Source organism: Eublepharis macularius, chromosome 4, assembly GCF_028583425.1.
Source record: "Eublepharis macularius isolate TG4126 chromosome 4, MPM_Emac_v1.0, whole genome shotgun sequence".
Classification (NCBI taxonomy): domain Eukaryota; kingdom Metazoa; phylum Chordata; class Lepidosauria; order Squamata; family Eublepharidae; genus Eublepharis; species Eublepharis macularius.
In genome coordinates this window covers 69,889,203-70,033,381 of record NC_072793.1, presented here as the reverse complement: position 1 = coordinate 70,033,381, position 144,179 = coordinate 69,889,203, and the positions used below count along the sequence as shown (strand labels likewise).

At 42.1% G+C, this 144,179-nt stretch overlaps 1 protein-coding gene across 1 annotated transcript; it reads left to right on the top strand.

The window, feature by feature from the left end:
- Positions 1 to 41,197: 41,197 nt before the first annotated feature.
- On the top strand, positions 41,198 to 131,451 carry PDLIM4 (PDZ and LIM domain 4). The gene is made up of 7 exons (XM_054977250.1): positions 41,198 to 41,458; positions 61,253 to 61,404; positions 84,093 to 84,177; positions 120,593 to 120,771; positions 123,330 to 123,487; positions 129,634 to 129,754; positions 130,782 to 131,451. Exons 1-7 carry the CDS (start codon positions 41,366 to 41,368, stop codon positions 130,984 to 130,986), a joined length of 993 nt encoding a protein of 330 aa, XP_054833225.1. The 5' UTR covers positions 41,198 to 41,365; the 3' UTR covers positions 130,987 to 131,451.
- The last annotated feature ends 12,728 nt before the right edge of the window (positions 131,452 to 144,179 follow it).

Here is a 144,179-nt window from a genome sequence, read left to right as displayed (position 1 = left end):
CCCTCATCTATAACAGCCAGAATGTAATGCAATATCCATCTTGACATAAACTAATTCCATAAATGGAGATAGTTGCAGGTTCAGACCAAAATCAGATGTCTGGTTTTGCAGTCTTCAGTGCCTTGAAAGTCTCATACTGTGGCTGTAATTTAGTATTGAATGTTATTGCTCCTCCCCCACAAATCCAATCCTTTAGAATTGCTGAAAATATATCCTCTGTCTTCCATATACATTCATCGAAAATTATTAACAGAGCAACTGCATAATCCCAATGAAGAGGTCTATGCAGATAAATGAACGTGTTCATATAATATGCTTGAAAATTACATTTATCCTTTTTGCAATTTCTGTTTTCTATCAGTCAGCCTTCCCATATGCTCACACTGATGATTTGTTCACAATTTAAAACAAGATTTAAAAGGGTCCTGGTTCCCTACCCCACTAGCAAAGGCATTTTCCTCCACCAGAAGAAAGTGGAAGGAAAGTTTTTCCCTTTTTCTAGCAGAACAGATCCACAGAATAAAATTTTATGTGATTTGGTAACTGTGCAATTGGTAGCATTCAGTGTGGTAGATAGGTGGGTAACTGATGTTGGCACAGGCTCACAGTTTAATGATTACATAAACTCATCATGGAGAGATCATGTGAGATCAGCTACATTTTGAGTGCATGTGCTACTTTTGCTCCTGTGTGGTCACAGGAGCAATTCATAATTCATAATTTTGGCACCTCATCAGATATTGCTGAATTGAATGACAGTTCCCTTTTGGCAATGCAAGACCACTCGAAATATATGCAATCCAATTTCATCTCATTGAAAACACTTGGCTTTGGGCAAGGCTGGAATACTAGAGATACAAACTATGCTGATACCTCTGTACCCCATCAGAAATAAGATATTCCTCTGCATACTAATATTTTATTTGTTAAAAAAGTTGCTGTTTGAGTGTGCTGTCATAATTTGTTCAAATTATGATTCAGTCACAGGAATGATTACACAACACTAATGCAATGCAATGCAAAAAAAAATCACCGAACAATAGAACTATCTTCTTGGACCATCATGAGATATGCTTTTACCTTTACCATATATCTAATTCTGAATGTGGCCTCTCTCTCTCTCTCTCTCTCTCTCTCTCTCTCTCTCTCTCTCACACACACACACACACACACACACACACACACACACACACGGGGGAATGAAAAAAAAGCACAATGAATTCAAAGCAGCTAAGCGTCCTCTGCAGAGCCTGCAGGGCTGAAGGAGGAAGGAATCACGTGGGCAGATTCTAGAGCTTCTGGAACAGCGTTCCAGAGCATTCCCCCTTGAAAAAAGCCCTGGGTAAACATAAAGGTAAGTCCCCTGCGCAAGCACCGAGTCATTACTGACCCATGGGGGGATGTCGCATCACGACATTTTCTTGGCAGACTTTTTACGGGGTGGTTTGCCATTGCCTTCCCCAATCATCTACACTTTACCCCCAGGAACCTGAGTACTCATTTTACCAACCTTGGAAGGATGGAAGGCTGAGTCAACCTTGAGCTGGCTATCTGAACCCAGCTTCCACCAGGATCGAACTCAGGTCATGAGCAGAGTTTGGGCTGCAGTACTGCCGCTTACCACTCTGTGCCATGGGGCTCTATGTAGCTGTACAAACCACCATTTTATTCAAACTGATTTGTCCAAAACCAGTTGGTTGATTCTGCCTAACACAAATGTCTTAATAAAAGTTCCATTGGTGATAAGGAAAAAAATACAGCTATCATGAATCTTTCTTGATTATATTTGAATTTTACATATTATGACACACCCTCATTGATCATAACGTCTGTGCTTGCTTAGTTTTGTTTATTTATATCGTTTATAGTCTGCCTTTCTTTCTGAAACTTGAGGCAGATTACAGTCAACAGGATGGAATATCCAATAAACAGTGGGTTAGGGTTCGGATTGCAGAAATCTGAAACAAACCTGAAGCAAATAATAAGCATGTAAACATGGCACATTAAGTGAAATGGAAGTTACATAGTAGGAGCAGAGAATGTGCCTTTATGGGCAGTTATCTATTTTGTCCATTTGCAAGATGATATTATCATTATTATCACTATTATCATTATTATTAATGTTATTTATAGTCCACCTTCCTCACTGAGACTCAAGGCAGATTACACAGTTTGAGTCAGTACAGTCAATTTCAAAGACATTTTAATAAACAATGTAATAGGGTATATCAATGCAATTTGCAAAAGATTTAAACTAGCAAGAATTCAATAGAGAGTTGTAGAAATGCTGTGGTGTAATATAAGAAGAGAGGCAGTCCTGTAGATAAGATAGAACAAGTCCATAAAGATGTGATAGTCAATACCTTGAATTGAGACCTGTAGCTGATAGATAGCCAATGGAGTGACTGTAGAATGGGAGTGATGTTCATGCTCCTCCATAATAACCAAGCTGCAGAGTCTCCAAGTTAACTTAGAGGGGAGACCTATGTAGAGAGCATTACAGTAGTCAAGCCTCAACGTTGCCATCGCATGGATCCAGGTGGCCAGATTGCCCATGTCGAGGTAGGAGAGCTAGACTAAGTTTGTAGAAAGTGTTTTTTGCAGCTACCTTAATTTGCTTTTCTTCAGAAGGCCCTGCTCAGATGACTGAAGCTGTTGTGGTGGAGCATAAGGAGAGAGACAGTCCTGCAGATATTATGAACCAAGATCAAATATGAACAACTGTGATGGACCAAGTCCATGAAGGGTTTTGTCTGTGATAGGCAGTAACTTAAATTGAGCTGGACAGCCAAAGGAATGATTGTAAAATGTGAGTAATATGCATGTTCCCTAGCTCTCAATAATAGCCAAGCTGCAACATTCTATACCAATTGCAGTCTCTGAATTTACTTCAAGGGGAGACTATAGAGTGCATTACTGCAGGCAAGTCTTGATTTACCACAGAACGCATCCGGGTGACCAAATCAACCATGTCTTGCAAACTAGACCAAGTTGGAAGAAAGCATTTTTTGCTGCTGCATAATTTGTTTCTTTGACCGCAATGCTGGACCAAATATGAACTCTAGGCTCTTAAGTGAGTCAGCAAGAGTCAGCTAAACCCCATTGAAAGTGGAAAGCACAATGTCCTTCAAAATATTCCCTAACAGCATCATTTTCATCTTGTCTGAGTTCAGTTTTAATTTGTTCACTTTCAGCCTTTTGACCACAGCAGTCAAGGGAGGCTCAAGACCTCTACTGCATCACCAGGCAATTTGGATAGAGAGATATAGCACTGGATACCATCCACATATTGATATCCATGGCCTGGTCTATGTTCAGACAGAGGTTATTAACTAAAGCCACCAGAGCCTTCTCTGACCCATAACCTGGCCTAAAACTAGACTGATATGGGTCCAGAGCACATGAGTTATCCAGAAAAACCTGGAGTTGGTCTGCTATTGATTTCTCAGGGCCAAGCTACAAGTGACGAATGACACTTGAACGGCAAGTGGATTGAGTGGAGGGCAAGTGAACAGGGAGAAATACACTTGCTGTTCAAGTGTCATTCGTCACTTGTAGTTTGGCCCTCAGTTACTTTGCCTAGAAGGGACAGATTAGAGACAGGAAAATAACTGGCCATGTCATCTTTTGTATGGAAGGTTTTTAAAGTAGTGGATGGGTAACTGCCTCTCTGAGTGGGACCCATCACTTGTATCTGACGAGTCTGTGGAAGCTTATGTTAGAATTAAAACACGTTAGTCTAAGGTGAGACAAAATTCCCATTTACTAAGGAAACAAGAGAGAGGGGGTTAGTTGAGTGGTAAACAGTAAGGGAAGTGTTGCCGAGGGAAAAAGTCAGGGAGGAGTTTTGGAAGGAGTTTAGGGGAGGACATATTTTATGGATTTAGAGTCATCATGAGACTAGAGGAACAAATGGAATTGCATCACAAGGAAGAGTGGGCATAGTTGGATACTTTTGTAACTGTTTATACAGTATTCATTTCAGTGCAAAACTAAAGATTTTTTTCACATATGGCATTTAAAAAAAAGATGTGGTTATCTAACATTTGCATACAAATTTCAGTTATGTTCAATAAACATTTTTTTGATGCATAACATTTTACATTCAGGGTCTCCTTCCTTTGGAGTAATTGTTGTATATCTGAAAAGCGCTGGCTATTGTTTGGATTTTTTTTAATATAAGGAACTAAGAAAAAGTTTAAGTTTATTTTAAAAACTTACCAAAACAAACATCATTAAAAGAAAAAAAAATATCTGAGCCTTGGAGTACAGTCCAGTGAACTGGCAGGGAAAAAATGGCCAAGCATGCTATTGTGCCTTTGACAGCTATTTGTTATGGAGAATTCAGCAAGTAAAACTTTTCATATCTTGTGAAAAACTTAATCAACATTTCATTGCTGCAGATCAAAGTGCTATGAAAGGCATGGCAAAGGGACCAGTTCAAAAGTTGGCAACCGTACTGCAAGAGTATCATGCTGTATAACTGCTGCAGGTATAGACGATGCACCAATGGAAACTAGGCAAGGGAAAGACTGTTTGCTATTCCTTGCCAAATCGAGTTTTATATGATGAACAAAGCATTTAACTATTCAATTTTAAATTTACTTCCCTCAAACTACTATCATTATTTACTCTCTCTTCTTGTCTTTTTTGCAAGTCATCTCTTGCAAAAGGCAGGATTTGGCTGGCAAATGTATGAACACATTTTGCTAAACTTGTTTCTTACAGGGCTCTGCTCTTGTGTTTTCAGGCAAGCTTCTCCTAACATTTTGCTTTTATGGCAGGAACATTTTTCCTGCAAAATTTGTGTCCCGCTGTTGTTAAAGGAATAGTAGCAAGGTCAGCTGAAAAGTTCATAAAATATGAAGGGAATTGTTTCAAAATGAAATAATATGTGTTGGAAGTGAAGGAAATCAGGTACTGCAGATATTTACCAAAAATTCAATGGTAACCAAGTGAAAAAAATCATGAAAACTTTGTCATTGTAATCGTCTTGGCAACAACATTTTGACAGAGTTTATAATATTGTAACCCTCTTTGACACCTGCTGGGTAAAAGGGTGACACATTGCATAAATAAGTAAGAGAATGCTTAAGCTCCATACTAGATGACATCTGCTAAGGAATTGGAAAGAGATAGGCCTCTTTACTGATTAGACCATACCGTAAACATGAGCTGGGTTGAGGGAAACCCCAACCCAACTCCGGTCTAATTTAATGTGTGACCTGACACTCACCTTTAAAAAAGTGGGGGCAGACAAATTAGCTTTTGAGCATGGGTGGAGGCATGAGGAGCATCGTTATTTCTTCCCTTCCACTGTGCATGCTTTCACTAGCAGAAAACAGCTGTGGGAGGGAGGGCTATTTGTCTTACTGCCAATTCCATGTGTATCTTGGGCAGGCACATGTAACTTGCAAAAGACAAATAGCCCCTCCAAAGCATGTGGGGTGGAAAGGAGGAAACTATTATGCTCCTCTTGGCTCCACGCATGCTTTGGAGCTGATTAAAGGTGAGCATCAGGTTATATATTAAATGCTAATTGGGTTGGTGTTTCTGTCCCAACTTGCATTTATCTTATCATCTGATCAGACTCTTATTACTCCCACATGATTTTTCATTTCTTTTGCAAGCCCTCTCTGAAAAAAAGGAAATATAGACTAGTAGAATTTCAGACTATTAGGAGTAGCCTGTAAATTGTTTGCTTCATAGGACTGAAAGGGTTTTATAAACCTACCTGCCTGGGCCCACAATACCTTCATGAGCATCTTCTCCTGTATGACCTCTTGCTGATATCCACTAGTGAGGCTCTACTGTGAATTTCATCACATATGAATACAAGACTGGCATCTACTACGAGCCGGGCCTTTTCTGTAGTGTCCTGATCAATTCCCAGTGGAGGCTCAACTTGGCTCACTGCTCTGTTCCTTCAACAGGCAGGAAAAGATGCTTTGATTCTGTCAAGCTTTTGGGAGTAGTATCTACTTTGCTGAATTTGGGTTGGATCCAAGCCTTCTGCAAACCAAGCAAGTTCATGGAAGCAGTTTGTATTTCCTTCCCTTTTCTGCAGAGCCTCTTCTGCCTGTCAGTGACAAAATGGCTGCTGAAGATCAGGGCTGCCCTCCGGAACTCTATGGTTTGTGGCAGTGGGGGGGAAGTATGGTGCAAGAAAAGGGAATTGACCAGACTTGCTTTGCCCACTTGCATGAGTTTGGGAGAAATCAGAAAAATATATTGCCTCTAAATTCTTTAAGGTTTCGTATATCATATCTAGGAATTTGTACTGGCAGCCAAAGAAAGTGTTTTAAAACTGGTAAGCTAAAAGCCCTATAGCTTGCTTCTGGAAAAATCTTGCTGTCCTTGTTACCAACTGTTCCTTTTCAGATTGCTGTAAAATACAACTACTTTGTATAAGAAATGTTGTAAAAACAAGCCTTAATAAATTGTCTTTGGATAAATAATGAAGAATATCCTTCAAAGGCTTCAAATAGTCTTTTCTTGGGCTATTCTGAGCAGGCACAGCCTAATCAGGTAAACCCATGAGAGCAATTATCAGCCCATGAGAAATATTCGTATTCTCCCTCCTGCTCTCGATGTGTAGCAAAATTGATTATCATCAAAACAGTTGTGAATCTAAACATTGTTAAGAAATTCGGTGTGCATTTACTGCAATAATCTTTAAATATTCTGAGCTGAGTGCCAGGCCACTGGAAAAATGAAAAATTGCCAAGTTGTTTGATGTTACATCATTTGTATTGTAGCAATGATGGAATAGTTTATGGACACTTCATTCTACCAAGAAGAATGAAGGCTCATGATACATTGACATAAGCATTCCTGTAACAAAAACAGTAACATGATATTTAGAAGAACATTAAAGCCATGTTGAAACATTAATCTTCAAAGTCTCAAAGCTCATTTTAGCTTGCCATTTTATGAGACACAAAATTATTAGTACTTGCTTGATCTTTGTAATACCCCTCTTACCACTCTTAAACCTTCATAAAACACTTTATTCCTTAGCAACCATATGCAATGCTTCATATATTAATGATATAATACAATATTTATTTTGATGGATTGAGATCCCTTTAAGTACTGGAAATGAGCAGCTTTCAAAATAAATCAGGTCAGGAAAATTATTTGATATATTAACCTCAAAGTGCTGTAATGCTGTTCTGGTTGAAGATTAAGGCAAGCTGAGAGGTATTTTTTAAAAGTTAAAAAACCAGAACCTTTATTTGTTTAAGAATGGCATGGGGTAAATTTTCAGACATTAAAGAGGACTTCATTTTAATTTGTTTTGTCTTGCATGTTTGATGAATTTCCTGGTGGAATAAAATGTGGAGGTCAGCTACTAGAAACTGCTGGGTCAAATCTGACCCCCTCAGTCAAGCTGTCTGTTCCTCATACTTGCTAGGCTAAATACACAAGATGAAAAATGGAGTCTGCAGCAACAAAACATCCACTAAAAGAACATGGGTTGAGATGCTGGTTTTTTCAGTGGTCTTCTGTCTATACATTTTTAACTCACCCTCCTCCAAGGAGCTCAGAAGGGTGTCCACAGTTCTCCTCCATTTTCCCTCACAACTCTGTGAGATAGGTTAGGCTGGGAATGAGTGACTGGTTCAAGATTGCCCAGTGAACTTATAGGGAATCCTAAACAGAGTTACTCCAGTCTAAGCTCATTGAAGTAAATTTATTTATTTTATTTATTTATATTTCAATTTATAAACCTCCCATCTTCAGGGGCTCTGGGCAGTGAACAAGTTAAAATCAATAAAAACAAGAAAACAACAATTCTAAAATCAACATACAATAAACAATAATGAAATAAATTAACCAGGTGCAATAGTGGGGAGAACCCCCCACCCCAAAGGCAGGAAGCCGACATGGCATCGCCCCCTTCAACCACTGAACACCTGGCAGAACAGCTCTGTCTTACAGGCCCGGTGGAACAATAATATGTCCCACTGGGCCCAGGTCTCCATTGACAGAGCGTTCCACCAGGCTGGGGCCAGGACTGAAAAGGCGCTGGCCCTAGTTGAAGCAAGGCAGGCTTCCTTAGGGCTAGGGACCACCAGTAAACATTTATCCACTGATCAAAGTGGTCTCCGGGGAACATACAGGGAGAGGCGGTCCCGAAGATATGCTGGTCTCAACCCGCTCAGGGCTTTAAAGGTAAGAACCAATACCTTGAACCTGATTGAACCAGAAGCCAGTGCAGCTGGCGGAGGACAGGTGTGATATGTGACTGGTAGGATATACCAGTCAGGACCCGCGCCGCTGTATTCTGGACCAATTGTAGTTTCCGGATCAGGCCCAGGGGTACTCCAGCGTAGAGTGAGTTACAGTAATCTAGCCTGGAGGTGACTGTTGCATGGGTCACTGTAGCCAGGTCCTGGGGCGTCAGGTAGGGGGCAAGTTGCCTGATCTGATGAAGATGGAAAAATGCAGACTTGGCAACTGCCGTGACCTGGGCCTCCATCGACAGGGAGGCATCCAGGAGCACGCCCAGACTCTTCACCACTGGCAAAGTTGCCAGTGGTGTCCCATCCAGGGCAGGGAGCTGGATCCCAACATCTGGCAACCCCCATCCCAGCTGCAGGACCTCCGTCTTCACTGGGTTCAGTTTCAGCCTGCTCTGTTTCAACCATGCCGTCACGGCCTCCTTTAACGCTCCATGAAAAACCCCAGAGTTCAGGGAGATGTTAACAATGGCCTCCAAATGGTCCCGTAGCCCCTCTGAGATGGCCTTCACCAGCCAGGATGGGCAGGGGTCCAGAGGACAGGTGGTTGGCCTCATCCCCTGCAAGATCCTGTCAACTTCATCCTGGGAGAGCAGCCTGAAATAATCTAATACAGACCCAGAAGACAGCCAAGGGGTCTCCAGTTCCCTTACTGTATCAACAGTGGGCGGCAGGCCATGGCAAAGGGACAGAATTTTGCCCGTGAAATAGTTTGCAAAAGCCTCGCAGCCAATAGTTGAATTAAGAATTTGGTGGTCTCCCTGAGAGAGGGAGACCAAGGACTGAATTGTTCGAAATAATTGAGCCGGGCATGAGCTAGCGGACCCAATGGAAGCAGCAAAGAAATCCCTCTTTGCTGCTTTCACTGCCACTTAAATGGGTTTAGACTGGAGTAACTCTGTTAAGGATTGCACTATTAGTGACTGACCTAACTACACAATGAACAGTCCTCAGGCTGGATCCAGGTTCCCTAGGAAGGCCTTCGGTCAGATGAGTGCTTGCGAGTGCTTTACTGAGAAATCAGTTCCTTGTTATGCGAGACCTGGTTCAGATTGGAACCACAACATACAGAGAAATGGGTAAATGACCCTTATTTTCTTCATTGAGGAAACCTTTGTGTACTCTATTAGTATCTGTGGAACTTTCAATGGGTCAAATAGCAACCCACAGGGATATTTTGTTCAGGAAAATGGCACGGAAGGAAAGGCTGAAGCTCCACCCTTCTCCTGTGTGGCCTCCTTGTGAAGGTTTTATTGATTTTCATAGGGATAACTCATTCATTTATATATTCATAGATTCAAAATTCATATTCAGTTCATTTATTCTTTCATAGTATTTTTAGTTTTTAAAATTCACACTATTACATATATTCAGATTCTTTATTCTATTCCAAATTTGGTTTCTTTGTTTTCAATGGGAAACACATTTCTGGCTGTAAATCTTTTGTATTCCATCCAACTGAGATGAACCACTCAGAGACAGTACCCTTCAGTCATGGAATCCTGCTTGCCAAATTGTAGGCAGATAGAAGAGAGCATCTCCATTTTATAGATAATTAAAAACAGAACTGATTGCCAGCTTTAATTTTGATTTTGTAAGCTTGTGTCTAGTCTTGGCTAACTCAGACTGCATCTGACTCATTTCTCCTCCCTATGTTTATTCATTTTATATTTTAGCCTGCTTTTCTCCCTACCTCCTCCCCATCCCTCAAAAAACCCAGGGAAATAAACTCCCTGGACATGATGGGGGATGTTGTTCTAGCCTTGCTTTGTCCCTGACATTCTAATTTTCATGTGTATTATTATTATGAAGGAGTGTTGCTTCATGAAGGACTACCCACACCTGTAGTCTGAAATGGTACAACTGATTAGATGTTGGTTTGCCACTTCATCTAAAGTTTGTGAGATCTACGTCCCAGTCTATGCAATTTTGCATAGACTCTATAAAATACTGCTTATATTTTAAGGTCCCTAGATGTACACTGCAGTTTTAAAACATTTCATTTTAATAGTTTCATTTTAGAAACCCTATCTAAACAAAAGATAAATATAAATGTTTAAAATATTAAGACTTATATAGGACACTAGGGAGTGGAGTTACAGCTGGATAAACCACCGCTTTTCCTCTGTTGCCTCAAGTGAGAAATAATATAAACATTTAGACAATTCTCCAAAGCATAAGTTGCTAGTTTAATGATAGACAGAATTCTTTATGACCTAACATCTCTCCTAATTTATGAACAATTGTCACCTTTAATACATTAAACATACTGTCATTTTCAAAATCAGCCTTGTCTCAAGATCCATTAATCCAACTTTAAAACCTGAAAAAGAAAAAAACTGAAAGGGAACATAAACAAGAAAATTATGTTGTAAACCAGATTTGTTTGAATCTCTGCCAATGTGGAAAATAACACTTAATTTGACTTTCTAAAATCTTATTTCATGGCTTTGAAAGGTTGTTAGATTGAAAACTGGATGATAACTGTTCGGTTCCAAACAGTCAGGCTGCAGTTATACACAGTGTTGAATGCTTAAGCCATTGATTTTGTTTCTATAAAGTACAATTGTACACTAAATATATTTCACAACAACAAATAGAAGAAAATACAAAAACAGCACAAAAATGGCACTGTCAATGATTCCGAGCAGAGAAATAATTTACTTTCTGCAGAAAGTTGTGTCTTGGGTTTCCCTGCATGGAAGACTTCTTGCTGATTCCTTTGTCCCACTGCAAACCTTTGGCTTCCCTTTCATGCTGTTCCTGGTAGCATTCCTGTCTACCAAGAATGGCATTTTAGGGGGCATTTTGGGCTGCAGCAGTGGGGAGGAGGCAAGAAAGGTACCCTCTGGAGACAGAAATCCGATCCAAGCCAGTGCAGCTGGCTTATGAGCACTTACTTTGGAATACGGAGGTACAACTATGCCATTTGTCTTTCTTATATTTCTCACATATTTCAGGAACATTTTCATTCTGCTCATTTTAATTTTTTTTGCTAGTTTTACCATTTCTTTAGTTCATTTAAAAACATTTTATGCCACTTCTGTTCCATTTACTGTATCTGCTGAAATAGCAGGAAAAAGAAATAATAAAAGGAACTCAAACTATCATATTCAATCAAAGTAGTCATGAAATTTGTTGATATTCCTAATTGGGAACAAGCTCCATTGAATACAGGGTGACTTACTTCCAAGTAACATGCTTAGGGTTATGCTCGATCCATCTCTTCATATAGACTCATCTCTTATTTACACGTTCCAGTGCAATGTGGTACGGCTGACAGAAAATTAGACATGCTCTTGAAGAACTTCAGCACAATTCTCCATTTGCTGGCCACGAGGATTGCAAGGATCTTGACCCTGTCATAATCTCAGCCTAACTGGCTCACAGGGCTATGAAAAAAGGGGGAGAACCTATATATTTTCCAATTGAGGAAGGAAAGTGTATAAATAAATGTGAAGATTTTGAAACAGTGTCATGTATCTGACTGAAAGTGATGCAGAACTTACAGAAAGGCATGAGAATTAGATGGTAAGCTGTGATTTGAGCTGGGACAGTTATCTGGGAAATACATTTTTGAAAGAGAAAAACCACATTGGACCAACTATTTAGAGTAGGGAATAGCAGATTGAGAAGAGGTAAGAAAAGAACTCAAGCCTTGGTCAGCTCCTTCACGAACTGCTTTTTGCCCTTAAAAATGTTGATAAGGTTGCCAACATGCCTGGAGAAGTATGTCCTGTCCGTTTAATAGAAGCTAAATGAGATTTTATTTACCTGGTGATGTTATTGGTGATTACTTGTGATATAACTAATTTTATTATGTGTTTTATAATGTTCTGCTTTTAAATTTTAGGTGCCTTGGAGACTTAGTTCAGACTGAAAGTCAGGATACTCATTTTATACATTTTGTAAATAATAATATGTTACCTATATGCCATGAAAATCTTCAACTTCCTATTTCCACACATTAATCCTTTATTGAAGAAACAGGACATTTTTACTCCAGGCTAGCTGGCAACTCTAGCTATAATTAATTAAAAATTTCTGAAATTGGACATTATATATAATTTAAACACTGGACATTGCTATTAAAAATGACTTGCTTGCAAAATACAATAGAAATAACTTTCTGTTATATGCTTGTATGCAAAGGAAATAGCAAAAAGAAATAGTACCATTATTCGGTAAAGTACAATTCTGTGATTCATATTGTGCCTAGCGTTTTCCCTTTAGATACCCAACTCACTGCTCATAGGAAATGGATCAGTTAAATCCTATAATGAGAGTAATTAAGTTTACCAGAATACCTTGCTGCCTCTAGCATGATAACATTGCCAACTCTGAATATTGCAATAGAATTGTCTGGGGAGGGTTTTTGGGTTTTTTGTCAGCAGCACAATTATGCAAGCTGTGCTCTTATTTGTCCCAGGCTGATCTCACAATGGTAACCCATGCCCTTATGACCTCAAGACTCTGATTCTGTAATTGTCTCTTATATAGGCTGTCTTTTTACTTGTTCAGAATTTTATTTATTTATTTATTTATCATTTACCTTTCTCACTGAGTCTACTTTTACATCATTACTTACTGACACTCAACGCAGATTACATGGTATGAGTCAGTACAATCAATATCACAACATTTCAATATACACATTTCAAAAAGATTTAACAATGTTGAAACAGAGCATAGGCAAATTCCATGACATATTAAACAACACAAGAACTACCCAGTAAGAGCATACGTACAGCAATAGTAGCAATAGTAATGAATTTTATGGTAACAGTAGTGAAGTCTTTGGTCCCTCCTTATTCCTTTACTAGCAACAAAGCCTGTTGTCAGAAAAAATACAATGGGCTCTAGAAAGGGGAGGGTGGACAGGCAGGCATTTCCTTCTCCTCCATCACTGATCCCAGCCAGATGAAGGCAGGGGGGTGGGCATGGCCACTTCCTCTGCACCTGATCCTGGCCAGATGAAGGGGGGGTAGGCATTGCCACCTGCTCCGCTTCTGATCCCGGCTGAGTGGAGAGAGTGGGCATTTCCTCCTGTTCTGCAGCTGATCCCAGCCAGGTGAAGGGGGCAGGCATTGCCACCTGTTCTGCTCCTGATACCAGCTGTTTGAAGGCAGGGGGCAGGCACTGCCACCTGCTCCATGCCTGATCCCAGCTGGGTGAAGACAGTGGCGAGCATTGCCCCCTTCTCCACTCCTGATCCTAGCTGGGTGAAGGTGGGAAGCAGGCATTGCCACCTGCTCCACTCCTAATCCCAGCTGGGTGAAGGCAGGGGATGGGCATTGCTACCTGCTCCACTCCTGATCCCAGCTGGGTGAAAGTGGGGGTCAGGCATTGCCATCTGCTTTGCTCTTGATCCCAGCTGGGTGAAGGTGAAGGGTGGGCATTGCCACTTGCTCCACTCCTGATCCGAGGAGAGTGGGAGCATTCCTAACCTCCTCAGGGAGGCCATTCCATAAAGTGGGGGCCACCACGTAGAATGTCAGTGTACAGACAGCTGTTGATTTTGCCCATCTGAAGGGTAGTGCCTGCAGAAGATGCTGTTCAGATGAGCGAAGTTGCCATGGTGTAATATAGGGAGACAGGTGGTCCCATAGATATGATGGACCAAATCCATGAAGAGCTTTCTAGGTGACAGCCAATACCTTGACTTGGCTCGGTAACTGATAGGAAGCCAATGGAGTGACAGTAGAATGGAATTAATATTGATGGTTCTCCTAGTTCCAGATAATAGCCAAGCTGCAGTGTTCTGCACCAACTGGAGTCTTCAAGTTAGAGGACAGGCCAATGTACAGTGCATTTCAGTAGTCAAGTCTCAGTGTTATCAGGGCATGGATCCAAGTGGCCATATTGGCCATGTCAAAGTAGGGGGTTATCTTCCAGGCTAGGCTGAGTTTGTGGAAAGCATTTTTTGCAGCCGCCTTAATTAGCTTTTCTAGCAGTAGTGCTGGATCCAGTATAACCCCTAGGTTCTTGACTGAGAGCCGAACTAAATGGGATGAGTCACTCGAGTTCAACACGTGTCTGCTGTGTGATGGGACGTATAGGAAGTGTAGGCATTATTGCAGCTTTAAATTTAACATTTACAGAGTGGCAGGGAGGGGAGTGCAGGTGTCGGGCTCTTGCTGGGTGCCCCGTTCCCTTCTGCTGGGTGTGTGTGGAGGGGGGTTCAGGGCCCCTCTCCTGCCCCCCTTCCCCGCACAGCAGACAGGGCACCTGGCCTCTACCAGCTGCTAGTGCAGCTTTGGGCAGGGGCTGGATGAAGAGGTCAGCAGACAGGGCACTTGGAGTATCGCTGCATCTCCCCCTGTTACCAGAACTGCTCTTTATTATAATGGGGAATTAGCTATAGCAGTCTGTAACTTAAAATTAGCGCGGATCTTAACCTATGTTTACGGAGGTCCTGATTCCAGACACTCTAGTGAAAAAGAGGCAGACAACGAGTCAGGTCCAAACACGTGTATTAGGTGTGGCGTAAGCCTAGCTTGCACAATCATACAAGGAACATACAAGGTCTAAGAAATACAGAGTAGGAAATACAGAGACATTCGCATTAGCTGGTTCCCAACGATGATAGGGGAAATACTCACTTATCCTGGAGCGAAGCAGAGACACAGCAGCGAGGGTGGCCCAATGCCAGCACTGGGACCACAGACGGACAGCAAGGAAGTCTGGATAGGAATGGCCTAAGCACCGAGTGGTCTGAGAGACCAGCTTAAATACCCCAAAACGTACCCTGGGGCTGGTGCTGTACTTGGTGGTTCTCACAGATTAAAACAAAGGGTCTAATGGGCTACTGAATGGCTTGGATGGGCCACTTTGGTAATCAGATTGCGATAAGTGACACCTCAGGAAGAGGGGACAAAAGAGGGAGGGGGAAATCCAAGTGGGCTGAAAGGATGTTCCAGCGGACAGGGCTTGTCCTGATGTCATCAGCTTCTGGAATGCGGAGGTTTCTTTGAGATGCATTCTCTAAGTGCTTGGGATGGTCGGCACTTAGTTCCTTCTCCGGGGCGGCTCCTAAGATATGCAGAGCGGGGCGAGGGGCTCTCGCTGCGGACGTGGTGTGCCCGCTTCGCCGAAATGGCTTCTCAAAGCAGTCTTCTTCCCAGGGTCTTCTGTCTGCCTGAGAACATGGATGCCGGCTGGGCATAGCTGGGGCTGGATAGCAGGCTGCCCGGTAGCGAGGGCAAGCTCGGGGACCGGCCCGCGGGAGGCTCCAGGCGTGAACTGACCAGGGAGCGCCTAGCCAGGCTCGCTGGAGGTTTCCCCGGCAGGCGCCCGGCTGCTAGCAGCGGCTTGGGCCCATATGAGGCAGGCTTCCATGGAGGCAGGGGAGCAACACTTTAAAACACAGTCCAAAGCAGGGACCAGGCACGGTCCGTGGCAGATGGCAATGCAGGCACGGGGCACACTTGTAACAGAGTCCAAACGCACACAGGGAATTCCAGATATAGGTCAGGGCAGGGCTGCCCAGAAAGAGAGTCCTTTGTGCAGTTAACCAAACATGGAGTCAGTAAACTACACAGTCTATAGCAGAAGCAAGGTAATTGACACGCAGGCAGGAAACTGACACGTGTATCAGGACACACGCGTGCAAAGCAGTCTTTGGTGTAGCAGTAAGACAGTAATGCAGGAAACTTTAGCACAGTTCATAGCAGGCTTTAAAGCAGGGGAGGGGGCCTACTTGGCAACACCCCCCCCCCGCTCACCTGGCCTCCTCAGAGTGATGTGGCATGTGTGCCTGGGCCTTTCCCCCTGCTCAGTCGGCCCCCGCCCGAAGCCACACCACGTGGCCCGGAGTTGCATAGCCCAGCATCACTCCATGGGAGCCAGCCGAGCCAGGGGGGAGATGCAGCAATGCTCCAGGCGACCTGTCTGCTGACCTCTTCACCCAGCCCCCACCCAAAGCCATGCTAGCAGCTTATTTAACTTATATAAATATAATTAAAGATAACTATCAAAAAGTTGAGACAAGCATTACAGAAGATTGGTAAAGATGGGGAAAACTGAATATGTCATGGCTAGGAAGAATCTCTGCTGTTAAAATGAACATATTACCAAAATTGAACTTTCTATTCCAAATGTTGCCAAACCATATAGATGAGAAGATTTTTTTTAAAAATGGCAGAAAAGGATAAATGATTTTGTTTGGAATGGAAAAAAAAACAAGAATAAGATTTAAAATATTACTAAATGAAAAAAACTGAGATGGATTAACAGTATTAAATATTAAACTGTACTGTCAAGTAGAGGCACTAGCTTGGATACTGAAATTGATTATAAATCCAAACAGAAGAAATAAAAAACTGGAGATAATTGACACCAAAGAAGGAATTTATAATTATTTATGGATCAAGAAATCATTAAAAACATTCAAAGACTCAAATTTTGAGGGATGGATTATTAAGAATATAGTCTCAATGTATAAATAGATTAAGCCACCAACTTTGCCATTGACATCACCAATAGATGACTATTATGATACTATCACAAGAAATAGAACTGATTATGTAAATTATGGATATATGACGGATAAACAAGGAAAAATAAAAACATGGCAAGAAATTCAAGTTCAGAGAAGAAATATTTCATGGCTGTTGTATTATTAAATGGTTTCTAAACTCAAAGAACAACTATCCAAAGAATGTGGCCCAGTTAAGAAAGAAAACAGTGTTTGAACAACTAACCACACTTATCAGTAAAAGTGTATAAAATCTTATTGAAATATGCCACAGAATCAGAACAAGTAAAAATCTGTATAGTAAAATGGATACAGAATTTTGAGAAAATATGAGTCAGGGGGGAAACTTATGGATTAAAGAAAATAAATTTACATACTGTCGAATATTAAGGGAGAACTGATATAAAATATTCTTCTGATGGTATATTACTCATAAGGGCATAGCAAAATAAAAGGGATTACAGTAGAAAGTACTGGAAATGTCAATACAAGGATACAACATTCTATCACATGTGATGGACATGTAAGAAAGTGTGGAAATATTGGATAAAAATATATGAAGAGATGCAAAAAATATACCAAGTTTCAATTTGTGTTGAACTTTAAAAATGTGTTATTAAATATCTTACCAAGCAATATTGTAAAAATACATAGTGAACTATCTAAATATATGGTGATAGTGACAAGAGTAGTATATGCAACAAAATGGAAGGCAGAATCCTGTTCAAATTTGACAGAATGGATGAATGGACTATATGAATATACGTCAATGGCATAATGTATAAATAATAGGCCCATCCTAGAATTTCCTAGAACTGGAAAAGTTTTTATGTAGCTGAAATTTAAGAGAAATTAAGAACAATTATCAGTAAAATGGATTAGCTATCAAATCAATAATTTAAAGTGTTGAAAATAAAATGTTGAATATAATATATTTTAATATAAGTAAGTAAGGGAATGGAGGGGAGAAACACTCTGGAGCTTATATATTCTGTTATATATAGTTATTTATGGTCTATACAGTCATGTTATATAATTCTTTGTTTTTCTTTTGTATTGTTTCTTATTATTATTTTGTTTTTCAAAATTAAATATATTACATTGGTTAAAATAGAAAGGAAGCAGATAGGTTCAGGACGAGCAACAAAGATGCTTGCCTTTGTATATGTTCAGGCAGAGATCATCAACTAGTGCCACAAAAGAAGTATTTGTCCTATCATCCAGCCTGAATTCTGACTAAAATGGGTCCAAAGCACCAGATTTATCCAAAAAGACCTGAAATTGGTCTGCTACCACTCTCACAATCACTTTGCCCAGAAAGGGTAAATTGGAGAGGGGACAATAATTGAGCATTTAGTTTTTGTCTAGGGATCAGATGGTGTAATGTGTGCTTCTTCAACCTCACATATATTACAGCTGGTATCCAGATCTGAGTGCGTTAGTGCTATTTTCTCAGACAGCTAATGGTCTGTTCTTGAGGCTGTAGAGATTCAGATTTAGGCATTAGAAGATGACAAGATATGTTGAATGACTGGGATGGTCCTGCGCTGGCTGATGCAATGGTTGCAGAAAAATAGCTTTTCTTTGCACCCCTTACAGCCACTTCATAGGTCTTCTAATGGGCTCTATAGCATGCTCTATCAGTTTCAGCATGAGTTTTCTGCAAGCATCTTTCTAGCCATCTTTCAGCCTTCTTTACGTCACCCAGCTCCATGGTAAACCATGGGCAGGTTTCCATGACAAGGGAGGGAGATGTTGGCAAGGGGCAATGTTGTCAATAGTTTCAAGGAGCATCACATTCCATGTTCCTATGGCACCTTTGATAGAGCACGTGTTTGGAATCCTAAGATCCTCCAGGGTATTTTGGAATTTAGAAGGGTCCATTAGCTCTTGTGGGTGAATTAATTTAATGCCCCCCCCCCTGATTTGCATGGTTTCAAGGAAATCTTCACTGTTGCCTTCAGTAGATAATGGTCAGACCATGATTTAGGCTGTATCTCCAGCCCCTAAAACAAGGCTCTCCTTCAAAGCCTCAGTGCAAAATACCAAGGTGTGACCTTTTCATGTGTGGGGCCTGTCACTATTAGAGAGAGGCCCATGGTGCCAGGGAAGCAGAGAATTTTTAAGCCAGACCTGATGTAGAACATTCAGCATGGATGTTGAAGTCTCCCAGAACAATCAGTCTGTCTCTAACACTATATCTGAGATAATCTCTGTCAATTCAGAAAGGGTGCTTAGTGGGAAACTCGATGGACAGTAAATAAGGAGAACACCTAATGTATCTCTGGTTCCTAATGAACATACAATCAATGCCTGCTATAGGTTGCACTGGAAGTCTGCAAAAGTTAAAAGACTCATGGAGGATAATAGCAACCCCTCCTCCCTGGCTGTCAAGGTGTGGTTGGTGCAGGATCGCATAGCCAGGTGGAGTTAGTTGGGACAGACACACCACATCATTGTCCCCTAACCATGTCTCTGTTATGCAAGCTATATCAACATTCTCTTCCTGCGACGTCCCAGTAAGGCATGCAGTTTTGTTGCAAACAGATCTGGAATTCCATAGTATTAGGGTAGCAGTGGGAGAGGTAGTGGGCCTTGCGTTGTTGCTAGAGAGGTTAGATAAACAGTGAGCAGAGGCAGGGTGTCGCGCAATAATGGTGGATGCTTAAAATCAGAGCTCCAACCCCCTATTCCTTGCCACAGCTAAAATCAAGCAACCAGTGATGAGCCAGCTCAAAATAAAGATGGGAAATGTTGGTGGAAGTAAGGGCAAGCCCCCAACACACCTACCTCATTGCTGAAATCTTTTCTTGCACCAGTAGAAACCTCAAATAGCAAAGCTGCAGAGAAACCGATGCAAACCAAAATGGCCACCGCAAAAACTACAAACAACATAGAAGAACTGCAAGCTTTAGAAAATGAATTTCAAAGAAGCTTTAGAAAAAAGTAAAAGAAAAAAATAGTCTCCAGAATCGAGAACCTGCTTAAGGCAGTGACTGAGCAAAAAATAAAACACCGTGACTTACTTACTAGACAAATTCTTAAAGATACAGCAAAATAAAGTTAAGCCAAAATAAATTGTTCTTTATACTATGTAGTGAGAAAGGGAAAGCAAACAGGTCTATATCAGCCGGCAAAAACAGTAACACATTTCAACATGCATTCAAAGTGCAATAGTGCTTACAGACTTTTTCTTTCAAAGTGCATGTGCCAGCGTTAAAGTGACCATGCCTTCCTTATAAGTAGGTAAAGTTAGATAACATACAAATTGATACAATATATTGTACAATCCAGAATGGGAATCAATGAAACATTAAAGAGAGCGAATGGCCACTGTGCCTTGTGACTTCCTTGTGAATTGCATTTGATTTATCTATTTATATAACTGCTGTGAAGAAAGGTGACTGAAACGGGAGGACTACTCGCATGCAGACCCATTGTTGTTACTATGAATGTGGTTATTACATATGAATTTTGAATTATGAAGCTACAATAGATTCTTTAATGTTTCATTGATTCCCATTCTGGATTGAATGGTAAAACCTTACATCAAAGGACCAAGCATCACTGGAAAAAGGAAGCAGAATCCCTAGAAAAAAAGAAAAAGACTTCATCCGGATCCAAGAGAGTCTACATAATAATCAGGGTCTTTTTTTTTAGCTAGTTAATTATAAAATAATACATTGTAGTAATAATAATGTGTGTCAACCTGAATAAGCATATTAGCCGGGCCGGGGGGGGGGGGAGATGATCTTAAGGCCTCCTAATTTTTAAAGGATGCCAAGAAAAGGGGATTTTTTCCTGCCTTTTGTTACACAGTGTATTACTGATAACTCTAGTGGGTCCTTAATTGTTGCCCATGTCTCTGTTAGGTTTTGTATTTTTCTATATTTCACTCTTGCTCTTCTTTCCTATCCCTTTTTATCCTCTAGTAAGTCAACCCATAGAAACTAAAAGGAGACAGAAAGAACTAGAAAAGAGATAAATTACGGGAAATAATGATGATTGGAATTGTGTTGGTAAAAAAACCCAAAGTTTTTCTTTGAGAGTAGTCAACTTCACAAGCTAACAGTGAAATCCTAAGAAGAGTTAATCCAGTATAAGCCCATTGCAATCAATGGACTTAGACTGGAGTAATTCTGTTTAGGATTTAACTGTAAAAGTGTTAGCAGATAACACAGTGACAATAAGGAAAATTTCATGTATAGAAAAAAGTTTTTAATTACATACTGGGTTCAAGCTTCAAAGAAGCTTATTAATGTTATACTATTAATAATACTATGTTAAATAATACTAATACTATGTCATTTAAGATTTTATCTTTGAATTGCAGGGGCCTCAATAATAAAATCAAAAAGGATTACAGCAATGGTAAAACAATGCCCCAACGTATTAATCCTTCAAGAAACCCACCTATCAGCTTCTTCAAAGCAGGTATTTAACTCAAAATGGTAGGTGCACCAGTACCAGGCAAGTGGCTCATCAAAATCAAGAGGGGTGGCCATGTTAGTATCCAAAAATTTAAGATTTGAGTTCAGGGATATAGAAACAAACCCAAAAGGTAGATACATATTGCTTAAAAAGAATATTGAATCAACAAAGCTCACAATAGCCTCCTTATATGTTCCTAACAAAAAAATTTTAAAAAAAATTTATAGAAGAAACCCTAACCAAATTAAAGCTATTGGTGGAGATTCAAAATTAATCGTAAATCCAAACCTAGATCAAATAACTCACTCTAAAATAACCCATCAAGCCCCCCCCCCAATAAAACAAATAAACTTGGGGGAAATCTTTGAAGACCTTAACCTTGTGGATGTGTGGATTCATTACCACCTGGAAGAGAGAGACCACACATTTCTCTCCACAATCTATTAGAATAGACTACATTAGAATATTAGAATATTAGAATATTAGAATATTACTATATTAGAATAGACTACATATTGTCAACTAAAATTTTAATAAAACAAATTTCATCTTCAAAGATTGGGATAAAAATGTGGACTGATCACTTGTTGGAGTGCCAATTATATTTATTAGATCAAGAAAAGAGAAAACCAAATTGGACTTTAAATAAAACCTTTTTATTGGACAGTCTATCATATAAAGAAATTGGATTAGAAATCCAGAACTATCAAAATTGAATTGGAATTTTTGGGTCTAAAAAGAAATAGTATGGGATGCATTGAAGGCTGTTTTATGAGGAAAATATTTTTCTATTGCTGCAGCCTTAAAAAAAAGAAAAGAAAAATTTAGACTAGAATTATTAAGCAACATTTCTAACTTACAGCGCAATCCTAACCCCCAAGTGTCAGGGCTCGTGCATTGGCATAAATGGGCCACCACTACACGGCTCCCTATGGACTTTTGCAGGACAGTCTCACTGGTGCCAAAGCATGAGAAAGCTAGGTGTGGCCACTGCCAGGAGGGCCTGCCCGCCATTCCCCTGACAACCCTGCTCACACCAGCCAATGGCCACACCCCTCCCGACATCCAGGCGAGGAGCAAGCAACGGCGCAGCCAATGGGGAGGCTGCAATCCCTGCTGCCACCAATAGGCACCCCCCAACAGAGAGCAGGCATCCCTGCCAGGGAGGGGGGAAAAGGTGACAGTGAAGGTCCAGATCGAACACCCACCCTCTCGCCCATCCAGCCCCCATTTCCGATGAGGGCCAGGCTGGTGGCTGCAGCTTGGTGCATCTGCAAATACCCACCACCGCCACAATCAGCACAAGAAATAGGTTCCCCCTCTCTGAAAAGTAGGGTCAGATAGTAGGGAGCTGATCTCTGTTGCCTGGAGATCAGTGTAATTCTGGGAGATCTCCAGCTACCACCTGGAGACTGGCAACTCTAAGTAGTCACCAGGTTCCAAAGAAGCAGGTGGGGAGGAGGCGGGATCTTCAATGAGTGACAGGAATGCCCATTGGGAACCACGTGGGAGGCTGGGAGGCTGTTTGGAAGCGAGGGGAATGAAAAGCGCACACAAACTTGCTGCACCACCACTTGAACACATCACTGCATCTCTACAATGCAAGAACAAGGGCTGGACCTTGACAGCCATGTCCCAGTACTGGGGAGATGCCCCCCCCCAGTGTGGACTGACAGGCCCTCCCCACGCCAGATTGGCCAAATCCATCCCTGTTTCTGCAAACACATCCCCCACCCCCTGGCAGCAGCTTTCCACATACAGCAACCATCTTCCTGGTTTATCAGATGCCAGCAGCTCAGACTATCAGAGAATGAAAGTCCTCAGTGCCTCCCCCTCCCCCCCACTACAGGCATTCATGAGCCACACTTCAATTCCCACCCCACTGCCTGAAGTTACATTGAGGTGAGGAAGGGGGCAGGGAGGCTGGATGGGGCGCCACTTGATACATTTGTGGGGATGTGTGAGTGGGCATGTGTGACAGGGAGTTGAGAGAGGGGCTAATGGCAATTTCAGTCAGGCATGCAAACACAGAGGTTTGTTGTTTTTCAACATGTTTTATTAAACTGGAAAAAGTGAGGGAGCCGAGGCATTTTGCACAGCCCTCATTCTGCGCTCCCAGGGGCAAGGCTGAGATGCGGACTGCCTTGAGATATTGCTTCTTGGGCTGGATCTGAATGGTACTTGCAGAGGATTACTGCGGGGGGGGGGGGGGAGGGTGAAGCAGACATGCTCTGTCATCTCCCGGATGATTCACGATGAGCCTGCAAGAGAAAGACACACATGTGTTACCCAGCCCAGTCAATGGCCGAGCCAAAGCCCACACTCCAACATCTGAGAAGATGCACATAGTAGAGAGCAGCAGCAGCAGCCCCACAGGTGCAGCTAGCAACCAGCTGATGCAAGATCCTCTGGCGAGGAAGCACCCTGCCTTAGGGTGATTTTACCTTTAGGGGAGAAAGTTAACAGGTAGTTACAAACACATGGTCAAGAGTACTTTTCTGGGCAACTGCCTCTGGGGCAGGCAGGAGCTGCCATCACCGTCCTCTCCCTCACCAAGGCTAGCGATCAGGTGAGTTCAGGTGATGGAGCAGCCAGCACAAATCAGCGAGCCTCATTAGCCACCACCCCATCTCCTTCTTACCTGTAAGTGCTACCTCGCTCCTTACTGAGATGGAACTTTAGAGTCAGATAACCTGCAAGGAAACTTGAGTGGTTATTGTTAGTTAGCCAGACATTCTGAACTTCGCCCTTCTTCCCTTGAGGGAGTGCAAAGTTCTCCCACTTTTCTCACAAAGACCCCAAAGTGCACTCAGTGCCCGCCACCGTGAGTACCCTCTCTCCCGCCTCATGCTCAAAGTACCCACGGAAGAAGTCTGAGGGGTAGAGCCTTTGGCCACATGCTCACTTACCTGAGGTCATGAGCAGTGCAGCTGGGCATTTTGTAGGATGCGTGAGCAGGTGACTGGGTGCGGGGAGGGGAGCTCGGCTGCCCCAGAAGTCACGTGGATTGGCCCCTGTGGTAATCCCCATCCTACAAAATTTATATGGAATAATAAAAAACTGAGAATATCTTTCAAAACACTCAAAAGCCCATCCTATTTGGGTGGCATGGATGCAGGGGCGGTGCAAGGGTTTACCACGCTCATGGCTGGCCGGCCGGGCGCCCCCATGCGCGTGCGCACTGGCCTGCGTGATGATGTCACACGTGACGTCATCACGGGAGCACACACGCTGCCGCTGGCCCAATTGCTGTGGCTGGCGGCCTCCGAGCTCTCCCGCTCGGTTGCCTGCGCCGCCGCAGATGCCTGCCTGCGGTGGCTGCGCCTGGCCGGGGGCTTGGGCTGGCGGCAGCAACGGCACGGGGTGGGAGGGATAGGAGGCTGGCGCTTTGTTGTGCGTGCTCCTGCCCGCCGCGCCCCCTCCGGCACTCCCTCCGGCACCCCGCGCCTGCAGCCACCGCCTACCCGGCCTCAATAGGCCCGCAGGCCCTGCATGGATGTACCAGATCTTAAGCTGTATTACGAAGCTGCTCATTTAAAAAAACATTTTGATGTTAATGAATACCTCCATAAAAACAGACTGGAAAGAAATAGAACAAAATTATATAGAAAATAGTAGTTTACAAGAAAGCATATGGAATATATATTCAAAAAGGCCAAATTCTATAGCAGAAAAAGAGTTCCTCAGCAGCAACCTGAAAGTTTGGGATGCCAATAGAACCAGACTAGTGCCTACAATCTCCCGAGTCTCTCCCTTCGTGGGCCAGACATGGTTTAAACCAGCAGAGAATAAACACTCATTCAAAAGGTGGAAACAAAATAATAAAACAAGATTAACTGATATGTAAAGGCAGGATGTTGCAAAACATTAACTAGAGGATCACCTGTTTGAACAACTGTGGGCAGAATACCTTAGAAGCTTCTGTCAACATAGACATATTTAAAAGCACCCTTTTTTGTTCTCTATGAAAAGACATAAATTTTCTTCATAAATGTTTCCCATTGCTTTTGCTGGGTGTGCAGGCAGCTAGGTATGGGGAAATATATTTGGTCACCTGTTTGTGTTCATTATACTTGTGATCATATTCATTTTGACTTATGTGAACTATTTAGATGCCTACGGGTCAAAATGCTTTATAAACTTGGTCAAATGAAATGTTATTTATCAAGTTGACAGCAGATAGGATCACATTCCCCCCCTTCTTCAAGCTAATTCATTTTCCATAAATTTATTTTCTAAAGACTTTCAGTAGCACCTGATGACAATTTGGAGGGATGGAAATTGTGACTTCTACTTTGTGCCAAATAAGTTTCTTACCTGACTTTAAAAAGGCTTTATATCCTAATACAGAACAGGCCCACAAGTGAAAAAAGACTTATGTCATGTACTGTTCCCAGTTAAAACCTTTCCAACCTATTATCAATGGTCTATAGACCAGTGGGCAATCCTTAGAAGACAATGATACTTCTCCATCCCAGCCTCTGTGTGGTAAGTAGACATGGGCACTAACAGCATTACAAACGCAAAAAAACCACGAACAGCCCAATTGGCGGTTCGTGAACAAGCTGTTCATGAGACCCCATTCCAGACAAACAAGTGGTCGTTGCAAGCCTCATTCGTTGTGTTTGTCCGCAGCTCGTGAAGCCAGACAGTCAGGCGCCTTCAATCAATTCCCTTGGCAACGGAGGCAGGGACTACCTGAACTTTGTCTGCACTCCCTCTGTTGCCCTGGAAACCCCAATCTAAGCCCAATTTAGCTTGATGGGCAGGTCTTCCTTCCAAGTGTGGAGCTCCAAATTGGTTACAATTGGTTACATGGGAGCAGACACTAAGGGGGAGGGGTGTTCTGTGGCCATGGGAACTCCAATATTGTCCCTGCAAACCCTGTTAGGCAGTTCTGACTGCCAACCACAGACCTCCTGTGTTGCTCTATGGGACCTCTGGTTATAAAAGGCACTGTGCTCCCTGGCTGGCTTTCAGTTTCAGCAGGCAGTGGAGTGGGAGACAGCTGTTGCCAGCCTTTTGGGAGAGAGACAGGGAGAGTGCATAATTGTAACTGTATATAATGTATAACTCCAAGATCCGTATTGCAATCTTGACCAAACTTGGGTGATGGCTGGAGGAGAGCCTGCTGAACACTCCCTGTGAATATGAAATCTCTAAGTCCAAGGGGGCCGTTCTGGCCCCCACGAACAATGAACACTGAACAGTTCGTTAATGGGACATGTTCATTATTGTTCATCTGTTCGTGTTCATCGATGGCAATGAACAATGAACAGCGTGTTTGCTTTTCCCCCCCATTCGTGCTCATGTCTAGTGGTAAGCAGTTCCTCACTTAAAGAAAATATATTAATCTACAGGTTCCCAAAATTGCTTCAGGACTCCAAAGTGGGTCCTGAAGTTGACATTGTTATGGTTCCCACAGCTTTTGAATGCAGATTGGTTCTGTGTTAGTTAAATATATCAGTTATAGTTATTTTTATTAGTTAAAATATTAATTATGGTTTTATGCTAGGACTGGATAGCTGTGTCCAAGTCACAGAAGGCTTTCATCAATATATTCATCAGCATATAGGTGTTCTTATATCTTAATAGCTTTAACTCAAATGGTTCTCCCCATCCTCAGCTGATTAACATCACTGAAATTGCAGTGAACATGTGGGTGTTAAGGAAGTTTTTATGATTATTGTTTGTCTGGGACATTGGAATATTTGAGTATTTCACAATGTCACAACAGTTTAGCCATTGGTAAGGTGAAGTTGGTAGGCAACAAAAAAAGCCATTTTAAACTAAGTATAAATCTAATGTATTGTCGAAGGCTTTCACGGCTGGAGAACGATGGTTGTTGTGGGTTTTCCGGGCTGTATTGCCGTGGTCTTGGCATTGTAGTTCCTGACGTTTCGCCAGCAGCTGTGGCTGGCATCTTCAGAGGTGTAGCACCAAAAGACAGAGATCTCTCAGTGTCACAGTGACACTGAGAGATCACTGTGACACTGAGAGATCTCTGTCTTTTGGTGCTACACCTCTGAAGATGCTGGCGAAACGTCAGGAACTACAATGCCAAGACCACGGCAATACAGCCCGGAAAACCCACAACAACCATATAAATCTAATGCAGCTAAAGTTTAGTATCTAATTTTGAATTGCTCCAGTAAAGCAAAACCCTCCCTGAAAATTTGAAACAATATTCATTAGATTAGGAATTTCAGACTCTGCAGAATTTTGAGAAAGAATTTTGTATTTTTTTTCCTATGCTGGCCGCGGGAATCTGTTAGAATTTAGATTTGTGAGATGCATTTTGGATTTTTGGAGGGCCCCTCCTTCTTGCATATTTTAAGATATGATTCCAAAGAAATGAAATGTTTGGGAAAGGGAATGGAAGATTTCACTTTTTGTAGAAAATACAGAAAAAAACACTTCATAATAGTGTAATTTTCCAAGCTTACTAACATTTATCTTGTCGTAATGCATTGTGCTGGGTTCCAGGAAGTGGCATCACTTCTGGGAGTGACATCACTCCCAGCAATGTCATCATACATTTCCAGGAGTGTGCGCACACTTCGCGCATGCACATGCGATAATAGAGAGTTCCACCACCTCTTTTCCCAGAAAAAAAGCCCTGGGAACTACAAGCAACTTCCTGAAACATGGGGCAGGAACCTTGTTGGGGAATGGTTCTCAGAAGACCTGTAATTGACATGTCAAAGAGCCACATGTGGCTCCTGAGCCACTGAGTTAGCATCGCTGGTAAACCCCTGTTATACCTGCAGGGGCTCATTCCAAAATGTGATATGTAATTTTATGTCAATATTGCCCTCTGTTGTATACATATGTCAAACCTCATATCAAAACCTGATGTTCAGCAACCAGTGGGAGAATCAGTCTCCCAGGATATTCTGCTATTTACCTGAAATCCAGGAACTTCAATGAAAGATTATAGTATGAAATGACTGAATTGGACTTTATTAGTGGGTTAACTGTATTAACCAGGATTTAAATAGAAACCGTGCATTTTGGGCCTAATACAGGCATTAAATTAGCTTAACATAACTAGGAGTCTGTGTTATCATGAATTACAGCTGTTGTAGATTTTCACTATCTTATGTTGTATACATTTGAATTTTGAATACAAGTTTCACACATTACTTTTTACATTCCACAACGTTCTGACTCAATGGTTTACATTCCCCCCCCCTATAACCGAGATGTTACACATATATACTGTCAAGGAAATGCCTCATACATCTGATGAAGTGGGTTCTAGCTTACTAGTGTTTATGGCATAATAAATCTGTTATATTTCATGGTGCCACAAGACTCCTTTTCATTCTTGGAGGAGGAGGTTCAAAATGAATGCTAACAAAGGAGTCAATGATAAAGCTACTGGGTGCCAAAAAAAACCCATCCACCCTCCTGACTACCAAAATAGTGTGTGTGTTACATTTTGACACATGAATAAAACTATATGGACAGTTATCCAAACAGATTAAATAAATTCATATTAACCACTTTGGTTTTGTTCACTTATTTTAAAAAGGTCCATAATGGATTTTTGTAGTCATCAAAACAAATGTATGTATGTCTTTCTGGACTGCTTACACTTAGTACCTGCATCAGTCAGTGGTTTCCATTGCATGCATACAGTAAAGCAATTGCCCTGTTTATACAGTAATTATCCTGCAGAATAACCAGATATTCACATTTGTGAACCAGTTTTACCACTTACAGGTGTCAGTTTTACAGTAAAAAATTCTAATATGAAATATAATTCTTCAGAACAGTTTGCAATACAGTTTGATGTTTGCTAGGTATCAGTCTTACATAAGTATCTTATAAATGCTTTAAACAAACCAATTGCTACAATTTACATCTGCAACTCCCATGAAGATGTTCCTAAAACTTTTCAAAAGGTAAAGTCATTCCAAATGGAGAGGTCTGGCAAAGCCAAGTCTACAAATTAAGTGATCCTTTTCAAACTGGAAGTCAATTCTGCCTTAGGATTCAGGCCTACTTGGATTTAATCCAAACAATGAGATTTAAACATTTTTCTACAATTTACTTTATAAAAACACAACAGCTTGAAAGAATTATTGTAAAGCTTTTCTTCCTGGCTAAATTATTGTTGAGCTGCTATATATGGTACTGGCCCTACAGGTATTTCCTTAAAGCAGAATGAACTCAAAGCAGCTTACCGTCCTCTGGACAGCCAGCCCTGCTTGCATGCATGCTCTCTCTCTCTCTCACTCTCTCTCACTCACAAGTCACAAATGAAAATAAAGCAGCAGAATGAATTCAAAGCAGCTTACCCTCCTTTGGAGTCCCGCCCCACCCAGCTTGCACTCCACTCACTCACTCACTCACTCACTCACTCACTCACTCTTTTCTCTCTCTCTCCCTCTCTCTCACGAGTCACAAATGAAAATAAAGCAGCAGAGCAGAATGAATTCAAAGCAGCTTATGTTCCTTTGGAGCCCAGCCCCACTCGGCTTGCACTCACTCACTCATTTTCTCTCTCTCCCCCGCCCTCTCTCATGAGTCACAAATGAAAATAAAGCAGCAGAGCAGAATGAATTCAAAGCCTCTGCTGCTAAAGACAAGGACAGCCAGGAGGAAAAGGAATCATGTGGGCAGGGCCAAAACCCATATGACCTCTTTTCAGATCTACCGAAATGCCGTTCTGGCGCATTCTGCCTCCAAATGAGCCCTGGGCAAATCCATTTGCTTAAACTTGGCTCTCCCAGTTGCATTTAAAGTAAAGGCTATGACACAATTTTAAGAGAAAAGGAGGCATGCGAGTGAAGGAAGCTAAATCCTTCCCTCCTAGTCTTCAAATTCCTTTTGAGGCTCCAGTATGAGAAATGGGTCTTTCTGGGAGAAACATGCTGGAGGTGAGGGGATCTACAACAAATTATGGAAGGAGGGTGGGTTCAGTTCTTCACACACCTATTTGCTCTTAAACTCAACCCCTTCCCCAATGTTACAAGTTGTATATGACTGCAGAAAACCCAGTTTTAAACAAACTAGACTGCTACCATCCAATGTAGTTGGAGGCAAGGACATACTACAGGAAGCAGATACTGCATGTTCTTTCCAACAGAAGCACTGAGAGCGGAACTACAAGTGATAAAAGGCACAGGTTGGACACTTGTCAGCTTCCCTCAAGTTTTGATGGGAAATGTAGGCATCCTAGTCTTGCAGCTTGGCTCTCTGACTGCTGTCCAATGGACTTTTCAACTGTCACGTCCAATATTCTGCCAAGCTGCCTACATTTCCCATCATAACTTGAGGGAAGCTGACAAGTGTCCAACCTGTGCCTTTTGTCACTTGTAGTTCCACTCTTAGTTTAATAACCCCATTGACCCAGAGCAGGAAAGGATGGCAACTTATATATATTGTTGTTGTTGTTTGATAAGACAAAAAGCAAACCAACTACCACAAGAAGGCAGTATAATTACCTGAATTAAATTTAAATATTTTTATAAATTTTTATAAATTTTTTCAAAGTTTTTAGAGACTTTAAAGTGCAAAGTGCAACCTGTGAATCATACAAAATAAACAGAAGTCATAAGCAACAATACATATTCAGTCAGTTATCAAGAACAAGCCATTCAAAATTTGAACAGCCCAACTGGTTAGAGAATCACTTATTATTCTTCATATATCCCATTTTCAGAGAGCAGACCATTCTCCAGATGGAAAAGGAGCTGTTGTAGAAGATCGATTACAGCTCCTTTTCCATCTGGAGAATGGTCTGCTGTCTGAAAATGGGATATATGAAGAATAATAAATGATTCTCTAACCAGTTGGACTGTTCGAATTTTGAATGGCTTGTTCTTGATAATTGACTGAATATGTATTGTTGCTTATGACTTCTGTTTATTTTGTATGATTCACACGTTGCACTTTGCACCTTAAAGTCTCTAAAAACTTTGAAAAAATTTATAAAAATTTATAAAAATATTTAAATTTAATTCAGGTAATTATACTGCCTCCTTGTGCTAATTGGTTTGCTTGCTCATTTGTGGAGGTGCCCCGGTTGTGCTAGCAATTTGATAAGACAGACAGACAGACAGACAGACAGACAGACAGACAGACAGACAGACAGACAGAAAGAAAGAAAGAAAGAAAGAAAGAAAGAAAGAAAGAAAGAAAGAAAGAAAGAAAGAAAGAAAGAAAGAAAGAAAGAAAGAAAAACTTGAGCTTCTTGGAGAAAGGGTAAAATGCAAGTGGATAGGTGGATAATAGTTCATAACACAAAAAGAAAAAGGAGCAGGGAAGACAAAAAAGAAGCAAATTAAGTTACTAGTTAAATTAACTGCATAATGACAGGTTGCTACAGAACACAGTACTGGGAAAAGAGCTTCCAAGAAGCTGATAGACAAGAACTTCCGTGTGATGTAGCCTGATGAAATGGCCACCCTATCCTTATTCTACAGTACACAAAATAATTAACCTGACACCGTCAGTTTAATACAAAATTTGTCTCTGGTTCATGTCAATATCTCAATAAGGATCAGCTTAGACTTGGAAATGATGCTAGAGCCACAATGATACATTTGCACCCAACCCAAAAAAGAATTTCCATGTCTTAGTTCCTAATGTCAAACGGCAGAGATATCTTTTTTTTTTTAGTTTTAAATTTTGTTTGAAAGAGGGGGAAAGAGTAAACAATAAAGATAGTAAACAATGCATAAAATAAGCAAAATATATAACAATTGTATCCTTGTATTGACATTTCCAGCACTTCCTGTAATCCTTGTTAGCTTTTGCAATGCCCACTCCTTAGGGGTAATATTTCATCTAAAAACATTTTATACCTGCACCAATATTGAAAAGGGGAAATGGAGAACTTCTAAAAGAAACAAACATTCCCTATAGAGTGACCCCAAACTCTAAAAGGAAGATTAAACTGCCAAGAGGGGTGCATATGAGATTTACAAAGAGAAGGATAAGAGAAATAACATTGAGGGAAATGGGAGATAAAATTGCAAATACAAAAGGGAATGAGGTAAAGATATTCAAGGATACACCCTGGAGTATGAGGCAGAAGAGAATATTACTTCCTCTCCTCATTATTGAATGATGATGCAATTACTTAAAAAGAAAAAATAGACACAATTGGAAATGAAGGTGGACCCCACCCCACCTGACAGATGGACTGAATGAAAATATAAAATAAGAATTTAAATATATTTAAGTAAGATAGGGACCAAAATAACAAGAAAAGAAGTACTAGAACTAAATGAAGTAGGCTTATAGTAACAATAAGTTGATGAAATAGGTGATTGATGAAATAGGCAACAATAGGTTGATGAAAGGTGATTGAATAGTAGAGATGGACTGAAATGTACTGCATAAATAAGTATTAATTATGTAAGAAGGTACTAGATTAAGTTGGAATTAAAATTAGTAAAATTTATTGACATAACTGGATACACTAACAGACTAAATAAAAGGAAAAAATAAAATAGACATAACTGGAAATGAAGATGGACTCCACTCTATAGATGAATGGAACAAAAATACAAAATAAGATCTTAAATATGATTTAGCAGGACACAAATTGATAGAATGAGAAAGGAAAATGAGTATTAGAACTAAACAAAGTAGACCTACAGCAATAATAGGAGGATAACAGTGAAAGGAATATATAATTATGATTATATAGAAGAAATGTATGTTATTTATATGTATTAAGTATGTAAAAGCTTGAGTAATCTGTTATTAGTTTAAGTTGGAATGAAAACTAATAAAAATATATTGGGGAAAAAATAACATTTTTTACCAATTCTCTCTTAATATTTGACAATCTGTAAATTTAATTTCTTTAGTTCATAAAATTTCCCATTGACTCATAAGTTTTGTATCCACTCTATCATACATTTTTTGACTTGTTCTGATTCTGTGGCATGTTGCAGTAGAATTTTGTATATTTTTCCTAACAGATGTTTTGACTATACACGAATTAGTTGTTCAAACATTGTTTTCTTTCTTAATTGGCCATGGCCACCTTCTTTGAATAGTTGTTCTGTGATAATAATACATGAACCATCAGATATTTTTTCCTTGTGATTGGATTTCTGGCCATGTTTTTTAAAGTTTTTCCTTGCTTATCCATCATATATTCATAGTTAACATGGTATGTTTTATTTCTTGTAATAACATCGTAATAGGCATCTAAGTGGGTGGACTTAAACTGTTTCTACACTGGAACCATACTCTTAATAGACCATCCATCAAAATATGGGTGCTATCTTGCTTTTGAATGATTTTTAATGTTTTCTTAATCCATAAGTAGTTGTGAATTCCTTCCTTGGTATCTACTGAAAAGACAGGTGTTAAACTGAGTACAAATTACTAAATTAAGTATTTTGATTTTCTGTATTGAAAAATATTGTGATTAATATTCTTAGAAGTAAACTATCAAATGGTTGGTTCATTTAAATTGAGCTAAGGATGCCAACTGACTTGCAAAAAGTTTTCTTAATACTAGCCTTCTCCTCTCTAGGCTCAGTTTCTCCATTAGGCAACCTAAAATGCCTGCACAATCTAAGTCACTAGTGAGTATTTTTCCCTTTTATAGGAGAGGTGGTGTGATCATAAATGGAGAAAATCAACATTAGGCTAGTAATGAGTTTGAATGTATCCAATAAATGAGAATGTTTCAATCAGTGATTCATTTGACTACTTCCCATGAAAATATTTTCAACTATAAAAAACTGTTCTTATTTAAATATCCCATCATTTTCAATTATATACCTGTAATCACCACAATATGTGAAATTGCTAGTATAATAGAAGGAGAAAAACCACGCTCTTGTGCAAGTGGTCAAACTTAAGGCAGGAGGGCTGTAAAAATATCTCCCCATTCATCCTTTCTTTTTTGGCCTGCAAGCAATGTTTTAATTCTCAAGAGATAAAATTAAATGGTGTTTGGTGTTTCGTGTTTGCCGCATTACATAGGAGGGCAATAACAGCTCTTTCAGAAAACTCATTCAGCTGGAACCTTTGAGTGAAGTGAGTATAACAAATGTTTCTGCACTTGATGGATTTCACTATTTAAGGGATTTTCCAAACACATTTTTTTAAAGTAGGAAGGCAGCAAAGGTTTCATTTACCGGCTGAGTTTCTAAGAGAAAACATGAAATATAATGGATTGCAGATCCAGCTGGAACATAATAATCATTTCATCCTAATTATTAACCAAAACATTTTCATATCTGAATCATTTTTTTCCTGCTGTTGTGGGAATACTGTTATGTCAATTATTTTCTGAAATGGCACTTTTGTTTAGCTACATTCAATCCGCAACTGTAAAGACACAGGCATCCGTATGTTCATTTGTACACATGTAGCTTAGACACCTTGCAGTGCTGTCTGTTGTGACAGTAGGCCATTCATACTGCAGTGCTTAAACGAAAATACTAAGGAATGTTCCAGAAAAAAGTCTTTTAAGACTTCATAATGTGGTAAAATAACATCCCCAGCCTTCCAGTATTGTTGTTTTAAATGGAACCTCATATGATTTCAAGGCATGGCAACCAATTAAATCTCATTAAGGTGCATCATAATTTACTGCTAGCATCTTTAGACACAGGGTGCTTCCGGACCATAATTAAAAACCTGAATTTTTTTCCCAAAGCACTTAACTTGCACTAGCCCCATTTTCTGCCTATCCTGTACTTATGAAAAGGCAGCAGACAACTATTTGTAAAGACAGTGTTGCTGGGGGTAAGGATTAGCCAGATTGCTGTCTTTTAAAATATAAAACAAAGAAACTCTGAAGCACTTGAGAAGGCTTATAAGACAAAGACCAATAGAAGCTGCAAGAGATTTTTGTTTTACTTACACAATAGATCTAAACTTGCACATTCCAAATGATGTAACAACCATCTCTCTAATATTACAAAATCAAGTTATCTTGATTAATCTCTGAGTTCAGTGTGCTGCCTCAGACTTTTTGTGGCTATTTTCCAGTCCTACAATGCTGTTTTCCAGTCCTACATTTTGAATATATGGAAATACCATTGGTAGGACAACTGGTTCTTGTTTTAAAGATAATAGCAATCAGTTTGCTTGGATGTACTGAATAATTATCCACAGAGGAAATAGCTGGAAATGCCAGTTAAAGTTGATCCATTCCAACTTTCCTTCAGTATGTGGGTAGCAAGTAGAACCAATTGTAATTAAAAAAAATAGACAATGGTGTTACACTTCACATTAAACACATATATTTATTTATTTACTTCATTTGTATACTTCCATTCTCCCCATTGGGGATCCACCATTCTCCTCTCCTCCATTCTCCTCTCCTCCATTTCACCCTTACAAAAAATCTGTGAGGTATATTAAGCTGAGAGTATGTGACTAGCCCAAAGTAATTCAGTGAGCACCATAGCAGAGTGGGGGTATTCAAACCTGAGTCTCGCAGATTCTATAGTGACATTTCTAAGCACTACACCAGAGTGGCTCATTCAAGAACATATGGAAGGGAAAGTGTGACTTAAACAGCAACATCAGCATAGATAAACTGTCGAACAGGAAAATGAGGATCTTGGAAAAGTTAAAAGTAAAAAGATTCTGGAGAATGAATATAAGATGTTAGAAGAAGTTATCAGCAAATTCTGATCTTTATTGTATGAATATTGGTGATCAAGTGTGGAAGATAGTTGTGCAGTTTGTTGTTCCCAGACTGCATATATTGGGACTAGAGTGGTTATACAGAGTAGTTTTTTAAGGCATGCCCAGTAAATTTCAGTTAAGGTCTGTTGTAATCGCCTGTCATGTCATTCTGTTGATTGCTCTTTAGAGAGGATGGAAATTATCTTTCTATTTTTTAAAAATTACTTTAGCGTCCTTTTTATGAATTGCATTCCCATCTAAAGGGTGAGGGAGAGGATGCCATTAAAGGAAATATTTCTGTAAGACGTATTCAACAAGCAGATGGAATAAATGGGGACCAGTTTTTCTGATGACAGTCTTATCCTCTCCGCCTACAACTTGCCAGTATTCATCACACAGAATTCAGACAGTGTTTGCAACACTGCTCCCAAGATCTTTCCATCTGTTTTACTACATAACTCAAGAACAAATTCTTGGGTATATCTAGTTTTGGCTTCATGCAAAACATTGGGCAACAATGTGTAAGATTACGATTCACCATGTGTTTCATTGCTGTTGTACCAATGATAAGGAAAATCCTATGCAGGAATTAGTAATACAATAGATTTTGAGGAAATTCTCACATAAAATCTTGAATTCTAACAGGTTTACTTATTTAGGACAACAAATATTTTCTTATTCCATATATAGTTGTGCAGAGATGAATCAGGAACAATATGATGACTTTTGCTCATACTTTTGCAACATACTGTTTTGTGCACACTGAGGACTTGGGACAAGGTATGCTATAAATCCAATAAATAAATAAAAAGAGGCTTAAGCTACGTGTTGCCTCACAGACAAACTATCATGAATTTTATTTTATAACTAGAAGACTTTTTAAAGGTATTCTGCTATTTTCTGTTATGTTTTATTCTGGACAGTCTGTTGCAGTATATTCCATGTCAATGAGAGAGTTGCCTTTAAAACCTTAGTAATGAAAGACAGGATGACTGCCAATGGAAAAATATGGCTTGAAAAAGCTGCACACACTGAGAATTTTATATGTTACCATTCTCTACAAAACCACAAAACATAATCACTTCTTTACAAAAGAAGCTTGTATCTTTCTTTAGACTGGAAAAAAGTGGATGGGACTATAAATGTAAATTCAAAACATTGCTTTACTTGCTAGTCTATAATATGAAAAGAAGAACTTTCTTTCACTTCGAAATAGTCAAAGACTTAGATAACCATCTAATAATAAAATGATGTTTTAAAAGCCTGATGGCCATTTCTCATCACCCTAAGTGAGGAATTTCAGATGAAATCCCCAACATACGGGTTCCTAAACTAATCCAGAGGTTTCCAAATACCATGGATATAGAATATTTTGAAATTTTAGTTAAATCAGGTTGCAGCTATTTCTGTACAAATGATGATACTGAGATAAAAATGGAGTGGGTAGATATATAGAAAAAGTTCCATATTATACACCTCAGTTCACAGTGGAAGATGTTTTGTAAATGGGTTTTTTTAAACAAAGTTTCCTTTATTAATCTTCCCTTGCAAACACTCTCCTGTCCTTTACTGTAAAATTAGGGATTTTCCCGTTCATAAATATGCTGGTAAATTTCTATAATTTTCAGTGTGGGATTATTCCATGATTTCTGATAATTGACAGTAGAAGTGCCAGTAAATAACAAATCTATAGGTCTCACTAAGTCAATGTTAAAAAGAAAAGTGGATCACAATGCCCTCCCCTTTATTGGGGAGGAGTATTCAACCAATATATACCTTCAGTGCCTGTATGTACATATAAAGTATGTACATATAAAGTAGACACCCTTTTCATAGAAATTCTTCTCTGCAGAGAGCCCTTTCCCCAAACTCTGAAATCTGCTTCCTGAGGACAAGTATAGAGGCCATGGACAATGGGGATTTTTTTTCATTTATTATCTCTTTCAGTTGCAAACACAAAGTGGAAATATCTCTGAACATGTGCAAAAAGGGAGTAAATTGCAACAGAATTTTTTGTACAGCAACTGTGCAATAGAAGCACATCGACCAACAGATTAGCCTGTGCTGCAGTGAGCCTGGTTGCCTGCCTGCAGAGTTCCAGCATACAGCTGAAATAGAATGGCCAAGATATTATGAATGGAATTCTCCACTCACTGTTCAAGTACATTAAAGAACCATCCTTCGAGGCATATTGTCATGGGCTGGGCCAGCCCAAGCAAAGTAGTCCAAGTCCAGTTCAAAGTCTGAGGACAAGTCCAAAGCCAGGGGTGAGTCCAAAGTCTGAAAGCCAAGTCAGGAGGTCCGTAGATTGATCATCGGTCAGTTCGAGGGCTACAGAATCAAGGTGTAGTCCAGAGGTCACAGAGCAAGGCAAAGGTAAGGTAAGGTTCAGCGGAGTGGTTGCAGCAGGAACAGGATTCTGACACATTGCTCCCATACCTCCTGGTCTTCTGTGGCTGGATTTTACAGACAGGCTGGGCTTGCAGCCAGCTGCTTGGGAGCTATCCTGTGGTCACTCCTCATCGCTGTCAACAAGCAGCTGGCATCTGGCCAGGAGGCATGCACTTTGCTACCTGTCCTGCAGCTCCACATATTGCCTTTGTCTGCAGCGCTCTCTGGGTGAGGCTGGAGATTTGGACTTCCTTGGCTGTGCTTCACCAGTGGTGTGGGAGCTAGAGGATGTTGGTACCTCTGGCTTGGCTGCTGGATGAGAACTGTGGTCAACCAGTGGCTGAGCTTCACCAGTGGTGTTGGAGCTGGAGGGTGTCAGTGCCTCTGGCTCAGCTGCTGGCTGTGGACTCTGATCCGCCAGCAGCTGTTCCTCCTGATCACCGGCTTCTGCTGAGTCAGGGCTGGCTAGCCTGGCTACACGAGGCTCCTCTCCTCCTGAGGAGTCCTCACTATCACTGAGCCCCAGGACACACATGAATTTAGTCCCAACTATGTCCTAAAGCAACACTTATCAAAACTTAGCAACCTGAGGCACCCTATTGTGATTTAAATTTTTTCAGATTCCTCCACCCCACCAGCCTTCTTTTTGTTCACAAAGCACTCACCACATAACTGAGGGCCCCTTCTCAAGTTGAATGGCATGTTGTGCAAGTCATGCATATCCTACAGAGCCTCCATCCGTCTCCTCATGTCCTCAAAACAATACAGTGAGAACTGTATTATCTGCTACACTTTAAAAGCAGATATTTAAGGAAAATGTTTGTATTGTCTGTACACAGTCTGCACATGATATACAGTGTCAAGTTTTAAACAACTGCTGATTCTATAAAATCCACAACTCAAAAAGCCCTGATGCAAGCCCTTGATGGGAAAGAACTTTGTGCAGCAAGGAAGTTCCTTATTGGCTACACTTTTAGATACAGGCCAGCTGAACAAGGGTGGGAAGAGGCTTAGAAAAACTTTTGGAGCTCAAAGAAACAGAAAAATACCAGCATCAAACAAAACTTAATTTCTGGTATTCAATTGATTGTTAATGTTGATGGGTGCATAGTCACATTTCTGTACCTTTATGCTGAAATCCTTTGCATGGAAAATAGATTGAAAACCTGTTCAATTTCATACTGGAAGTAACTAGGATGACTGCATTAGGACTGTACCTCCTTGTTGTCAACCAATTCGAGTTCCTGGAACTCAGCTATTGGCTACTTGTGACCAATCAGCATGTTTTCTGACTGGTGTTCTGAGGTGATCTGGACTCTAGATGACTTGGCAGGAGCAGCTCTACGAGATCTCACCCTTCTAACATGTGGTGAGTTTTGTCTAAGGCAGACACCTTCCTCTAAGGCAGACAGTCCCTTTTCCCATTTCTGGGGAAACAGAGGAATCCAACTTCACATTAACCACATGGACACAAGAAGGTCTCAGCTTTTATTATATAGGGTTTGTGAACTCTCAGAGTATTGTGCAGACCCCCCAAGGGGTAACAGATCTGATTGAGAAAGATTGTCCTGAAGAAATGTGACATATGATACAGTCTTTGCTCCCTCCTGAAAATGTGCCTAGTGGACTTCTCATGACTCCATTCTACCATGCCACCTTCCGAAAGAAAGCTAAGAAGCATGTTGATCTTCTTACCTTGTCAGAAGACAACCATACTCTATAAACAGATTTTTCATATAATTTCAGTACTTTTTCAATGGAGTCAGTTTACAAATTCAGGTGCTAGTCATCAAGTATACAATACTGAAGTGTAGGTATAGGTTTACCCTGCTGGCATCTCCAAGAAACACTGTCCTTGGTAGACTATTTTTTTTCCATCATGCAACAAACCTCTATCATATTTTCACATACAGTGGACTGTCCGCTGTGCAGAGCCACTGCTGATCCATTATGCAGTCACCCTTGAATAGCCACTTTATCCCCTAAACTGGTGCATTCTGCATGATGGTCCCCATCTTCTTAAACACGGAACAAAGAAAATATCTGGAGAATGAATAATTCCCATTAGCTGTTTATTTCATACAAGGTACACTCACTATCACCATGATATCAGGATATGGATCCATCATTGTGATTCTCAACTCTGATACCAGGATCTGGATCTCTCTCTCTGAAGGATGGCAGTTATGCATTGAAGATGAAACCAGGGCTGTTCAGAGCAGATACAAGGCCCAATCTCGTTCTCTGATCCCAATTCAAAGCTCCAAATTGGTCTTGCACAGGTAGATTTAAGCAGAGTCATTAAAAACTATAGGTTGATACCAAACAGTTGACAGAACAGTGCTGAATCCACAGATGGTGAAATTGTTCCTTCCAAACTTGGGAAGAAAGCAGTTGGAAAAGAGGAACAACATAACAATAATGTTAATACAGTGTGAACTGGATTAAGTATTAAATGAAAGATCATGGAGGTATAGAACCTATGCAAAAACCAGAGGAATCAGAAAATGTTGTCCACTGACCAAGCACCCTTTCAACAGGAGTGATCCCCTAGAGTGGAAGAAATTGATCGAGGTGAATGAAGAGATGAGCCATTCCAACTGGTAAAAAAGCAAGATTTGAGCATCTTATAGACCAACAAGATTTCCAGGGTGTAAGTTTTTGAGACTCAAAGCTCCCTTTGTCAGATATTACTGTGTAGACCAACACGGCTACCCATTTAAAACTACCCAAAGTGGTAAGGCACTGACAGGCTAACAGAAATGGACCCAGTGTACAGCCAGCCCAAGTGACGGGCATGTGCGTGTGAATGAGCAAATACAACACAATTTTAAAAAGCAGGTACACTTGGAGGGTGTCCGTAATTTCTGCGGATAAAAAGAAAACGCATCGGAGGTCTGTTAGCGCAATGCTCCTTTGCATCGCCTCTCCGGCTTCACAGGCTCACCTTTGAGAAGAAGTCTGAGAACAACCCGCCGGCCTCCCTCCCGCTCTGAGCTCGAAGGGACCCGCCTCTCCCCTCCTCCTCTTCCCTACGTGTGGAACAGAGACGTCAGGCCGGTCCGGAGATTAGCAGGAGCTTTAAGTGGCTTCGAAAGCAACACGGGCTGGGAGAAGCGGGCGGAGAGGCAGTGGAGCGGCCGCGGCTTTCCCTTCGGCTGGAGCATTACCAGGCGCTCGCCCCCTCGAGAGCTCCGCCATGCCCCAGACAGTGGCTCTGAATGGCCCTTCGCCTTGGGGCTTCCGGCTGGTCGGAGGCAAGGATTTCAGCACTCCCTTGACTATTTCGAGGGTGAGTCTGAGGGAAAGCGGGGGCTTTTCGCCAGGGGCGGAGGAGGAATACTGGGGACGCGCCTCGGGCCACTTAGGCGGGAACAGACCTGGTGGGATGTATTGCGCCAGTTGGGCAGTTTCAAGGAGTGCGCGTGTTGCGGAAAGGGTGGTTTCTAAGCAGGCTGGTTCTGGGGACGGGGGGAGGGGGCGGCACTGCCTTTTGCCTCTTCTCTTTATCCACACGATTGCATCCTTCCGAGGCAGCCTCTTCGTTCTTCTGACTCCCTGTAAAAACGGGGCAGACTCCATTGCAAACCGCCCTAGAGCTGAAAGCCTCTCTGAGGCACTTGTTGCACGTCAAGCGGAGCTCCGCGCAGTCTGTGCTGCTGCACTTTCAGGGCTGACGCAGCTGCGCGAATCGAAGCTGGAGGGCTTGCCCGGCAGAGCAGTCGAGAGAAACTGCCTGCTATCGCGCAAAGAGGGGACTTTGCAGAGGCGGGACGCGGGACTGTTTGTCCAGCTGCTTTGGTTCCCAGTGAGTTTCAAAGACCGGAGGCGGTCTCCTTGTTTGGAGGCGACAATGGCTGAAAAGAAAGCGCTGTTAGCCGAGATCGGCATGATAGGCGTAGTGGGGGGTGGGCGGCCGCATCGGGCGCAAAATTTTGAGGGGGGCACCTGGTCCACCCCCAAGAAGCACCCCTTTGCTGCCGCCGCCTGCCCCTTCGCTGGTGCTGCCGGGTGTCCGGACAGGCGAGGAAGGCGGTGGGGAGGCGAGCGGGGAAGCGGGCTGCCTCGCCGCTCGCCTTCCCGCCCCTTTGCCGGTGCTGCCAGGCGCCTGGACAGGCAGGGAAGCGGGGAGGCAAGGGGGATGGCAGGCCGCCTCGCCACTCACCTTCCCGCCCCTTCGCTGGCGCTGCCGGGCACCCTGGCGACGTGGAAGGCGGTGGGGAGGCGAGCAGGGAAGCAGGCTGCCTCAGCGCTCGCCTTGCCAGTGCTGCCAGGTACCCCGACAGGTGGGGAAGCAGGGAGGCAGGCGGTGGGGAGGGGAACAGGGAAGCCGGCTGCCTCACTGCTCGCCTTCCTGCCCCTTCGCCGGCACTGTCGGGTATCCTGAACAGGCGGGGGAGCGGGGAGGCAAGTGGGAAGTCGGGCCGCCTCACCGCTGGCTTTCCTGCCCCTTCGCAGGCACTGCCGGGAGCCCCGACAGGCAGGGAGGCAAGAGGGAAGGCGGGTTATCTCGCCGCTGGCCTTCCTGCCCCCTTGCTGGCGTTGCTGGGCGCCCCCGCGGCACGGAAGGTGGTGGTGAGGCGAGTGGGGAAGCGGGCTGCCTTGCAGCTCGCCTTGCCAGCGCTGCCAGGCGCCCCAACAAGCAGGGAGGCAAGCGGGAAGGCGGGCCACCTCGCAGCTCGCTTTCCTGCCCCTTCACCCAGGCGCCCCAACAGGCGGGGAGGCAAGAGGGAAGGCGGGCCGCTTCGCTGCTCACCTTCCCGACCCTTCCCTGACACCGCGGGACACCCTGGCGGCGGGGAAGGTGGTGGGGAGGCGAGTGGGAAGCCCCAGGTGATGGGGAGGGGAATGCGATGATGTCACTGAAGTGATGTCATCATGCAGGGCTGGAGCGCACTCGTGCAGTGGGGAAGGAAAACCACCTCAGGCCTGAGGTGGCTGTAGACTACACTATGCCATGAGCTAAGAAAAGCTAGGTAGCTACTTAGTTTTTGGACCTTAGCCTGGAAATAAAGATCTTTAAAAACAGAAAACAGAGCTACTGTGTGACTAGGGAAAGCTGGAGTTATAGTTTAACAGAACTCTATTTCTTCTGACTAGCCTGCTGGGCCCTTTGAAATCTTTTCTAGGAAAGTCAAGTGAAAAGTTGCACAAAATGGACTGTGTGCATGATGAATCTGATCATAAGCTATCGGCCGTATGGAGCATAGAAACTTCAGCCTTTAGAGGCCGATATAATCTTCCGTACATTTTTTCCCCTTCATGGGTCTCAACATAGGGTCGCTTCTCCATGGAGATAAACTGTAAACCAAATCAGCCCCTGGAAAACTCTCCTTAAAGCCATGAGATTATCGAAAGCATGTTCACTTGGAAATAAGTCTGAGTAATTTCTGAATAAACATGGTTAAGATTGGGCTGTTAAAATGTTATGTTTGCAGTCCTAAACATGTTAACTAGGGAGTGTTCCACTGAACTCGGTAGGACATGGATCTTTACACATGCTTAACATCACACTACATAATTATTAACGTGCCTCTTGACTGTGGTATTTTATTTCCAAAAGGCAGTGATGAAAATTTAAATGGTTGGGGCAGTGATTCACCCATTTTATTTGTTACCACACCTATACAACCAACTAAATACTTTGACCACCATGAAACACAAGCAGGGTACTTCTGGTACTTGGTAACTATTCCTACTATGTTTCGTTTGCCTAAGCACAGTGTCCCACTTTGGTGGCATTGTTACAAGCTGTTCCTGAGTTACCACCTGCTACGTATTTCTTTAGGACTGTGATGTTTTATTTTTGAGTTCCTGCCCTGAAGCATTCCTGAGTAACTAATATAAAAGATTGTTTTGTTAGGGCGTGAGATGTCTTGATTATCTTGCAATGAAAATGGATTTTCCCTTTCATTTTGCAATAATGAAAAGCATCAGTTCCTCGTATATAGAAATGAGTGCTCTTATGTTTAGTTAAACAAGTGAATGCACCACAGAACCATTGTGAATATATGGAATAAGCCAAGCTGCTTCCAGGAGGAGTCTTGCAACTGGCAGTATGCTCTCTCTCTCAGAGAATTTCTGAAACACTTACTTCAAAAGACGCAGTTTCCTGTTACACAAAGAGAACATACTTAGAATATACAGAACATCTGTGTATTTTTCATTATATCACACTAGATGTCAAATAAAAATGCTGCAAATATTGTAAGGGGGATATTCATATAGACTGTGAATGTAATGTCTTGTGTGCCATCTTTGTGTCAGTTCCCCATTCACACAACTTGTATTTCTCATGTCATGCTTCTTGTAAATACTATTCACATACTATGTCTATATGCACATAGCATTCACCTTCACAGTCAGTTGGTTAGCTAACATTTCATGAGTACCACCTACTCTGCTGAACACATCCACCAACAGCATACAGACCATCTATTTCCTAAGCCTTTTTCTGCTAACAGTTTTTAAAACTTTGTTCTCATCAGTTGTTACATTCCTAAACATTTAATAACACATGAGCAACTGAATGGCAGAGCTCTTACAACTAGTAGTTTCAAAAGGAGAGTGCAGTGTGAGTTTACCTCAGTTTTTAATGTTATTTAGTTTAACTGATTTTGTGTGGTTAATTGACAAAACCCCTTTCTGGAAATCTGTCAGTGTTTTTGATGACCATAGTAAATTGCCAACATTACTATAGTCCTTAAATATGCACCCTAAAAGCTTATTCAAAGCTAGCTTTAACTTCATAAATGCACATTAACAAAATGATCTATGCTGGCCCAGATTAAAATTGCAAAAATTATAGAAGCCACTGCAAGCAGAGTTATTCATGTCCAAATTTTATCCCCTCTTGACTTTTCATATAAACCATTTTTGGAAACTTACTACGGTCATAATTATACAAGTGTCCTAGGAACAGGTAAATTTAAGGGTTGGGGCTCAGACTTTCTTTACTAGAACAAGGAATAGAAGGACCCTTAAAAAAAGATAAAATCAAACATTTAAACAAGCTAAACAATACTCAGAATGTAAATTCCCCATAGTTATTAAGAACATAAAAACAGAAAATATGGGTTGCTGATCAGACAATAGTTCATCTGATCTAATATTATGTATCAAATGATGGTTAGCCATCAGCTGTTAGTGCCTCTTGTATTGATTGCACCCAGGATCTAGCGCTTAGAGGTTCAACATGGAGTTGATCACAGAGTTTCCGTGATGCTATCAAGGCAGTTAGCCATTCATAGGCCTTTATTTCCTGACGCTGAGCTGAACTGCTGTGATGAAACCTGGCCACCAGAGGAACCGATACTTTATTGAAATAGCATGTCTATCGTAAGGTAAGAAACGGATGTCAAGAATGTCCCTTCCTCGCTCAGAATGTGAGTAATGGGTCTAACAGTGGAACATTTCAGTTAGAAAAAGACTGAAAATTGCTATCAGCCAGTGAGAAGAAAGCACATAGGAAGATAGCAGAGTAGCTATTTGGAGGGGGGGGAGTACCCTGCATGATTCATTATCAGCCCCAGCTCCATCACAAAGATGGCTGCAAGATGCCGAAAGACAGTGACCCATTGAGCATCAGCTCATGTGGACCCAGCTGGGGATAAACTGCACAGAGCTCTGAAGAGGAGGTCGCAGTTAGAGATGGGCACGATCCGAATTACGATCCAAAAACCCCCACGATAATGGCGATCACGCGATCATGACTCAGCGGATCGTGATCAGCCACGGCCAATGATCCAGCGATCGGGGGGGGGGGGGGGCTGGATCAGGGCTGGATCATGCTCGGATCAGGAAGCCAGACACTCAGGCGCCAGTAATCTATTCCTGGGGCAACGGAGCCAGGGGAATGCCTGACCTGTGTTTCCCCTCCTTCTGTCGCCCTGGAAACCCGAATGGAAGCCCAGCTTTCCTTGATCAGCAGGGCTTCCTTCCAACCACGGAGCAGCAAAGCAGTCACCAGTTGGGAGAAGACACCCAGGGGAGGGAGGGGGAAGGGGGTGTTCTGTGGCCATGGGCACTCCAATCTCATCCCTGCAAACCCTGATAGGCAGCTCTGACGGCCAAACACAGAAGGCCAAACACAAACACAGATGCTGTCAGCATCACCCACCGTTCTTTTCTCACCAGCGCGCTCCCTTTTGGCCTGGCGGGCGGGGACATGGGGGGTGCCGCTGGTGAGCGGCCAGACCCCCTGCCCCCTGAGGGGAGGCAGCTCGTCGCCGTCTCCCCGTGCCCAGTGGCCGCCGCCAACACTCACCTTCCCACATAGCTGGGAATAGCAGCGCGCCCCGCTTTGGCCTCCACGATCCACGGATCGGGAAAGGGGAGATTATCGATGTGGATCGCTTAGTCGGGATTGTCACCGGCACCAATCCACGATCAGCTGGATCGGCAATTTTTTTTGGATCGTGCCCATCTCTAGTCGCAGTCCAGGATACTGGACTTTGAAAAGGAATTACACATTCTGAAAACTAGCTGATCATCAGGATCTGCCTGCTTCTCCACCTCCCAACTATTTGCAAATATTTGTGTGTTTAAACTGGTATGGGTAAAATTAACTTGACCAACCTGAGTACCTTAGAATGCAAAATAAAGGTATCTTTTAAAAGTTGTAGCGAAAATAATTTTGAAAGAAATATTAAGAATTCTTTATCAGCATGAGAAAGGAAAACAGTACAGTAATCTCACATGATAAGAAAACAATTGACTATTCACTTTGAAACACAAAGAATGGCATGTGACAAGCTGGGCACCAGTCCTACAATGTGGGGCTAGATTCTTTCTACATCAAATTCTTCCTTTGTGAAACAAGTTTTGGAGAATAGAAGTGGGACAGAGTTGGACATGTATGTGAGGCTTGTTAATACAAAGCTACTCTTGCTATGATTTAATAGAGCAGTAATTAAACAGTAACAATATATTTTGCCTTTAAACATACATCTTTTGGAACAACTTCATCTGAGATGAGGACCATTTTAGTCTTTAATACAGTACTTTGATCCTTCATAAACAACAAAAACATTTTAAAACTAAACTGTTGCACTTGCTTTATGACACGAGTCTGTAACCAATGGCTCCAGAGCCAAATACTGAACCAAATGTGGCTGTTTGTAAAAGAAAATGAAATGTTATGGTTAATTGGAGTGTTAGGTGGGATGCTAGAATAACTGATATGTGAAGGAAATGGCAGGCAAAGATTTTTATAAGACTAAAGGGCTTTTTAGAGATGCTTACTCAGCAGCTCACAGAGAGCCACATTCACAATTACCATCAACCAAAAGAGTCACATTTAATTACATCCCTAGCCTGAGGCCTGCACAAGAGGGAGGCTGACACTTTACTGTTTATCTGGTGGTGGCTATTTCAAGGGGGACACCACCTGGCAACCACAAACCCTGCTGGACAAGGGACTTGCCCAGTTTCCTGGAACATGCTGGTGCCATGTTGGGGAATGTGCTCAGAAGAGCCACAAGTGACATGTGAAAGAGCCACATGTGGCTCCTGATCTGCTGAGTGAATATCACTGCTTTACAGAAAAGGAGACGGTGGGCTGAACATTTACCAGTAATCTAAGTGGGAACCCTGTACAGATTTATGCCAGCGCACTAAAAAAATTGATTCTGTGCATATTTATTATTCATTGTGAAATTATTCATTGTGTGTCACTTCCCAATAAAAGACTCACAACAGTCAATGCTTGGGTTGCAGAAACTTTCTGGATGATTAAACAGCATATCAATTATATTATTAATGTTAAGTTGTATATTTTTAACATACTGGGTTTTGTTGATACCTTGCTTTGAATTTTGATGTTGTTTGGCTCTTTAATTATAAAGGTTATTGATCCCTGCCTTAAGTTCTTTCCCTCGTTAACTAGTTTTGTCTTTCAGCCATTGAGAGTGTTCAATATTCAATTCAAAGATTGTATCATAAACTTTTATATTTTCTTTATGCTGGTTTTATAATATGAATTTTTTTAAAGAAGGATGTATATTCAAATGGATAACTTGTTTTGTTTGTATTGCCTTTGTAGACATTTGTGTTTGGAATAGGTATGCATAATGGACTATAAAACTGTCAGAGATACTGCAAGGAGAAACAGCTGTTAAAAGGTGTTTTCCCATGTGCAGCCATAGGACATGTTTCTCTGTAACTATACAGTCTGGAGAAATTCACTGCAGTAAATGGAAATCATATGTTGAAATGCTTAAGTAAATTATAAGGACAGGCAAAATGTGTGACTTCTCAAAAGTTATTATATTATAACTTGAACATACTTGTCTACCAAGCTTTAAGTATTCTTATTTTGATTCGTTTTTCTTAAATCCCATCATGTAATGAGATGCGGTCAATAACACAGAAACATAGTAGTAACAGTCAAGAAATATATAACAAGGTATTGATGAAGAGTGAGTAAAATTATACAGATATCTGTTAAAGAAGGGCATAATAGATATGCCCAGAGGGAAAGCAGTTGATCTCTTGGCATCAACCCATTGGGTTTATTTTAGAAAGTTTGCTTGCCACCCTTTGTCTTAATGAAGTTTATTAGAGACGTTTCAGTTAGGTACTTAATCACGCCTTAGAGTTTATTTAGTAACTGTCATGTTGAAAAGGTTGAAAAAATTGGTTTGGGTGATAAATTCTTTATATTGTTCATGGATTCTTCAAAGTGTTCCCTTTTTGAAATTAGCCTCAATACAAAAGTTTTCAAAGAATGATAGCTTTCAAGGTAATATCGTGATTATGCAAGAATAGTTCAGAAGAAATAATTTACTGTAATTAGCCCTTAAATTTTGGTTTCTGTGGGCTTAGGCAGTGCCATAGTGCTCTGTATATGATTAGCTGTATGTCTGAGTTACTTACTTATTAGTACTATTATTTATAGGAGTGGTAGTTTGTAATAATGTTGGCTACAGTTGTAACCTAATCTTAGTTAAGTCATTATGATTATTTGTACTTCAGAGCAATAATCCAACAAGTGAATCATTATAATTATCAAAAAATATCTGATTATACTATAAATGGGCAATAGTTAAAGGGAAGAGATTTTTAATACACAAACATCATTGACTTAGAAAGGTTTAAGCTAAGGGTACATAGCAACAACGGTGAGAGCACATCATCACAGTGCCTTATAAATATGTATTAAAATTGGGAAAGGGAATTATTGAGAATACAAGCCAATGGAAAATTGATACTGAATGGAAAATTTAAAATCTATCTGTACAATACACATAGATTCGCTAAGCCATTGCTACATATTTGCGTAACAAACATGCCTGAGAGGACATCTACTTCGGCTACTAGGGTTTCTTTGTCTGAGGAAGGATATCTGTCGAAGGGAGCACTGACTCTCAAAAGCTCTTACCTTAGAAAACTAGTTGGTCTTTAAGATACTACTGGACCCAAATCTTGCTCTTCTTCTACAGACCAACATGGCTCCCAACTAAAACTAGGGCTTCTGTGAATCTGTATTCACAATCAAGTGCACTTAAGGCCAGGGATCACTTGATTAGTTACACAGATGTCAGCCATCGGCTGTTTTTTTAAAAAATGTTGTGTTGTAGAAACTCCAGGTTTTGCCTCTCAGGCATTCTACTTTATTGCTTAATTTGCTTTTACTTCTTTTGAGTCTTGCACACACGTGACCACTGTGGAGTCCTATTCACTAGCATTTGGGGTAAATTTGGACATTATTTTAGTAAGTTATCTAAGGTTTTTTTTTAAAAAAACATTGTTCTAGCAACTAAAGGGCATGACCAAAACACTAGGGCAGTGCTACTTACTCTGCAGCTTATGAGGAGCTGCACTGACAAACGCCATCAACCAAAAGAGCCACATGACCAGTTTATGCCCTGTGCACCAGGCCACCACACACACACACATACAGTGGTATAAGGTGTAACTATTAATATGATTTTTTAATGACCAGGTACCTCTGCACATGAAGTGTTAGCTCTTCCCACCACTGTTGAACCCTCAGCAGCCCTTGCATATTTGGATTGAGGGAAATGGCTTGTAAGGCTTATGACACAAAACAATGTTCTTTCGTATGTTAAAAGTTGCCCCGGTGCTGGGATAAGAATGCAGAAACTGCAGAGAAGGATGAATGGTTGTTGGAGAGGATGGCCCCTTTACAGTGCTCAAGCCCACAGCTCAGGGGGGCTGGCTCACAGCTTACCCATTCTCTTCCAGTTGGAAACGAAATGCCATACACAAGCCCCATCAGAAATGGCCTTGCCCAGTTTCTTGAATCAACCCACAGTGGGGAATGGTGCTCAGAAGAGTCCCAGAAGGCATGTCAAAAAGCCACATGTGGCTCCCAAGCCTCTGAGTGAATGCCACTGCACTAGGGAGAGGGTGTACCTTACAGCTGCAGCACTGAACCTAATATGTGTGCCCATGCTGGAATGTAAAACAATATAACCACGTGACACAGCTTGGTTGTATTTTGAATAAAGTAGATGTGGCTGTGTAAGAACTTACTGTTATAACCTGCTCCATTACTGTCAATAGCAGTTGCTGTCTGATGCAGTAATGATTTATTAGAGTTGCTCATTTCTTAACTTATACCATTTTAGGACCAAGCTACAAGTGACGAATGACACCTGAACGGCAAGTGAACAGACTCACGTGTATTCCTCCCTATTCACTTACGCTCCACTTGCGCAAGTCCACGCAGTGATCAAGTGGAGCGCAAGTGAACAGGGAGGAATACACGTGAGTCTGTTCACTTGCCATTCAGGTGTCATTCGTCACTTGTAGCTTGGCTCTTAGTTGCAATGCAGGAAAGTTACCACTTTGGCCTTTAAGGATTATACGTCAGTTTTAAATTTCTGTGCTAGTAGAACATTTAAAAAGTAGAACATAACAACAACAACAAACAAACATTTGATTTATATACCACCCTTCAGGACAACTTAATGCCCACTCAGAGCAGTTTACAAAGTATGCCATTATTATCCCCACAACAAAACATCCTGTGAGGTGGGTGGGGCTGAGAGAGCTCCAGAGAGCTGTGACTAGCCCAAGGTCACCCAGCTGGCTTCAAGTGGAGGAGTAGGGAATCAAACCCTGCTCTCCAGATGAGAGTCCCGCGCTCTTAACCACTACAAACTGGCTCTAAATGAACACTTAACCAAGGTCCTTTTTTTTCTTTTTTTGCCAGTGACTACTAATATTGGTGCCTAATGTTGAATTGCTGACAATTCAGGATAGGAAATCAGGCAGAAGGAATTATTCTTGTTGTTCCATTCATTCAATGACTGACCTTAGGAGCTTAACAAAACAAACCTCTCACACCCTAAACACTCTCAATCTTTGTCAGGCCAGACCAAAAAAAAAAAAAGACAGCCTAATGGAGGGGATTTACAGCACTTTTACAATGTTAGTCTAATGAGATCAGCATTTTTAAGCAAAACTTGAACTATTGTTCTCCTGACACAGGTGTTCAAAGTCATTGTGGAAAGATATGCAAACACCAGGGTGCATACTTTGAACTTAAAGCTGGATGTAGTGGGGCTTCGCTCACTCTCTCTGTTGGCTGCTGCTAGATGCCATCTGAGCTTCCAGGGTGGGCTTCCGACTTCTATCCTCTTTAAATTTTCTGTCCCATTGACTCTCCAATGTGAATAGATTCTTGGGCATTTTATTCTCACTGTCTAGTTAACTAGAGCTCATAAATGTTTAACTAGTGACTGAAATATTTTAGAGTCTAAGCTAGTCAGCTGCCCATCTGCTTCATGGAGCCTCTTTGCAGCCCCTGACTAGGTACTCTGTAACTGAGCTTTCATGTCAGCTTTATCTCCTCGTAGTTTCTATTCTAGCAAGAATCACTTCTTCGTGCTCAGATGCCCTACACTACTAACTTTGTTGCACAAAGCCTCTCTTTGCTACAAACCATACTGGCTTTCCTAACGGACGTTTGCTTTAGGACTACCTTTAAGTTGATCTGTTTGCTGCTTGCTGTTGTCTCAAATGGCTTTGATGCAGGAATCGTAGCTTCAGTAGCTCTAAAAGCATTTCAGTCTCCATTCTGGTTTAATCATACCAGCTCACAGTTTCTCTTGAAGAAGTACAATCCCACTTTTAATGATACACCTATAGTGAATCAAAGCAGTAAAACAACATTTTAAAATGGAAAGTATGAAAGGCCTCAAATCTTGTCTCTGAAATACATGGAATAGTATTGAATTCTGAGTTTGTGACAGTTTTGGTTCAAAATTATGGATTTATGAAGTTACACAAAGTTCACTTTCCTAGGGTAAATTCACTTTGGCTTCTGAAGGGAAACTTGGGGGGGGGGATTCACACACACAAGGATAAAGTGCAACAGCAAAACATAACTGGATCAAAACAGGTTTTGGAAAACCCAAATTAAAGCTTCATTAAGGTGCATGAAACCTTTAGAAAAATCTGTTTGCCTTGAGAAACCAAAGAGGGTTAAAGCACCTGTATGAAAGGGTAGATGGATGGGTTAATCTCTTGCTATGTAATCAGATATGTCCAGTTCTTATGCTTACCACATTACCAGTATTTTTTTAAAAGGAGAAAGGTAATTTTAAAAGGGTCATTGCCATATCAACTTCCTTGCTGGGTAAAAGAGCTAAAGTGAAGGTGGATTTAACTATGTAAACACTGCACTTAGCAATAATATAGCACGTTACAGCAAATGGCAAAATGTACAAGAAACATATGCTGATATTGCTGAACCCAGTAACTGAATGAATTCATTGGGAGACACTGGCTGATTCCGCACACGTTGGATAATGCACTTTCAATGCACTTTATCAATCGTTTGAGGTGGATTTTTTGTTCCGCACACAAAAAAATCTGTTCCAAATGATCTATAAAGAGGATTGGAAGTGCATTATCCAACGTGTGCGGAATCAGCCACCATAGAACTGTTCCTGATTTTGTGGGTTGATTCAAAAATGAAGTTTTCCTTTATGACTTATAAAAACATATTGTCTTTATTTATTGCACCAGATCCTTTAGTGACATTTAACTCTCAGGTTGGGACTTTGCTATTCGGCAAATTTGGCTACTCCTGAAAGCAGCAACCTCTTCTCTGTAACCCATAATGTGAGGTATCACAAAGTGCATGACATAATGTCACTGGACTGAACATTTGTCCCATGCCCATTCCACTTGACTCTTACTTGCAGGGGATGGGAAACTTTCACCTTGGTGACTTCATGTCATACATTTTGGAGGATGATGAAATACGGAGCTAGTCCTTTGGTGGCAGCCATAGGGCACTTTTAACATCTGGTTAGTAAATGTCAAGAATAAACAAGGCAATCACTGTGGTGTTTTTTCCCTTCCTTTTCTTCATTCATGAGATAATGCAACTCATTTTGGCAGACAGCACTGTTCACAACCAGGATCATACATTTTAACTGTAGAGAGGATGGTTCATGTTGTGAAATGTGTTGGTCTCCAGGGAACAGAGCTGCGCACTCCAAAGATCAGCAGCTGGAGGCAGCCCTCACAAAGGCAGTCATTGATTCTGCCCTCCCAAATTCTTGGCGCAAAGAATAGTTGTGGGTGGTAGCTCTCAGAAGGTTGGAAAGGTGATGGAAAAGTCCTTTAAAAAATATCCTGATCTTCGCTATTCCTTAACTGAGCCAGCTCAGTTTATTTGAAATGTTCATTGCTACTTCTCACTCATTGACCAAAGGTTTTTTTCCTATTCCAATTCTGTATATAGATGAGATTATCATAAGTAATATAAATGCCATCCATGCAAAGAATATAATGACTGACACACTGTTCTTTGCAGGGAAAAGGGAAAATTAATTTTTAAAAATAACAAGATATTGACACATAGATTGACATATACATCTTCAGAAGTTCAGGGGCAGTGACTTCAGTTGATTGCCCCCTCCTTCTGCAGGCTGTCACTCTGCCCCAACAATATTCATAAGGTCCTGCTAACCACCATGGCCTAATTCAGGGAGCTCAGTGGAGAGGGAGACGGGAAAGCCTTGGGGAAAATCTTATCCTGTATGACCTCTTCCTGCATAAACACATTAAACATTTTTGCCAGTTTTCTTATGTATTTATTTTATTTAAAATATTTGAATGTCACCTTTCTTCCTCCAATAGCCCCCCCCCCCCAAGGTGGGGAATAAAAATTTAAACCAACATTTTAAACAATTTAAATTTAAAGCAACATTTTAAATTGTATAAAAATAATTCAATAAAAACACCCAGAACAAGAAGGAGGCCAATGAGAGTTTGCTGGGAGTATATCAAATAAAACAAAAAAGTCTTCACCCGCTGGCAGGAGACAGCAATAGAGGGGAACAGATGAATCTCCCTGGGGAGGCAGTTCCAAAGTTTTAGTACCACGATCAAGAAATCTGTTTCTTGGGTTGCTGCCCATCTAGCCTCAGATGGCAGGTCTCTGAAGAAGAGTGGAATGGATAGGTTCATGTGGGAGAAGGCAGTCCGTAAAGTACGCTGGGCCCAGTCCGCATTATAGGTCAAGTAGTTTGTTTTTGCAGCCATTGTTCAGCCTTACATAAAAAGAGTACATACATATCATAGCTTCATTTATACTGACAAAGTTATTGAATTTTAAAACAACTACTTCCTTATTAAACATGTTGAAGCATAAAATTTTGCCACCATAGGGCGGTTTCATTAAACAATTAGGAAGAAGGAAGGCGGTATAAAATTTTATCATATCTTCCCAGATATTTATATAGAATTGGGGTAATATATATTAGATGATTGTCCTTGTAAAATGAATAATACAATAACACATGTTAGATTGTTTCAACTATGCCTAATTGGCAAGGGCAGATATGTTGGGAATAAAGAGTATGTAAATATCTCCCTTCCAGAAGAGCTGATAACAACACAATAAAGCAGGCCTAAGTAAAAGCTCTGCAATATATTTTAGGCAATTCTAAAGGTAGCCTGGTGGGGAAAAATTTGTTCCACAGTTCCTAGCCACCAGAGCAGATTGAGCCTATGCTCCGTCAGGCTGTATCTTCATTGTTTAATTATTCCTTTTGCCCCCAAGAGCACAAGCTGCTATAAGACTAAAAGATTGAATCTATAGAGGTATAATTTCTACTCAACAGCTGTCAGCCACTCTGAGCAATGATTATCTAAGAGAATAAATGAAATTAATCCAGGGAAGCTGAAGTTTAACTAGAGGCAAAAGTACATTGCTTGAAGCCAGACACATGCTTTAAGTGGTACTAATCCCAGGTCTGAAGAAGGCATTTGTCATGCAGTGCAGAACCCCAAAAGGTCTATACCAACACCTTCAATTGGACCTGGAAGGAAACTGGGATCCAGCATAGATGGATTGAAGAATGGAGTGATATGGTCCATACAATGCACTCTAGTCAGCATTCTGGCTGCAACATTCTCTAACTGCTGTAGCTTCTGCACAGTCTTCAAGGGCAGCCCCATGCACAGTGCATTGTAATAATCTAATACCAGGGCATATACTACAGTGGCAAGATCTTTCATTCCCAGGAATGGCTTAAGCTGGCTCACCAGCTGAAGCTGATGAAAGGCACCCATGGCAACCTCTGCCACTTGTTTATCCAACAAGAGGCCCAGATCCAGCAGCATCTCGACATGTAGAACAGAAATCAGGATCAGACATTACCTCCACCTCCATATTGCTGGGATCAAATTCCACCTTGTTAGCACTCATCCCAAACTACCTCCAGGTACCTGTTCACAGTCTCCACAGCCTCCCTGAGATCTGCTGGTATTTCAACCTTCACACTGTAATAAAGGACCTTTTATCTTATACTGTCTGAAAATCACCATGCATGTTGTTGATGATATGGAAATAATAATAAGCTTTGCTCTGAGTACCATCCTTCATGAATGCAAAACTTCGCATCAGCTAACAGGAACAGATCCTTTTCAGTTGTTGCACCATTATCATGGAATGCCAAGAGGTCTGTTTAGTCTCAGCTCTCTTCTTTATCTCTGCCTTCTGGATATTGTGATATATATGTGCTGCTGTGTGAATTGAATTGGTTATTTTTAGATTTAGAATTTGTTGATTTGTTATGTGTGTCTTTACCAGTTTGTATTTTGTGTTATTCAGAAAAGTTTTAATTTAAAGAGGGTATAACAGTTTAGTAAATAAATAAATAAAAGTAGATGCATCACTTTGGAACACTTTTTTTGATGTAAGCCTGACACAGAAACTGGCAGTGCAATCCTACACAGAGTTATTCCAGTCTAATCCCATGAATTTTGACAGGTTTAGATTGAAGTAAATATACATAGGGTTGTATTGTGACTCATTTTCCAGTGACAAGCCACCCCCCCCCCCTAGCATGTACAATGTTGTAACAAATCTCTGTGTGCTCTGTGTTGCAGAGTCCATGAAATATATGGATCCTGCCTGTTCCCTTCCCATCAAAAGTATATTTAAATCAAGATAAGTAGCCCTTCCTGGATTGCTTAAAGAAAGTATTTTGCATTGACTTGAAGCTGTCCTGTATAAGAATGTGATCATTAAATGGAGGTGGCCAGGTGATGTCTTACTTTTTGTTTCAGACATTCTTTATGTATTCCTTTCTCTCTCTCTTTTTTTGCAAGATTACGTACACATGTAAATCTACCAGGAAAGGACATTCTTTAAGTCCAGTACTTTAACACATAAAAAAGTAATGTACTGCTTCTGCTATAGAAAATAGTAATGCCACAGGCAGGCTTTGTAGGCTTAAGCATACAGGTTTATCCTTTTGAGGTAATTACTTCCGTCCCAGTATGTCAGCCTGAGAGTAGTCATCACACTAACAAATCAAAAGCAGTGGGCTAGATTGATAACAGTGGCATCTCTTTCAGACCTGTGGTGAAAGCAGAAGTTGGGATATTGTCTGTTAAATACCACTGCTGTATTCTGCTATTTTCAAAACACAATAGAGAGCTTTCAAGATCAGAAAATGTTCTGGTCTATACAAAACAAAAGCAAACAGGATGTGCTGGATCATCCAACAGCGTGGAATCATTTTATTCAGCATAGTGTGTTGGTCTTAACTTTTTCTTCAAAGATTGTTGGTTTTGCTTTCTTGTCCCTGAAGGGCATAAACTCACGTTTGCCAAAGTAGTTTCTCTTTCTTGAAACAATCTATGGAATAACAGGTAATTGCGCCAGTCAGTTGATCGCAAAAGGAGACAATTCAGTAAAAATCTGCCACAAATTGGAGTTTCCAGGACTGTCCCTGCACTTTCCCTCCCTGCTGGCCAAGTGAGAGGTGGCGGAGGCGGGGCAGAGGCTGGGAGTGGGGGATCCCCCTCCGCTACCAGGGAACTGGTAACTCTAATGGCGCTTGCATTCCATTAAAAAAATTAACTCCTTCTGAATGACTTTAATAGAATCCAACTGTTGACTCTGATTCATACAATCTTACAGCTATATGGCATCCATTTAAGGAACAGAAGGTTATATCATTGTTGGACAGAGTGTTTTTCTTATCAAAATGTCTCACTACATAGATTTTCTTTTGGATAAGTTTTAACAAATCCATTTTTTTTAAATCTCAGCGCTATGCATGAGAAATTTTACTCCAAACAAAGTGATTGCTGCTGGGGGACAAAGGAAGGGAAACTACAAGGAATCTTGCCTTACAGAAGCCTTGTTGCCACTGCACTCTTATTAGCTGTGGCAGCAGCAACAGGGAAATTACATAAGCCCTTCCTTTTGGGGAAAACACTGGCGAGTTCCCTCTCTAAAATCTTCTATCTTTATTACTTCTGATTTTTTTAAACTTTCTAAATTAGGATGCTAGATGAAAGAGTGGTGTTAGCTCTCTAACTGTGTACAAAGAGCACGGATGGATTAGAATGAGGTCCCATATAGTCTTGTATCCTGTTTGCAACAGTGGTCAGCCATGTGTCTCTGGGAATAACTAGCAGGAAATGAAGCAGTGGAACAGCATAAAAAGCCATTTCTCCTCAGAAGACAAACTTTCCTCTCTTCCTGTTGGTACCCATCATCAGTTGAGTGCTTAAACCAGACTAACATCTACAGTAAACAGTTATCACCAACACAGATAACATTTCCTAGTTTGGCCTTCCATTTGTCTTCATGTTAAGTTTTATTATGCTTTGGACTACATACACACACACTCAGCCTAACATCCCTCATAGGGTTGTTGTGAGGATAAAATGGAGGAGAGATCTATGTAAGCCACTTTGAGTCCCCCATGAGGGAGAGAAGTGGGGTATTATGTAAAGTAAATAAATAGGTAAATAAATAAAATAAAAAGCTTAAAACAAAGTAGTTTAAAATGTTGGCAAAAGTCCGTATGCTAGGATCTGGCCATAAGAAAGCTAAAAATGATGGAGCCCCTTAGTTAAACACCTGGGTAAAGAGAAATGTTTTGACACCTGAAAGAGAGCATGGTAAGTGCCAGGCAAGCCTCAAAGAGAAGGGCATCACACAGTTGAGACTCCATCACCAAAGAAGCCCTGGCTGTTCTCATCTTGACTATGAAGATGGGAGCACAGAGAGCAGGGCTTCCAAAGCAGATTGCAGCTAGCAGGCTGGACAACATGGGAGGGGATGGTCCTTCAAGTGTCCTGGTCCCAAATCTTTGCAACACACAACCCGTCAACACACATACAGCTCTCCACATGTGCGGGCCCGATTTGTTCAATTTTTATTACTCATAATTGAAGTGGTAACATGAGACCAGGATGGGATGGTCGATGTAATCTCAACCCCCCCTATGCTACGAGATGAGACAGTTCAGATTTTATTGTTTTATTTTTTCTATCTCTTTTTGTTATAGTATTTTAAAGTATAAGCTGTATTAGCAGAAAGTGGTATATAAATGTAGCAAATTAGGGGGGAAATATGCCATCTGAAATCTATAATTGTCAGCATGGTTCTATTTATTTGTAAGTACAAAGATTAAAATAAAAACTTATCTTAAAAGTTACTTGTCTCATGAGAAACATTATTATACTTATTGAATGTTTTTTTAAAAAACAATCTTATTGCAGCGAGATATGATTTAACGAAAAACATCAGAGAACTGTTTCATTAGAAAAAGCATACTGATCAAACTTGCAAGTTTATGAAGGCAACAACAGAAGAAATTAGTGCTAAATTATGTACACATCTGTTGGCCATTGGTCTGCTTATAATTACATCACTGTAGATTAATCTTGTTCCCCCAAACGAGTATTTATTCTGATACAATTATAACACCCTGTGATTACAAGGTAAACTTTGTTTAGACTGTAGACTTTAATTTTTTAAAGACAAACTACAGACATTACCAGGATATGTAATTATTTTCCCTCACAAGGAGGTATAAGTTTTGCAAGAGTTTGGCATTAATACAAAAACAGTAGGAAGAAAGCTATGGAGATTTAATAAACAGCATGATAATTCATGTGCGACTGGAAAGTGACAGGTAATTTGAACAGCTGTCAAGGAAAGCTGTTGTGGAAGATAACACCTCCGCAGGAAACTATTAGAATAGCTGGACACTCTGCACAGCTTCTTTTAATCAAAGAAACAATTTCTCACTTGTCTCTTATTCTAGAGGAAGTGATCCCAAGCATGTTATGAAACAGAGAAACTTGGAAATTAAAGTTGGGGTTTTCCAAAAGCCAAAAATACATTTACACTCTGATCATAAGCCTGCTTACAGTGAAAATACTTGTCTTTGCTTTCTAAATAGGGTTTAATTGTAACAATTCTCAGTTTCATCTCTGTGAATTTAGCAATTTGCAAAATTTATTTATTTACTGCATTTTAATCTGATCCTTCCTCAAGCTCTTGACAGTGTACATGCATCTTACACTTGAAACAGCCCTGTGAGTCAAGTTAAGCTGAGAGATTTGAACCTGGTTCTCTCAGAACTTAGTCCGACACGCTAACCACTACGCCAGGGTGGGATATTTGAAATGTGGAACCCAAGTAAAACATTTACACACTTAATCATTATCTGAATGCTGAACAGCCGAGTGAGTGTATTACATTATTTTTCTGTCAGCACCTCCCTCCCCCTTTCTAAAAGTATTGTGTTCCCAGTACTTTCTGGTCCTTGTTTACCAAGCTACTTTGGAAAGGGGAAGGGGAAATGAGTGTTATTTGGCAAGCACTCTAAACATTGAGGAATGGGAATATATTATGTAATGCTTAGGACTCTGTACCTTCCTGTACCTGAAAGTAGAGAGAACTTCTCTTTGCACTTTATATAGGTGGGTTTGTACAATTGAGCAGAAGAGAGGGGAAATATTAAAACATCAGGAAAGAATTCAGTGTACCTTCTCCACCCACCTACTCTTTCTTTTCCTCACAGAATTTCTGTGAGATGGGTTTTAGCACTTTTGAGATTAATTATCTGGGATTGTTGTACAGTATTACTTCCTGCATGAGAAACCGAGTCAGCCAATAGGCAACTCATTGTCCACTAACAGTCTATCTTGTGTACTTGGCAACTGCTAGACTTACTAACCATAGACGTTATTTTATTTACCTGGCCAGATCATGGCTTCTTTTACTGAGTCCAGATGTCTCATGTTGGGTTTTCCTCTTCTCCTACTGCCTTCCACCTTTCCTAGCATTATTGTCTTTTGCAATGAGTTTTGTCTTCTCATGATGTGTACAACTCTAGAAGCTCCTGGATTGTACAAGTGCAGGAGCTGAAAATTGTTTCACTTAGACTGACCACTCGGGATCAGCAGTTTTCCTAGTAAAAAAAGTCACAAAATAATCATTCAGATCTAACCACTAAAAATAGTATGCTACCAAAATCTAATTTTCTTTCTTCACACACATGTATTTTAATCTATGTATTAGGATGTTTTATGATTTTAAATTATATATATATGATGGAATATGTTTTTAAACTTGGTTGTGATCCTCTCTGAGCCTGCTGATGTGGGGAGGGTGGAATATAAATTAAATATAAATAAAATTAAAATAAATAAACTTCTAAAGCTCAAAAGAACAAATTTCTTCTCACCCTGGTGAGATATTTTTCCACATTTAGGTCCAATAAATCTGAATCTCTAACTTTTAAAAAACGAAGCATCATAGTCAACCCTCCTTTCTCTTGTGCAGATAAATCCTGGAAGTAAAGCTGCTCTTGCCAACCTTTGCCCAGGTGATGTCATTCTGTCAATTAATGGTGAAAGCACAGAAAACATGACACATCTAGAAGCACAAAACAAGATCAAAGCTTGTCTGGACCAACTGACACTCTCTGTGAACAGGTAAGGATTTGTTTGACTTTTCCTGCTGACATGAGGATTATGTACTCATTTGCAAAGGCATAAATACTGACCATGTGGTTGGACAGTGGAATTATGCATCTGCCCATGCCTTACTCACAAATGTGCTATGCTGTGATACATGGTGATGTATTCCTAGGAACCTTGGATTGGATCCTGTGGATTTGAAAACAGAAGGAACTGGTGCAAGAGAAACTTCTCCCCTTTTCCATCAGGTTTCTTGAAAATATGTTGAGGATTGGGGGGCGTGGCAAGTTCTAGATTTTGATGGGCCCTAGGTGAAGAGCACCCATGGGCCCCCAAACCCCTAGAGCAGGACTCCCAAAACCCTACAGCATGACAGCCTCTCCCCTAGACTCAACTCTGGAGCCACCACCTCTTTGCTCACTCACCCTTCCACCTGCCTCCCCCCTTGCTCACATCAGTTTCCTAAGCACATTTATTTGGGAATAAGCCCTACTAAAATCAGTTGGCCTTACCACTGTGTAAACATGCCTGTCTGCCTTCCTTGTGCGGCTGCCCATCCATCCTGCCAGCAAATCACCTGTCTGGGCACCCAGGCATGCTCACCTGTTCTTTGTGCAGAAGCAACAGGAGTGGCAGCGCTAATAAGCTCTGCCTCACATGCCACTTCTGCCACTACTCACTTGGTGCTTGCTCACTCATGCAGTGGCAGCACATGGTTGCAAGGCTCACCTCTCCTACTGCTGCACAAGCAAAAGAGCAATAAGGAGGCATGTGGCAGTGGGCCCAGCCACTGCCCCACATAACCAACCTGTGATGCCACCCCTGGTTGAGGGACACTTGTGAAATGGATGAAACAACTAACTGTGGTTCCCTTAACAAACCAAGCTTTCTTAACAGGATTAAGTCATGATAAAGTATCCAGGTTTATAAGCAAGATAACAAACCAGCTTATTTCACTTGATTTTGACATAACAACAAACTATGGTTTGTGATGAATCAGGTTGTTTTCAGTGAGGATAGGATGAAAAGTTTATCAAGTGCAGAACTTCCAAGATTCATTCCTGTAGTGAAAAATCAAAGTTACATCTGACTATAGCCTATATAGTATCATTCAAACTTGATAACTGTGTTAAAGAATGAATTGCAGAGGAACAAAAGATAAAGTCATATCGTAATATGTTCCAGGAGTTTGGCTTGCATTAGGAAAAAAATAATGTTTAGAAGTAGCATTAGAAGAAGGCTTGTAGTTAGAGCAATAATTTATTTCAAATTTCTGTTGGAATGGTCATCACCATCCTGTAAAGTGTTTTGTTGTTGCAAAAATAAAGTCTAGGAAGTTGAATTTGTTGTGTTGCTGTGACAAAATGTACAGTATTGGAGAGAAGATGTGGGTTGTCACCTAGGGTTTTTTTAAAAATCATGCTACGTAAAGAATCATATAGTACTTTTGCTTCATTTTTTATCATCATCATCATCATTATCAACCTTTTATTGGCATAAAATACAGTAAGAATAATCTTTATAAGATAATCTTTATCTGTAATAGTTTCATATATGTTTATTAGATTTTCTACTGCAAATTTTAAAAGGCATTTTCTTACATAAAGAGCTACCATTTACTATTCATACTTCTAACTTTAAAAGTGTTTAGATTTTATGCTCCTGAAAACTATTTGAAAACTATTAATGTTTTAGTATATCAAAAACCCATTGCCATTTCCCTGTATGTTAGGTCTTTTATAGCTTAGACTCCCATTAGTGAAATACAATAAGCATCCATATCAGCCATGTAAAAGTGCTCTAATGGATCTCTCACTTGTTAGTTGAACACTGTTCTTGTCTCTGTTGGCCAGCGCAACCTCTAAAGAAAAAGAACTTAAGAACTTAGGCACTCACACAAAAAAGAACCTCATCATTGCTGCATCTTCTTTAGAAGTAGACTTTTGATATAACTTTTCCCAGATTACACTTTAAGAGGATTTTTGACATGGGAATGAAATTCTAGATATAACTGAACATGAGAAATATATGCATTTAAAAATTCCACAAGAATGCAACAAGACAATTAGAAGCTTTTATTTCTCCATACACGGGCCGTTTCCACACATCTTACCGACCTCCGGAACATTGCACAGAACACCCAGAAGATAGCATCTTCTCGCGCAAAATCGCACCAGGAAGACGCGGTGTTGCGCAGAACTCCTAGATGATAGCATCTTCTTGGTGCGATTTCACGCAAGAAGATGCTATCTTCCGGGTGTTTTGCGCAACATTCCGGAGGCCGGTAAGATGTGGGAAAACGGCCATGGAATCATAGTCTGTGTGAAATCACAGTGGCTCCTACTAAAACCATTTTAATAAGCAGGAAATTTTCTATCAACTTTGATGGCAGCTGCACATGCAGACCATAGCAAAACATTTAATGTCATAGATGTAAGGATCTGCCAAGTAAGGCAACATAATGGTGAAGTCTATGGCCCCTAACTCATTAGCGAAACATCTGACAACCCCTCCCTACAATACCATCCTATCTGAGTAAAAAGCCTTTTTGAATAATTTGGTTTTGCATTGTTTGCAAAAAGCCAGGCACGTGGGGGCTCTCTTAACCTCCTCAGGAGTAATCCACCTTGAGTCTCCGTGAGAACAACAGACTATAAATGACATAAATATAATAAATAATAAATAAAAAGCAGAGCTAATGTAGAAAAGGTCTCAAGGTCGTGTCCCTGGGTAAGGAGAGAAGAGTGTAGGAGAATGTACAAATAACAGTAGAGACAGCCCCTCCCTTGCATACTTTTGCATCGCAGTCAAGAAATAGCTTCAGCCTTTAGTTATACCTATATCATCAGAGTACAAACATGTTGGACATGACAGGTGATGCCAACTCCTGACATCACATTTCATTTAATCCGTTTTTATTGAGCAACTTGACCAAACTTTCTCAATTGGCATATAGATCCTTGGAAGAACTCTACTACAAGGCAGCAGATATGTTTTGTAGAAATGTTATACAAGTCTGGAGTTTAGTAGGCTAAGGGAGCAATCTTATGTAGATTTACTCAGAAGTTAGTCCCATTTTAATCAATGGCAGGAATTCTTAGGATTGCAGCTAAAAAGGTTAATATTACCCCTGAATTCAGGAAATGGAAAACACTATTATTATTTAGAAAAATTATATGCCTCCCCTCCAAGTGGGAGGAAAGCAGGAGAGGAAAATAATATCATAAGCCAAGGAATAAAAACAGTATAAAACACCACAGGTTAGAGAAGTTTGTTTAATCATCCATCTGAGTTGGTTTAGGTATGAAAGACTCCAGCTGGTTCAGAATGCTGCAGCTCATTTACTCTGAGGAGCTAGACAGAGCATGCATGTCACTGCAGTCACTCCACTGGCTGCCCATCAGTTACCAGGCTCAATTCAAGGTCATGATAACTATTATATTCAGAGCTCTACGTGGCCTTTCCCCGTGTTCCACCATGGCAGCTTCACTCTTTTGGTCAGCACCTTCTGCAGTGGTTGGGCAAAATCATCAGCCGTCCGCTCATGTGCTTTCTCTGTGATAGCCCCTACCTTATGGAACAGCCTGCCTGAGGTGGTCTGGAAAGCCCCACTATTCTGGCTTTCTGCAAGCTATGCGCAACTGAATTATTCAGGAGAGCTGTTTACTCAGATTACAGGACTGTGTCATAAGAAATAGCTCAGAGAGATGCCTTGGTAGGGATGGGGACTAAACACTAAGCTTTGGGTACAGTCAGTTGATGCACATACTAGGAAGTTTTCACACTGCCAAACATGCCGTGGAAATTAGTTATGCTTTGTTTAATCTCTGTGCTCAGCTTTATGCTTGTTTAAAATTTTTCTGCAACCATTCCCTATTATTTCTGTTTCCCTGAATGTCCTAACTTTTGTTCATTATTGTACTTTGCTCCATGAATATTCTAGCTATTGATTACATTGTACTTTTACTCGCACTGTGTGATCTGCCATGGATATCCATTAAAAAGGCAATCCATAACTGATGATAATAATTCTGCAGATGTATGAGATAATTCTTGTTTTAATAGTCTCAGAGAAGGAGATATACAGGGATTTTTAATCTCTGGAGCAGGAAGTTCTCAGATAACTATTACAGAACAAGATCACATTGTTTAAAGACAATATGATGAAATACCACTTGTGTATTCGCGTAGCTTTAACTAGATCATTTCTTCACCATAATGAACACTACAATGGCAAAAATGCATTTCTGCAGTTTTGATTAAAAATGAACGTGAAGCTTAAGTTTTACAAAGATCTTGCACTCGAGAGAAAGTGCCCCAGTAGTTTTGATTATTTTTGATAATACTTTCTGTTTTGCCATGCTTCTCTGTTTGACTGGATAGGGAAAACATCTCTCTTTAGATGTTTAGAAATGGGCCCTTTCTTTGGCCCATTTGTGAGTCTGCACCTACTTCCCAAACCTCCTTGCCAACTTTCCCCAGTTCTCCTGCTGGTGTTAAAGGGATCTTCATTGGGACTCTATCTCTCAACTCCTTCACACTGGATCTCTCTCTGCTAGGACTGAAAAAAGACCCTCCTCTTTCCAGCCCAGGCTACCCAATCCGAAAGCTTTGGAGTAGTCTGCCACTCAAAGCTCTCTGATTCTGAGAGGGATTAACCCTTACAGTCTTTCAAATGGGTGTGTTCAACCCTTCCAAGTTTCTTTAAGACATGCAGACCATCACAGTAGCCATATCTGATCTGGCTATCCAGTGCTCTCAGAGAGGTGAAATGATGAAGATGCACCACTAGTCTCTGGCTCCATAACATCACACTAAGTGGTCTACAGTGTGATTAAAGATTGCATGATTCAGATGCATTGCTGAAACTAAAAAGATACCAATCTGGCCAATGCCTGGCTTTCTTGAGGACTTTATATAGGCTGCTTGAGTTCGATGATTTAAAAAAGGTGGAATATACATGTAAATAATAATAAATTATGTAAATAGTATAGAATAACTACTTCAACAATAAATTAATGATTGGATGGTATTATGCAGTGAAGAATCTAGAAGCATCGCTAAAGTTTAAAAAATGGCACCAAAAGAACAGCATATTGGAGAAAATAGAAAACAATAGTGTGAACTAGACATGGGCATGAATTGAAATACGAATCAAATTTTGTGACGAATTGGGCTGTTTTGTGTATCACAAAAATCCATGACTTTTGGGGCTGATTCATTCAATTCGTGAATGCTTGGTGATGCCAGACAGGCTGGCACCAATCCATTGATTCCCTAAGCAACATAGGCCTGGAATGTCTGCAGACCTTTTGTTGCCATGGAAACCCCAATCTTAGCCCACATAACCTTGATAGGCAGCTCTCCCTGCCAACCTGAGATCTCCCATTCTGTTCTATGAGAGCAACAAGCAGGGGGAGGTGGGCCTTCTGTAGCCATGGGAATACCAATCTCATTCCTCCAAACCCTGTTAGGCAGGTTTGTCTGCCAACCAGACAGCTCCTGTTCTGCTCTACGTGAGTGTTTCTGTGCCTCCTGCTTTCAGTTCCAGTAGACAGAGGAAGAGGGAGGAGCTGTTGCTGGGATTTGGAGTGACAGAGAGAGTGGATTTGGGTGAGGGTGCCTTTGAAGTCTCCGTGTGAGTTTGGCATCTCTGGGTATAAACAGGGCTGTTGTAGGGCCCCGGATCTGACGAACCACAAACCTAATGAATCGTTTCTTCAAATGGGGCAATTTTGTGAAAGTTCGTGGTTCGTGGAACGCAACAAACCACAAAACTCAGGGTTCTTTCCCCCCCATTTTGTGCCCATCTCTAGTGTGAACAGATGTGACAAACAACAGGTGTTTTTTTGCAGAGTGCTTATAGTTGAAAACCGTTTTTTCATGTTGATAATATTCTGGGCCAGAATTCAGTATGAATCATGGGTTGATACAAAATGTTCTAAACTATCACAGACTTCATGGTTACAATATTTCTGCTTCACAATTCATCACTTTCATACTGGGAAGATCTGACAACTGTCTAGTACCTACTAAAGTTACTAGATGACACAAAGGACTTTGGCCAATTAATTTCTCCATGTTACGCTATAAATGGATTTATGAATATTGAATTTATTACATATTATATATCTTGATGCTTCAGAATTCATATCTGCATCTAGAACTTAAAAACTGTGTATTTTTTAAAAAATTAAAATCTCTCAAGTTTTTTATTTTGCAGTATGCAAAGTAAGTACAGTAACACTTTTGTTTGTTCTGTTTTTAGCTTTGACTGAATTAAACATCTGGGTGATATGGCCTTTATATTGTCTCCTCTCAGCCTTAAGCAGTCTTTTAGTGCCAAGTGTTTTGCTCCTGCACGGCACCCAAGGCATGGGCAGGGGCCAGGCAAGGCGGCTCACCTAGGCTAGTGCCAGCCAAAGAATGTCCATTCAGGCAAAGTCCAAAGTCAACAGTCCAGGTCAAATCCAGCACAGCTAATCCAAGTTAGGGGTAGGCAGGTTCGTGGTCTAACGCAATCCTAGGTCAAAGTCCAGCAAAGGCAGTCCAAGGGGAGGGGGAACAAGGTTCCAAGGGGGTGAGAAGGTTTCCAGGCTCGAGGCTCCGGAAGCAGAGTGGAAGATGACTGAAGTTGTTTCCACGCTGCTCTGAGTTCAGCGTCTGCTCTTATACTCCACCTTGTTTACGAGGTGGACGGGCCAGGTGTTTCTTCGTCCATTAATTGCCCTGCCTAGTCATCTTGAATCAGCTCCAGCCGCCACTGCACCTGGAGTCAGGCACTGCGGTGCCATTGCCAGACCGCCTCTCGTGCCTGCCCCTTTCTCTGGGCGGCTGGCTCTGACGGCTCGCCCCGCGTGGCAGCTGGGGTTGTTTGAGTGTTGCTTGTTTCCTCGGCCCCAGTGTTTTCCCCAGGAGGCACGGGCGGTGCCACTGGCTGCTGCATGGCTGGCTCCTCGGTTACCTCGCTGCCTGGGGTGGGATTGGCCTGCCCAACACAGTCCTCCTCCTCCGACAAGGACTCGCTGGTGGCTGGCAAGAACTTGGTCCGAGGCTGGGTCATGACACCATCCCCCCTCCCAAGGCCCGCCCCCGGGAGGCCCAGTGCAGGGCCCAGTTTCAGGGGGTAAGCCTGGTGGAAGTCCCAGAGGAGTAGGGGTGTGTGCAGGTTTGTGGCCGGCTCCCAGGAGCAGACTTCAGGTCCATACCCCTTCCACTCCACCAGGTACTGGAGCTGGCCACGGTGCTGGCGGGAATCAAGGATGCGGGTGACCTCGAACTCCTCATGTCCGTCCACCAGGACCGGCGGCAGTGGCAGCGCTCTATCATGGAGCGGATGCGAGGGTGCTGAGGCCATAAGCAGGGATCGGTGAAACACAGGGTGGATTCGGACGGTTGAGGGGAGGTCAAGTCGAAAGGCCACTGGATTGACCTGCTCCATGATCTTGTACAGTCTGATAAACCGAGCATCTAACTTTTGTGATGGTCGGCGTGTTCGGAGGTGTCGAGTGGACAACCAGACCAAGTCTCCTACCTTCAGGGGTTCTCCAGCCCGGCGATGCCGGTCTGCAGTCACTTTGTAAGCCCGTTTGGCTTGGTTCAGCTGTTCCCAGAGCACGTGGTGTAGAGCCTGCAGCTCCTGAAGGAATATCTCTGTGGAGGGGACTGGGGAGCTAGGCATGACTGGCGGAAAGTAGCGAGGGTGGCGACCATAGGTGGCCATGAATGGTGTCTGTCTGGTCAAGGTATGAGTCAAATTGTTATAGGCAAACTCAGCCAGCGGCAAGAGGTCTACCCAGTCATCCTGCTGGTAGTTTACATAGCACCGAAGGTATTGTTCCAGGGTGGTGTTGGTGCACTCGGTCTGGCCGTTGGACTGTGGGTGATGGGCGGAGGATAAATGTACCTGGGTGCCGAGAAGGGTCTGGAGAGCTCGTCAGAACCAGGAGGTGAACTGAACTCCCCGGTCGGAGATCAGATGCTTCGGAAGTCCATGGAGTCAAAAGACATGGTGAAGGTACAAGCGTGCCAATTCCTGAGCAGAGGGAGTTCCAGGGCAGGGGATAAAATGGGCCAGTTCCATGAAGAGGTCCACTACCACGGCAATGCAGGTGTGCCCTCGGGAGTCAGGAAGGTCTACAATAAAGTCCAGGGATGCCGCTTCCCATGGAGCCTCTGGTGTGGACAGCGGATGTAGCAAGCCGGCCAGTCAGCCGGACATGTCCTTGGCCCGTCGGCACACTTTGCAGGAGTGGATGTACATGTTGCATCCGCGGCCACCAGAATTCCCATGAGACTAGGTGCAGGGTTTTGTAGCGTCCAAAATGACCTGCCGGTAGGGAGTCATAGGAAAGCCGCAATACCTCTCCCCTGAGGGTCCCACAGGGGACATAGATGCAATCGTCATGAGTCAGGAGGCCTTGGCAGAGGCGATACCCTTGGGGGTCTGGCTGGTCTGGGTCCTGTAGTGTCTGTATTTGGCGCTGGGTCCAGGGGTCCCCCTGCTGTGCCTGTTGGACTCTCTCTTGTAGGGAGGCTGGACCGGTCGCCGCAAACACCGCCGGGGCCAGGATAGTCGTTTCCGACCTTTCCCCTTCTGGTTGTGCAAACTCATGCTTTTGGGATAGGGCATCGTCCTGTTTGTTCTGGGATCCCGGGACGTACTTGATGGTGAAATGGAACCGGGAGAAGAAGAGTGCCCATCAGATCTGGCATTGGTTCAAGGTTCGGGTGGTCTGGAGGTACTCTAGGTTCCGGTGGTCTGTATGTACAATCACGGGATGGCGAGCTTCCTCCAGGTGGTATTGCCAGGTTTCGAAAGTGGTCTTGATGGCCAGGAGCTCCCACTCCCAGATCGTGTAATTTCTTTCAGCTGGGGTGAGTTGGTGGGAGTAATATGCACAGGGTTTCAGTGGCCCATCTGGTGCGTGTCTCTGAGCCAGAACAGCTCCCACTGCTGTATCGGAGGCATCCACCTCCACGATGAAGGAAAAATTTGGCTGGGGGTATACTAGGATGGAACCCTTGGCAAACCGGGACTTGAGGGCTTTGGTGGTCCAGTGAAATGGTGGGTTGGGACAGACTAGCTGGGTGAGGGGCACAGCTACCTGGGCAAAGTCGGGGATAAACTGTCTGTAATAATTGACAAATCCAAGGAACTGTTGGACGTCTTTCAGATTCCGAGGGGACTGCCAGGAGAGTACCGCGTCTACCTTGGTCAGATCCATCTGGAGGCCCTGGGTGGAGATGTGGTGTCCCAGGAATCCCACTTCCTCCTGGTCCCGTGCTCACTCAGTGACATCACTTCCAATGATGTCACTTCTGGTGATGTTACCGCACGGGTGCAGGAGCACACGCACACTTTGCAATGGGCCGATTTGGGCCTCATATGGGCCCAAATCAGCCCACTGCAAACTGTGCATGTGCTCTCGGGGCAGCACAATGACATCACTCCCAGGAGAAGCCCATTCCCACACCTTTCTTCCCCTGCTGGCCGGATGAGTGGGGGCAGGGGGTAAAGGATGAGAGCAGGGGATCCCCCAACTGGGGGAATGGGATCCCTAATCACTGTTGATTCTAGGCATAAAGGTACATAATATAGCCATATACCTTTACATCTCGCAGCTTGCATATTTCATTGTAGTTTTCTTTTTTCTTTTTAAATATTTTTTATTATTTTTCCGGCATACAGTTTAATAGAAAAATTTCTGATTTCAAAGGAATTGATATCTGTAAGATATTTTGTAATAACTTATGTACCATTATACAATATCTATGCACTTTTTTGCAGGACCACCACATGTGGAAAAATGTCCCTATACCTTCTTTATATTTCCAACACTTTTTTGACATATTTTTAAACATTTTAGCCAGTCTATCTGGTGTTAGATACCATCTATGGAACATCTTATATAAATTCTCTTTAAACACGGCAGATTTAGTTATTTTAACATTTACTTTCCATATCTTATTCCACTGTACTTGGTCAATATCATTACCTAAGTTCTGTATCCATAATCTTCTACATTTCTCCACCCCTTCATTTTCTTTCATTTCCATTAGGAAGATATACATTTTCTTTATCAACTTTTCATCTGAATCACATAACAGTTTTTCCAACTCTTTTTGTTCTAGATAAAAGCCCCCCATTTTTTTGTCTTTGTTGTATCTGGATTCAATCTGAACTCTTGACCACCAGTCTAAATTAACATCTTGGTTTTGTAGTTCTTCTTTCGTTTTTAAAAGTCCTTTATCGTCTAACAACTCTTTATATCTAATAATTTTACTTGCCGAACATACATTTGGTTGGGTGAATGCTTCTAATGGGGAGACCCATTAAGGGGTCTTCTCATATATTTGCGGTGCAATTTTTTCCCATATTGTCATGAGGGATTTCCTTATCATGTGGTTTTTAAAATATTTATGTCAACTGTCTTCCCATACCATACAAATGCATGCCATCCCAGCTGTAAATCATGACCTTCAAGGGCTAGTAGTCTTCATTGCAGTTTTCTAGATCTTCTTTCATGAGCGATCTCCTTTTCTTCTGGTACTAAAACCTTAGGTTGCCATGTTTCACCTTCTGTTTCAAGAGGTTTCTATACCAAACAAATCTATACCAAAGCTTAAAATAAAACCTTATTCATAATTTTCTAATCTGTATGTTATTAAAGGCTGCTGCTAGAAAATAGAGGTTTAAATAACAGCATATTTTCCCCAGCCATGGCAAATAACATAGTGAGGCAAAGGTGTACATTTGAACCTGATGCTATCCTGAGATAAAGTTTCCTCTTTACATTCTTGCAAATAAGATTTGTGAGGCCCATTCCCTATTTATAGCCAAATAGGAAATGGTCGTTGAACCATTTTCAAGAGAGTGAAGCTGTTCTTATTGCTTCTATATTTGTAACTATATTCTAAAAAGCACACTGTTTAATACATCTTCCGTCCATTGATAGAAGCTCCCAGGAAGGTTCCAGGAAGCAGCAGCATCAATTATGCCTTCACAATCTTATTGAAGCTAATTAGGTTTGAACCAGGTCATTGCCTACATGGGAGACTGCCTAGGCAATTTATGTATGGCACCTTGAATTTCAAACAAAAAAGTGGGGGTAAATAAATACTGTACCAAAATGCTCTTTAACTATTTAGGCTATTTCACACATTACTCAGAGACAAAGGCAGGCTTACATGTAAAAGTGTGCACGTATAAGGCAGCTCTCCTTCCCAGAATTCTTTGTGTTTGCCAGCAAACTTGAAGGGAGTAGAGCTGTGTGTTACAGAATTCTTGATCTGAAACGATACATGAAAATCACTGATTGCTGTTGTTACAACCATTTTCTAGAACAGTAACACAAATTGCTTAGGTATTATGAAATCCCCCTCTGAAAAATCCAAGTTGTATTTCATGTTAGGGTGCTTGCCATCCGCAATGCAGCAGGCTTCTTGTTTTGTCTACTGATTTCCCAGGCAACACAATTTCCCCCTTCCAGTCAATTCTTGCAAAGCTGGAGAACAGAGAGCTACCAGCCAATCACCTTTGGAGATAAGCCACAGAGAGCTGTGATTCAGTGGTAGAGCATCTGCTTTGCATGCAGCCAGTCTGAGAAGACCAGTGTTTCCCAACCAGGGTTCTGGGGAACCTTGGGATTTCACGGGACATCATAGGGGTTTTGTGAGAAATCATGGAATAAATGAAGTAAAATGTTTAAATACTGTAAAAAATTCAAAAATCCCTAGAAAAGTTGTAGTTATTAAGGTTATGTAAGCTGGTGTGTGTGTGCGCGTGTGTGTAGCAGCTCCTTACAAACAAATGTTCTTGATAATAATTAACAGTAATTGAATTGCTCTCTCTTCCATCAACTTTTTCCAGCCTGTAAATGTTTTCCTAGGTAGAGGTTCCTCAGGATTTGAAAAAATTATTTAGGGGTTCCTCCATGAGAAAAAAGCTGGGAAACACTGGAGTAGACAATACTAAACTTGGGGGACCATTGGTCTCACTCAGTATAAGGTAGCATCATGTGTTCATCTTAGGTATACTTTGAAAAATGCAATGTGTGAGGTGGCCAAAGACTGCACTCCCACTGATTTTAAGGGCATCATGCTTACACTATGGATATATGAAATACTTCTAAATGCTAGCTCTGTGTAGTGGATAATAATAAAACAGTAGTCTATTTGTTCTGATTTAAAGTTGAGGGGAAATTCTGACCAGTTCCTAAGCACAGCCAGTCTATGGAAATGATTCATTTGTGGCTACTGATGTAACATGTGAAGAATTACCTAGACATTCCCATGAAAAATAGCAGATGTTAGGACTCAGAACCCTCAAATCCGAGGGCAGGATGTTAAGGGGTAAAATGTAGACTAGGAGCCATGCGGGAAGGAAGGTGGCATATTATTGCCCGATCTCAGAAGCTAAGCAGGGTCAGTAGTTGGATGGGGGTATGTAAAGAATACTTGATTCAATCGTGTACTCTATTTGCAGTGTGGAAACTATATGGGTTTGAATTTGGCTCTCAGTTCCCTAGGAAGAGCCATAACTGGAAGCTCTGTACTAGGAGCACATCAGTAATAATCCTGTGTAGTTCAGTGTGTGATTCATAACTGAGATACTGGGGTAATTGATGTGCGTGCTCCTGACAGCCACTTCCTTAGTGAAGGACAGGCGCCAGTTACAATTCACAGCAGTTTAAAACCACAGGCATAATCCATTTATTTAGGTGGTGTATTTGCTGCTCCTTAGAGAATGTTTGCTCCATGCAACACAGTATTATTGTTAGATATGGAAACTGTTAGTATTTGTGACAATCTCAAATTTCCAGAAAGGGAGCCACAAAGTGAATCACAGAATTTCCTTCTTGTGTCTGTGTGTGTTTTAAAGCACACTAGTGGCACTGGCCATCAACCATTTTATTCAAGAAGACTGATTAAGACAAAAAGAAAATATACCTTCAGAAAGATTGATGGGGCATTTAATTGGATGTTGCTGTGGCTAATAATCCAAATAATTCTCTCTGGTGTTTTCTAGCTGGTGGGAACTATCCTATATACAGTATAGACTACATGAGACATGTAAAATGCATTCATTTAATAACTTTTGGCCGCAAAATCAGATCCAAGTAAGCAGGCAAGGAAGATTTACTAAAGATGTTTGTTAAATAAGCTCAGAGTGATCAAGGCAAATTTAGTTCCAAAACTGGCTTAGAAAACATACTGAAATGGTTCCAGACAACCACCTATGAAAGTCTGGAGCTCAACCTCTGCTGCTCATTTGGTCGCCTAGATCAAAAGAAGGATATTTGCATTTAATAGGCACAAAGGAAGGCTTCTTCAGAAACCTCTCAGTTGCTTCCCTGAAGGTAGTTGGAGCAGTCCCCTCTTTCAAAGACACATTAATCAACTTCTGGACCCAACTGACTTCTTCCCTCTGGTAAGTCAAGCCAAGGATCAAGCAAAGAAATGCTTGTATTGTCGAAGGCTTTCACGGCCGGAGAACGATGGTTGTTGTGGGTTTTCCGGGCTGTATTGCCGTGGTCTTGGCATTGTAGTTCCTGACGTTTCGCCAGCAGCTGTGGCTGGCATCTTCAGAGGTGTAGCACCAAAAGACAGAGATCTCTCAGTGTCACAGTGTGGAAAAGATGTAGGTCATTTGTATCTACTCAGGAGGGGTGGGGTTGAGCTGAGTCATCCTGTAAGGGTTTCCCAGGGTGTGGAATGCTAATGGCGGGAGGCTTCACTGTATCCTGAGGAGGTTCTTTTGCATATGGATTGGTACTTGATGGGCTAATCTTCTCTGCAGGGCTATTGTCGGGGATAGAATGTTTTGTTAGCCTGGTGTTTTTCAGAACTGGAAACCATGCTCTGTTCATTCTTAAGGTTTCTTCTTTCCTGTTGAAGTTTTGCTTATGCTTGTGAATTTCAATGGCTTCCCTGTGCAGTCTGACAAAGTAGTTGGAAGTGTTGTCCAGTATTTTGGTGTCCTGGAATAAGATACTGTGCCCTGTTTGAGTTAGGCTATGTTCAGCCACTGCTGATTTTTCAGGTTGTCCAAGTCTGCAGTGTCTTTCATGTTCTTTTATTCTTGTCTGGATGCTACGCTTTGTGGTCCCGATGTAAACTTGTCCACAGCTGCAGGGTATACGGTATACTCCTGCAGAGGTGAGGGGGTCTCTACTGTCTTTTGCTGATCGTAGCATCTGTTGTATTTTTCGGGTGGGTCTGAATACTGCTTGAAGGTTATGCTTTTTCATAAGCTTTCCCATCTGATCAGTAATTCCTTTGATATATGGCAAAAACACTTTTCCTGTAGGAGACTGTTTTTCCTTGGTTGTTTGATTCATCCTGGGTTTGATTGCTCTTCGGATTTCATTTCTGAAACCTAGTGTATGGTTCCACAAACCTAGTGTATGGTTCCGGTTTGTGGATGATACATTTATCATTTGGAGCCATGGGGAGGAAGAATTGATGGGGTTTTTGAATCATCTCAACAACATCCACCTGAACATACAATTCACAATGGAGAAAGAAATCGAGGGAAAACTCCCATTCCTGGATACCCTGGTCATCCGCAAAGCAAACTTTCAGTTAGGTCACAAGGTCTACAGGAAACCAACTCACACTGATCGGTACTTACACAAAAACTCCAATCACCACCCCCGACAGAAAAGAGGCATAATGAAAACATTAGTGGATCGTGCAAGACGGATATGTGAGCCGCACTTTCTCAATGAGGAAATTAATCATCTAAACCACGCACTTCAGGCAAATGGCTACTCCAGAAATGAAATCCGAAGAGCAATCAAACCCAGGATGCAAAAGAACCTCCTCAGGATACAGTGAAGCCTCCCGCCATTAGCATTCCACACCCTGGGAAACCCTTACAGGATGACTCAGCTCAACCCCACCCCTCCTGAGTAGATACAAATGACCTACATCTTTTCCACACTGTGACACTGAGAGATCTCTGTCTTTTGGTGCTACACCTCTGAAGATGCCAGCCACAGCTGCTGGCGAAACGTCAGGAACTACAATGCCAAGACCACGGCAATACAGCCCGGAAAACCCACAACAACCAAAGAAATGCTTACTTCGACAGGCAGCAGCAAGTGAAATTCACCATACAATTGGAACACGTAAAATTCAATGATTATCCTGTGAAGTCTTTATTCAGCTTTACCTACCAAATGTCACAAAGTGAGCTTCCAAATATTCATTGTCACTTCCTTATGATTAAGATGGAAAAGGCAACTCCCTATGCTCACAGCATGGCCTTGTGCATATACAGTGGTGACTGACAAGGGGTTGTGCATTGCCACATCAGTGCCGTGGAGCAGGCCCAGTAATGTGCAAAGATGGGTTGAGAGGCCAAAACAGCCCTGGAAAGGGCCACACCCCCTTCCGCTGCCATGCCCCCTCACCTCAGGGAATCCCCCATAGCCAGCTGAAGAGAAAGGAGGTGTTGCCATGCCCCACCTTGTTGGCTGTACCACACAAAGGTTGACAGGGCAAACTCAAGTGGTGCTGCTGTGGCTATTGTTTTCCTCACAGGCTGAAGCCATGCTCATGCTGCTCCTCACAATCCAAACTGGATGCCACCCTGTCTGTGCTTCTCTTCACAGAGCAAAGCTGATGCATCTGTGCTCTTTTTTGCCAGCTACATCAAGCCTAGGCTGGAACAGCATACCTGTGGTCATTCTTGTGGGCTGTGCCTGAACCAGCAGGGCAAAGTCAGGTCCCGCTGTGCTTGTGCTTCTTGTCACAGAGGGAAGCTGGGTACCACCATATTTGTTCTCTTCCTTGCTGGCTGCACCAAGCTTAGGCTGGCAAAGATCAAAGCTGAGTGAGGCCATGCTCTTCCCACTGGCCTCACCATGGTGGGCCAGCAGGGCAAAAACAGCCACTTTCATGCTTTTCCTTGCTAGTCCTTAGGAGTAGATGGGCCCAGGGCAATGATCCTCTGGGAAGTCCAGTCTTCCCTTGATAACCTGCTCCAACTCCCCCCTCCAATTTCTGTTCAGTCATGCTCACTAGGTTCATCATAAACTAGGGAATCAAATACTAAAAATTACATTAGCACAAGCTGAATTATTTTTACCTGTATTTTGTAGCTGACATTAAAGAAAAGCAAGTTCTAGAAGAGTAAAACAGCATCATTGACAGGAAGTAATGATTTCTGCACACCCACAAATTTTAGTGAGCTTTTAACATAGCTAAAAGGATTTTAATTGACTTTAGTTAATAAGTTAAACAAATGTAAAAGTGAGACATGAAATTTGCTGTGCGTTGAAATAGAAAGCTAATTTAGGTTTTTGTAGATAGGCTTTTTCTTTTTTTTTTTCTTTAACATATGTTGAAAACATGCAGTATAAATAAAGTTAACTCAGTTTATATACATTCTAAAGGTGGGGGCAGATGTTGCCTTTAAGGCATAGTCCAGTTTGGAGGTTACCATGGAAACCAGGAAGTTACCAAGAAAACATAATGCAGGCACTCTGTATCTGGGAAGCAAGCTGACCACTTTGGAGGTCTTCAAGATGAGATAACCAAGCATCTGTATGGGGATGCTTTAAGCAGCAAGTATCCTGCATTCAGGTGTGTAGAATTCTGCAAATTATAGTTGAATAGACACAGAAGCCTTATATTTGAGGGTATAAGGCTGTAGATGTGTCCATATTTTCTACAGTCTGTTGAAATGGGCAAAAAGAATTTGATACCATTGATACGCAGTCATCAACAGACCTAGTATAGGTCTGCCCCATGGTCCAATACAATTAAGCTGAAGTAACACATTTCTTTGGTGATTCAGACATGGCTAGATGGAAAGATTTTCATAGTTGTTCTCCAGGGGCTGTCTCTTGTTTTCTTATACACAGTTGTAAATCAGGAATAATTTTACCAAGAGCTTTACAGTCAAATTGAGATCAGGATTTGGCTCACTACAGCTTATTCCAAACAGTTTTATGGATTGGGCCAGTTCCTTACCTCACTGAATCAGGTCAGTTCCCAATGTGTTCAAGTAAAAGAAAAAATGCTGATAGCGAAGAATTCTGTCAGGTTTAAGCCACATAATTTAAACTTTTCTTTATAAACTCCAAACCTAAATTCCAACAACATTTTTCCTGATTTTAAGCACCTAAATAAATTAAAGTTATTGTTGATCACAATAGAATTAATTTTAATTACCTTTGGGCAAGACTACATCCTTGTTAGAGTTGTGGCTTGTGGGTAACTAACAATAGTGGCATTCTTCCTACCACCATGGAAAGATTTATTAGTTTGTATCATTTGTCTTTCCGAACATAATTCTTTCTTTGCTAGTAGGCATAGTCAGGGGTGGTCTTATTAAGAAGTATACTTACCAGTGGGTTGCAATAGCTATCAGAGTTTGAGTCTTGCCTGCTGCACCAGCAAATGTTAAACTAATCATGTGCAGAAAATATATGCATGCTGCCACTATCAAATGATGCAGAGAAGTTAGCCGTGTTAGTCTGTGGTAGTAAAGGTGCTACTAGACTCTTTTTGATTTTACTATCAAATGAGTAAGTTATTTCCACTCATCCCCAGCCTATTTAGATATTTTCTCCTCCCAAAAGTAAACCACTAAAAAGGAGGCATTCAGTGATTTTATATTCTGTTTTTAAATATAAACATAAATGCTTAGGCCTCAGCGTCCCACAAATGGCTTAAAGCCAACCTAAGCCCTTGCTGCAGGTTGTTCAAAAATACACTATTGCCTCTTGTAGAAAGGTGTACACCCTTGGTAGAGGTCTGCAAACTTGGCCCAAATTTGCAGATGGGGCAAATAAATCCCCAACCTCCCATCATAGCCCTGAATAGGGCTCTGTTGGCCTTTCGCCTAGCCTGTTCTAAAGCGTTGTGGTCCAATGCATCCCGTCACACCTGGCGCAGAAGCATTGCAGACCAAAAAATCAGGACACTGGGCCAATGCTTGCTATTCTCCAGCAAATCATCCTGCACCTGCCAAGACAGGACCATGCCCTTCATCAAACCCAGGTCATTACCTCCCAAATGAACAACCAGGATGTGTGAGCCAAGGTCATTACCACGTGGTAAATGACCAATGTGAGGCAGAGGTCCGCACCTCCCATCAAACCCTCAGGCCACTACTTGCCTGGGTGGTGCAAGCCTGCGTGAGCCTGTAAGGAAAGGGCCATGCCTTGTGAGCCAAGGTCATTACCACACGGTGAATGACCAGGACATGAGGCGGAGGACCGCACCTCCCCTCAAACTATGAGGCCACTACTTGCCTGGGTGCTGCAAGCCTGTGTGAGCCTGTAAGAAAAGAGCCATGCCCTTTGAGCAAAGGTCATAACCACGCAGTGAATGAATGTGAGGTGGAGGACCGCACCTAAATGACCAGGAGGCGAGGCAGAGAACTACATCTCCCCTCCAGCCACCAGACCACTTGGGCACTGAGATGAGGGTGTGCCATGCATGTCAGAATGGTCACATCCTATTGCTGGACCTCCATGTACCGGCCAAGGGGACCCCTAGGCATAGCTCCTGACCACCCTGGGGCCCAATAGCCTCCTAAGCCCCACTGCCTTTGTCTCATTTGCAAACACGTCACCTGTAAGATTTGTGTCATGAGCCATAAAGGCTCCTCATGACCCATTCTTAAGGGATTAGGCCATAACAAGGCAGAACAGCCCAAAAAAAGGTGTCGTATCAAAGCTGGGAGGCACACTAAACCAAAGTTGCCATGCCTCCTCTCCACCTAAACAGGTGTACAGCAGTATTAAAAGCCCATTGAAAGTGGGTAAAATGGCAAACTAGATTGCCCTGTATACCTCTGCTTTCCTGGGGGGGAGGAATCCTGAGGAATCCGGGCAAGGGATCCTCTGGCCTCAAGGGCAAGCTAACTAGGGCCACCATCAAAAGACCTTCAAGCAGGCATCGGAGAAGGCCTAAAGCACACCAACTAGCAACAGGCCTCCCTCCATAAAGTGACTCCATTAAAGGAGTTGAGAAACCCCCATACTTGGAGGTCCTCCCACATGCCTGCTGTAATCCTAAGACTGAGATATGGAAACTGTGGGATAATCATGGCCTTGTTAAGGTCGTGGGTGAGTGTTACATGCCCCCTCAAAAAAAGGGCTGAAGCAGCCAAAAGTCACACCTGAGACAGAGCACCTGGTTGGCAGAGCCCTGCCCCTGTAAGGATGGCACTTGAATGACAACCCAAAAGCAAAGAGTCCACAGGCAGGAGCCAGAGGAGGCAAAATGCCAACTCAGTATCGCCTTTCTGTGCCAACTGCACACCGCTGATAACCTGATGGCCCAGTCGAAGCATGTGTCCGCACAGGCATCATTTACTGGGCTTCTCTGGGTGGGAAGGGTGATGAACTACAGCAGGCTGTCTGGTACCTGACCAAAAAGTGGGGGAGACCAGCCAGAAAGGAGGGAGCTTCCATCCATAGGAACATTCTTCCCCAAAACAAGGCCTTGGCACATTTGGGAGATGCTCCATGCTGCTGAGGTAACCTTCAGTAGTATAGGGCTGGGTCAACATACCAGACTACTGCTGGGCTTCTCCCAGATGGACCAGCACCCACACTTAGCCACCTAGGGCAGGATATGGTGGAGTGAAGCCATCCCTGAGGGACCTGGATAGGCATGACATGGCCAGTCAGTGCTTCAATGAAGGGTGTGTGCTGATAGGAACTTGAGTGGACAGCACCTGAGCTACCCCACCATATAAGCCCATTCACATTACCAGTGCACACTAATCCTGGGATGTGCTAGCCAGGCCATGTTGAGCGGAAAGAGCCACAGGATAAGGAGGCAGGGACTGACCCACAAGGCCCCCAATGGCCAAGCATACCCCAGCCAGGGCCAAATGGACCTATCATCACTGACCATCAGATACCTGCCATAGATACTGCCTCACAGCCATGCACTCTATAATCTGGAATCTGCTTCCCTCACCACCAGCATGGCAGATGCTCCCATTACCTCCTTATCAGGTGGTTGCACTGCCACTGCTACCGGCCCAGACTCCAACAACCAGCCTCCTTCAGCCATATCCATGTTGTTTTCTACCATTTGCCAGACCTGTCGCTGCCAGGGGTGCTGAACAATCCTCCCAGGCCATATGGACCCAACTTTGTCAATCGGTTCACTGCCATGCAACCGGACTGGATTAAGGCAGGCTAGCTCAGATCAGCTACCATCCGTTAGTTGCACTAAACTGTCAGAAAGGACAGATAACATCTTAGACTTCTGTGCCCCGTGTGACAACTTTGCAGTTTTCTGCATTCTGCAATTTGTTCTGTTTCTTATAAATGAAATGTTATTCATCAAATCCCACACACTGACAATCAAACGGTTAACTTCTTGTCACCCTTCAGTGCCTCTTTTTCTTTGCGCAAAAACCCAGTACTTGCTAAAACAGATGCCATAACGCAATATGCCATTGGTGGCATGAATGAGAAAGCAATAATGTGTGCTACCAGCCCAGGTGTGAAGCAATCTGCCCCTCAGATGGCTGCAATCCACTCCTGTTGCTGTAAGTGCTCTCTCCAAGTAAAGTAAAACAATGGAGTGGGGGAGGCCTAGATAGGCTGGAGGCCTGTGGGGGCTGGGCCTAACCCTGCCTCAGCCCTCCTGACTGATAGACACTAATAGCCCAGTATTTCCTTCATCCCTTTGGTCTCTTCATCCTCCTCAAAGGATGAGTCTGCAGGTGGCTCCATAAGCCCCACCAAAATGACTGCTACTGCTAGTAAGCAGGAGGCAAATCAGGCCACACTCAAAATGGCCACTCTTGGAGTTGTGAATAATGTAGATGCCTTCATAACATGGCTGCACTGCCAGGAGGCTAAGGTCACTAGGTGCCACTCTCAAAATGGCTGCACCCAACTGAATAAACTGCCAAGCCCTCCTGCAAAATGGCCCCTGCTGCCTGAAGGCCTTAGGCCGAGTTATTACTGCTGGAAATCCTCCTTCCCAAGTAAGTGTAAATGGCAGGGGAAGGAAAAGCATAGACCGGGGGGAGGGGAGAGAAGCTACCAGCATCCACCCTGCTAGGCCAGTAGCAATAATGTATGAATTAATGCTGCTACTGGAAATACTCTCTCCCAACAAAGTAAAATGCTGGGTGGGGGGAGGGGAGAGGAGAGGAGAGGAGCCTAGGTAGGCCAGAGATCTGTAGGGGCTGTGTTTAAACCTGCTTCAATCCCTCCTGACTGGTAGACAACAGGTCTCAAATGTAAATAAGAAAAAAAAGTCTCTGCCAAACCTGTGAGCCTGGTGTGCTGGGCCCTGGCTCTCCTCTTGAAGTTTGAAAGTAGCAAGCAGGGGAATATCACAGCTTCTCCAAGGCAGCTACTGCTGCCTAGCCCTGAGGGCTTTCGGTAAAACCAACCTCAGAGGAGCTTGGCTGAGAGAGCTTGAGATGAGCTTTGCTCAGGCCAAGCACGAGGCACAACTGAAGGCAACAGGGCGGAGAAGCCAGCTAAGGCTACAGACTCCGCCCCCAATGCTGAGCCCTGGATGCCAGGGCGCTCCTTCCGCTTTCCTCCTTCTGAGGAGGCAAAGAGCAGCCACGGCCTGAGTAGCTGTTGCCATAGGCTGGGATGGCCGAATTGAGTTGCATTGTTCAATAAAATCCAAAATTAAAAACCACATTATATGAGAAATCATTCAAGATGTTTTAGACATGTAGATGTTGAAGGATTCCTATTACAATATTAATGTAGACTTTACTTTAGGCCCCCAAAGGATGAAGTATTTCAGAGTTTCTGTTAAAAATCCTATGTACTATTTCATAGGTTCTTACCCTATATTTATTCCTGTATGAATCCCAACAATTAAACTAAATTCCTCTTGGTGTTGGGAAGATCAGGATTCAGGAATCACATCCAATAAATGTTTCTTGTCAGCAACAGTGAGTTTTAACTATCAGGAACAAGGTTCATAACATTTTCCAAAATGTCATGTGCAAGACTGCTAAGGCTGAATGGAAAGTTCTGTGCTATGCAAAGAAAACTCTTGATTCTTCCCTAAATTCTTTCATTTACCAAAATGAGAAATATGGAATGTGAGCCAAGCCATGATGCCTAATCCTTAGAAGGCAATGAAAGTTCAGCCAACAGCAATGGAATCCTAAGCAGAACTATACCCGCCTAAACCCACTGAGGAGGGATTACACTGTCATTTACTTGGGTTTTGTGTACTCCACACAAAATGGGGTTCTAAAACTGAGATTTAGAATTCCAGTGTGTGTGAAGTAATCAGACTCCACTGAGGCACCTACTTTATATGAATTGGAACTTAATCAGACCAGGAAATTTTGCATAAGGCTCCATACATAAAATAAGTAGGGAGAGTAAGTGAAGAGTAATGGGCTCATCCAAGCACAGAGACAGCGTGTTTGTGCATAACTGGAATTTAATGGCACCTGTTTGTGACATCTAAATGCAGCCCAGTCTCTTAACCATAGCAAGTAAGTAAATCCCTAGGTGCCAGTAATCCTACTTGAAGCGTATCAGAGCTGTTAAAAAGCACAGTAGTAATCATGGGATATTTCAAGCACTTTTCAAGAAAATTGTGCAGTTCAGTCTGTGTAGTATGAATATACTCTGCAGTACCATCTTTATCATATTCTGTATTGTATTTGCTGCACAGAAGTTTACAAGCTGTATTGTTATACAGTAAACTTGGATATTTTTTCTTTGCAGGGCTGAAAACAAAACTTGGTCTCCTAATATTTTAGAAGATGGAAAAGCACAAGCTTACAGAGTCAATGTAGAGCCAGAACCACAGGTATGGGGCTCTTCCTTTCTGTACCGTATTTGCTATTTTATAAGAAGAAGAAGGCAACTTTTTTGTTTAACAGAGCAAACTATTGATAAGTTGAGCGATATATATTGGATGCATGGTATGAAGGATAGAAAACAATTCTGCTATGTGTACAGAACTGTGGTGGCTAGAGTGCCAGGGTCAGGCCATTTCCCCCCAACATGCCCCCAGGTTTGGTTGTGGAGGCAAGCATTTGGGGGTGCTCGCCCATTTGCGTCAAGCCTCTGGAGATGGGGTACCTGTTAGGGCTATGCAATGAGAGATGTTATTAAAACATTCTGGATTTAGCTCTTCCTTCGAGGTGTATGTGCAAATTGCTTGCCAAATTTTGCAATGTGTCCACTCTGTGCTATTCCCACCACCAAAGTGCCTTGGCCTCAAAGTCCGCACAGCAAGGAGCTCTCAGACAGGGCCCATGCCACACCCCCTACTTACTGAGTTCATGGGCATCCTGACCAGGGGTTATGTAGGGTGGGGGCATGACTGGGTGCTGAGGAGGGGGCTTGGCTGCCACTGGGACATGACTGGATTGTTTGCAGCTTTAGTCAGCATCTTGTGCTCCTCCAAGCCCTTTCAGTGGGGCTGTGCATGGGGAGGGGGTGTTAACTTTTCCCATTGCATGGGCACCAATGGACTATGCTGTCCTTTTTCATGGCATAACTTTCTGCCCCTGTTTGGGGACATTACCCATCCTGGAGCAGCTTAGGAAGCTGACTAACTCCCGCCCCACCACCTGGCCCACCCACTCCCATGATGGCACAGGGATTTATACTTAAGGCCTGCTGGTGGCAGACCACGGGAGCACCCTGTTAGTGCAATACCCTGGCAGAGCAGCGCTAGGGAGCTCCACCAATGTAAATTAGGCTTACGGCAGCGTAGGTATAAGCTACTTTAGCATAGGGGCTAGTTGGCTCCCTGAGCATTCCCCCATTCCCTTACGACTGTTCTGTAAATAAGCAATTAATGTTTTTTCTAACCCCCCAGTTTCCATCGTAGCATTAACAACATTTTTTAATTTCTAGGAGTCTTTCTTTTTTAGGTTCACAGTCTCAACGTTGCTTGAATTTGCTTAATTATATCCCAGGTATGGCTGGAATAGGGAGATGATCAGTCATTCTTTTAATCTGGCATGATATCACAGAATTGGTCAGTGTTAGAAGGCCACCAGTTTTAGAAGCGACGAAAAGCAAACAGAAAGAGGGAAGTCTATTATCTGGCACTCCCTGTGAACTATCAGTTGTGATTTTTTTCCCTTTAATTATAGGCATATATAGAGATTTGTGGAAGGTTATTATTACCCTGACATTAACAATGTGATTCATGCCAAGGGCCGAATTGCATGTTATATACAGTTCTGTCATTACTTTTTTAGAGGACTGTTTTTTCAGATTACAGCCATGAAGTAAGAATACAGTTTTATATATATATGGAACAAAAACTATGCTTGTCCAGAAGGATTTAGAAGTCAGAACCCTTTACTTCATATATTCTTTACAAGCAGTTATTTGATTTTTGAAGGTCTTAATTACTTACTTCCTCAAAAAAAAGTTGTGTTTTTAGTTTACTATTGCAGAGATATTACAAAGACCAAGCTATAATTTGCTATAATGCAAAGCTATAAACAAGGCAGTCTGCTGCATCCGCCATGGATATAAGAAAGCCACTTAACTCTCCACACACACCCCTCCGCAAATCTGGCCTCCATTACAGGTCTGAATGTTCTAAAGTACTATACATGAACAATTATTATTAGTTTCACGATCTGTATTATAAGCTTAATATAAAGGTATGATCACAGTGGAGCCTCCTCTGGAACACAAAGAATGCCTCTGCCACTGAAGAAAGGGCTGCATTAGTGCTCTTGTGTTTTCTCTCTTACAGAATGCTAGTCAAAATACATCCATATGGTGTTGATAAAAGAATGGGGATGTTTGCTTTCTTGACCGCTTGCCTATTGTCAGATTTGACAGCTTGCTGGCACAGCAAAGATTGGAAACTCATGTTTCAGGCTGTGAGATCAGACTCTGTTCTTGTTAATTGACAGTAGTTGCAGATTCTTGGTCATTAGGGGGGAAATGAAAAAAAGGACTGCTTCAGAATGAGTACTGGCAGCTTTGTGGAAATTCATAGGGCAGAAATTGTAGCAGGGAAACAAGGGGTTTAGCAATACACTGCAGAGCTTCTTAGAACGAGGTCACTGGTTCATTTCCTAACGATCAAAGGTTTCTGAGAGTTCAGTCTTGGGTTTCTCTGACAAAATGTTCTTGTCCTTAAACCAGCCGTTGGTGCCTGACATTTAGCAATCTGATGCCCTTGACTGCATTTTCATCAGGAAAGTCTAGAAACTGGAGAGTGGAGCTTAGACCTATTTATGTGAGGTCTCATTCAGTCTGGGCAGAATAAGCAGCTACCTTTAATTGGGCCAACCATATCACTATATAAAGCTGGACTGAGACATTTTTCCTTTCCCCTTTTTGAAGTTCTCTATGTCAGTAATGATAGGATTAGTGTCATTTTGCTAATCTAACATTATTTAGGCAAATTTATTAACTGTAGGGGAGTATTCTCTTAATGGGATAACAATGAAACTTTGTTTAAACTTGAATATGAATTTTCAAGGCATGTAGCTCTAGTATATACAAAGAAATATAATGTTTAATTTTGGGATAATACATTATGGAATGTTTTCAATCATGATGTTCTTAAAGAAAAGGTTAACAAAGCAGTTATAAATGAGCTGGGACGTTTATGAAATAAATGGCAGGTTGGGAGACGCCACAAAACCATTTTAGAAGCAAATTCCTGTTTCACTCATGAAAATGAGTGAGCCTAATTATCCCTGCATTTCATATGAAAACAAGCACTTAGAATGCTACAAAAGAGGGTTTACTTTAACATCTCCTTCACTTTGCTTTGCTAACTGTAATTGGTTACATGTGTAGTGAACATATTTTTAAAAGCAAAGCTTTAAAATCCAAAAACTTTAAAAGCATTTATTGTAAGACTTAAAGATTGCTTTGCATGAAATTAGGTGGTCAGTTGAAATTGCTCTGCACATTTGGTTTCTCTCAACCATGATGAGCCAGTTGGTGTGCTAAGTGGCACACAAGATTATGTTTCTTGTGTGTCACTGAAAAGATTTCCTAAATATAGATGAGACTGATTGTGTGTTAAAAGTGGGTTCTTTATGATTCTGTACACAGTAAACTTAATATGTACAAGGAATCACTGAATACATTAATTTAAAATGATCAGCATGTGTCTATATGGTTATATGAATGGATGCTTATTCAGATTTGCTTGCTCAATTAACACAATGAAGAACTACAAACTTTCTACTGAGGAAAAGAAATAAAACAGTCTTTTTGCCCCCCCAGTCGGAATGAAGAGGCAGACACAAGTGTTGGGAATTAAAGGGCTGCTTTATTAAATTATAACAACATATTTGTCAGCACGGCAAAGGCCTAACTAGCGGCGCAGGTCGGGCCCTGGGGTCACTCCAGGACCTCCGCCCTGACCTGTATGGGCGACCCCCCGACAGCCCCAGGTGCGAGCCATCCATGGTATGGCTGGGGCCCGGCCAGCCTGGTTAAGTGGTTCACCCTCTTAAAGCTCCCCCACCCGGCCGTACAGCTGCAAGAGGGGATTGGCTTGTCCAGGGGTTCCCCACCACAGTGTCTGACCTCGCAACTGGGCCCTACAGCAGCCAGCTGCTCCTGACAGACCCCAGTCCCCACCAATGGGTATATGCCAAGGGTGGTCACCGGCCCACTCATATTTCCCAATTCCTACCTGCCACCGCTAAGGCCAAGCCTCTGCTTAGGCCATAGCACCCCACAGGAGGCATAAAGCCACCCGAACCCTTGCCTTGCCTCCTCCAAATAGTTGTTTCACCATCCTCTCAGGAGAGGTAAGCAAACGTGGCCATGATTTGCAGATGGAAACCCCTTGCTAAACAAACAACCCTGTCCAAGCTCACTGCACACAGACGGCGAGTCTTGAACTAATGCTACCCAGGGCCTGAGCTTCATGCACACACCAGGCGGGGAAGCCTTGGGCCCCAGCACAACAGAACTTGCCCATCAAACCAGCAGGGTAGCATGTGCACCCAGGCATGCCTGCCATGGGCCCAAAACAAAACAATCCAAGCTTCTTGCCATACCCAGCAGGGAAGCCTTGGCACACAAACCGAGGTCCGCCACTGCGAGACACCCCAGGGCCAGGACCTGCAACAGAAACACAGTCAAATAATCAACAATTTACCAAGAAACACAGTCAAACAATCAACAATTTATCAACACCAAAATCACCTGCGTTCGTCGAAACACCAACCTGGAAAAGAAGAACGAACAAGAAAACACAACCGCCACCCGCCGTACTAGACAAGGGGTGCGCAGACCTGCATACCACCTCATTGTGGCGACGGCCTCTTGCCTTCATGCTGCTGAGAAGAGCCGGAGACATCTGGGCCCCACCTCTTACCCTGACCAGATTGCTTACACACCGTAAATGCATGGGGACTGGAACAAATTGGGCATGCATGTCTAAACTTGCATAGCTCCCTAGAGCAAAACCCCTGGGAAGCAAAGTCCCATTATAACATCTGAGCCAATGCGGCCTGATCCCCGGGCGATCACACGGTCACTGGTGTAGAAGACCGGTGAACCAGGTGACCACTATCATAGAGATCTCCTGCATTGGGCCTAGCCAGGGACATGTGCTCCAGCCACAGCTGCTGGTGGACCTGATCCCACAGGAGGGAGGGATTAAGAGCAGCGTGCATGCAGAACTCTTCATTGTATTGCAGCCAAGCTGCACTGATAAAGTCCGAATACCCCCAGTATATGATGTCCATATACTGAAAAAGGGAGGGGGCCACCCTCCATGGCTGGGCATGGGCTATGACACCTGCATATATGAGAAAGCCTGGCAACCAGTTTGCCCAGGTCCTATCCACCTTGTGGCACTTCAGCCGCTCCTTGTCGCACTTCTCAAGATCCTCCTTGTATTTCTTTTCTAATTTTCTAAAGAGCAGGGAGAAGACATCCACATACTCCCCCCTTAGAATCTTGTCCCTGGTTCCAGGTGTCAAATGGTCCCCTAGAGGCATGGCAGTATCTCCATATGGCAAAGCCCTAAAAGGTACAGACCCGTAGGGTGACCACAGGGAACTGTAGCACGAGCCGAAAGGGGCAACTGTACCCATATCCCCTTGTGACTGGGATGACATGGGCAGCCAGCAAGCCGCCCCAGGCAATGAACCCAGAAAGGTGGGCTGGCCCCACTGCAGCCAGCAGCTACTAGGCCCCACTGATGGTACTGTGCTTATGTGCAGCATGCCCAGGGGCGTGGGGACAGCGGCTTGGCCCCAGGACCCCCATGGCCACACACCCTCCGGTTGGTGCAAAGATGACTTACCCTCCAGTAAGTGCACCACAATAGGCACTTGCCCAACATCTGTTGACCCTCCAGCCTCATCCAAAGATGCACCTGCATATATCTGAGGAAAAACTCTTGTTCTGTCACCATCTGGTAGAGCCAGGAGGCCACAAGTGCCAGATGAACCCTCAAGGGTGGAAATGTGAGGCAACACATCATTAAAGAAAGCATTAGTAGAAGCCACCCTCACTGGCCTTTTGCATGCTGCAGCGGTGTTGGCATTGCCCTGCTCCAGGCCTGCTCCAATGCAGCAATCCTATCCAGAAGTTCCTGCCAACTGGGGCCAGCGTCCTTATCATCAGAAGATGAAATGGTGACCGGAGGACACCGTGTGGCTGGCCTCTTGGCCAGTTGTTTGCCCTTGGAAGGGCCAGAGCCCTTCTTGGGAGGCATAGTAGCTCCTGTTGCAAACAGCCCCAAACAAAAGCCCTGCTGCTCGTAACCACTAAACCCAGTTGGCAGGCCCAATATCAAGGGCAGTGATAACACCCCGTCAGGAATTGTGCCCAGGCAACTCAAAATGGCTGCCAGTAATTAGCCCTAAAATGGCCCCAAATGCAAGCATCCAAAGTGGCACCAAGTAGGTAATTAGAAATCTCCCTCTCACTACCCAAAATGGCCGCCGACACCTCAGGCACTCAAAATGGCCACCAGTCATAATGGCACCTGGCCTTGCTCAGGATGGCAAGCCCACAGGCCTACAGCAGCCCACAAAAGCCACCCACCAGCTAACCCCTTGGATATAAGGTTGAGAGGCATCCCCACAGGCCAGTCACACCACCCCAAACACCCCTAAAATAGGGGGAGGGAAGACAGGGGAAAGGGGGCAAGGCTCAATATCCGAGGCCGAGTGGCACTCCCTTTAGCCAAAAGGGGGGAAAGCAGTGCAAAGCAACCGTGGCCTAAGCCACCTGACACCACAGGCACCCCCTGGCAGCCGCGGTAAAACTGCCAGGAGTCCCCAGGAGCTGCGCTTAGAGCCGCACAACGAAGAGAAGCACTCTGCACCACTGTGCAGCAATCGCCTCCCTTGCTACTCACCCTAGCCACTTCCAATGAAGCACAAGGAGTCCCCAGGAGCGGCGCTTAATGCCGCATGGTACAGAGGAGCGATCTGCGCCACTGCCACTTGCCCTTGCCGATCTCAAAGGAGCGGCATGGGGGAAAGCCACGTGTGCCGCACCTCAGCCCTTCCTTGCCACCAGATGCCAGGAGGAATGCTCCCCAACACAGACTCGCCTGACGGAGCTGCTTTGTCACCCCAGCCAGGCCCCATTTTGCCACACACACTCCTCATGCCAGGGAAGCAAATAAAACGTTCTGCTTTTCCCAAGCATGAGGCGCACTGAAACGCCAAGGGGTGAAGCAACGTAAAACGCTTGTCCGAGCTCCACCCCTCATGCAGGTCCCCGTATGCAGGGGAAAGCGCCACTGCTTCCTCCTCCTCCTTCCAGAGGGGCAAAACCACAGCCCCCAGCTGCAGCGGCTGTTGCTGCCAGCCGGGAGTGCCATATTTGAGAGAAAGAAAGAACTGCAATCTTTTGTACAATATGTTATTGTAAGAATATGAAATCAATAGAAAATATCCTACATGTTACCTGTATCACATAATGCCACTTAAAACATTCTCTGTGTGGTATCTTTTTCATGTACCTCCATGACACGAAGGGTTCTTTCTCATCATGTGTAACACTGTTATAGAATGTATTGTCGAAGGCTTTCACGGCCGGAGAACGATGGTTGTTATGGGTTTTCCGGGCTGTATTGCCGTGGTCTTGGCATTGTAGTTCCTGACGTTTCGCCAGCAGCTGTGGCTGGCATCTTCAGAGGTGTAGCACCAAAAGACACTGAGAGATCTCCGTCTTTTGGTGCTACATCTCTGAAGATGCCAGCCACAGCTGCTGGCGAAACATCAGGAACTAAAATGCCAAGACCACGGCAATACAGCCCAGAAAACCCACAACAACCACTGTTATAGAATATTTTTGATATTCAGTGATAATTGTGTGGCACCTCTTAATGCAGTCTTGATGAGATCTGGTAGTTCATGACAAGCTTTCACAGATATACATTATTATGGTGATGCATAGAAGATATCATACAGTATCCAGTTCAAACCTCATCTGTGTGATAAACAATGCATAGGTCAGTACTAAGAATGCCTGTCCCATGCTCATAGGGTTGCCTGTTTTAGGGAATGTAGGACCATTTGAAGATTCATTTCCAATCCATTGTGCAATTCTTCAGAAGTTTATGTTATCTTGATGTTTCTGGCCAGGTACTGCAGTGGTCTTTGTTGCAAATGTAGAACACAAATATGTTATTGAAAACAAGAGACACGGGGGAAGTAATGAGAGACAACTTAAAATTACATTCAAATCAAAAGTGGCGTCTTTCACACAGGATTTTGTGGTTTCCCTGTTGCTGGTGCAGCTGCAGATGAAGTACAGCAGCAATGGGGCTTTTCCCTGCCCCAGTCTCCCTGAAGTGGTCACCACACTCCCCTGCGTAAACAGGGATTTTACAATTTTAAAAAATTCAGCATTTTCTTATATTGATACACCATTGTAACAACTGGTGTTACATATTCTCTGAATCCCCACCTTTCATTTTTAAAGAAGTAAATCTCTAGCCCTTCCCTTGAGAAGATATGCCTTTTTTCTTGTATCTCCACAAGAGAAGCCTTGCTTTTTAAAAAATGAAAGCTGAGGATTCAGAGAACATGCTACACCTATTGTTACAACAGTATATTGATATAATGATATTCTTGTGCTGACTTAAAAAATAAAATAAAAAGCCATTTCAGGAAATGGCTGCCACAGCAACTGGATCAGGGGAAATGGCTGCCATGTAGGCCAGAAAATCCAAATTTAGAAAAATATCTATTTGGAATTATTTGGGTATATCTTGATATATTTGGCATATTTGGATACATTTGGATAAACTGGTATTTACATTACTGAATTCAGGAATATTTGGGAATCATATTTTAAAGGCTTCAGGATCTTGTCTCCCCACCTCCTTTGCAGGATTCCCAGGCAACAGGTGAGGGAGGCAGCTTTACTCTGTGTGTGTGTGTGTGTGTGTGTGTTGCTTGCTTGCTTGCTTGCTTGCTTGCTTGCTTGCCATATGCCATTGCAAGGTCTGGCTACTGCCTTGGTATTACTGGCTCACTAGGTTGGATGCTGGGATTCTCTGATTTGAAAATTGTTCTGGTGGGATTCTCTAATTTGACATTGGTTCTGGTGGATTTTGTTCATTCTGTTTGCATTGGGACACTTTTAGTCATTGTTTGCTGTTGTATGTTGGCTAAAGCTTCCTGTGTCTTGGAGAAAGCCTTGGATTTTTTTCTTCCATGGGAAACAATGGAGAGAGACTGGGGGCAACTTGTTCAGGGGCCTGTAGAATAGGACCTTTTGGTCCAATTCACTTCAAACTTGAGGAGGAGGTCTTTAGTGGATAGGAAGGACTAGGAACCCTGCAATTTCGGTGTAGTTTGCTTGAATAATAGTCTTCTTAGTCCCCCCAGAAATATTTCTTTATATAGGGAATAATTTGGAAGATTTCCCCCATAGCGGATAATGGAGCTAAATATATTTGGAGTTCTGCATACTATTACTGTACTTTTGGACCCAAATATAAGGAAAACTGACTATTTATAGTATTCCCAATACCTGGATTTGAATAATACCGATTTTTTTTTTGCACACTGCTATTCACAACATTAAATTTCATGGGAGTTTTGAATGAAATAGGTAGGTACTTCCTAGGTAGTAAACCCCATTGAGCTTAGTGAAACACTTCTATGTAAATATGCTTTGGTTTGCTTATTAGAGGGCTCAGAATGTAGTTTCAGATTGGTTAGCTGTGAAGTAATAGCCTTTTTCATTCAGATTATCCACACAGTTGGGATCTGAGCACCAACACTGGCTATTTACACAGCATCCCTGAATGTTCAATCTAGAAACCTTGAGATGGTTTACTTACCAATTATCCTAGTAAGTTTAGCTAAAGTATCATGTTCAGAGCACTGTTCTGAAAAGGATCATGAACAAGATGAGCCATCATGGTATGAAATGTGCCTTTTGGAGGGAAAGGCAGGGTATAAAAGCTGTAAACAAATACATAAATAAAACAGCTCATAGATCCTGAATATCTTTCTAGCTTCTTTTTATAATTTTATTTTTGTAAAATAGGCTACAAAATTATGTGTATATTATTCAGTATAACAGCAGGATTTTCATCCAGGGGCACTCTAGAGACCAACAAGATTTTCATAATGTAAGCTTTCAAGAAGAGAGCTCTGACTCTCCAAAACTCACTTTCTGAAAATCTTGTTGGTCTCTAAAGTGCCCCTGGTTGAAAATCCTACTGTTCTGCTGCAGACCAACATGGCTACCCGCCTAATTATTCAGTATATGCTGTTTTTTATTGTAAAATATTAGTTGTGTTTTGTAGTAACATGACGCAGCTAAAACCTAAGCAATCATCTAGGTTTACAATTTTGAGGCCCCAGTTGAATAGTGTTTTCAAAGCCTTAAAAGACCAGTCCTTAATAACACTTCTCAAAGGATACATTCAAATATGTTTTGTCAGCTTGAGCAAAATACACCCTGTCTAAATCCCATGTTAATTTTAACAAAACTATTGTGATGAGTTTGGCTGTCCTGATTAGCCTGAATGGTAGAGTTGCCATTGGTAAGGGTGGGGGTGGAGACTTACCACAACATGATGGGTGATGTGCTGATGTCACTCCTTGAAGTGCTGATGTCACTCCTGTATGCCTGGAAGTGATGTTACTGTGAGTCTCTCTACACAAGATATCTTACACAGGGACGCTCAAGTGAAAGATCTTTCATTTGTTTTCCCATTGTGGATACACATGCACTGTAGGGAGACAGATTACTCTGGAATATAAGACCACACATAAAGTAAGTCACTTGAGCATCCCCATGTAAGATGACTTTTGTAGAGAGACTCTGTGTTGCTAGGGACACTCTAGTATTTGGGCAAAACTCAGTCCTGGATCCTGACCAAGAGTAGGGTTGCTGGTCCCCCGGTGGAGGCAGGGGATCCCCTGCTGCTAGCCTCTGCCCCCTGCCACCATTCACCTGGTCAGCAAGGGGGAAAGGCGCCAAATCGAGCCTCCTGGGGTGCGCTCCTAGCACGGCATGACAACGTCACTTCCAGGAGTGACTTCATCATGCAGACCACGGGAGAGCTCCCATGATTTGCACTGGGCTGATTTGGGCCCCAAACGGGCCAGTTCTTTCAGAATCAGCCCAGCATGAAGTGTGGGAGCACTCCTACAGCCTGAGCAATGATGTTACTCTCGGAAGTGATGTCTTTGCATTGGCGAAGATAGTGTGTGTGCACTTTGTGCACACATGAAGATTTTCTAAAGGTGAGTGCCAGGTCCCTCCCTTTCCCATCAGGAGGGTAAGAGGACCTGGCAACCCTAACTAGGAAAATGGTAAGCCCTGTGAATCACCCGTATCATCATGGGTTTGCTTGAAAAGCAAACAGATGGCTGAGACTTAACAGATGGCCAGAAATCTCTCTCCCCTGCTTGTGGAACGTTATTATTCAGTAGTACATTTTATCCCACCCTTCCTTCAAGGAACTCAGGGGAGCATATATGTGTTTCTTCCTCCTTCTTTTTATCCTCACAATAACCCCGTGTGGTAGGTGGGGCTGAGAGCAGGTGACTGCCCCAAAGTCATCAAGTAAGTTTCCCAGTAAGTGGTGATTTCAACCCACTCTCCTTGGTTCTAATCCCAAACTGTGTACTATCCCACACTGGTGTGGTGATACCCTTTACAGTTTGATGAAGGAAAAGCAGGCAAAAGAAGGACCTGGTTTGAATCTGCAGACAGATGGAGAGACAGAATTAGACAGAGATCTAAGAGAATGCTGCAGTTTTTTAACTGGAGTTGGCTGAAAGTGTGGTGGTCTGGGAATCTGAGGCAAGACCAGTGGAATTGTAGCCTGTGACCCCTCCATTATGCTATGCTAGTACATCTGTAAATAAAACAGACTACAAGTACACTATAAGCCTTCCGTGTCCTGTAGCGCTCCCCTTAGTGTCTCTCCGTTCAGGGAAGGAGGGGAAATATAGTATGATTATCAATTTGAATTAAAATATGACTTACTAGCTGTACTCAGATCCTTTTGGAGGGTAGATTTGTTGCTGATCTTCATTCTTTCACAAGAAAGATGTAAACAATAAAAAAAATTGAAAGTATATCAAACAAAAGAAGCATTTGTGGGTTAACATCTTCAGTTTAATTTAATAAAGTGCATAGCAAAAGTGGGGGAGCTGCTTTTGGAAAAACAAAGGATGAGATAATACCCTGGCACAATTTTAGATTCCAAGTCACACGGGAACGCCAAGCATGTCTGAGGACTGATTTAATGGTAGAAACATGCAGAAGCAATACAGCTACTGTTATTCAAATCAACCATGAATAGAATAAATTTGTACAGGGTTCTTCCCTGCCCTTCCCCCATTCAAATGGCATTAGTATTTTGATGACATCTCAGTCCTTCAGATCAAATTGTTAGGGAGAAACGTGACAGAAAACACTGATAAATGTTTTCTCCTTCATAAAATCACAATAAATGTTGTGTTTATTGTGAAAGCAGAGAAGTTAGTATAACACTATGGTATTAATGCAAAAGAGGCCTCTACATTAATTCTAAAGATGTAGTTTAAATTTATCTGATGTCACAACTGGAATAATTATAACTTATTTCAATAGTTTTTATACCAGGACCTGTATTTCATTGCTTTACTTCATTTTAATTTGATGTGATTACCAGCATAAATCACAAATAAGGATGCCATCACAATTTTTAAAAATATAGGTGAAAATTCTTGGGAGAATTTACTAAGCTAAAGTATGGTCAAAAATTAAAACATCCTATCTGTAGTCCAGAATTTTGTATCTGCTTCTTCCTTCATCACCGCCCCCCGCCCCCCCCCCCGCCAAAAGACAGGGAGAACAAGACCTGAACTCAATAGCAATAGCAATGAGGAACTACGTCTGATCCACTAATGCATCATCACTGGTCTCTATTAGCTCATCAGGCTTTATCACAGACTAAGCTATGAGACTTTTTGGAGACTATCATAGACTTTGGTACAGACTTCACTAAGAAAAATTGTGGTGTACTGTTTCATTATTTACAGATCTACTGAAAAATAGGAATATAATCATGCTATAAAAGTGCTATCCAAATTTACTAATTCTAAGTCAGTAGTTAATTTTTTTTTAAATGTCATATTTAAAAATTAAGTAATAAATCTTTTCAGCCAGCATGTCCTTTGATACTACGTCTTTCACCAGTGTACATAGGTCTCAGGGCTAATACATACGATGCACAGAAGTCTTAGGCAGTCCTCAAGCTGCCTGTGTCCTTTAAAGGAAATGTAATGATATAAAAACACTGGTTTATCTTCTACTACCCCAAGGGAAAAATAATAGAGAATTTACCAGTGATTCATAATTGTCAGGAGAGAGCCAGTTTACCATGTGAGAACACTAAATAATTAGTTAGGCTGAAAACAAAAAGAAAAATTACAGAGAAAAGCAAAAACATTGCCGAAGGGGACTAAATTAAGAATTCATGTGCAAAAGAATCTTGCTTTAACGGGCAGATTTTCACGGGAAATAGAGCACTACATTAACTGTCATTTCAGTTCACCTTGCAGCTTAATGAGGAAAAAGGATGCTTGCCAGCAGTGAAAAAGCTGATAGTGTGGATCCACCTCAGTGGAATTTTCTCTTTCACTCAGCTCTGATAGGTCAATAACCCTCTCATACTGTGTGGACTTGGAAACACTACATTTTACTGGCCTTCAATAATTGTATCATACATGTATCAGTACTTGGCTTCTGCAGGATTTGTTGCAGCAATCAACTACGTAGAAAATTCCTGCCTAGTTTCAGTTTCAGATGCCCAGGGTTGTATCTCCAACAATTGTTAACTTGCAAGAAAATTGCAGACGAAGAGTTTGATGTTTTTGCTTTTAACACTTCTAAAATCATATAAAGTATCTATTTTTACCTTGCTGTATTTTAACAGTGAGACTGAAGCTAGTGGGGGAGACAGTGACGTTTTCAGTTCCTAATGTCTCTTTTCCACACAGTCACTTCCTGTGAATAAATCACTGCATTCATTTGTTACCATTCTAATGTAGCTCCATTTGTAACCAAGCAACCAATTCTTTAGGTAAATAATCCTAATTCTTTGGTGCTTCTTAAGGGAAAAAGCCTTTCTGGACTGTACCAAGCATTGCCAATTGCTTTTTTATGTTGTGCTGAATCGTTTGGAAAAAACAGTTACATGTGGATGCTTATTTATTAATTATACAAAGCAATAGTTTCTTCAAAGCCCTAGATGAGAAAAACTGTTCTCCTGGAGGATTATGCATACATGGTCATCTGATTTCCAGTTTATTAAAAACAGTATCCAGTTTATTAAGCCTACCATTTCAGCCCAAGAAAAAAAACAGGTATTTTCTGATTGGCCTATGATAACTGATTTACATAAATGTACTTATGCCAGCAGCATCGCAATCACTTCAAATAAAATACTGACTTAAAACAACACATTGAACCTATAAAACATAGACAATTTGGGGGGGGGGGGGTTGAAGAATGCCCTCAAGTCATAGCTGATTTATGGCAACTGCTGGCAGGGTTTTTATGCCAAGAGACTAACAGGTTTGCCATTGCCTGCCTCTGCATCTCTGGTCTTCCTTGTAGATCTCCCATTACTAAGCAAGGCCCACCCTGCTAAGCTTCTGAGATCTGATGAGATCAGGCTCACCGGGGCTGTCCAGGTCAAGGAAAGTTATACAAACAGTAAACAGAGATAAGTGCAGCTTGGAAGTGCAGAGTTAGACCTATTAGAATCTTTCATGTACGTTTGGACAGGTCCAGCCTCTGAACAGAGACAAGAAAGAGATTGAACAATAGTATAATCTGGTCTAGAAATGCTCCAAATTCTGGCATATCAAAATAATCTCAAAAGATAAACTCATGATTATTGGAGCAGACAGATGGGCCAATGGTCTGACTCAGCATAAAGCAGTGTTATACATTTATAAACTATGCATGGAAGCTGGCTTTCATCAGAAGGAAAATAAACTGGTCTACACCATTGCTAGGCCATATGACAAACAAAATAAGGAAGAACCATTAGGAAACATAGTGAGTGTATTTCCTTTATTAACAGAAACAATCTGAAATATTGTTTGATTTCATCCACATGCTGTACAAAAAATTGAGAGATTTGTGTAACATACACCTGACTGTATATATCTAGAAACATACTGCTAAAAATACTGTCAACTTCATTTAGAGCTAACTGCTCCTTTTTCACATATTTTTCCTCTCACTTCCTTAGTTTGGAAAGCACTGTTACTCCGAATAACAGGCTGCCTTCTGCCAAGACTGCCATATACTGAATCAGATCACTGGCCAACTTGTCCAGAGTATTGTGTATTCTGACTGGCAGCAGAACTCCAAGACAAAAGTTTCTTGTAACCCAGCCGAGATTCTTAAGTGCGCTGAACCTTGGACCTTAAGTATACAAAACATCTGTTTTATCACTGAGTTCTGAGTTATTGCTCATCTTCAGAATGTTCAGCTATGCAGTGCATACAGCTCAAATAGTGACGCATTTATTTTGGCTTGGAAGTATAGTTAGGTCAATAGAGAATCTTTGGGAAATAGCTGAGGTGATGAAAGGTGATGAAAGGTGATGAAAGAAGGAACAAAAAAGAGTAGTACATATACAGCATAAATGAGGGATTGTGGACACTGAAGGAAGCCCCTCTGTGCTTGAAAACTTTAATAACCCCCCACCCAAAAGTTTCCCTTCTCAACCACAAAATGGATATAGAGATCTTTCAGGATCCCAGATTCACAATTGGATTCTCACTACTCAGCAGAGGAATCCTGGTGTGCGCTGGGTGAAAACCTCCCCTTTGAAGCCAGTTTTCACATTCAATGCACAAGCACCATGGCTCCTTCCTTCATCCCGTTGGAGAATGGGTGCAAAGAGAGCAACTCCTCCCTCCTCTGTTGCGCTCATTTTCCAACAAGGATGAAAGAAGGCACTGTACTGGGTGTGCACTGAAAGTGAAAACTGCTTCCAAGGGGAGGTTTTCATCCACCAGGATTCCTCTGGGGAGGGGGAGTGCAGGAGCGTGTGTGTAAGTAACTAACCCACTGTCCCCCGCCTCCCTGCACCCCTACTTGGGCTCCTGGGACCCCTGGCAACCCTAGTTGTACACTGCTCCACATGTAGTTATAATGACAAAATATATTGTAGGTTGATATCCCACTTTTTTACCAATGAAGCTGGTATTCTGAGGATGCAGTAAGGAATAAGGATTAGAAAAATTCATGGAAGAGAGATCCATTGATGGCTAATATACAGTACCTCCATGTCAACAGGAAATGTTCTTCTGAATGCCAGTTGCTTGGAGACAACAGGGCAAGGCTTTGGCCTCTGTGCCCCTGCTATGGGCCTTCTGAGACAGCTGGTCAGCCGCTATTGGAAACAGGATGCTGGACCAGATTAACCTTTTGTCTGATCTTAGATAGCCATTATCTTTACATTCTTGGAACTTGATTAATTTAACCCTTTTTGAGAAACTTTCTGACAGCTGGAATTGAGAGGGTTTTTTAAAAACAAAAACAAACCAGCTCCATCTTTACTCTGGCATTCTGGATATCTTCACTGAAGCATTACACAGTTGCCTAAGCAATGCACAATTGCCCACCTGCCCCCTCATACAACTCTTAAGCAGCATTAAGAGCCAGTTTGGTTGTTGTTATTCATGCATCATATTGAGAATGCAGGAAAAAATATTTTTTTAATTGATCTCATAGGAAGCTTGTGCCCCAAATACAATTTAAACAGAGTTCTCCGATCTCAACATTATAGTTATTGTTCCTGCAATGTTCTAGGTATTGTAATTCAGTGACGGGAAGGCTTGTGTGCCTGTTACCATAGTTTGTTTTCTTCCATTATGAATGCATTATATCGTCATAGATAAGGTGCCTGATTCTGCAAGGTACATACATTGTACATAGTGAGGAACTGAAAGCATCATAATTCTTATCCAGAAAGGAGTAATTCACAATTACCATGCGCGTTTATTCTAAAAACAATCTTGAATAGTTTTTTCTATAAAATCAGTACAATAACTTAAGCCACTGGGAATGATAAAGTAGTAAAAATATGGATCTTACTACAGCTCCCTTGCTAAAGATTTTACTGCATTTTACTACATTTTAATGTTGCTTTTATCACAATTTTAATGAAAAGGAAATCAGTTCAGATCTTCCAAAAATGCCTCAATTTCCCTATAAATTTATGAAACGTCATTTGCCAAGTTGGGTTACAGAGCCCATTGAATATTACAGCCATATAAGCTGCACTGAAATTAATTATGACTGGGCAGAAACATATTTTTGTAAATCTTATCCTAAGGTTACAGTACTGGAGCTTCTCTAGCAAGAATTTGAGTGCTAAAAATATATGAGACACGGGATAAATGTTACAGAATACTATTGTTTAACCGCTGAAGAATGGCTGTTTCTCTTTCTAGAGTGGAAATCTTTTTGCTGCATATGTAAGGGAGATTTGTCTAAACAAGAACAAAGTGCTGGGCAAAGAACAGAAAAGGAAAATATTAGTGTTATTAGAGGTGCATGACAAATGCTGGCTCCTTGTCAGGGGGGTGGGGAAAAGAGTTTATCAAAAAGGAGAAATTGTTATGTAGCCTTTTAAGTTTTATGAAAATAAAAACAGACTGTAAAAAAATAGATGTCTGTAAATATGTTTTACAATAAAGCGCTGTGTATCTGTTTTGGAAAAGTTATGGACCCTGTATATTATTGAAACAGAAAAATCTTGACCCCCCAAGGCTGTTACATTAGAATGGTACATTAAACATTTTTATTATTATTAATGTCCTTCAATGATAAAACAGCAGCTGCTGAAATGGTATCTTTTATTGGGCCAAATAGTCAGTTGACAGTATTGCATATCTTTGGCTTGCAGTCCTTGATTCAGTTGTGAGCAAAAGAGAAAAAACATCATGGAACACAGGGATCCCAGGGGACAGAGTGGGGGTGCAGGGGACTGGGAAGCAAGGCGGCAGGATACTTACCAACCACGCTTCTCCATTGTGCCAGAAAATGATGTCATTTCCCAGTGTGATAGAGCCAGGGAGTGTGCAGAAGCCCAGCTCAGTAAAAATCACCTCCGAACAGGCAATTTTTACTGACCTGGGTTTCAGTGTGATCCGCAGCGTCTTTGTCATGCTGGGAAATGACTTCGTTTTCAGGTATTTCAGGTACGACTGGGAGCTTGTGTATGCGTTTCCCCACTGGCCCAATGAGGGGGGGGCAGTAGGTGGGGAGGGGGTTCACCACCCCAGGCAGGGGGGTGGCCAGCCTAGTGGAACATGTTCTGGTTGTTTGAAAAAGATGCCAGGCTTTATTCTCTGAAAATTCACAAGGCCAACAAGCCTAAGAATTTGTTTACGTTTTTATTTTATTATCGGTTTTTGTGTACGCTCACTAAAGCTTTTCTTAGTTTCAAAAGTTCCAAACATTTTAAAAGGTGTGAGTTCCATGAACTTGTTCAAGAAAAAAAATATTATAATGAGCATCTTTGCCATGTAAGTCCTAGTTCAGATATTGAAGCAGCCACTGGAATGGGGATAGTGTGGAGGCAGTTACATGTGGCAGCCTCTGGAATGGCCTTCCAAGCAGTTCAGCTGCTATTAATCACAGCAATACAAACCATGTAAAAGGCTTTATTTGCATGCTAAAAATTACCAAAACTGTATGGGAAGCTGTGTTGCACAAAATGCTTTCCATAGGAACCACTCTTCATGCAGTTCAAGCAATCATTGATGTCGCCACTTAATCATATGGTACAGAAGATGATATACACAAAATGCTTCATACAGATATGTGATATTGGAATGATATATTTGCATTGTACTGCTTATGCTATAACTAATGTGTCTTTTCCCTGCATCCTCCCCAGCAATTAAAAATGACTGCTTCTACACTGAGTTTTTTTTCCACTTCAGCTTCCAAACTGGAGCGCTTTTTAACGAGCATCCATACAACATTGTGCTCTAAGCATGCTCCAGTTGTTGTTTCCCCATCTTCTATACACTCTTTCCCAAATCTTTTTGGAAGAGCACAGTGTAAATATGCTATTATGCCATCTGGAAGGGAATTCCAGCTGTGTCTGCCCTTGGCAAACGAGTGTCATACATGTTATAGTCATGTGCTGAATTCCGCCATAAGCTGTTCTTATAGTGCCACCCTTTGTAGTAGCAAGGCAAAAGTCAGTCCACAGGAAATTTAGTGAATGGCAGCAAAGTATAATCAAATGAATCAAATGAGCACCACAAACTGTTTCCAAGAACAGGCAGTGCCTCAGTTTATTCAAGTAGAGATTGTATCGCAAGCAAGGTGGAGATAAAATGTTTATATAAAGTTTTAAAAAAAAAAAAAACAAGGCTGAGATTAGCTGGTTTTACTAAGCTTCTACATTTGAGATACATCTTTACCACTAGAGTAGTCCTACTAAAGATTATTCTCTTAAACTTTCCTCTTAAGCTTTTACGGGACCTGCTGACATCCTGCTAGCATGCAGATTGGAGAAACACACATTCTTGTAATTAAACTAAGACAAAATACGTAGTTTTGTTCCAGATTTCAGGGTCATGGGGTGAAAACAAAGATTTCTGAAAAATGTATTTCATAACTTTCACACCAGCCTAAACATGGAAATCCCAGTTTCCCACATGAAATTCTCCAGCCAAGATTTAACTCACACTGTTTATATACACTTATTACAAAATGTAAGCCTGATATATCTGGCTTTGCAGTTCAAGGTTTTGTGAATACACTTTGAGGCTTTTCCCACTAAAAATTATTTTGATCTGGATATTTGGAGTACTTTAGTTGTTCATACATTGTTGATGGAAGGACATAATGAATAAGACTGCATAAACAACGCACAGACAGTCAGACCATTTTTAGCTAACAGAAGGTCATCTCATTTTAAGCTTTTGTCTAAGCCCAGTTCTTTTGTCTACTGTACTGATGCTTCTAGTGCTGGCACAACTGCTTTTCAGGAATACCACAATAGAAGAACAGTAATTTTTTAAAAAGGGACCCAAATTTCTCTTAAGCCATCTGAAAACTCCTGTTCTCTTGGTTGCTGTTTCTTTGTCTTTTTATCCAACAAACATTGTTTTAATTAGGGTATTTTGTTTGTTTTGCCTGAGGGGAAGCTAGTAAAATTTTGATTCATCCCTGCAAAGTATATATTACTTTGCTCACAGCGATGTAGTTTTCTTTCTCCATTTTTGTCTTATGTGAGGATTTATTTCCTTAACAGAAATATACAGCATTGACCCCTCATGGTCAGTTAAATTGTCCTATTTTTTCCTGAGGCAGGGTTTTTATTGAGATTTTAAGCCACTGCATTTCATAATAGCAGAGCAAGAGATTGATCCAGGTAAGTATATTGTTCTGCAAATTTTATAAAAAGATGAAAATCTATAATTTGTAATACAGCAAAACAGTTGTTACCTAATCCTTTATTATAATACCTCACACTTCTTTAAGCCTGTCTTTCTTGTACTCCTCCCAAACCACCTTTTTGGCACGGGTGATGCTGTCTGAAAGCTTGTGTGGGAGGAGGAGAAGTTAACAGCAGTGTTTGTTCCTGCTTTAGAGAGAAGTTGGTGCTCTTATGACTTCTGAAGCCATTACATAAATCCATATCCACATTAAAACTTAGGAAAAGGCAAACAGGTATGAGCTGAAGGTAGAGGCTGGTATAATGAATGTCAAAGCCATCAGAACATTTCTCTTCTGCTGTACAAAAACCAAGGTGAGGAAGAGGTTACCAGTGATGTGGAAATGAAGGGGAAGAGGGGAAGGAAGCAAAGGTACATGATAAGAATGCAGATGAGGCACAGTGAAAGAAAGGTAGGGCATAGCTGGCTGTGAAAAGTCTCTCGTGGCATAGTCCCTCCACCATAGCTGCTATGTTCATATTCTCATCTGTATGGTAATCAGGCAAAGATTATGAGGCAGTTGCAGATATGAAAAATACTTACTTGATAACCGTGCAGACCCCTGCTAATTTTTTACCTTCATGACATATTTTGTCATTTAAAGCCTTTAAAACTAAACTTAAGGTCAGGGTGCTTAACACAAAGCTATGTAGATTCCTGTACAGAGGGAAATTAATTCTTCACTCTAACTCTGAACTTGCATAGGAGTTTAACTTATGTGTCCTTTTCAAGATGCCTTATTTCTGGGGTTCTCTCTTGCTCCCTCTCAAACTTGCCTGCTAAACTCCCGCACCGGACTCCCCTGTTAGAACTCCCTTTACACACACAGTGGTTGTATATTCCCAGGAAGAACTGTGTGGCTTCTTAGAGAACTGAACCCTGATTACCCAGCTGAGGGCTCAACCCTCCAGGAGAGTAAACCTGTATTTCTGCTATGATGACCTGTTCCTTCTCTACTGAAACATGCATCTGGCTCTGATCCCATGATAGTATTCCACAGATGCACAAATACCATTTGGATAGTATTTAGGCTCCCCCCCCCCCCCCGTGTACTCAACACGTTTATTTAAACATTTATTCAGCACCTCATATATTTTTTAGCCACTCTGTTTTTTGTTTGTTTTTTAAACTAAAGTATTTTACTGGCTGAAGAGTTGAGTGGCTTTATGAATGCCACAAGCGCCAACCAATCACATCTTGTGCAGCTTGTTGGGGAGGTAGAAGGCAAATAGTTTGGTAATTGTCACAATGCCCAAGTGGCATTCTGCACATTCAGCTTCTCCTGGAACAGGCTGGTCCTGGGCTTATTTAAAAGTTTGTACACATTTTTAGAAATGGTTAAATGTAGAACAGGGTTTTAGTCTTGTGGTGCTTTAAAGACCAGCAAGATTTTCAGGGCATAAGCGATCAAGAGTCATAGCTCTCTTTTTCAGATACCTGTTGATTCTTGAAGACTTATACCCTGAAATTTTTTTGGTCTTTAAGGTGGCACTGGACTCGATTCCTGCTGTTCTACTGCAGATCAACATACCTAACTTCTGGAAACTTGTTAAACGTAGATCATTCAAGTTATATACATACATCCAGAATCAAGAAATTAGGCTACAATTTTGAGTACTGAGTTTGCATATGCACAGTGCAGTTTGAGACAATTTTTCTGCCCCCATTTTACTTAGTAAGCTCCTTTTCAAATTTAGGGAGATTTCATAAATTGTTTCCATAGTCATTTCCATAGAAGTTCGCTGGTTCTTAGGAATATCGAAAAGAGTCCAGTAGCACCTTTAAGACTAACCACCTTTACTGTAGCATAAGCTTTCGAGAATCACAGTTCTCTTCATCAGAAGCATAAGAACTGTAATTCTCGAAAGCTTATGCTACAGTAAAGTTGGTTAGTCTTAAAGGTGCTACTGGACTCTTTTCGAGTTCGCTACTACAGACTAACATGGTTAACTCCTCTGGTTCTTAGGAATAAAAGTGAGATTGTGGATAAACACCAAAACCATCAAGTGAAACATAAATTTTATGGCTCCCAGCAGTATTGCAAAACCACAGAAGATAATGGTTTCATATCACATATCTGCTCAAAAATGGTTCCTTTCACTCAGGTTTGAGTGTGGACTGGACAGGCTGTTAGATGTGTTCTTTTTTCTTTTAATTTCATCTTCTAATACTGGACTTGCATGAGGTTTTTTTTTATTATGCACCAGTTGAGAACTGTATACTGCATAAGAATCTCTTCCATTTAATGGGTTGGAGCTAGTGATCTATGGGTAAAAGAATCACAGATATTTCCCTGAGAAAGCTGATTCTTAGGACTGCTGAACCCACATAGAAAGAGCCATGCAGGCTGAGGGGGCTCCAACGAGGAGGGAGGAGGCAAAATTGCCCCCTCTTTCCTCAGTGCAGTTTCATTCCCTTATACTGTAAGAATTGCATTCTTTTACCTGGATATTAATCCCCACGGGTCTAGGAACCCCAGAAATCATCTTTTCCAGGGTTGGAAAAGACTACTTAGGGGAAGAGAAACAAGGAGAAGATTCACACCCATCAGAACATTCCTCTGACAAGTGCTTGTTATGTTGTGTCTGCACAAGCAATTAAATTAACCCATCAATTCAGCCAGGCAGAAGGGAAACCTTAAATTAAGCGTACTCTGTCTGGACTATACATATGTTTCCCAGTAGAAAATGATTTGGGAAAAATACTTGTTCCCAAAACAATACTACTACAACATTTAGAATTTTGTAGCACCAAGGTTTGGAGTAAGTCAATAAGTGCTGCAACTTTTTACAATTGCTAAAATTCATCTTTGTTAATCTAAATCCATCTTTAGTACTACATATACGTACAAAGTACAAAATCAAATAATTTGGTTAAAAGTTTATGCAAACCAAGAGATAAAATTTACTGGAACAATGAAGGAACAGCCTGGTTTGGGACAAGTTCTAGAATGACAGGGCAGCGAAAATGTTTTAAACATATTTTTCAGATGTCAGTCTTTTTTCACTTAGCCAAAATGAGTTCAGAAAGGCTCAGGCCAATGACCAAAGCAGTCTCATAGAGAAGTATGAGGTAGGAGCCATGCAGTGCAATTTCCTTGCTTCCACCATCCCACTACATCCCAAAATGCTTCCTGAAACGGTGCCTGGGGATGGGAATACGGGAACAACATTTCAGGGAGCATTTTGGACTGCAGCAGAAGGGTAAGCTGCACTTGGAAGATGGAAATATTCCATTTGGAGAACACTTTACTGGATGCAAGCCAGAGTCTTCAGGAAGCTGCCTTTAAATACTTTCATAAATAGTAAAAGACATGCCTTTTTTCTGAAGATAACAGGGGGTTTACAAGAATATCATGTGCAGAAATGATTTCAAATGCTGAAAGTGCTATATAAATGCTGATTATTAGTAGTAGTAATGTTATGACACCATCCCTCAAAACGATTGTCTCAGAAGACAAACTGATCCAAACTGGGGGGGGGGGGGGACGAAGTGCAAATTTTGAGAAATGTAAAAGGAGTGGATGGCAAAGTAGAGAGATTTTCAATAGATTGTTAAGCCACTAAATCTATATTCTATTGATGCAATAAACAAGTCAGAAAAGAAATTGCTAGCTACTATTCCAAAGATTTTAAAACACAATTACCTAATAAAAATTCCTTTAAGCAAAAAGAAAACAGAAATCAGCACCAAAAGATTTCAGAAATGGACTGAGAAAGAGAACATAAAAAAAAAAACCTCTAGTGCCTTCCAGTGTTATTGGGGGCAGGCTACTACAGATTGCCAAGAAAAGAGCTTATTTTGCAAATCCCTGATTTAAAATCTTTTGAAATTATGAATCCAGCATGATTCCCCCTAGGCAAATGATCTTCCAGTCTCATGCTCTCTATGTCAGATATCTTTAAACTTTAATGGGTTTTATATGTATGTTGATTTTACATAAATAACACTATAAAACATGATAAATACTCCCTGCTTAAAGAGTGTAAAAGAGAATAATGTTCCCATTCTTTCAAAAATTCCTTGCAGATTGCATATTTTACCTATTATGAGAACCAGATATATTAAAAATTACTTCCCTTGATGTTTAAAGATTAGTTTTCATATGTTAATCAGGAATCTTAAGGATTATTAAATATATATTTGCCTCATTCATCAGTTCGAACAATGGTTCTGGTGAAAACTTTTCTGTCTAATAAAAACGCAAACTTTCTTCTTTGATGTTTCAGACCGTAATAAAAACCAGAGTATTTGGCATTTTTTCACTCTGTCCTATCCCTCCTTATTTATTTGTCATAAAGCTCTGCCTTCTTTCCACGAGAGTATTTGTTAGGGTTGCCAGCCCAAGATTGAGAAATTCTTGAAGACTGGAGGGAGGCGGGCAAGGACCTCAGCCAGCTATACTGCCATAGAGTCCACCCTCCAAAACAGCCATTTTCTCCAGTGGAACTGATCTCTGCTCTGCTCTTTGGAGATCAGTTTTAATTCTGGGAGATCTCCAGCCTGCACTTGAAGGTTTGCAACCCTAGTAGCTGTGCTATTCTGCTGCAGCCAAAATAACAAAGAGTCTTGTGGCACCTTTAAAGACTAATGAATTATTGAGAGTCAGATATGAGAAACAGCTTCTGAGAGCCAGATGTGTGAATGCAATTACATGCATTTGACAGAGATATAAATACCCAAAGCTTCACATGAGGATGGTCTGTGAGAACTAGGGTTGCCTGCCTCCAGGTGGGACCTGGAGTTTTTCCAGAATTACAATTGATTTCCAAACTACAGAGGTCTGTTCCCCTGGAGAAAGTGGCAGGTTAGGAGGCTAATGGCAGCTTTGATGGCTGGACTCTATGACATCGATCATGTCCCTGCTGAGTTCCCTCCCTAAACTCTGATGTTCCCAGGCACTGCTGCCAAATTTCCAGAAGCTTCTCAAGTCAAATCTGGCAACCCCACAGCCACAAAAAGGGAGGAAGACTCAACCCTGTTCTTTTGCCGAACTATGTCACAGGTATGTATAGTACCTAGCATGAGGTTAAAGAACAGGAATATTAATAATAATGCTAACCTTGGGTCTGAGGTAATTTTAAAATTCAGACCACTTGTCATATATCAGTTCTAGGACAGATTTCATCTCTTTAAAAAATGAAAATAAGGCAATTCTGAACTCTAGTACAGCACAACTTCTTGCCCCTTAATTTAAGACTCTCTTAACAAAGTGGGGTATTTTCTTAAACCATCATTTGAGATGATATTATGTTAACAGAGATAATTCATAGGGCTAAATAGTATTACTGGAGCCAAGTTCTTTTCCAGTTATTAAACTTTTCCTTTGATCTTTAGTCAAAACACATTTTTGATATATTTTAGGTTTTATTTTCTAAATAGTTGGAAAGATTGAGCTACTCCTGATAGTCTTTTCTGTTTCTTTTGACTCCATAAGATTTAAATTAAACAAAATCATCATCAACAAGAATTGCTATTCCTTTATTGCTTCTTGACTTGATGTTCATTGTCATGAACCACAATAAACGCAGATATTTACATCAGTAATTTATGTAAATGCCATAAAGTAAAGAATGTTTGAATGTCATGCAGAATGAGAGAGAATGAGAGAGAGAGAGAGAGAGACTAAACAGTTACTTCAATGGGCTTAGAAAGGTATAACTCTCTTTAGGATCACAGCAACAGTCTCCACAATTAGATGTTTAGAGTAATTTTCCTGTTTGGGGGGTTGTTGTGGGTTTTTCCACACACTTGACTTATTCTTGATTTTCTTAGAAGTCTATGCCCAGGCATTTGAATCAGTTCAGATACAGTTCTTCCAAACATCTGTCCCTCCCTTGCATTTTTACAGTTGTGGAGTCAGTTTATTTTGTTCTGCAAGTGCCTTAAGTGCTTATGATTTTCAACTGAGGGTGCTGTTGTCAGCAGTGGCATCATGAGTGACATCACAGCACCCCCCTTGTTATTTTTTGCATATTCTTATAATGTTATATTTATAGAAGGGCTGATTTTTTTAAAAAAGATTGAAAATGAACACATGGGAAGGTCTTTGCATTGGGAAGCCTAAATCCATACCTATGCATACCCATCCCCCAAACATTGTTCAAACCAGAGAGCCTCACTCAGGGCTGACCCAGAGCTAGGAGGTGGAGGCCAGTGCCGGGAGGGCACTACTCTACTGGGTGCTGCTGTTCCAGGCTCTACTGGGACAGAGCCTGGAACAGCAGCACCTATGTCCTTTTCAAACCATGGTGCTTTTTCTGGTGCCAGAAGTGTCCACCCCTGGCCACCAGGGCTTTTGTGATTAAAAACAAACAATGTTCTTAGCATTATATTGACCTACCTACCATTGTAACCATAAATGCAGCAGATTTTCTGAATTCCCAGCTTTTTGTTGTTGTTGTTACAACGGTATGAAATATAATGGTATGAAAATGATTAAAGATAGAAAACAAAACCAGGAGAGGGGAAAGGAAGATGAGTGGAAGGAGTGGTTCAGTGATGAGGAACATCCAATCAACGAAAAATCAGTTGTAGTTGGAACAAACAAAACCAAAAGAAACCTTAAATACAAGGAAAAAATCTGCAAAAAATTGGCTTCCAGAAAAAGATTGGGGTAAAAGTATGGTTGCCAGGTCCCTTACCCGCCGGGCTACACAATGATGTCACTTCCAGGAAGTGATGTCATCGCATAGGCTATATGCCGCCCCTGGGAGTGCTCCCACTCTTGACCCCCCACTCTGCTTACCTGGCTGGGCAGGGGAAAAGCAGGGGAATGCGCCTCCCTGAGAGCGCTCCTGCGCTCTGCAGTGGGCTGATTTCAGCCCATTTGGGGCCAAAATCGTCCTACTGTGGAGCATGGGAATGCTGCAGGGGCAGAGTGATGAGCCCTTGAGTGTTCCTGCACTCCACAGTGGGTCAATTTCATCCCATTTTGGGTTGAAATTGGCCCACTGCAGCCCACGGGAGCATGCCAAGCCACATTGAAGAGCACCCTGGGAGGTGCGTTCCCCCACCTTTTCCCCCACCAGCCAAGTAAGCGGAGCTGTGGGGTAGAGGATGGGAGCAAGGGGTTCCCTGCCCTCAACAGAGGACTGGCAACTAGACACAGGCACAAACTGCATTACGAACCCAAAAAACCCCACAAACTGCCCAATCTTCCGTTCGCAATCCAGCGGTTCGTGAGCGTCCGTGGCCAACGAACCACCACGGTTTGGTGCGTTCTTTCGCGGTTCATGAAGCCAGACAGTCAGGCACCATCAATCAATTCCCTTGGAAACAGAGCTGGGGGAATGTTTGAACTCTGTCTGCACTCCTTCTGTTGCCCTGGAAACCCGAATGGAAGCCCAGTTTACCTTGATCGGCAGGTCTTCCTTCCAACCATGGTGCTGCAAAGTGGTTACAACCTGGGAGAAGACACCCGGGGGAGGGAGGGGGAGGGGGTGTTCTGTAGCCATGGGCACTCCAATCTCATCCCTGCAAACCCTGATAGGCAGCTCTGACGGCCAACCACAGACCTCCTGTGTTGCTCAATGGGACCTCAGCTTATAAAAAGCAGTGGGCTCCCAGGCTGGGTTTCACTTTCAGTGAGCAGTGGAGTGTGACAGAGCTGTTGCTTGCTACTTGCTAGCCTTTGGGGAGAGAGACAGAGAGTTTAATTGGAGCTTGGATCCCTATTGCAATCTTGACCAAACTTGGGTAATGGCTGGAGGAGAGCTCTTTGAATACTCCCCGGGGATATGGGCTCTCTAATTCCAACGGGGGGCATTCTGACATCCACGAACCTCGAACCAGTTCGGCAATGGGAAAAGTTTGTTGTGGTTCACTGGTTCAGGTTCATCGTCGGCACTGAACCACGAACCACCATTTCGTTAAATTTTTTCGGTTTGTGCTCATGTCTACTGGCAACCCTAGGTAAAAGTGGTCTCAAAAGAACTGGGAAAAAACAGGGGAAACCAAAAAACCCAAAGTGAAAACTAGAGGCAAAAAAAATGCATGCATAGATAGGGATAAATTGAAACAGTATGGGGTCAGAACCAATGGGGAAAACCCATTGTGGAAAACTCTTGTGTAATATAATTTTGCTTTCTTTTATCCCTCTGTGAATAACGTCTCATATTTGCCTGCTGATGCAGGGAGAGCAGAATATAAATCAAATCAAATAAATAATAAATAAATGAATTCTGATAACACACACATTCCAAAGCTTTTGATTGCAGTTAAATATGATAGTTAAACTGGTTTGTTTGAGCTGATCTCTTGAAATTAACTGGTATCAACACAATGCATAGAATTATTGTTGACATATACACCAACCAAAACTACTGCTGACAGGCTACTAATAAATATTCTTGACATATGTATCTGCATAAAATAACCAAAGCAGTAAGTATATGCCCTTCATTTACAAAATAATGCTGCAACAGTAAAGATTCAACTTGTCTAGCCCAGTTATAGATATGTTTTCTCAAAGTAAGTAAACCGAATAGAGGTTTGTTCCCTAATAAGAAAGCATACAATTACAGCCCAAAGCCCTTTTTTTCTTCTGGAAAGCTCCATTTTCAAGTAAGGTATTGCTGAACGTGTGTAAAGCTCACTGAACATAGACTTTAATGAGGGGATTTATTGGAAGGAAATCCAGTAGCTTTAAGTGCAGCAGGCAACTTAAAATATCTCTCAAGAGATCGCATTTAACTCAGCTTGTGATATAATGAAGTATTTTCTGCCAAAGTTGCCATATTTTATATTCCTTTGCACGCTGCCAAAGGCAGGAGGCCGATATTCTGTTACTATCCCCACTTTCTAGAATATTTTCTTAAAACTGAACAAAATAAAAGTAAGTGCAGATTTTATCTATTGCATGTAACCTTGATGTAAATTTACCATAAATTATGTTAAGAAGGAAAAATTGTACTTAAGGGCTGCTCACAAGGAAAGCAATGCCTGGTGCAATTAGTAGAATCTAAAAGTTAAATTTGGTAAGCAATTGGTTAATCTGGAAGCCATAGCTTTAGAAAGCCAACTATTCCAGAAATCACATGAGAACTTTACTCATACAGCTTTTGGTGACACGGAGAAGTCTCTTTCCCAATAAACACTATAGTTCTGGAAGGATGAAGATGGTGATCTTAAGCTGCAGAGAGCTGGCATTCTCCTTCCCCTGTCCTTTGTGGGGTGGAATTATTAGACAATACAGTGCAGCTATGCAGAGAGATACCTGCTTTTGGGGGGGGGGTGTAAAATTGATCTCCATTGTTCAATCTGCTTGAAACTTAGGGGGGCTTTAGAATAGAGGGAGTACTGCATTCTGTGCAAATTTGGTGCCATTATCTTTATAAACAGCTGCCCTAGACCCTCGTATATTTTCCTCATTGAAAATAATGGTCCCAGAATTCCAGATGAAAAAAACCAGATGGATTTGAATCCAAAGTAGTAATGTCCTATCCAGAAATGAACAATATCAAGCTGGATATTAGGAAAAACTTTTTCACGGTCATAGTAGTTCAAAGGTGGAACCAGCTGCCTAGGGAGGTGATGAGCTCCCCTTCACTGGCAGTTTTCAAGAAGAGGCTGGATGAATATTAGTCAGGATGCTTTAGGCTCATCCTGCATTGGGCAGGGGGTTGGACTAGAAGGTCTCTATGGCCCCTTCCAACTCTGTGATTCTGTGAATCACAGTAAAAAAATTCCCTGGAAGCCTGGGTCCAAAGTTATAATGAAAATTTTCTCAGTACACTCCCCTAGTGTATATCCAATGAAAGTGCTCAAGTATTGTGTGATAACAATTCCTTGTCATGTCCCATACAGGACCCTTCATAAATACTGCACTCCAGTCACCAGGTTATAAATTTTGATTTGGCAGTTTCAGGTAGGTAGCTTGCAGTAGTTTCAGTTTCAGGTAGTTGGTCTGCAGTAGAATAGCAGGATTTTAGCCCAGTGGCACTTGTTCATCTTCCAGTGTTATTCATTTCAAGCGTCAGCAATGCCCATCCACTCTACATTAGACAAACAAGTAAGTCCACATGCAAAAGAATAAATTGGCATAAATCTGACACTAAGAATCACCACACTTGAAAACGGGTGGGAGAACCATTTTAATTTTCTAAGCCATTCTATTGCTGACCTAAATGTGGCTGTTCTCAAACAAAGAAGCTTCAAGGGCAGATTGCAATGTGAGACTGCTGAACTTGAGTTCATTCTCAAGTTCAGAACAATGGAGCCCCCAGGACTGAATAGAGACATACGATTCTTATCTCATTACAGACGTTAATTACTGCTCTAATCAAACTGCAGTGTAACTTTGTACCTTTACATCCTTATTCCTTTCTTTGCCTCCCACCTCCTGGCTGGGATATAAAAGCTCAGGGAACTCTACTCCTACTTGTATCTGAAGAAGGGAACTTTGACTCTTGAAAGCTTATACCCTAAAAATCTTATCGGTTTGTAAAGGTGCCACTGGACTCAAATCCTGCTGCTCTCAAGAAGAGTAAAGTGCGTATTAGACATCTGAGCATTCAATAGGGCTGTCAAGTCTGCAGCATACCATTCCATCCATGCCATTCATATATTTTCTGCTCTCTGTACTGATTTGATCACACCGTGTACCTGTATGCCCTCATATCATGCTCATATATTGTAACCATTATAATCCTGCCATCCCTGGCCTGCCTGAAAGTGCAAGTACTAATGCTGAGCCTGTTATCTCTAGAGTCTGCTTGCTGACCTTGTACTATACTATAACTTTTCGCAAGAGACAGAGGGAGTTGGATTCCTTGTAATCTTGTATATTCCTCTGCCCAGACAAAGCTATTGTGTTTCTCATGAGACTTTGGGATTTTCACACCTAGTTGCTAACTGATCAAGGGGGAGGGCGGAATCATGCTCCTTATATCCAAGTGCATCTTTGTAACCCCATTCCTGCCAATTTACCCATCTTTAGATGTACCTGTGAACTTAATTGATCTCCATAATAAAACCTTTTCATCCAAGACACTGGAGTGCTTGCTGTGAGGGGTTTGGGGATCTATCTGCCATAGTCTGCCATCCCTAAGACTGACAAGGGCTTTTGTCATTTTTATATTTTTGATAATGTGTGTATTGCTTAGTGCTAAATGTGAACAAGACCAGTAGATTGCATGACTTATTTTTTACTTTAGTTCTTTATAAACGCTGTCTTCATTCCTGAAACTGCTATCTTTTGAACTCATTATGGTTCTTTTTGGGTCAGGCAAACAAATTAGAATTTTTCATTGAATAGGAAGTAGTTGTTTGATTCTCTCTCTATTTCAAAAGATAACTTTGAATTCTAACCTGAAAAAATAGATTTTAGAGTTTCCTTCACAGAAGTCTAAAAACAGAAGACAAGACAGAAAATGTGAAAATCTATATTTAAAAATGTTTTAAGTTTAAGAAGCATTAAAAACAAAAGCATACCTTCATATACAGCAGATCAGGTAGTCTAAAAGCTGAGAAAATAGCAATAATTTTAAACTTTGAGGGAAAGAAAGTGAATACATGCGGATTGCCAAGGGCTGGTAATGTCCCATTTAGCAAAATGTTGCAGACTTCCTGAGAAATCCATGGACAAGGAGACTCCAACTTACAGAAGAACAATGTTTTAAGCAGAATTTCCCAAACAGAGAGGCCAGGAGAGAAAGCAAACACAAAAAGCAAAGATGTGTAAACTCCAGTAGGACTGAATTATTACCTCCTGTTTCCTGTCAATTGGCTCCCCGGAGCTTCAGAATCTGAAAATTCACATGATTTAGAGAGACAGTTCCTGCTCAGAGAAAGATATGTTTAGTATTCTGGTCCCATCTAATTCTTATGATAGTGTTGGTTAGGATTACTATATTCAAATTCCCCAAAGTTGGGTCACTTCTTTTGTATGTTATACAAACTGTAAATTATGCAAGTCAGGCACATTAATTATGCTGTCAGTTGCTTTGCCTCTTCTCCTGTAACCTACCACCCCCCAAAAAATAAAAAACAAAAAAACAACTAGTGAAGGATCATAGAAAGATTAACTTAACCTCATGCTAGCATTTGTTCAGGTTCTTTTCTGAGACAACAGCAGCAAAGCTTGTCTGGGTTAAAAGCAAAATTGCCATTCCTTCGTCTTTTGCCAGCAGGGATTTCATTGATAGTCTCTGCTGATAGAAGAGAGGCAGAGGGGGATTTCATCTACCTCATCCTTTCTTTGCTGCCCCTTTAGAAGGGCAGAGGCATGCTGCTGATGGCAAGGCAAGGCAGGGAAACAACCTCTCCATTGATATGCATGGGATCCAACCTTTGTCTTTGTTTTGTATTAAAAGACACTGCAACCAATTGCCACTAGAGAACAGCATGATCTGCATTATGATAAAAAAAACCCCACGATAATGGCATTCACACATTCGGGACCTGGTAGATCATTGTCTTCCACGGCAAACAATCCAGCGGTCGGGAGGGGGCTGGACCGGGGCTGGATGGGGCGATCGTGATAGGATCGGGAAGCTAGACATTCAGGCGCCAACAATCTATTCCCCTGGCAACGGAGGCAGGGGAATGCCTGAGCTCTGTTTGAAACTTGATACTATTTCCCCTAGCAAGGAAAAGCAAACAGTTGAGAGTGAAAAGGTGGCTTCCTGAGAAAAATATAAGCAAAGTGATTGGGAGAAAAAACTTTGAGTGCGGCTATCAGCAGAAGCTGTTTTGCGCTCCTCTCCTGAGTTCATTCAGTGCATTGAAAGAGTTAACACTGAAAAGAGATATCTCTCTCCTTCTGGCTTCTCAGCCCAGTGCCTGCTTTTTGCAAGAAGTTGATATGTGATTTGATGTTTCATTTGTGTTTTTCCTATTTAAAAAACCATAGGATCCGCGAGAATCCATGTGGATCCTGGTTTTACTTTCTTCCTGTTTAAAATATGCTTTTGGAAGACTGGCTGCTTGCTTTTAAAATCGGGTGGGGAGGAATGGAGATTCTATCCCTGCTTTTTTTAAAAAGCTGGCTGAAACTTGTTGACGGGGTGTCTCTCTCTCTCTCTCTATTTGGAGAGGCAGGGACAGGTTAAAAACTCCCCCCCCCTCTGCTCTAAGTGCGTGCATGTGTGTGTGTGAGAAATATCCCCCTCCCTGAGGGGAGGCGGCTCGTCGCCAGGTTAAAAACTTTCCCCCCCTCTGCTCTGTGTGTGTGTGTGTGTGTGTGTGTGTGTGTGTGTGTGTGTGTGTGTGTGTGTGTGTGTGAGAGAGAGAGAGAGAGAGAGAGAGAGAGAGAGAGAGAGAGAGAGAGAAACGTCCCCTCTCTGAGGGGAGGCGGCTCGTCATCGGGTTAAAAACTTTTTTCCCCATCTGCTCTAAGTGTGGGGGGGGGCGCCCCTCCAATCCCAGACTTGATTGGAGTGAATCGGTGATCTGGGGTCATCACCAGCGCAGATCCACGAACAGCTTGATCGGTTTTTTTTTTTGGATCGTGCCCATGTCTAACTGCCACATCAGGAGGTTGTGGCATTAGTTACACAAGCTATGCTATTACATTAGTTACACAAGCTATTTTATTACTTTAATAGTGTATTTAATCAATTCTAACTGTATTGCTGTGTTTGCAGTTATAATTATTGATTCATTCACAGCAGCATTTATTTTGTATAAAAATATCTGACAACTGATTAGGAAATGCAGAGAAATAAAACCATTTTGAGTAATCTTTTTTTAAATGAAGTGAAAAAATAGAGTTAAAAAATGTATCGCATCTAAACAACTGATTCCTAGCTAATCAGAATGGTCAGTGTTTGCACTGAGAGAAGAGAGATTGAAAACAAAGCTGTTGAATTTGGCTGTATAATCAAAACTTTAATTCCCCTCTGAGAAGCCAAATATCTGGCAAAGCTATTAGAGTTATAAAGGCCCTGTATGCTAGTGAACATGACTCAGCAGAAAATACAGTAAGAAATCTGAAAGGTTTTCTTTAGGAGAAATACAGCTTACATACCTAGTTTCTAACATTCAACAAAGGCAAACTGAACATCGACAAAATACTCTCCAAGTCAACTTTAGCATCTGAACTGCAGCCTTTCTAGGGTTGCCATCAGGCCTGGAGAAAATGTCCTGTCCCTTTAACAGAGGCTTAATGTGTGGAAATGAGCAGCTGAAGCATTTCATCAAGGTCAATAGCATCCCATAAAGCCTCTATTAAAGGGATGGGAGATTTTTTCTCCAGCCAGCTTCCAACTAGAGTTGCCAGGGCCACACCCAAAAATCTCAAGAGCTTTTGAGGGATGGACCCTAGGAGGAGGAAGTGCTGCTACTACTCATGTGGAAGTGACATCATCCCCCCTCCCCGTGATGCTCTAGGAATTCCCTCCAATCTCTATGGTAAGAAGGTTTGCTTTCCATATTCCCTTTGGACGAAACAGTAGATTGTAAAAGGTTTTCTTTTGTCATCTTGCCACAAAAAACACAGTTTAGGAACCCATTCCTTGTAAAACAACTAGTTTTAACCAGTCTTTTTTTTTTTTTGCATAGAGCAATATTACAAAAAATGCACAGGGTACTGTACTTGAGCAGGACTTCAAAAGAATCTCAACATCTCTATGTACATCTGCAAAGTGTTATGTCCTCTGGAAAACACTGAGGCAGTAACTACAGCTTTGTTGAAGAATTCAGTGTGGATTTAGATGTCATTATGTTTAATACTAAGAGGTTTACAAAACACATAGGATTAAAGACAATCATAAGAATTGTCATCTTAAAGTTAAAGGAGTAGCCACTCCTTTAAAGCGAAGGCTGCATGAGAGATGATTGGTAGGCAAAGTAAGCATTGCCCTGTTTTCTTCATCATCCAGTCAAGGAAGTAGGAGCATTTTCAGGCCACCTTTGGGTGTGGGAAGCTACGGCATAGTGATAGATTACAGAAATGTGCAGAGCAATTTTCTGCAGTCAGTCTGTATTTTATTATATATATTTTAAAATAATGGTAGGAGACACAGCCAAACTGCTATTGCTAACCGAATTTGTTGTTTTCTCATTCACTAGCTTTTATAAACTCCTGAACTATTATAACAATTTTCTCTCTGTGGTCCTTTTTGCTTGTTCACAATGTGGTGTTTCTTCTTAGCTCTATATAAGCCTCAGATTGTACTGTTCTGTAGAAAACTGTGGAGTACATTACTAAATTTATAAAGTGCTTAGATCCTTAATAGATAATAGGAAACTAAATGCTTAAATGAATGAAATGAGATTATTTTATAAGTTAAGCCATCAGATAGAAAAGGCAGTTTTGTATATTTGACTTTTCCACATGCCTGTGATTCAGCATGAAATGAGGCTGTATGGGTCAGTCTCTACCTTCCCCAAATGTTCCTTTTCCCCTGCCACTGGGAGCACGTAGCCCACTGTACCCACCTTCCCAAAAAAAGTGTTGGGCAAAATGCAATCTACTTCCCTGCTCACCTTTCTTTCCTATCTTCCCTCTGAGAAACACAGCAAGAGCAAGTGGAATGGAAGTGAGAGAGGTTGTATCCTATCCGACTGGATATCTTGGCTTTTCCCCTCCACCCCATATTTCCTCTAGGTGTGTTCACTCCAGTCCAAGCACTGCTGGAGGCCAGACAAAAATGCCCCAACAAGCTGAGCAGCTGAGAGCAGCAAATCTTTTGAGACAATATCTTTTTCCTTGCTTGCCCATCCTCAGCCCAGAACAGCCCCCAAACTTAAGCAAGGTTGGATGGGGGGAGGGCAGTGGCAGTTTTTGTGACCAATAGAATTATCTACTGCTCAGTATGAAGGAGCAGGTAACTACTCTTAGGAATAGAGTAACTACTCTTAGGAAGGCAAGTTGGGAGGAAGGAAAATAGCAAACAGGGGAGTGGCTGGAATGTTGGAAGAAGTAAAAATATGACAGGCATTTAGCTGGTATTGTACAGAAGCATAACGTTTACTTCAGGTTGTAGTAACATCAAATGGTCTCTCATGTTTCTGGAGTCTCCTACCAACATTGCTTGATGAAAATCTTTTGGATTCCCATTGTTCATGAAACTCAGGTCTCCTGGGCTTTATATTGTACAAGAATCACTTAGATTCCAGGACCAAAACAATTCTACAGATCAAAAACTTGTCACAGCATTCTGAATAATTATCTCAGCCAACACCTCAAATGTATGCACCATTTTACTAACTCAAAAATAGTAGCACAGATTCCAGTCCAGTAAATAAATTGAAAGTCTGCACACAAATTACCTTACGTGCATGACATTTTGCAAGAAAAGTGGCGTAATTTCTGCCAATGGCAAAAAATGTGTCCAACCTCTGTTTCTTTCTCTGTTTTAGGATAATGAACCTATTCCAAACCGAAGACCAGCAACTTTTTCATCTGGAGGAAGCCCAACAGATAATAAACAAATTACAAACTTGCAGTACAATAATCCTACTCGACTGTATACAAACAACAACACAGATTCCAGTTTGCCATCACAGATGAGTGGTCTCTACATCACAGCTTCCCAAAGGTAAATAAGGCAGGCCTTTTCCATCTTTTTTAAACCCCACGAACCACGAACTGGTTCATAACTGGTCCAGTTCCGTGGTTCATGGTTCATGAAACCCACAAACCACGAACCTCCTGGTTAGTTTTGTTGTTGTTGTTGTTCTGTGCCCATCTCTAATCAAGAATAATCACAACAGTGAAATGCATTGCTCATATTCTTAAGTACATACCCATTAGGATACAGTTGTATGATATGTGAAAGTAATCTGAATAAGCTGAATACACATCAATAAGTAGTATACTCTTGAACCCTGCTGTGCTTTTACCTGCTTCAGCAACTGCAGGCTAGTTCCTGAAATAGCATACAAGAGCTTTGGATTAAACAGTATCAGAAGAGCATTCAAAACCTTGAAGTAAAAAAAGAGTAGCTCAACAATTTTCAGTTATCACAAGTAGCTTTCTCATAATACATCGAGACCTCTTTCTGCAGTTTTTTTTTTAATTTGGGGTTTACTGTTAAGATTAATCTTTTGAATTTTGAAATTTCTTTACATTTTCATTATTATTTTTATGCTCCTATGACCCACCTTAATGGTCTAGTTTATAAGCCAAAAGGTTGAATGCTAAATAAATAAAATCAAAAAGAGTCCAGTAGCACCTACACAGTCTCTGTATCAGGCATCTGACGAAGAGAACTTGATTCTCGAAAGCTTATGCTACAATAAAATTGGTTAGTCTTAAAGGTGCTACTGGACTCTTTTTGATTTTGCTACCACAGACTAACACGGCTAACTCCTCTGCATAAATAAATAAAACAACCCCTGCCAATATAAACCTAAACTTTAGACAGCAAATTTATAAATTTTCAGTCTGGAAAGTATTTTAACATTTTAAAGAAAGACTCATATACTCACACAGCCATAGGTGTAACACAAAAGCCAACCACCTGAGGATGCAGGGAAGGCTGATACACTTGTAAGTAAATATTTCTAATCTGCTGAGTTCATGAAGCTTGTTTACAAGTTTCTGCAGAAGCAGCCAGGACTGGTGAGTGGAGGCACTGGCAGAGTTAATAATGGCTGCAAAGTAACTCTGCAAGAATTAAATTAGAGACAAACTATATGTGACAAGTGTATGTGATCTGGGGTATGATTCCTTAGCAACCTTAGGTGGCTCCCCCTTGGATCATGGCAATGGCAGTGTGGAAATTATGGAACTTTTCCAGTCAAAACTCCCCCCCCCACACACACACACAACTTTAGTCTGTGGTAGAGAAAAGAACACAAGTATCCAAATTGTGTCTGCCCCCCCCCCGCCCTTAACAGGTCTCAAAGTAGCTGGGAGGTAGTTTTGACTGGGGAAATAACATTGGGACAGAGTTAAGCCCCCTTTCCCCAGTTCTACATTATTGATATTTGTTTCCCTCTACCCCATAGCTGCTTTTAAAAGCTAAACTGCATATTGGGGGATATGATTGCAAATCTCAAATGATAATGTAACTTGGCCCTTAGTAGCTCTCCAGCAGAAAAAAATTAAAAAATGCAGGGACAAATAGAACAAATAACAAGGATCTGATGCAATGCAAGCTTAGATGTTGGCTGCTTATTAGGGTTGCCAAACCCTAGGTGGGACCTGGAGATCTTCCAGGATTACAACTGATTTCTAGATGATAGAGATCAGTTCCCCTGGAGAAAAATGGCTGCTTTGAAGGGTAGACATTATGCATTATACTCCATGGAGGTTCCTTCCCTCCCTTCCCCAGATCCCAACTTCTACCTCCAAATCTCCAGGAATTTCCCAACTCAGAGTTGGCAGCCCTGCTGCTTTGTAGTGCAATTCTAAGTAGAGTTACACCCTTCTTAGGCCTCTGTCTTCATGGTTTAACACTGTTTAGGATTGTACTGTAGGTCTCATGTGGTCACCATTTATACCTAATATTTTAGTATTGTTTAAACCGTGAAGTATTTTCTTAAATATAATATAATGGATCTTTCAGAAAATGTGGAACAACCCAGAAGGGATTTGGGTTATAAGGAAGTATTTGAGATAAAAACATACCTTTGAGATCATGTTTGGCTACAACAAACAATGCCCCAATTGCCAGATATTTTTCAATGGTTGAATAACGTCCAAATCTCTGTAATTTAATTTAATGCATTTTTAAAAAATATAATCCATGTGTGACGCAGAAATTCACAATGGATTGCAGCAGCTGCCCTCTGTAGTACATATGTGCTCACTGGTCAGTCTTAAGCCCTGTTTGGAGAATCAGAAGTGTAACAGTTTGTCTTCTGTACTTTGTACAATTATTACTACACTATTAGTTGTCTTCTGGCAAAAAAGGCCAGTGTGGAAAACGGGAACATGCTTCATTGTATTCCAGATATAATATACACTTTTTCAACTGAAGTCGTGCATTTACGAAACTAACTTTTCTTTTTGTAAAATAGGGAAGTACTAGTTACTCTTGGTGTGAGCTTTCACAACAGTTTGTCCTTCTCAGATCAGTTCTGGACTTTGTTCTTCTCTAATGTGCAACTGTTGGTTAACTGGTTTGACTTTCTATTTGTCTTAAAATAGTGCTGACCCTGTAAGGTCTTTACCAAGAAACAGAAATGGAATTGACATGGACTCTGATGTGTACAAAATGCTTCAGGATTATGAAAAACCAGTTTCAGAACCAAAGCAGTCAGGATCATTCCGCTATCTGCAGGGCATGTTGGAAGCTGGAGAGAATGGTAAGGAATGCAGCATTCTAAGCAGCTAATATACTTTAAAATTAAGTTACATTCAACATTAGTAACTACAACAACAACAACAACAACATTTGATTTATATACCTCCCTTCAGGATAACTTAACACGCACTCAGAGCGGTTTACAAAGTATGTCATTATTATCCCCACAACAAATCACCCTGTGAGGTGGGTGTGGCTGAGAGAGCTCCAGAGAGCTGTGACTGACCCAAGGTCACCCAGCTGGCTTCAAGTGGAGGAGTGGGGAATCAAACCCGGTTTTGCAGATTAGAGTCCTGCACTCTTAACCACTACACCAAACAGGCATTAAAATACATTGAGGACTCTGGTGAGGTCGTTGACTAGAAAGTTAAAGGCTACCCTGCTGAACAGTGACTAAAGGAGAGGTGTGGAATCAAAACACCTATCGGTAGATTAGATAACATAAGGCAGGGGAAGAGGCAGGGGAGTTGCTAGGGGACTAGCCAGCAGCAATGACTAGACTGGTCAATCTGGGCCAATGACATCATAGTCCACATATGAAATAGGCAGTCCACATGCCTCTATTATGCCTCACTAGTAACAAAGCACATCGTGGGAAAAATACAATGGGTTCTAGAAAGGGGAGGGCGGGCAGGCGGGCATTCCCTCCTCCTCCATCACTGATCCTGGCCAGATGAAGGCAGAGGGGACAGGCATGGCCACCTCCTCTGCACCTGATCCCAGCTAAGTAAAGAGGGGACAGGCATTGCCACCTGCTCCACTCCTGATCCCGGCTGTGTGAAGAAGGGATGGGCATTGCTTACTACTCTGTGCCTGATACCAGCTGGGTGAAGTGTGTGTGGGGAGCATTGCCGCCTGCTCCGCGCCTGATTCTGGCAGATTGAACAGGGGGCAGCCATTGCCACCTGCTCCACTCCTAATCCCTGCTAGGTGAAGTTGGGGGCGAGCATTACCTCCTGCTCTGCGCCTGATCCAGGCTGGGTGAAGGGGGGTTGGGCATTGCCTCAGGCTCTGCTCCTGATCCCGGCCGGGTGAAGGGGGCGGGCATTGTCACCTGCTCCTCGGCTGATCCCGACCAGGTGAAGGGGGTGGCATTGCTACCTGCTCCGCTTCTGATCTCGGCTGGGTGAAGGGTGTCCGGGGTCAGAGGTTCAGCCCCCCAGACTTGCCGGGAGGATGGGATGGGAGGCAGCTGCGAGACAGCTACCCAGCCACCCTGGCAGTCACCCAGGCCCCGCACAGGACGGCAACAGAGGGGAACAAAGAAGCACCCAAGCCACAGAGCGTCAGAAGGGGCAGGTGGAAGCCAGCTAGCCCTACCCTCCAGTAGGAGGCTAAGAGCCCCGACAGGGGGAGTAAGGACAGCCAGGAGGGGACCAGGGCAGAGGGAGAAGGCACAAGAGATAGGGACGGGCAGCCAGCCATCAGCCAGACAGCAACCTTACTGGCAGGGGAAGAAAGGCAGCAGAAGCAGCACGGGTCCACTCCCCAACCTGTAAACAGGGAGGAAGGGAATAATAGGAACCAGCTGAGGTGGCTGGAAGCTCTGAGCAGAGGAAGCTTGGCAGCCAGCCAAGAGAGCACAGCTGTCGCTGCCCAGGGGCCTGAAGCTTGGAGCAGAGGAAGCTTGGCAGCCAGCCAAGAGAGCACAGCTGTAGCTGCCCAATGCAGCCAGACTAGCTACCCCAGGTGCAGCTGCTTGAGGCAGCCAAGGCTAGAGGGCAAAAGAGGGCTGTGGCTGGCAGGTGGAGCCAGGAATGAGGGAAAGGATATAAGGGAAGTCCACCTACAGGGCGGGGTGGATTGTTGTGTAGGAGTGTGGTGGAGTGGAGAAGAGAGAGTCAGAGAATGAGAGAGCAGTGGAGAGGGGGAGGACCGACAGCAGGTTGGGGACAGCTGTCATGGAAAGCAGCCGGGACAATGTCACGTTGAAGGGACCTGTGAGTGGACTGAGAGGGTGTGAGGGTGATGTATACCCCCCTCCTTCCACAGAGTGGGGTCCCGCACACTTCCTGAAGGTCCTTTAAGACTGAAATCAGGCAGGCTGGCATCTCACAGGGCAGCGCCCTTGGCAGAACCTGACAAAGGGGGTGCAGGCATTTCCTCCTGCTCTGCGGCTGATCCCAGCCATGTGAAGGGGGTATTGCCACCTGTTCCACTCCTGAAGCCAGCTGGATGAAGGTGGGGAGCGGGCATTGCCACCTGCTCCACACCTGATCCCAGCTGGGTAAAGGTGGAGGTGGGCATAGCCACTTGCTCCGCTCCTGATCCCACCTGGGTGATGGCGGGGTGCGGGCATTGCCACGTGCTCGGCTGGATAAAGGGGAGAGCGGGTATTGCCACCTGCTTTGCTCCTGATCCAAGCTGGGTGAAGAGGGGATGGGCATTTCTACCTGCTCTGCTCCTGATCCCAGCTAGGTGATGGCAGAGGGGGCGGGCATTGCCACCTACTCCACTCCTGATCCTAGCTGGGTGAAGGCGGAGGGAGAGTATTGCACTCTGTTCTGTGCCTGATCCTACCTGGGTAATGGGTGGATGGGCATTGCCACCTTCTCTGCATCTGATCACAGCTGGGTGAGGGCAGTGGGCGGGTACTGCCACCAGCTCTGCTCTACTCCTGATCCCAGTTGGGCAAAGGGTGGGTGGGCATTGCTACCTGCAATGCGCCTTTACTCTTTGCGTTCTTGTTCTGGGCATTAAAGCTTCAGTACATGGTCTTCTACAAACCTGATTGTATACAAGAATTTTCTGAATAACAATTTCATTAAAAAGAAGTTCCTGTCTATAAAATATGGAATTCATGTTGGAAGGGTAGCTTTCTGCTATCATGCTACCTCAGGCAGTGTTTGCAGTTAAGCAGCCTGATTTCAAGTCACGTATTCTCTTAGATCCTATTGCTGTTGCCCTTTTCATATCCTTCTGTTCATGTAGCCATGCTAATGTTGAAACAAATACATTAAATGTAGGTTCTTGCACAAGCTGGGATCTCTTCATTTTAAAATGGAATTGCAGTACAAACAGAAGTCTATAGAATATATTTTGTTTGACTAGCTCTGCTTTTTACTTTTTATTGAACAGCCACACACTGTGTCTCTAATAAGAAATGTTTCCTGCAGGGACCCTGACAGGATTTGTCAAGAAATATAACAGTTACCTCAATAGGTGCCCCTCAGTCATGAAAGATGAGCCCTATAGCAGAGGCAAGAATTTCTGGATTGTTTAGTCTTTTTTTTCAAAGTTATATAGCTTTTTAGCAGCCTGAATAGCCCAGACTATCCTAAGCTGATCGGATCTCAGAAGCTAAGCAGGGTTGGCTCTGGTTAGTACTTAGATGGGAGACCACCAAGGAAGATGTGGGTTGTTACAGAGAGGAAGGCAATAGCAAACCACCTCTGCTCATCCCTTGCCTTGAAAATGCCTTGAGGGGTTGCCAAAAGTCAGTTTCAACATGAATACAGAATCAGAGAAGAAAGGCATTCACAAGTTCCCCTAAATGCTGTAGATTGCCTACCAGTTTGAAGACTTTAACAATATTAGAGATTCTGGGAAAATTTGCAATAAATGTATCAAAAAGCAATCATTTTCTGTTTATTTTTTTAAAAAGTAATTAGCCATACAATTTACTGAATCAAAGGCAGTGTAACCAGTAGCAATATGTTCAGAGACCTGGAGTTAAGAGAACTGTCAAATAGGGGTTAGAGCTTCCTTTTCTCAGTGGCCTTCCAACGAACTCTTCCAGTGCTATCCTAAGCAGAGTAACCCTTCTAATCCCACTGACTTCAATGGATTTAGAAGGGTGTAACTTGATTTAGGATAGCACTGTTAGTCGAGTTTCGCAGACCTGTTTTTCTGGAAGTGGTTTGTATTCTTAAGGATAAGACTCTGTATTAGCTGTTTTTCTAGACATATAAGAACAGCTGGTGAAGTCTACAGGAAGTGTCTCTCAGTCGAGATTCAGTTCCAGTTTTGCTGACAGAGAAATAAGTACCTCATAAAAAAGATAGTGCCTTCACCACGAATGTCTGCCTGTGACAGGACAGATGGACAAGGGAATCCACTTACCTAGAGCTAGGAGGTGCACACCGTGAGAAGAGCCATGCTGGCAGCGAAAGGTTGGACAAACAGCACTGAGAAACCCATTCCGGGAAGTCAGGCCATGCCCCCAAGTGGAGGTAATGAGGTTTAACAACCCTGGGGGGAGCCCACCCTGCTGGAGTTTTCATGGCAAGAGACTACAGGGGTGGTTTGCTATTGCCTGCCTTTGTGTAGCAACCTTGCATTGTTGGAGGTCTCCCATGCAATTACTAACCAAGGCTAACCGTGTTATACACACACACACACACACATATACCAAAGAAAGCATATACACATACGAAAACACAACCAGGGAAGAAAGCCAATGAGAGTTTACAGGGGGTATACTAAATGAAACAGAAAAGTCTTCTCCTGCTGGTGGAAGACAAATCTTCCAAATCTCTGGACCACCTCTCCCAGCAGCTTTGCATGGATGCTGAAAAGCATGGAGGATGACAGCACCATCCTCTGAACCTACCTTCAAGGTAGGACCGAAACCACTGTAAAACAGTTCCCCTCAGTCTCAACCCCAAAAGGCAGTCCAGAAGGACACCATTTATGTATTTACTTCATTTATACCCTGCCATTCTCCCCAGTGGGCCCCAAAGCAGCATACATCATTCTCCTCTCCTCCACTTTATCCTCACAACACCCCTGTGAGGTAGGTTAGGCTGAAAGAATGACTGGCCCAAGGTCACCCAGCAAGCTTCCATGGCAGAGTGAGGATTTGAACCTGAGTCTCCCAATGCTGCAAGCTCCCAGCTCTCTCTCTCCTCTACACCCACCCACTCCCCTTTACTTCGTGGTGGCAGTAGAAAGTGCTGTTCATGGCTCCAGTCTCTGGATTTAAGTATCCACATATGAGGCCATGTTAAGAATTTGATAAATTCATGTGAATGCTATTATTTTATTAATGTGTATCATTGTGTTTTAAGAACAGATACCCTTTTGCATCAATTTTTTTTAGAAGAAATGGGCACAGTCATCTGAATATGTAGCTGAAAAGAAGCTATTTGAAAATCAGTAGTTATTCAGAGATGTCCAAAGGAGATGCAGCTTTCTGTGGAACAATGAATTGCCATCTCAGGGCATGAGCATGTATGAATGTAAATGCACAAATAAATGTAAATGCTCCGCGTATTTACATGTATGAACATAAATGCTCCAAATGCCAGTTTGGAGCCATGGTTAAGAGTGGCAGGATTCTAATCTAGAGAACCGTGTTTGATTCCACACTCCTGCACTTGAAGCCAGCTGGGTGACCTTGGGTCAGTCACAGCTCTTCCAGAGCTCTCTCAGCCCCACTCACCTCACAGGGTGATTATCGTGAGGATAAGAATAACACACTTTGTAAACCTCTCTGAGTGTGGTGTTATGTTGTTCTGAAAGGCAGTATATAAATCAAATGTTATAATGTTATATAGAATGCTTCCATGCCTTATCATTGTACCTACCCTTGGTACATAAAAATACACTGTTGGTTCTGAGTTGCGCATGAAGCAAAATCTAACAAAAAGAAAAAGACTGTACCTTTTGATACACACCTACACATAAAGTGTATACAATTCATTCTAAACTGAGCAACTTCTATTCTTTTATAGTTTCATCCATGTTTCACTTTCTTACCACTTTTCCTTCTTGGAATCTTTCCCAATAACTCTTCCCAAACGGTCCATTCTAGTTAAATTCTTTTATCTCATAGCTGCACAAGTGCTCACAGGACTTTAATTTTCTCATATTCATATTGATATTTTCCTTCCAGTAATTACTGTTATCCCTGTATCCTGCTTACCTAACACTTTTACCATCATACCTCAGCCAAATTATAATGACTCAGCAGTCATCATGATAAGTTGGGGGATTTACTTCTAAGTAAGTATGCTCAGAACACAGCCCTAGAACATTGTTTTCACTCCAGCAGTGAGGGAGGAGGAGCTTACCTTACTGGCTTATCTTATGATTATGTCACCCTACCTTTATCTCTTGAGTTTAGGAATAAATTATTTCTTGAGATACATATATTCCTCAAGTCTTAAATAAGTAACTCCAAAATATGTCTTAAACTCTTCACAGGTGAAAAACATGATAGACTGGCTAGCCCAAGACATGTTAAATCTCCAGTATCTAAACTGGGTGGAGCCATGTCTGGCTTACAGATGCTTCCTGAGTGCACCAGATGTGGCAATGGAATTGTGTAAGTACATGAATCCCCCCAAGAACTTTAACATTTAATGTAGTTTTCAGTAAAGTTAAACAATTAGCATGTCATCTGCCTCATTGTTATAGCTCATAAGCAATCTATGTTATAAGGATATTTTATATACAGGGAGGAATATTAGAGACATTTGTGCTGCATAAATTCTATTGCCTTGATCTAAAGCACTTTGGTGTTGAAAAACATCCATGAAATTTTGTATTATATGGAATTTCACTGTTCATTCAAACATTGGGAAATGCTTCGTGCACACTATTTAGTTCTTGGTGATCCAACACGGCTGTTGAAATTTCACTGTTCATTCAAACATTGGGAAATGCTTCGTGCACACTGTTTAGTTCTTGGTGATCCAACACAGCATATGTGGAGCAAAACTCACACATGCACTATACATAGTTTCTTGCACAAGAAAAAATGGGGAGCACCATGAAAATACAATTCCAGGAATAAGTATAGGTTGTTTGTGTTTGAATTACATGTATCAGACCTATTTTGCAAGCAACCACACTTCAAGTCTTTTTCTGGGACCTAGATTGCTACCTGATTGTTTTGCAATCAACAAGCCACTCCACAAACAGATATCAGACAATGGTTGTTGTGGGTTTTCCGGGCTGTATTGCCGTGGTCTTGGCATTGTAGTTCCTGACGTTTCGCCGGCAGCTGTGGCTGGCATCTTCAGAGGTGTAGCACCAAAAGTGCTACACCTCTGAAGATGCCAGCCACAGCTGCCGGCGAAACGTCAGGAACTACAATGCCAAGACCACGGCAATACAGCCCGGAAAACCCACAACAACCATCGTTCTCCGGCCGTGAAAGCCTTCGACAATACATAGATATCAGACACTTTAAGGCAAATGATATGATGCAGGAAGGGGAAAGAAGGTGTGTGAATAAGGGGGGGGGGGGTTATGTAGCCCAGGCACCACAAAAGACAAGCCCCTAAGTATGACCTAAATGTTAATAGCTGTGAATTTTTCTCTCTCTCTGCTTCCTTGCATTTTGACAGAGGCACAATAGTAAAAGCCCGTGACAAGCTTTACCACCCAGAATGTTTCATGTGCGATGATTGTGGTCTCAACCTGAAGCAGAGGGGCTACTTCTTCATTGAAGAACAGCTGTACTGTGAAACGCATGCCAAGGAAAGGGTTAAGCCGCCAGAAGGATATGACGTGGTAGCTGTTTATCCCAATGCTAAAGTTGAACTGGTCTAAATAAATACTCTTGTTTCCTGGAGAGGTCAAAAGGTGGCTCACCCACCCACAGGCACAGTATCTCTTTTAAAGTATGGCTGTAATCAACTCCGATTACTCGAGTCTGTAAAATGCCTTTTTCAGAGATAAAATGGTTTACACTTGGGATCTCAAGGGACGGTGCTGAAAGCCTCTGAATTTTTTTTCCTTTTGACACTTTGCTTTTGGGTTGCTCTGTTTATTTTTTTTTAACTGCAAATACTTTCTGTGGTAGCCCAATCCAAAATCTATGTAAATATGGATGCTTTTAAAAACTTGGTAACATATAAAACCAGTATTCTTTTATTCTTTCTCATTAAAAAATATAGACAATTTAAAAGCTCAAATGAAATAAGGCACTTTAAAAAATAAAACTGACATTTTAAAGCATTGTATTAAATTTACTTTTGTCATTCATATTGGTTTTGAAATAAATACTTCCCTGTGGTTTTCAAGGTACTAATAAATTGAGATACTCCACAATGAACTTTTAGCTACATAACTATAGAGAGACGTTTCTGTGAAAAACCTGTGAAAGGGCCGATACATTATTCATGAAAGGCCCTTTAAAAGAGCAGCTTTTACAGTGGGTTTCCTGGTTTGTTACACATCTATACTGAACTTAGGAAAAGAATGACCTGATTGTGATTTCCAAACATTACCATATGCACATGTACGCCGTCTAAGAATAATTAACATTTCTGTCACTCTGGTGAGGCAGCATAACAATGGAAAGTGCATATTCCCCAATACCATCTTCCTTGCTGTCCTAAAGAAATTATTCTTTTAACTCCCACGGATAGACCTTAGGTGGATGACGGTAGTGAACAATGAGGAGAGGTTACAGGAAGTGTTACTTACTTCGGAGGCTTTTCCAGGTCCTGTCATCATGTAACCTTGTGTTAAAATCAAGGGGTCACTGTGTAAACTCATTGTGGCATCAAAGGGCAGGCCTGGTATACAGCTGTGCTCTAACTATATACTATGTAAGAAAGAATCAGGTATATCACATCTTTACATTGTACATATGGATTTATCTTTCTTTGATTTATGACTCATTTTGCAGACCTAAACTTAATTGTCATTTTATTTTACATTGAACAGTTTCTCACTCCATACTAACCACATGCCTTAAAAATCTTTCCAGATTTAAATATTTCCGTTCTGTGTGTACAGGCATGTAATGAAACGTAATATAATTCCTTTGGATAACTAATTTGATGGCAAGATACCATATTTCTGTCAGAGTGTCAGTTTGATTGTTGGTTCTCTAACCAGAGTTACACCATATTAACTTGCTATAATCTGTAGTTGTTTAGCTTTCTCCCTCTAGGCCCAGGTGGTGCACAGGCCACATATATCCATGGGAGAGAAGAGTTCTTATCAGCCGGTCCGACCGGTACTATGGGGCGGGCCGGTACTACAGGGCCTGCTGGAGGTATCACTGGACCCCCTGGTGCTGGTCCGGCCGGTGCGCCCCCCCAGGTGCAGCGGGGCCGGCGGGTCCTGGTGGCAGCAGCAAAGGAATTGGCAGCCTCTGGGCCGGCGGGGTGGGCGGTTGCGTATGCACTCTAGGAGCCAGTAATGCGAGGAGTGGTCGGGGTCCTGGCTGGTCTGGGCCTCCGGGTTGGACTGGCCCGACCGCGGGGCCAGGTCTTGGCTGGGCCGGCGGTCCCGTACTGCCTCCAGGAGCTGTGCCCGACTCCCCTTGAACCATCAGACCTATGAAATAGGTGGCCTGCGCTAAATCCTCTCTCATCGCCTCCATCTGCACCTCCAGAGCTTGGTAGCGATCTTCTGCTTGGTTGCTGGGTTCTGGTTTGGCCTCTTCCTCTTGAGTTTGCTGGAGCAGGCTCTCCTCCCAGGCTCGCTGACGGTGATCAGCCCTCTCCGCCGCCTCCTCCAAAAATCCGGCCCCACACGTTTGGGGCCCCGAGGCAGCGGCTGTCCCTGAGGCAGGTGGGCCCGACATCTCTGAGGAACTGGCGACCCAGCCCTTGACCATTCCCATCACAGCCAGTATTCCATACTGCAACACTTGGGCTTGATCCTGTAGGTTAGTCCAACGTCTCTCTCCCACCGGGATTCCAGTCTCGCTCTCCCAGGTTCCGGCTGAACTTGCATCGGCATAGTCCCAGCTCATTAACTCCGTGCGCGGCGTATTCCAATCCAGGAGAATGCCAGTCTCCTCCGGCGGATTCCATTCCACAAGACAACCTGCTTCCTCGTCCCAGCGGTACCAGGGCTGAATGCTGGCTCTGGTCGGTCCCACTGAGAGTGTGGATAATCGGCCAGTTTCCCAAACTTGGCCTCTGGTTGGCCCCAGGTCCTCTGACACCGGGGCTAGATTTGAATCGATCATGGAGCATGAAAACATGGTGCCGGCACGCCTCTCCCTGTTGTTCCAGGGTCTTGAACCCCACTGTCAGGGAGTTGGCAATGACGACAGCGTGCTGAAGCCACATCCCATGCTGACTCTCAGCCGTGCTCCTTCACCGCTCACTCGCGCCTGTCCTGTCCCAACGTCAGGCAAGGTAGCTGGCCCCGCACCCTCCATGCCAGGATCAGACAGGTCTGTTGGAGTAGATTCGGTACCCATCCTTCCCGGGTGAGGGGTCGGGGGAGTGAAGGAGATTCTCAACAAAATGTCAGACTATGGAATCCCAGTTATCCAGGGTTCGTCTCCCCCCTTTGCAAGAAGCACAAGGTTTCTTGGTTTCAAAAGATTTATTGGAAGATTATGCTCAGGATACAAGTGTCCACAATCCAAGGGTTTGAGACCCTTGGCTGAATGAAAGCTTTTTTGAGAATGACACGTGAAATGAAAGTAACAACTTTTCAAACACCCATTCCCAGCCTCCCCCCCCTTAGTCCTGTCTGCAAAGGCATGGGAAGACGAGGACGTCAAGGTCGTTGGCTGGAACGGGCTGATAAGAACTCTTCTCTCCCATGGATATATGCGGCCTGTGCACCACCTGGGCCTAGAGGGAGAAAGGTAAACGACTACGGATTATAGCAAGTTAATATGGCGTAACTCTGGCTAGAGATCTGACAATCAAACTGACACTCTGACAACTTCTAACTTCATGTAACAAGACCTTTTCAAGCAATCATTTTATAGCATAAGAAGTCTGCATCTGTAGATCATCTGTCATATTTGGATTTATCATTATGAACAAGAATTGTTTGTTTCCTGAAGAAGCCTTGAGAGGTTTCATAACCTAGTTGTGGAGCTAGCAAAGAACATTGCAGGTTGTGAATAAAAGGATATTGCCAAGACTACAGAAATCAGCCTTTGATCTCAGGTATTAACAACCAAATATGAGATGCAGTCTTTGAAAACCAAAATGCTTAATAACCTGAGTATACTTAGTACTAGCCTTGGAAAACTTCTAAATCATACCATCCACCAGCATCTCTGAAATATGGGCACTATCTATAAAGCAGTAAGCAATAGGATATTGGTATACAACTCCCTTTTGTTAAGTGGCAGTCCTTGTAGAATTCATGGTACCACCTTAGGCAGTTGAGAGCCAAACTAGACAAGACCAATTACTCGAGTTTATGCGAGTGACCAGATTCATTATTGTTCCTTACCTTCCCATGTCTCTTTTACCCCTGGTGAACTCATATCTGTGGCTCTGCTCTGTGCATGTGTCAGCAAAAAAGCAGTTTATGTGTAGTCCCATTGGCGAGTGTCTGCAGTCAATATCATTGAGTCGCCGTTGCAGAGTGGTGATGCTGTTTTGCTTCCGCTTTCCTCTTCCCGCACAGAAAGGCAATAGGGAACAGGGGACGGTTTAAGCATGCACAAACTGGCAGTTTATGATGGGATACCATTCCTGCATCTTGGAGGAACACCTGAAGAAACCCATGCCAGCACGGACATGGGATCAAGCGCAGTCTGGACGCACTGGTGAGTGTACAGGAAAGCAATGGGGACACACATGTAAGTCCGTTCGTATGTCGTTCACATGCCATTCGTCTCGTGTAGTTTGGCTCTGAGATACTGAAAGCAGTCCATTGAGCTGGGTGCCTGGGGTTTGGTAGGAATCCCTAAGGAGGTAGTGAGTGACAACAGCGATTTTGCATGAATGAGGAGTACATTTTTAAAGGTAATGGAGATCTCATCAATTAACATCCTAGATTTACAGCTGTGAAGGATCAACTGCACTACTAGTGAAGAAAAGCCAAGTTCACAGCTAAAATTCAAGAGCCACAAGGCAGAGGCTATACATTGAATAAACAGATAATGAAAAAAAATTGTGCAGACTTTGTCATCGTTTTGTGTAGTTTTCTTTGTGGATGGAACCAAATCACTGGAAGCCTGAAAATGATTAGAATTTTCAGTAATAATGTACCATTTTATTGCTAGTTATTTGCTGTCTGCTGATGGACAAATTTTTTTTTTGTAATAACAACAAATATTCATATAAATTTATGGCTGTTGTGGGTTTTCCGGGCTGTATTGCCGTGGTCTTGGCATTGTAGTTCCTGACATTTCGCCAGCAGCTGTGGCTGGCATCTTCAGAGGTGTAGCACCAAAAGACAGAGATCTCTCAGTGTCACAGTGTGGAAAAGATGTAGGTCATTTGTATCTACTCAGGAGGGGTGGGGTTGAGCTGAGTCATCCTGTAAGAGTTTCCCAGGGTGTGGAATGCTAATGGCGGGAGGCTTCACTGTATCCTGAGGAGGTTCTTTTGCATATGGATTGGTACTTGATGTGCTAATCTTCTCTGCGGGGCTATTGTCGGGGATAGAATGTTTTGTTAGCCTGGTGTTTTTCAGAACTGGAAACCATGCTCTGTTCATTCTTAAGGTTTCTTCTTTCCTGTTGAAGTTTTGCTTATGCTTGTGAATTTCAATGGCTTCCCTGTGCAGTCTGACAAAGTAGTTGGAAGTGTTGTCCAGTATTTTGGTGTCCTGGAATAAGATACTGTGCCCTGTTTGAGTTAGGCTATGTTCAGCCACTGCTGATTTTTCAGGTTGTCCAAGTCTGCAGTGTCTTTCATGTTCTTTTATTCTTGTCTGGATGCTACGCTTTGTGGTCCCGATGTAAACTTGTCCACAGCTGCAGGGTATACGGTATACTCCTGCAGACGTGAGGGGGTCTCTACTGTCTTTTGCTGATCGTAGCATCTGTTGTATTTTTCGGGTGGGTCTGAATACTGCTTGAAGGTTATGCTTTTTCATAAGCTTTCCCATCTGATCAGTAATTCCTTTGATATATGGCAAAAACACTTTTCCTGTAGGAGACTGTTTTTCCTTGGTTGTTTGATTCATCCTGGGTTTGATTGCTCTTCGGATTTCATTTCTGGAGTAGCCATTTGCCTGAAGTGCGTGGTTTAGATGATTAATTTCCTCATTGAGAAAGTGCGGCTCACATATCTGTCTTGCATGATCCACTAATGTTTTCATTATGCCTCTTTTCTGTCGGGGGTGGTGATTGGAGTTTTTGTGTAAGTACCGATCAGTGTGAGTTGGTTTCCTGTAGACCTTGTGACCTAACTGAAAGTTTGCTTTGCGGATGACCAAGGTATCCAGGAATGGGAGTTTTCCCTCGATTTCTTTCTCCATGGTGAATTGTATGTTCAGGTGGATGTTGTTGAGATGATTCAAAAACCCCATCAATTCTTCCTCCCCATGGCTCCAAATGATAAATGTATCATCCACAAACCGGAACCATACACTAGGTTTGTGGGGTGCTGATTCTAGAGCTGTTTTTTCAAAATGTTCCATGTAGAAGTTTGCTATAACTGGGCTGAGTGGGCTCCCCATGGCCACCCCATCCATCTGTTCATAGATGGATGGGGTGGCCATCTTTTGGTGCTACACCTCTGAAGATGCCAGCCACAGCTGCTGGCGAAACGTCAGGAACTACAATGCCAAGACCACGGCAATACAGCCCGGAAAACCCACAACAGCCATCGTTCTCCGGCCGTGAAAGCCTTCGACAATACATCATATAAATTTACCTTATTTGTTGGACTTCACAGACTCAAGCATGATTGTTTTGTTAATTTCTGTTTAATTGTGATTGAGAAATTAAGAACCTAATATTTTATCAACTGGTGGATGCATTTATCTTCAAAAAAACACCTACATTATGTACTTTCCCTTGAAAGATAACTGCAGTAATTCACCTCAGCCAGCTTTACTAATGTGCTTTGAAGTTACCGTTAGCAAATAGGCTAGTTAAGCAAAGAACTGTGGCAGCTACAAGGTATAGGATGAAATCCATTTAAAACAATATTGAAACCCAACTATAGCTAGGACATTTCCTCTAGGCTGCATTCACAGCTACACTACAGAATTTTTTTTCTGGGATTATTTGGGCAAGCCAATTAAAACTTGTCCACTGATGGAATGGAACTTTCCCAACTCTGACATTCCACCATAGCCCATGACCTCAAAATAATGTCTTTAGAGTTTAGAGAATCCTCAAAGAACAGGGCTGGCATGGTATGGAGGTCTACAGTTGGAGGGGGAAACTAGGAAAAATTGCCTCCTCCACCTGGAAAGCTCACGTGAGCCGATCTCATCAGATCTCAGAAGTTAAGCACGGTCAACTTTGGATAGTAATTGGAAGGGGAACCTCCAATGAATACTAGGGTTGCAGAGGCAGGCAATGGCAAACCACCTCTGTTAGTCTCTTGCCATGAAAACTGCACCAGGGGTCGCCATAAGTTAGCTATGACTTGATGGCACTCTCCACCACCACTAGCAGGAGTGTCCTCACATCAGCAGAGTTGACACACTACATTTACATAAGAGTTAGTGGGAGGCTATTTCACTCACATGCCTTGTAATAATCACATGAAAGCCCATACAAAAATGCCAGGTATTCTTTTTGATCAAATTCAACATTCAATCACAGGCCCGTTTCTCTTTCATCGAGGCTTGATTCCCTTTCTCTCACTTGGGAAAATTCTTTCTTCAGGAATTCACAGCATGGTCCCACATGATATAAGGCACAAGCATATGTTTCTATCATATTTGCTTGGCACCAGCCAGCCCCAGTACATACTTGTCATTCTTACATATGTTTATTATCTGTTTAAAACCTTAAAAAGCCAATCATATTTCATTTAATTGTATTTATTTTCATTTCCCAGATATCTGTAGCAGCCACATGTGAGCTAAAATGCCACACAGATACACACAAACACACACAGGTAATAATAATCATATGGTTGCCTGACCATAAATACAGATCATGAGCAAAGAAGAAAACTTTGTAAATAAAGTTGTGATGGGTTTTAGCCTTGTGCAGCCAGCTTTTCCCCATATAGTTCTTTGAGCTCGACATTTTTGACATGTGAGACCATAGATCACATTGCAGTGTTTTTTGTCTCTTAGTCAACTATATTTCTAAAGACATTTTTCACCCTGCAGGTGTCTGCTGTCCACCCAGATGTGTTGCAATACCAAAATGTGGCATATCTTAGAAATTCATAAATGGTTTCATTACTCCAAGTCTTGAGCATTATAAATCACTTAAAAATATCCACATAGGTATTTTTCAGTAATCTTTTTCAGGCTTTATATAAATTTTTAAAAACACTGGTAAGGGAACAAACACTCCCTGTCTTTCATGCGAAAACAAATTCTCAGCAGTCAGAATTTGTTCAGGCTTATTTCCTTGTTACTTTTGTTTAATGAGTTGATAACTCACGGGGTTTTCTCAAGAATCATTTTGTACTAAAACTTTGTTGGATATATTCCATTCCTCTCTCAGATTTTTTTCTTGTGCAGATTACTAAAACCAGAATGCTGTTTTACATGCCTCAGCCAGTGCACTGAAAGCATAAACATTTTGATTACATACTTGTCTGCTCACACTGTCATTGAATGATTCTGCAAAATATTTTTAGGAATATGTTCTGTGTGGAATTTAACTGTGTTGCCAATCACCCTAACTACAGATGAACACTAACAGTGATATGCTTTTTGTTTCATCATCACTATTGTAACCTCATTCCACTTTCACATCACTATAGTACACTGGATCAAGATACATTCCAATCTATTTGGGCTTTGCTACCACAGTTACATGGGTTTTTATCATTCTACACACAGTTTTATTTTCTACCATATTTTCTATCATAGTCACTCCTGTTGATCAATAGTCAAACTAGAGATCAGATATAGTCATGATTAGACATGGGCATGAATGGGAAAAAAACAAGCTGTTTGTTGTTCGTTGCCATCCATGAACAATGAACAGTAACAAACATGACCCTGTTCACAAACATGTTCATCGTTAGTTATTCATGGCCTCTTAAATTCCCCCCTGCCGCCTGCCAGCTGATAGTTTAAAGGGCTCTTTCCTGCCACATGCAAGAGGCAGGGCCCTTTAAACACCCCACAAACTGACCTTCCCAATGTCCAATACCCACCAAATATGCAGGGGACATAGTCCTCACTGTCCTCTGAAGACCCCCTAAGTTTCAGAGAGATTGCACCCCAGGAAAGGCATGATCCATGGGTCCTTCCCTTTGTTGTCATTTTCACAGTGGCAAAAATGGGACTCTCTGGTGGAAGCTACTTTGAGGGGTTACAAATTGACCTTCCCAATGTCCAATACCCACCAAATTTGCAGGGGACAGTCCTCACTGTCCTCCAAAGACCCCCCAGGTTTCAGAGAGATTGCACCCCGGGAAAGGCATGATGCATGGGTATCCCACTTTGTTGTCATTTTCACTTCACAGTGGCAAAAATGGGACTCTGCTGGAAGTACTTTGAAGGGTTAAAGCTAGAAGGAAAGCCAGAAGAAGTTCAGACAGAGCTCAGTCCCTGCCGTTGCCAGGGGAATTGATTGAAAGGCCCCAGCCTGTCTGGCTTGATGAATGGCTGACGAAGGCAACGAACGAGGCTTGCAACGACCACTTGTTCGTTTAGAATGGAGCCTCATGAACAGCTTGTTTGCGAACAGACGAACGGGCTGTTCGTGGGTTTTTTCCGTTCGTAATGCTGTTCGTGCCCGTGTCTAGTCATGATTATGGACAAGCACTCAGGAACTGAAGAAGCTACATTTGAAGTGCAGCATATCTACGTCCCTTCTGTAACACTACCAGCTCATCTTATTACTGGGGTTTTTAAATTTTTCACTGACAGCTGTTTGGGAGCACTGAATGATCCAGTGATAGTCCAGATGTCAACAGGCAGGTGTCCCTGTTACATATAATTGATAGTAGCGCAGATGCAATTCAAATGTGAGTACAGACCGAGAAGCAAATGGGCAAATGAGCCAAACAGTCCTTAGTACAGTATGTACTTGCTTGGGAGGCTGAAAAAGAGCACATGGCAGCATATCTATGGACTAAGGCTGCTTCCAGACACGTTGGATAATCCACTTTCAATACTCTTTAGTGAACATTTGGAACTGCTTTTCCATATGTGGAACAAAAAATCCACTTCCAAAGGATTGATAAAGTGCATTGAAAGTGCATTATTCAACGTGTGTGGAAATGGCCATAGTAAATGTGAACAGCTGAGTGTTTGTACGAGTTATGTTTTGTATTTTGCTGAAACAGCAGAATAGGAAAATAAAAGCTAACAGATAGGAACACAGGGAGGCCCAGGCTAACTTGGCTAGCCTTGATGTAAAAGCTAATCATATGCATGTTCAGAAGTAAACTCCATTGTATTCAATGGCCCATTTCCAGGTACAAGTGCATATGCTTACAGCCATGAGCTGATTTAGTCAAAGAAATCATCAGATAAACCATTAACGTTGCTTTTGGGCCCTACTACATTACCAAGGGCAGAAAAAAGAAAAAGACATTAGTTGCTGTTTTTCCTCATCTTTTGAAACGTAAGTATTGTTCAATATGACACTTTAACACTTGCCCAGTCATATTCTGTACTGTGCTTAGAGCAGCAATAAACATACAAGCTTTGGGAATGTAGTCACAGTTTCCTAGTTACAAAATAGTACTGGCAAAACGTTCTGCCCTTGCAAAACAGGTACTACCTTGAGGAAAGATGTGTGGATTCTGTGCAATATGTGCATAACAACTGCAGATTTATTGTGCTATAAACCGATGATCTGGAAAAGCTCTTAAATGGATTTTGGTTTAAACTTTTGAAATGACACAGTTTACTGGCGCATGATCTAGTATTTACAGCAGTGCACAACATAAGGCTTCCAGGTGCACATTCAGAATGATTGCTGCTATGTCCCTTTCAAAGTGCTTATTTTAAATATTTATAATTTGCCATTTGTGAGATTTTGTACATTCACAAAATGCATCTATGTATACAGATACATCAATGATGGCAATCGCCTGAAGTACATACACATTTTAAAGAAATCACATGATATAAAAGGTTGGCCATTAGCATTAGCGGCTATCAAAATGTTCCCCTCCACATACTCTAGCTGTCTTATCACCAAGCCATTCCTCAAAATGGGCATGACAAAGGTGACATCAATACCAGCTCCCAACCATTAGTCACAGATGTAATGCTGCACAATAAATCCATATACAAAAAAAGCAGCCTTCCTTGTCAGAGAAGACTAGGAAGTTAAGATGTCTCAGGAGCAAGCCAAACTGGGCTGCTGTAGCACTGTGAGCTACTACTGCAGAAATCACTCTGCTGAGACCTGGTCAGTGGAGTCAATAATGTTGTCTCACCCATTGCTTCTTCATGCACCAACAACAACTGGTGTGAGAGGAGTCACATGGCAAGCTGAAGGGTCTGAGTTAAGGAAGCCCCTATAATGCAGGCACAGCTGCTGAAGCTTGGCTCTACTTGCCCCTGGCTAACAGTGGCCCACAAGAAACTTTCCCAGAAAGTTAAATGTCCAGTCTGCCTCTTCCTCCTTCTTAACAGCATTGTTGTCTTGGATGTAGCAGTACATACAATACAGCTACATATGTCATCTAGAGAGGGCCTGAGTATCATAAATTTGATGAAAGGTTTAGAAACACAGATAAATCTTGGCAACTTCTTGGACAGATCCAGATTTGCAGATTTCACTTAGCACAAAGCTTATCTTCCTGCCTTTCTATGCAAATTTTGGCAAAAGAGAATAGACGTGTAGGAGGCCAGGAAGTTCAAGAGGGATTGCAATGACTATGCGTCAGGTAGAGTTTACCCTTGGTGGGATAATGAGTCTACTGGTAAGAGAAAAATCTCATGGGCTAAACCTTTGGCACAACATTCAGACTTGGAAACTTCAGAGCCTTCCAACCCTGATACCTCAGGGGACAAAGGCTCCACTGCCCGTAACTTGAGGAACTGGACTATCTACCCTAAGACGCCTTTTTTGGCACAACACCCCTGTTATCAAAACAGAAAGAAAACTTAGTTTTCAACCTATCATCTCGGGTCTTGTCTCCTGCTGAATTATGTGTTCTGAACAAAAGATTGTCTTATGTATCTATACCTGTTTACAACTCATTTCAGACTAGAACTGACTTGTATAAATAAATTAGATTGATTAAACTCAAGAAATTCTTTGCGGATAAACCTGAGGAGATGGGGGAGTCCTTTAATATTAAAAGCCAATCTACTTTTGTTCCACCTATTTCTGATGCAAATATTGACACCTTTGAACAGATGGTATGGGGGGGGGGGCGGACATCACCTGGTTTGAAAAACAGCAGGACCGCACGTGGCATAACTTTACATGAAAGGAGTGGGAGATACTTAGGACTTTGGATAGAGATCCATCCATTGTAATAAAACCGGCTGATAAGGGTGGAGGGGTTGTCATCCTAGATGTAGATGTATATGTTACAGAGGTGGAGAGACAATTGGGAGACACCAGTAGTTATTCCCGTATTCCCCAAGATCCTACCCCGCAGATACAATATTTAATTCGTATTGTCCTGGATGAAGCCTTATTGGCTGGCCACATTAACAACAAGCTACCCAGGGCTCTCATTAATACATCTCCTCAGACCCCTCTTTTTTATATATTACCCAAGATCCATAAAAATGTGTTCCAACCCCCAGGCTGCCCGATTATTTCAGGAACTCAGTTTTGGAGCCTTTAGCTAGATTTATTGACCAATTCCTACAACTGTTTGTTACTAAAACCTGTTCCTATATTAAGGATTGTCGATTTTATTAAACAAGTAGTAGTTTGCCACTAGGGGACAATTCCCTTCTAGTAATAATGGGTGTTGAGTCCCTTTATATCTCAATACCACATGAAGGGGCACAAAGAGTGGTAGAGTCCACTTTAATATCTCATTCCAACAATGCTCCCCCTACTGAATTTTTAATATAATTGTTTGATCTTGTTGTGGAAAAGAATTTCTTTTAGTTTTCTGACTGTTTTTACCTTCAAACTAAAGGAGTGGCCATGGGGTGCGCTACCGCCCTGTTACGACCCCTTTCTTTCTCTTGGGTAGATTTGGTTTTTAAGCCTTTTATTCTTGCCTCCTCTTGGTAGATTGCCACCAGGAATTAAATTCCAGAATAACTTAAATTTCTCCTTTTAGTAATGTGCCCAAGGGTCAGGCTTTTCGTGGTACTATGTGGCCTTGAAGAAAGGAATGGGATATAGGAATGACAGATACTCTGGTGTTTAAAAAAAAACAAAATAAACTTTTATTTTTATAAGAAGCATATCGGTTTCATATTATTTCTAACACTTGATGTTTCAAAAGAGTAGTTCTCAATTCTTAAAGTTACTTTGCTTAAATTCAGTCACACAGATCTTCTCTCAGGCTTCACACACAGATTGCCTGCTTTGGATATTTATTTCTCAATTACAAGTAAGACCTTTTCTCAGGCGCACACACCGTTTGCCTGCTTCCTCCTGACTGAATGTTCTTTCATAAACACAGTTCAGTCTACCACACAGGTTATATTTCTCTTAGACAACATACATAAGCTCAGGCTGCACACAGCTTGCCTCTCTTGCCCTAACTAAATCTTTTTCTCTCCCTCAGTCTAAAACTGCATTCACTCCGCCCACACTCTCAGTTATCAACCAATCATATCACTCACTCATCCCTCTTTCACCCCATTCTTCATCTATACCACACAAAGCATTTAAAGACACGTACACACATTTACTTAAAATCATTACACACCCCCAGTATCACCAATCTCTATATGGCTAATTTGGAAGAGACCACAGTATTAAACAAGTCTTTTAATCCTTTTTTGACAATATTCAGATCTACTGGAGATTTATAGATGATTTATTTTTG

Excerpts from the sequence above, each read along its gene's own strand:
- PDLIM4 (XM_054977250.1), top strand. The coding sequence starts at position 41,366 with ATGCCCCAGACAGTGGCTCTGAATGGCCCTTCGCCTTGGGGCTTCCGG. Across the intron at positions 41,459-61,252 it reads CTCCCTTGACTATTTCGAGG|ATAAATCCTGGAAGTAAAGC; the intron begins GTGAGTCTGAGG and ends TCTCTTGTGCAG. Across the intron at positions 61,405-84,092 it reads CTGACACTCTCTGTGAACAG|GGCTGAAAACAAAACTTGGT; the intron begins GTAAGGATTTGT and ends TTTTCTTTGCAG.